At 40.0% G+C, this 144,179-nt stretch overlaps 1 protein-coding gene across 2 annotated transcripts; it reads left to right on the top strand.

Annotated features, from left to right (window-relative positions):
* Positions 1 to 54,725: 54,725 nt before the first annotated feature.
* LOC120312441 (acyl-CoA (8-3)-desaturase-like) lies at positions 54,726 to 113,619 on the top strand. Of its 2 annotated transcripts, XM_039353168.1 has the most exons (12): positions 54,728 to 55,039; positions 75,164 to 75,274; positions 77,576 to 77,773; positions 80,298 to 80,399; positions 83,855 to 83,983; positions 96,217 to 96,277; positions 98,413 to 98,486; positions 103,200 to 103,297; positions 109,704 to 109,800; positions 110,617 to 110,696; positions 110,863 to 110,988; positions 113,371 to 113,619. In XM_039353168.1, the coding sequence occupies exons 1-12, from the start codon at positions 54,797 to 54,799 to the stop codon at positions 113,477 to 113,479; spliced, it is 1,428 nt and encodes a 475-aa protein (XP_039209102.1). In that variant the 5' UTR covers positions 54,728 to 54,796; the 3' UTR covers positions 113,480 to 113,619. The 2 variants fall into 2 exon arrangements, with proteins under 2 accessions (XP_039209103.1, XP_039209102.1); XM_039353169.1 differs by lacking the exon at positions 75,164 to 75,274 and having other exon boundaries at positions 54,726 to 55,039.
* Positions 113,620 to 144,179: the final 30,560 nt, after the last annotated feature.

The raw sequence follows: 144,179 nt of genomic DNA, 5'->3' as shown, positions 1-144,179 counted from the left end.
CAGCTGGATTCCTAATTTGGGTCTATGGGGGCAGAGGTTACTTAGCTTGAGCATCCTGATTATAGTATTACTTTTGAGCTTATATTGCATCCAATGTATCCCGCTACTTATTTCATCCTTTAGGGAAGGGATTATGAATAACAGTCAAACTAAATTAATGAAGATGATACTAGCCCGGATAAGCCAATCTCCCAGGACTGAGGATATTGAAAAGGCAAATAAAATGCTACAAGAATTTGAAAGCTATCAGTCTGTGGAAATTCCAATGGGTTTGTAAAAGAAAAAGGGTGGATTGTGAGATATAATATAATAAATTGTAATTTTCCATAATGTAGACTAGCATACAGCTTATGAATGATAAGATTTATTCTTTGTTCAAATTATCTAGAGTTAGTATTACACACTACTACATATCCCAAGCACAGCCATGCTTAACCGATGCATCAACTCTGCTAGGCAATGACGTACACAGCTTCTGGCTTGAGATATGTACCAGGTTCTGCATTGTACAGATAAACAAGAGAACTGATAAGGGAATACCCAAGAGATGAGAAATGAAGGAGATGAGTGCTTAGCAAGTTTGGCTGACAATAAGGGCTTAATTAACTTTAAGCATTTAAGTGTGATGATAGATTATAGGCAGACTGCTAGCATGTGACTGACCTAGGCCTATCAACTGGGCCTAAGAAGAATGGACTGTGCAGCCAGGATAGAAATGTATTTAAACTGCTGAGATCTGTAACTAGCTGTGGTCTCTCTCTCTTGCCTGTATGCTTAGAGATCTAACCAGCTTTTGCAAAAGCTCTAATAAAACACTTTGTTATTTCTGTGAGCAACACAGAAGTTTAAAAATAAAATGACTGGTGTCTCGGACAAGATTGTGCCCCCTGAAGTCCTTTCAAATGGGACCAAAAGGGAGGAGGGCATCGCAATAGAAGTGTATATAATGCTATGAATTTGAATGTTTGAGTGAAAAGAAGATACCAAAAGGAAATATTCTCACTCCGTTTGTCTGGCCAACAGAGTGAAGAAAGATGTTGTTTTCTTGTTTCTCTCTCTCTTTCTCTCTCTGTCTCTCTGTCTCTCTCGTTCTCTCTCTCTCTCTCTCTCTCTCTCTCCTCTTAAAAACAGCCCAAATTTAGCAGGAATAATAAAGTTGGAAGGGACTTTGGAGATCATCTAGTCCAACCCCCTGCTCAGGCAGGAAACCCTGTACCATTTTCTTGCCTATCATAACTTGTGTTTCTAATCTATTTTTTTAAATAGTTCTGCTCTCTCCCTGTTGCAATTGTTGTTCAGAAGTGTATTAATGCCTTTTCAAACTCTGTCTGCAGGCACAACCCCCCCTAACACCCCCCCCCCCGCTTTTTCTGGCTGTGTTACTTTAAGAGCGAGAGAGACAGAAAGGAAAAAGGGAGGGTTCTGATCTTTTTAACTATTTTTTTTCTGCTTAGAATTCTAGTTTGAGGAAGGCGGGGTGGATGGGAAATTTAATACCCATTCTTGCAGTTTCATCTTGTAGTTTTTATTCAGAAGAGGAGGCAATAATGGTTGAACAAAGGATATATCCATCAATCAAAAGAAATGACTCTGAATTGTTTTGCTTAGATTTGTAAATGTTTTAACCTACTTAATGGAAATTTGTTTCCATCTTTATGGAACCTGATTAAATTAGAATTTGACTAAATTTATATTAAAAGCAAAGAGTTGATACTAGAGTTTGATACAAAACTATTTCAGTAACTCAGAATGTCTTATTAAGCTTGTTTATTTATTTTTTGTGTGGAGTTGCTTTTTGTTGTTGTTTTATTTTTTTTATGTTTTTATGTCTGTGTGCAGGACACACTAATAGAAAATAATACCTAAGAGAAATAAAGGGATTGTAATTCAACCCTTGTTTAAAACAAAGGAGTTGAGAAAATTTCTGGGATTATAAATGAGCTATGTTGTTTTGAATAAAGATTAGTATGCAAACAAACTCAAGCAGAGTTTTTGGTAAGCTCTCCTTTGTTTGCTCTTTACTAACCAATTTGTTTGTAAATACAGACAAAGGAATAGCTAGGAGAGGGGGATTACCCAGAAGTGGGGGGAAAGAGGCAGCCAGTGGCATTTTTGTCTAAAATTGACATTTGGGGAAGTCGGAATCAGAGATTCAGGAGAAGGATACAGGGAAGTAGGAATGGCACAAGCCAGGAGGAATGCTTATCGTAAGTACTCCCCACCAAGTCAGGACAAAATGGCAACAAAAAGGTGGCTCACAGATTCTAGAATTTTAAAATATGAAACAATATTAATGCAGAGGAGTGACCTGATACTAACCACTGATCATAATTCAAACCCTGCCCAGTTTCTGTCCAACACTAGACAAATAGATCAAGAGGGTTTGGAACATTATTGTACAGAGGTGATTGATTTGCAAACTAAAATTAGACCAGATCTGGAAGAGTATCCACTACAAGGCAGGGAGGCATTATTTATAGATGGCTCCTCCCGAGTAGAGAGTGAGTTGAAGAAAAACAGGTATACAATCATAAATGGACACACCAAAGAGTTGGTAGAATCTGGCAGCCTGCCAAAGAACTAGTCAGCCCAAATTTGTGAACTGTATGCATTAAATCAGGCACTAAAATTGTTAGAAAACAATGCTGGAACTATTTATACAGATTCAAAATATGCCTTTGGGGTGGTCCATACAACCCAAGAGACAGCTCTACACATGGACATCACCAGACGGTCAACATAGAAATCAGATTGACTATGTGCTCTGCAGCCAAAGATGGAGAAGCTCTATACAGTCAGTAAAAATAAGACCAGGAGCTGACTTTGGCTCAGATCATGAGCTTCTCGTTGCAAAATTTAGGCTTAAATTGAAAAAAGTAGGGAAAAGCACTAGGCCACTCAGGTATGAACTAAATCATATTCCTGATGAATATACAGTAGAGGTGACAAATAGATTTAAGGAACTGGATCTGATAGACAGAGTGCCTAAAGAACTATGGATGGAAGTTCGCAACATTGTACAAGAGGTAGCAACTAAAACCATCCCAAAGAAAAAGAAATGCAAAAAAGCAAAATGGCTGTCTGAGGAAGCTTTGCAAATAGCTGAGGAGAGAAGGGAAGCGAAAGGCAAAGGAGAAAGAGAAAGATACACCCAATTGAATGCAGAATTCCAGAGAGTAGCTAGAAGAGATAAGAATGCCTTCTTAAATGAACAGTGCAAAGCAATAGAAGAAAACAACAGAATAGGGAGGACCAGAGATCTCTTCAAGAAAATTGGAGATATGAAGGGAACGTTTCATGCAAAGATGGGCATGATAAAGGACCAAAATGGCAGGGACCTAACAGAGGCAGAAGAGATTAAGAACAGATGGCAAAACTACACAGAAGAACTATACAAGAATGAGCTTAACGTCCCAGATAACCACATGAGGTGGTCACTGACCTCGAACCAGATATCCTAGAATGTGAAGTGAAATGGGCCTTAGAAAATCTGAGCAACAACAAAGCTAGTGGAGGTGACAGTATTCCAGCTGAGCTATTCAAAATCTTAAAAGACGATGCAGTAAAAATGCTACACTCAATTTGCCAGCAAATTTGGAAAACTCAGCAGTGGCCACAGGATTGGAAAAGGTCAGTTTACATTCCAATTCCAAAGAAAGGCAATGCCAAAGAATGTTCAAACTATCGCACCATTGCACTCATTTCACATGCTAGTAAAGTTTTGCTTAAAATCCTACAAGCTAGACTCCAGCAGTATGTGGATCGAGAACTACCAGAAGTACAGGCAGGATTTCGAAGAGGCAGAGGAACTAGAGATCAAATTGCCAACATACGCTGGATCATGGAGAAAGCTAGGGAGTTCCAGAAAAACATCTACTTCTGCTTCATTGGCTATGCTAAAGCCTTTGATTGTGTGGATCACAACAAATTGTGACAAGTTCTTAAAGAGATGGGAGTACCAGACCATCTTATTTGTCTCTTGAGAAACCTATATGCGGGTCAAAAAGCAACTGTGAGAACTGGACATGGAACCACTGATTGGTTCAAAATTGGAAAAGGAATCCTGCAAGGCTGTATACTGTTGCCCTGCCTATTTAACTTATATGCAGAGCACATCATGAGAAAGGCAGGGCTAGATGAATCAAAAGTTGGAATTAAGATTGCCGAGAGAAATATCAATAACCTAAGATATGCAGATGATACTACTCTAATGGCAGAAAGTGAAGAGGAACTAAAGAGCCTCTTGATGCCGGTGAAGAAGGAGAATGCAAAAGTTGGCTTGAAACTCAACATTAAGAAAACCAAAATCATGGCATCCAGCCCTCTCAATTCCTGGCAAATAGATGGGAAAGAAATGGAGGTAGTGACAGATTTTATTTTTCTGGCCTCCAAGATCACCTCAGTTGGGGACTGCAGCCAAGAAATTAAAAGACGCTTGCTCCTGGGGAGGAAAGCTATGGCAAATCTAGACAGCATACTAAAAAGCAGAGACATCACCCTGCCAACAAAAGTGCGTATAGTCCAGGCCATGGTTTTCCCAGTTGCAATGTATGGTTGTGAAAGTTGGACCATAAGAAAGGCTGAGCGCCAAAGAATTGAGGCCTTTGAACTATGGTGCTGAAGAAGACTCCTGCGAGTCCCTTGGACTGCAAGGCGTTCAAACCGGTCAGTCCTAGAAGAGATCAACCCCGATTGCTCTTTAGAAGGCCAGATCCTGAAGTTGAAACTCAAGTACTTTGGCCACCTAATGAGAAGGAAGGACTCCTGGAGAAGGGCCTAATGCTGGGAAAGATTGAGGGCAATAGAAGAAGGGGACGACAGAGAATGAGATGGCTGGATGGAGTCACTGAAGCAGTAGGTGTGAACTTAAATGGACTCCAGAATATGGTAGAGGACAGGAAGACCTGGAGGAATGTTGTCCATGGGGTCGCGATGGGTTGGACACGACTTCGCAATTAACAACAACAACACTTTTGGAAAAAAATTGGGTAGAAAAGGGAATGATTAACAGCAAAGGAAAGGAATTGATGTATGTAGGCTTGATCAAACACATAATGGAGTCCCTTCAGTTACCAAAAAAAATTGCCATAACCCATGTGAGTGTACATCAGAGGGGCAATTCTTTTGAAATAGGATTGTGGGTGAGGAAGCCAAGAGGGCAGCAAATGAAGAAAGCATAAATGTCTTAATACCCATTGTAGAAACACTAGAAGAGATCCCTGTGTTTTCAGAAACAGAGGAAAAAGAAATAATGCAGATAGGTGGGCAACAAGGAGAAAAGGGTAAATGGTTTCTCCCAGATGGGAGACAGGTAATCAATAAACCCATAGCACGAGGATTATTGGAGAAGTTACATGAAGGAAGCCACTGGGGGGGGGTGTCAGGCGTTGGTGAATGAGCTCCTGAAGCATTATGGATGTATTGGAATGTATACAGCAGCAAGACAAATGGTGGATAAATGCTTGATATGTAAAAAGGTAAATAGGCAAGCAATCAGGAAACAAAAAGGGGGAAGGAAGCCTACAGCCCTTAGGCCATTTCAGTGCATTCAGGTAGATTTTACTACCCATGTAGTACCCATGTAGTAATGCAACAACTAATGTGGTTTCTAGGATACTGTTGGAAGCAATATGTGCATAAACTGTCCAGATATTTTGATTTTCTCAGGAAACAAGGATTGCTGGCACAAACACCTCCCTTGGAGTTTCCAGTCCACAGATTCCAGATCAGAGATTGGGTGCTGATCCGGAGTTGGAAGGAGGAGAACTGGTTCTGAAATGGGAAGGCCCTTTCCAGGTGCTGCTTATATCTGAAACAGCAGTACAAATGGCAGAGAAAGGCTGGACCCACTACACCGGTGTAAAAGAACCAGTAGAAGCTCCAACTGAGTGTAGAAGTGTGCCTCAACCTGACCCCTTGAAGTTGATAATAAGAAAAAACAAAATATAGAGACATTAGAAAAGGGGGGGGAGTTTTAAATGTGTTGGTTTTGTGACTGTAAATGTTAGTGTAATTGCTGTTGTTGTATCCATTGCCCAGACTGTGCACCAATATACAGAGACTGCAGAGAGGCATGTGATATATTGATCATTGAAGACTGGTGTCCCGAGTACCAATCTCAGTCCCTGTTACAGACGGTGGTGTTAAAAGTGAAAGGGAAGAAGTACTTTTCCAGGGGTGGACAGAATTGTGATAATGTTAGACCTCAATATGACCTTGGTTACAGTAGTAATTAAAATATGGATTATAATGGGAGTAATAGGGTTCGGGAGCATATGCAAAAGTCAAAGTACAGATAACCCTGATAACTGTAATACTTGCATTAAAATCACTAAAATGGGTAATAAGATAACCAAAACTCTGACATATCATACTCAGATGAACTGCAAGTTGGTGGTGGGAACATGTGTTCATAATACTACCCAATTTTCCCTTTGTAATGAAACAGGAAGGAAGAAAAATAGCCCATATATCGGCCCAAACCTGGACTGGAATACTTGATGATGGATTCCTGGGAGGAATTTTTAGGAATTAATTAGATTAATGTGCTTACCCTGCTTGATCTCTATAATACAAAGTATTGTACAAAATACTGTAGAGAGAATGGTAAATGCCATTAACAAAAGTGACAAGCAAATGATGATGTTTAACAAGGTAACTGAGCATACTATTATTATTGATTTCGAGAATGCCGAGGAGTTCCGGGAAAGTTTAAAACCATTTGAAAAACAATATTTTTATTTTTAAATTAGTATAAAAACAGAAAAGGGTGGATTTGTGAGCAACACAGAAGTTTAAAAATAAAATGGTTGTCAGAACCCATTCCTATTCTATCTCTCCCGAGAGAGGGGGGATGTGCCTGGAGGGGTTAACTGCTTCCTCTATTTGCTTTGTTTATTGCTTTGTATAACCTTTTGTTTTGTTTATTGCCTCTTTATCCGTTCCCCACTACAATGTGAGTTAGAAATGGGCCGATGTTATTTTCACACGATGGACTTAATAAGACAAAAGAGTGGCCAGGGGAAGTTTTGAAACAGATGCAATCAGGGGGAGGGGTTATGTATTCTGGTTAGGCGTCTTGGATAAGATTGTGCCCCCTGAAGTCCTTTCAAATGGGACCAAAAGGGAGGAGGGCGTCGTGATAGAAGTGTATATAATGCTATGAATTTGAATGTTTGAGTGTGGTCTCCGGTTTAGAACTTCCTGTTAAAGCTTCTCTCAGAGATCCATTGCACTTTGCAAACTGCTTTTTCTATTTTCTACAGATTAATAGAGCAAATTACTGTGGACTTAGACAGATGGAAAAAAACTACAGCTCTCCTTTAAGGGGAGAATTGCGACAATTAAAATGAACGTGCTTCCTTAACTACTTTTTCTATTCTAATGCATACTGATTAAATTAGGCAAAGACTTCTTTGAAAATTTAAACAAAATTATATCCAAATTTATTTGGCAAAGGAGAAAACCAAGAATTAAATTCAAGTTATTACAAGATGCAAAGGAAAGAGGGGGATTCAGCCTCCCAAATTGGGAAAAATATTACCAGGCGGCAACATCTCCTTGGTTAAAGGAATGGATACACTTAAGGAATGGGAGATTGTTAGCACTAGAAGGCCATGACATGCAGACAGGGTGGCATGCAATACTATGGGATGGGAAACACAAGGCACATCAGTATTTTCAGAAACACTATATTAGACGAGCACTACTAGATGTGTGGATTAAAATTAAAAAATTTAACTACAAGAAAAACCCTAATTGGATTTCGACATTGGAGATACTTCTGCACCCAAAATTTATGAACCTGGGAAAGGTAATCACATATAAAGACATCCTCGATGAGAACGGAGAATTGAAAACAAGGGGGAAACTATTAGAAGATGGCATAGAGCTGGAATGGTGGGCATATTTGCAAATACAATCACAATACAGAAAAAATAAAAAAGAACCTGGGATAAAATTAGAATACACAGAATTAGATAAAATTCTACTAGGAACTGATGATAAAGCGATAAAAAAGATATACCAGTATCTACTAGAACACGACATGCTAGAAGAACAGGTAAAAGATACAATGCTAATTTGGAGCAAAAACTTTAGCTATAGTATCGAGTTAGATAATTGGCAACTACTATGGGACAGGAATAGGAGGTTAACGTTAGCGACCATCTATAAATAAAATTTATATAAGATGTTTTATAGGTGGCATCTTCCTCCTACAAGATTAGCAAAAATGGACAAAAAATCCTCACCGTTATGTTGGAAATGTAGAAAATCACCAGGGACTTACTATCACATGTGGTGGGAATGCCCAAAAGCTCAAGAATTTTGGCATCTGATAAAAAATTGGTTGGAAGAGATATTACCATTAAAAATTGAATTAAAACCAGAAACGTTTTTATTAGGGATCACTAAGGATAAATTCAGCAAAGGATCTTTATATTCAGTACTGCACATTCTAACTGCAGCAAGACTAACTTATGCTCAGAAATAGAAAGGAAAAGAAACCCCCTCTGAAGAAGAAGTACTAAACAAAATCCTATCCTGCGCTGAAATGGATAGGTTAACATTAGAGCTCAAAAATAAAACTGAATCAGACTATTTTGAAATTTGGAATGAAGTGTATAAATGGTTAGATTTAAAGAGGCACGCTGGGATGAATGTTAATGAATAAATTGATAATTTAGAAATTTTTATACTAGTACTTTTTATATCAGATACAATTAAAAGTTATTTAACTATAATACACATTATTGAAAGAATGCTCAATTTGTTAAATGTAATAATATAATGTAAGGCAATATTAATAGTATCCTTCAAACCAGGGAAGTTGTATCATGTCCAATGTGTCTTTTTTGTCTTCAATTGTATTATGTCCAATGTGTCTTTTTTGTTGTTAACTGTATATTCAATAAAACTTGGTAAAAAAAAATTATTCTCAGCAGCAGAATCCATTCTTATGTCAGCTCATCATATCCAGTATAACAGCACTCCACCTTGTTGGACTCATAAATTTTGTATATGCCCAAATGCCCTATTCCTCTGTTGGGTAGGGATAAAATATGCAAATTAGAAGCTGAAATTTCTTTTGACAACAATACAATTACACTTAAAGTATCTAAGCAACAGGGGCATAAGTTACAAGTATATTTGCTAGGTCTTAAAGCCACACAGACACAAATATCATCAGCAGTCACTGATGCAGTAGCCATGGATTTGTTAAGGAAAATAGTCTGGCCTCCCTGGAGTATGCAATACATGTTAAGGAAGGCAGAAGCCTTAACCCTGAAGTTTAAAGAAAAAAAACCACACACACACAGATCAATAACTACATTTTGATTCTCACTATAAACTAGAAATTTCTATAACAGAATTACAGAATGTGCTCTATTCATTCGCTGTTGACTCGAGGACTCAACAGTTATAAACTAGCCATTTCTATGACAACAAATGAATCTAATCAGTAAAACCCAAAATCCCCCTCCCCTTTTTTTAAGCCATCAAGTTTTTGACACTTGCTAAGCACTGGTGGTACTCAAATATTGTCATGTCCTAAAAATGGTACTATCTGTGAAAAGGTTGAAAAGCCCTGGACTATTGAACTAATTCAGGATTTGCATTACTTTTTTAAAACCACTACCTAGAACTGTTGGTTGTTAGAGGTTAATGGGTGTTGTTGTACTTCCTGATCCTCTTTTCTTTGGTCTATTTGTTATTGTGTTTCTTTTGCCTTTGCCACTTACCAGTTCAGCAGTTCAGCAGTTTAAGGAAGAAAAGCAGTGGTTACTAGAGAAATAATGGCAAAGTTTCCTTTGTTCTTACAATCAGCTATCCCAGATTGTTAATTTCCTTCTCACAAGTGTTAAATTCTACTAATAGTTGGATAGGTTAGTATCTGCCTACCAAATGGGAGACAGGGTACTGTTGGGAGGAACTCCCCGTTTTGGGCTCTTCCAGCTGGGATTTCTGCAATCAGAGTTCAAAGAACAAATAGAACAAGAAGCCAGCTACCAGAAATAAAGGTTTAATCACAGAGATTAAGGTTGAGTGACAATTCAGCATGAATCCCTGGCTAGCTAGAAAGAGTGATCCCCAAGCGTGAGTTTTTATACCTTTTTCTTGTTTTCAAAACTGTAATTTCTGATTTGTGGTTTTAAAAATGTTATTTCTGATTTATTTTATCAGATATGGCTCATGAAGAGGTTAATCCTTGCCTCAGGAGAGGATCTGATGTGTTTCTATTTCTTATCTAATTGCTATTATTATATCTCTGTCCTAATCCTTAGTCAGTCTTAATAGTTGATAGCCCATCTCACATTCCAGCATTTCGGTTTATCTTAAATGTTTAAAACCTGCTACTTTGTATTTGTTTTGTTAAGTGTTTGTTTTCCTGGGGCTGTTTAGCTTGAGCCAGACTGTTTCTTTGCATTGGGGTTCTTCTATATTGGTTAATGCATATTTGATTAAATCATTTTCTTCTATTGAGGTGAAGAGGGTCTCTCATCAGTACTCATATAAGCAGTGCCTTTCAATCTCTCCATGTGGGCTACATATATTTGAGACATGCCTATTGTATCTAGCCTACATTTCAACAAATAAGAGTTAAAAAATCTGGCGTCAAGCTATGAACACAGCTACCTTTAGGACCACTGCGTGCCTTTAGCTTGCCTACAGAGCAGGGAGGGGGAATGGAGTGACAGAGCGGGAATCCACAGATGGTTATCATGTGAGAAGCAGGGAAGTGAAAGGCAAACAGAAAAAGCCTTCTCACAACAAAGGCCTGTGGTTTAATTGGACATTGTGACCTAAACGGTCAGTGGAGAGAGGAGGAGAATGATTCATTTAATTAGCTGCTTCCCACTTTTTTCTTTAGAGCCAACTTTCGCTTTCTAACTTGCTGCTATGATTCAGCCCATTAAAAACAACATTTGAGGACTTTTCGACTCAGGTGTGTTTTTTGGTGGGGATTTCAGGCAGAGGCTGACATCTTGGACTAATAGAAACAATTCAAAGCCTATCGTTAGAAGAAAACCTCACCCTAAAATAATGATTAAGCTTACTAAAGCAATTAATTTTGAATCTGAATATTTGTATGGAATGTACTTGGTGAAAACAGAAGTCCAAATTCCACTTTCTATTAATTTATTTGGCCATGTAGTATTTTGTACTTCTGAGGAAGCTTTAACATACTCTTCAGGCACTTCTTAAGAACCTACTTGCTTTTTACTAGGGCTATAAATCAGGTCCAGCACTCTGTACCATCGGGCATTTATCCTAACTGTGATATAATTATTGAATCTCCCCTCCCCACTAACTGTCCAAGTAACCAAGGCAACAGTCAACATAAAGAAAAAAACATAGAGCCTCCTGTTGAACTCGAAATGCCTGTTTTACCATGTGTCCACAGCATTTTCAATTGCATTAATATTGTAATAGTTTCAGATTTATCTTTGAAATATTAGTCTCCTCTTCTTTTTCATTGTACTGCTATGACTCTTCTTTTGTCTGCTGATTTAGAAACTTTTTGTGCTTCCAGAGATAAAACCCATACTGAACAAGTAGGGCAATAATACCACCAGAATGAATTTAGCAGAATGGATTTGGTTTCTATGTAGTACTCATGCTGATAAAACCTTGCCCACAGACTGGACAGGAACCTGTACCTTTGGAGTGACTGTCCCTCTATACACATTATCCAACCTTATGCTTCTGCAAAACTTACTCGTTCTATTATTCCTCGTATTGAATACAATTTAGGAAACACAACTGGCAGAAGTTTGTTTCCTTCAGTAGGAGTAGGCTTCAATCATATAGATCTAAATCGACTGGCTAACTGTATTGAGGCCATTTTAGTGTCACTGTAGACACTGTGTCTAACTTGATCAAAGCACAGGAAGAAATAAGGGAAGTGGTCCTTCAAAATAGACAAGCTTTAAATATTCTTTTGGGTTGTCAGGGAGGTGTTTGTGCCAAGCTTAAGGCCCATTTTGTTCTTCTATTTCTAACTATTAGGTTGATGTAAATATATTGATTGTGGGGAAAACAAACCTATCGTTTTTATAGAAATTGCAGAAGACATGCTAGCCTGTGAAGAAAATACATTGTATATATGTATATTGTATATGTTTTCTGAGGTTTTTGTGGGTGTTTGTATGTAGGTCTTCGGGTTTTCTCCCACATCAAATTGGAAGTGTCTTGGCGACGTTTCGACGAAGTCTCATTCGTCATCTTCAGGCTGGTGTTTTTGGCTTCATGCTTCTAGGAGCAATGTGTGATCGTACCTATTTCTTCCTTTTAACTGCCAGTGGGGTATGAACTGATTGGATGAGAGCTTGGCTGTGTTCTGATTGGATGGAAGTGTGTTCTGATTGGTTAGGAGCTTGGCTGTGCTCTGATTGGATGGGGGGTTGGCTGTGCTCTGATTGGTTGGGGGAGTGTTCTGTTTGGGTGGGGCTTTGTTGTGCTCAGGTTAGTCTGAGTTGCACGGGGATGTGAGATGGTGAGCTGCATTGCTATTGTTTGGTTTCGCGTTCGTGGTCGTGCCTCATCTTCATGGTGGGTGTCAGTTTGCTTCATGTATGCATTGGAGGGGTTTAAAGCGGCTAATGATGCAGCTGTGGTCTGGCTTCTGGTTTGTGGTCATGCCTCATCATCGGTGTGGGTTTGGGTTTGCTTTTTGCGTGGACGTGTGGGGGTGACATCCTGTGTGGCTTTTGTGAGTGTGGGTCTGGTGTCATTCTTTGTGTTAGGGACTCGTTTGTCAATAAGGACGGGTTTCCAAATGGCTGGTAGGCGGGAGGTATCATCTTGTTCATGCTGTCTGGGCGTTTTTCTATCTCGGTGGCTTCTCTGATTATTCTGTTATTAAAGTATTCAGTTTGGGCGATAGTTCTGGTCTTTTTAAAGTCAATTTCATGTCATGTGATTTTAAGGTGTTGGACCAGGGAAGAAATTGGTTCCTCTTTTTTGACTGAGTTCTTATGTTGTTCAATGCATGCACTTATTCTTCTGTTGGTTTGTCCGATTGTCCCACCACATACATTGCTCCTAGAAGCACGAAGCCGAAAACACCAGCCTGAAGATGACGAATGAGACTTCGTCAAAACGTCGCCAAGACACTTCCAATTTGACGTGGGAGAAAACCAGAATAACCAAAGACGGATATTGTACATATGTATGTATGTATGTATGTATGTATGTATGTATGTATGTATATGTAGCTCTTTGGTTATTCGGGTTTTCTCCCGCGTAAAATTGGAAGTGTCTTGGTGACGTTTTGACAAAGTCCCATTCATCATCTTCAGGCTGGTGTTTTCAGCTTCGTGCTTCGAGGAGCAATGATGCAGCTGTGGGACTTCGTCGAAAAATCGCCAAGACACTTCCAATTTTACGCGGGAGAAAACCCAAATAATCAAAGACCTACATACAATTTCAATAAAATTGATATCAGTGGCCCACCCCGGATGCCTTGAATACCTCCCTACATCGTACTCAATACTTAGAAACACGAATAACAAGTATCCCAATTAACATGGAACAAGCTTGTCACCCTAATGATCATATTGACCCCCTCGTTCCTGATGGTGCTCTTATTACAATGCATCCAGTCACTGGTGTATTGAAACATGTATGAACTTAGAAAAGGAAATGACTGCCATGAGTGACGGCAGAACAATACCTCTGCTACGCTGCCATGTTGATCAGAGTTACCGAGACAGAGACGCGCTCCCAAAAAAACACACAGAAGATCAATACTTACAGCCGCCCTGCTATGGGAGTAGTCACGCACTCTCAGAGAGCGGCACTACAAAAGGCTGAAAGAGAGGCAACCGGGTTGAGAATCGTGCCGGATTGCACAAAGGAGGAGCACGGAGGACATCAAATAGATATCAAATTAACACAAACATCTCGGGGAACACCTGTTACAGCAAAACAAGGCAGACCTTGGATTCAATTAGACGATGCGTTAGGAGCAGTGGGAGAAAACAAAAGTATGGATGAGATCAATGGTAAAGATCGTGAGGGTGCTGGAGGGGTGGTAGGAATAAATGTGCTGGAAAATGAGGGTCGAGGTAGAATTCCCGGTATGAAATATTGTGAACAAAAAAACCAATGAGTATGATGTGTGCCGGAGGAGTGGAAGAGAGAAACGCTCTGAGGAACATAGGAAAAAGAACCAACTCAACAGCACAGAGGACACTTTAGCTTTGGGAAATACACGTTGTCTTCATGATTTGAGAACTAAAGGGGAAGGGGAGGTGGGCGGCTATGTGGATGTAAGTAAGGGCCATAAGAAGGAATCATCAATTGCTGTAAATGAAGTAAGAATCAGTCGGCTGGGACCCGTTACGAGGTCCATGAGCAGAGTGCAGGTACCGCTATATTTATAAGCAGGTTTCCTCACTGGCTGGTCTATACCCTGATGATGATAGCAGATTCCTAGCCTTCGAAAGCTTGGTCTTATTTATTAAAACCGTGTTGTTTTATCTCCTGGTGATCGCCTTTTATTGAAATGTATATACCCAGGAATCATTATTCTTTGATTTTTAATGTCATTTTTAATATTTATGGAAGAGCAGTCCTGCTCGCAGCCAGAAAGTGGGAGAAACTTGCTTGCCGCATCTCTGATAACTACCGTAAAATAGCCTTCCTTCACAACTGCATTAGAGAAAACCTCCCCCCTCCCAAGTCTTTAAGAAGGAAGCCCGTTGTCAATTCCTTGGAAGGTCGATGTATTGTTCGCCAGTTCCAACATAGAACTATGCGGGCAATTATTGGTGACCTACACGGACGTAACAACAGTCTTATCACAAGTGCTCGGAATTATAGAGAGCAATGCCGCATCGAACTCACAAACCAACATTACTCATTGTTAAACCAACATATCCGTTTGGTCTCCGATGTTACCAGCCGACGTGCCACAGATAGATTTCGAAATAGGATTGAGAGACTACGTGAGTTGAAAAAGGACACCACCCCTCCAGACCGTGGTGTTTGGGTAAACAAGCATTCCAAAATACAAGCATAGATAAACAGCTCAACTTAGTACATTCACTGTCATCTCTCTATCTCCTTCAAATAACATAGTACATTTAATATATTCCATTTCTAAATTAAATTTCTATTACTACTAAACCTGTTTTACAACTTTGTCAGTTTACAATTATCATAATCAGCTATAGTTTTACATCAACAAATTGTCACTTGGAATATCTCTTCCAGATACATTCAAACTCTTAATCAACTTAGTTAAAAAACAATGTTAAACCTTAATTATCAATTCATTACACACACTTCAACCTTTATCCAATTAGTTATCATACCTTATCAAATCTATACTAATATAGAAGAAAAACAACTAATTAATTTAAAGACTTCAAAGTCCCACTCTAAAAAAAAAAGAAAATAATGTATAATGAAATGTGGAATATGTCAATAAATGATAAATTAACAACAGAAATTAAATTTAAAAAAGGGATGATTAAGGTAAATAATTATAATGAACTATGGGATATTTTATAAAAACAGTCTGGTGGAAGGCAAAGGGAATAAAACTGCTCAAGAATATATGCTGTTTTGGAGGGGATAAGGGCACAATTGAAATATATTGTATATTATTAGTTGTTATATGAGAAGAAATATAGGTAATAAAAATGGTCTCCAGGGGGGTGGGTGCACTGTAGAATTTGTATCTTTATACTGTTTTTTACTTAGACTTATATGTATTATGTTTGTATTATTTGTATTTGAATAAAATAAAAATAAAATTGAAAAAAAATGATCATGCCAAACCAATGTTATTTCATTGTGTGATAAAGTGACTAAATTAGTAGACAAGAGAAATGCTTTGGACATAGTATACTTAGACTTCAGCAAGACATTCAACAAAGTAGATCACAATCTATTTCTGGGTAAGCTAGAAAAAAGTGGGATAGATAGCATCACCATCCGATGGATTTGGCTGATAAACTGTACTCAATGAGTAGTCCTTAATGGTACTATATCTACACGGAGGGAAGTAAGCAGTGGGGTACTACAAGGTTCTGTCTTAGGCCCAGTACTCTTCATATGTTCATAAACAACTTAGATGAGGGAATAGAAGAGGAACTTATCACATTTGCAGATGATACTAAGCTGGCAGGAATAGCCAACACCCTGGATGATAGGCTCAAGATCCAGATGGATCCTGACAGACTTGAACACTGGGTCCTGTCTAACAAAATGAAATTCAATGTAGAGAAAAGTAAAGTCTTACACTTAGGCAAGAAAAACCAAAAGGACACATATAGATTGGGTGGAACCAGGCTTAATAGCAGTAACTGTAAGAGGGATCTTGGAGTCTTAGTGGACAATCAATTAAATATGAGCCAACAGTGTGTGGCAGCAGCCAAAAAAGCCAATGCAATCCTAAGTTGCATTAACAGAGGAATTCAATCAAGATCGCATGAGGTACTAATACCATTCTACAAAATCTTAGAACACTGCAACCAGTTTTGGTCACCACACTATAAAAAAGACATTGAGACTCTAGAAAAAGTGCAGAGAAGAGCAACAAAGACAACTAGGGGACTGCAGGCAAAAACATATGAAGAACGGTTACAGGAATTGGGCATAGCTAGTCTAGTTAACAGAAGGAGCAGGGGAGACATGATAGCAGTGTTACAATATTTGAGGGGCTGCCACAGAGAGGAGGGGATCAACCTATTTTCCAAAGCACTTGAAGGCCAGACAAGGAATAATAGATGGAAACCGATCAAGGAGAGATTCAGACTAGAAATAAGGAGAAGTTTTTTGACAGTGGGAAAAATCAACCAATGGAACAGATTGCGAGCTTCATCACTGGAAGCTTTCAAGAAGAGACTGGACTGCCATTTGTCAGAAATGGTGTAGGGTCTCCTCCTTGGAACTAGATGACCTACAAGGTCTCTTCCAACTCTGTTATTCTATTCTGTTCTAGAATCTGATTCAGATTAATGCATATATTTGGTTTCTATTTGTACTAATTAGAGAACTGTAAGTTTTAAAACTTCAGGGTTAACAACTCCCCTGTGGCTTGATAATTAAATGTTCTTCCAACCACATGAAAATTGCTCAGAGTTCAAAGGCTCTGACACAACTAGGAGAACTAAGCAAATAGGGCTGGGCTGGGTAAACATTCAGATTGCCAAATTTATTTTATTTTTATTGCAACACAGAAGATTTGAAACCATTAATCAGAGCCTGATGCTAATGAATACCTGTAAGAGATGAAGAATTCTGAGCCCAAGAAATTTGTTCTGCCCTGCTGCATAATTTAGGGTTGAAGAGGGATCATTTTGTAACTATAACTGTTGAGTCCTTGGCGAAAAGCAGACACGAGAAGCAGTTGTAGTTCTCCAGTTTTCTTTTATTCTGTGTTCAACTTACAGGTGAAGGCTTCTGCTACGCCCAAACGCTCGCAGCCTCTTATATAGGCAACTCCCGGGTAAATGTGTTACTTTTCCCACGCCAGCACCCGCGCATGCGCACGGCGCTGGCGACAGCCTGTCTGGTCCCGGGCAGCTTGCACCTGCCCGGGACTGCCTGCAAACGCCCCGAGGGAATAGAAGAGGAACTTATCACATTTGCAGATGATACTAAGCTGGCAGGAATAGCCAACACCCTGGATGATAGGCTCAAGATCCAGATGGATCTTGACAGACTTGAACACTGGGTCCTGTCTAACAAAATTGTTATGTCCCGAGCCTTGCAAATGGCTCGGGGCGTTTGCAGGCAGTCCTGGGCAGGTGCAAAGCTGCCCGGGACCAGACAGGCTGTCGCCAGCGCCGTGCGCATGTGCGAGTGCTGGCGCGGGAAAAGTATCGCATTTACCCGGGAAATGTCTACATAAGAAGCTGGGAGGTTTTTGGAGCTGCTGAAAGGCTAAGGGCTGTTCTGTTAAGATTCAGGAAAACAGGCCTCAAGCTCAAAAGAGACAAATGCAAAATTGGGGTGCCTTCTACTGAATTTCTGGGGTTCAAAATTGCATGCCACCTGTGCCAACGATCTCGCCACACGCTCCCGTGCATAGATGGGAGGAAACACAGTCCCCATGGTCTAGGGTGCACATTGACTACGCTGGGCCCTTTCAGGGCCAGTTCTTCTTGGTCCTTGTTGACAGCCATTCAAAATGGCTTGAGGTTGTACCTGTCTCATCCACCACCACTGCAAAGACTATTCAGGTACTGAGGGGGATTTTTGCTGCACACGGGCTTCCAGATGTCATTGTATCTGACAACGGCCCTCAATTCACTTCCTCCGAATTCCAAGCTTTCTTACAGGCTAACATGATTCATCATGCCACGTCTGCACCCTTCCACCCGTCCACCAACGGTATGGCTGAACGTATGGTGCGCATCACAAAGGACGCCTTGAAAAGACTCACCTACGGGGACTGGCATCACAGGTTGGCTGACTTTCTCCTTTCTTATCACACCACACCGTCCACTTCTACAGGGAGAAGCCCAGCTGAACTTCGTTGGGGGCATCAACTTACTACTAAACTTGACCGGTTGCATCCGGACAGACTGCCTTCATCTACCTCACATCCTAGGGCACCTAGACAACTACTTGTGGGTGCCCCGGTTTGGGCTCGCAATTACGGGCCTGGTCATACATGGGTCCCCGCTTCTATTTCCAGGGTCACAGGTCCTCTCTCCTACGAGGTAGCCCTGGACAACGGTCGTGTCCTGCGTCGGCACATCGACCAACTCCGCCCTAGGCGGGACTTTTCAGATGAGACTCCTGGGTCTTTTCCAGGGGGGGAGGGGGACCCTTTGGAGCAAAGGGAAGGGCACGAGTTGCTGCCCATCTCCACTGATGGAGCCACTGACGGCCCATTTCAAGCTTCCGCAACTGCTCCGAAAAGGAATTCATGGAGCTTACCCACACAACAGGCACTCACGCCTACTCCAGCCAGGGAGTCGCCCCGGGGGCATACTCACTTTCCACACACATCACACAACACTCCAGTCACGGAGGATACCCAGGAGCATCCCAACAAATCATTCCCCGCAAGAGAGCTGGCACACAATCCCCAGAGTTGGCCTGACCTTACCCCTAATCCTACAGGGGGTCAAACTTACAGGGAGGTGGTCGAGGAACCAAGTCCCGACCGCAACACCTCTAGCCCAAATCAGGGAGTAACTGAGTTTTGGGAAGGTATAGAAACCCACACGAGCCCCGACACAGAACGGGGCTTAGGGATTGGACAGCCTCCTGACAGGTCTCGGACGGACCTAGGAGGTTCTATAGAGACGCCCAGCAGTGGCTATCACTTCAAGGGGCCCGAGGGCCTACAGCTAGGCAGGTCAACCAGGTCACAAGGTGACAGAAGCCCTGGCCTGACGAGCCCGGTGGGCGAGCAAGCAGGCCAGGCATTGGGGCAAAGTCCTTGGAAGGCACCAAGGCATGATAAGGGGAACAGGCTCTTGTCACCCCTCAGTCAGGGAACACCTGTCAGAAACCCAGAGCTGAGAAGGTCACAGAGAGCAAGGAAATCTCCTAAATACTTAGAAGATTACATAACATTGCTGGCTAAACAAAAGCCAGGTAACGATAGGAGCACTGAGAAGCAGAACACTGCATAAAATAAATGATTATATGTTGGTAGTAGTTTTAGCCCGGGGGAAAGGGGTGTTATGTCCCGAGCCTTGCAAACGGCTCGGGGCGTTTGCAGGCAGTCCCGGGCAGGTGCAAAGCTGCCCGGGACCAGACAGGCTGTCGCCAGCGCCGTGCGCATGCGCGGGTGCTGGCGCGGGAAAAGTATCGCATTTACCCGGGAAATGTCTATATAAGAAGCTGGGAGGTTTTGGGAGCTGCTGAAGCCATCTACTTGTGAGCTGAACACAGAATAAAGAACACTGAGAACTACAACTGCTTCTCATGTCTGCTTTTCATCAAGGACTCAACAAAAATGAAATTCAATGTAGAGAAAAGTAAAGTCTTACACTTAGGCAAGAAAAACCAAAAGGACACATATAGATTGGGTGGAACCAGGCTTAATAGCAGTAACTGTAAGAGGGATCTTGGAGTCTTAGTGGACAATCAATTAAATATGAGCCAACAGTGTGTGGCAGCAGCCAAAAAAGCCAATGCAATCCTAAGTTGCATTAACAGAGGAATTCAATCAAGATCGCATGAGGTACTAATACCATTCTACAAAATCTTAGAACACTGCAACCAGTTTTGGTCACCACATTATAAAAAAGACATTGAGACTCTAGAAAAAGTGCAGAGAAGAGCAACAAAGACAACTAGGGGACTGCAGGCAAAAACATATGAAGAACGGTTACAGGAATTGGGCATAGCTAGTCTAGTGAACAGAAGGTGCAGAGGAGACATGATAGCAGTGTTACAATATTTGAGGGGCTGCCACAGAAGGGAGGGGATCAACCTATTTTCCAAAGCACCTGAAGGCCAGACAAGGAATAATAGATGGAAACCGATCAAGGAGAGATTCAGACTAGAAATAAGGAGAAGTTTTTTGACAGTGAGAATAATCAACCAATGGAACAGATTGCGAGCTTCATCACTGGAAGCTTTCAAGAAAAGACTGGACTGCCATTTGTCAGAAATGGTGTAGGGTCTCCTCCTTGGAACTAGATGACCTACAAGGTCCCTTCCAACTCTGTTATTCTATTCTGTTCTAGAATCTGATTCAGATTAATGCATATATTTGGTTTCTATTTGTACTAATTAGAGAACTGTAAGTTTTAAAACTTCAGGGTTAACAACTCCCCTGTGGCTTGATAATTAAATGTTCTTCCAACCACATGAAAATTGCTCAGAGTTCAAAGGCTCTGACACAACTAGGAGAACTAAGCAAATAGGGCTGGGCTGGATAAACATTCAGATTGCCAAATTTATTTTATTTTTACTGCAACACAGAAGATTTGAAACCATTAATCAGAGCCTGATGCTAATGAATACCTGTAAGAGATGAAGAATTCTGAGCCCAAGAAATTTGTTCTGCCCTGCTGCATAATTTAGGGTTGAAGAGGGATCATTTTGTAACTATAACTATTAATCAATCTTTATCCAAGGATAATTCCATGAAACAGACAAAAGACATAACAAGGCTCAGAGGCAAAATTAAATACAAATACAAAGAAAGCTGTCTGGTCTTAGAGCTGCTCTCATTTTTCATAGTTTTGCACAGAAACCGTCTTGTTACACACTGGGCTGGTCTTGCCCAGTGTGTAACACCCAATGAAAACACACACCGAGGTGGAGATTACATAATATTTTATTCTGTACAGAAGGAGAACACAGGGGGACCACTCCCATTATGCCTGTGTACTGTGTGTTACACCTTAAACAATACATTTTTATAAATTTACTTGCTCACAAGGATGGCTCACTTCTTGGCTTCCAAATTTTGTATGGTTGAAACTACTCTTTTCAGCCATTCTTTTTATTGTTATAGCTATCCTAATAACTTGCCGTTTGGTACATGATATGAGCCCTTCCTGTGATATTTTATCACAGAAAGACTCAAATTATATTGTGTGAACAGACTGCTACTACTACTTGCTTTTTAAAAGTTCAAAATCATAATTGCGACACCTACAAGCAGATAATTCCACAAAATCAAAATGATGCTACTTATGCTCAGATGCTTCCAGCATATTCAACTAAGTAGCAGAGGGGGGAATGAAGGAAATGTCAAAAAGAACCCTTCCCCTATAAAAAAATTAGTATTGTAAATGTTTCTTATTTTAGTTTCCACATAATCACTAAAATATAAGGGGTAATGAAAACAGCTTGGGCAGTAAAACCCTCAGAAATGCTTGCTCTGGTGAAATGTAGTCATGGGATAAGATGACCACATAGAAAAAGAAGATCTGGGAGTAGCAAATGCTGGGGATTGTGTAAATGAGGATTATGAATATATATATAGTGGGTCGGTCTTCTAGGTGGTCTTAGGGGCTGTCTAATGGGGCTTGTGAGCAAGTAAACTTATAAAAATGTATTGTTTAAGGTGTAACACACAGTACACAGGCATAATGGGAGTGGTCCCCCTGTGTTCTCCTTCTGTGCAGAATAAAATATTATGTAATCTCCACCTCGGTGTGTGTTTTCATTGGGTGTTTCACACTGGGCAAGACCAGCCCAGTGTGTAACAAGACGGTTTCTGTGCAAAACTATGTAAAATGAGAGCAGCTCTAAGACCAGACAGCTTTCTTTGTATTTGTATTTAATTTTGCCTCTGAGCCTTGTTATGTCTTTTGTCTGTTTCATGGAATTATCCTTGGATAAAGATTGATTAATAGTTATTGTTATGTCCCAAGCCTTGCAAACGGGCTCGGGGCGTTTGCAGGCAGTCCCGGGCAGGTGCAAGCTGCCCGGGACCAGACAGGCTGTCGCCAGCGCCGTGCGCATGCGCGGGTGCTGGCGCGGGAAAAGTAACACATTGACCCGGGAGTTGCCTATATAAGAGGCTGCGAGCGTTTGGGCGTAGCAGAAGCCTTCACCTGTAAGTTGAACACAGAATAAAAGAAAACTGGAGAACTACAACTGCTTCTCGTGTCTGCTTTTCGCCAAGGACTCAACACTGGCGACGAAGGTGGGATTGCCTTACATCGTCTGAAAAGGAAGAGGTGTAAGCTTACCCAAGTGAGTCCTGAGAAGAGGAACGGAGTTGACTCGGCAGCTGCCCGCCAATCCAGTGCGCATTCGGGGGTAGGCTGGCTGATAGACCCGTCTCCTGAAGATGGCGAAAATTGGAAGGCTTTCGGAGTTCGACGTCTCACATCCAAAGCGGTGGGAGTCCTACGTAGCCAGGCTGGAAAACTACCTCAAGGTGAACCAAGTGAGGGAAGAGAGCTTGAAGGCTGCCACTCTGCTGTGTGTCTGTGGTCAAGACGCCTTCGAGATCGCGGAGAACCTCACAGCACCTGTCCCATTAGAGTCTGTCAACTACGCAGATCTAAAGAAGCTACTGAAGGAGCACTTCCAGCCTAAGATGTCCGTCATCGCATGGCGCCACACCTTCGAGCAGAGGGATCAACGATCCGGAGAATCGGCCAAAGAATACATCGCCGCATTAAGAAAGGCCGCCAAGCACTGCCAGTTCAAGGACCTCGAGGAACGACTGAGGGATCGATTCGTGTGCGGGCTAAGGCATCGAGAACTACAACAGAGGCTTTTCGCCAAAGAGGACTTGTCTTTCCAAGATGCCTTGAGAGAAGTCACCGCAGAAGAAGCAGCAGGCGGCGCTATCAAGAACATGCGGCTGATCAGGAACAGTCCAGATGTTGCATCCGTGCACCAAGAAGAAGTCCGAGCAAACTCCGAGGAGAATCCGGACGAGGAAGTCGACCGTCTTCACCCCATGAAGGAAGAGAACCGGAAAGAGAGGTCTTCAGCTTCCCTCAAGTGCATCGGCTGTGGAGGTCGCCACAGGAGAGCCGACTGCAAGTTCCGCGCCGCGACGTGCCGGGCGTGTGGGAAACAAGGACATATTGCAGCTGTGTGCCTGGGCCGACGAAAGGTACAACCTCAGGAAGAACTGCGCCTGAAAGGTACCAGGGTCCCTAGCCAGAATAGGGTAGGTTTTTGTGCTTCGCGAAGAAGCATTCTTAGGACAGGCACACACAAGCCCATTAAGAAAAAGCTGTCACTCAAGGTGAAGCTACAAGGGGTTCCATTAACCATGGAACTAGACACGGGGTCTGCACTTTCAATCATCTCCTTGCCTACTTTTAGGAAGATTTGTTCCGGCAGTGGAACTCAGGCCAAGTTAAGGCCTTCTGACATTGTGCTAACAGATTTTCAGAATTCGAGAGTGTGTGTTAAGGGGGAGGCCACCCTTAACGTACAGTATAAGAATTTTGAAGGTCCACTAGACCTATTAGTAGTAGGGGGTGAACGAACAAGTCTCATAGGACTCGATTGGTTTGAAGCCTTGGGAATACACGTCACGGGGCTCAATAGTTTACAAACACTCGACCTACAGGAAGTCTGCAAAGAATTTGCAGATGTCTTCAGCCCCCAGCTGGGCACATTCAAGGGACCCCCCGTGCCTTAAAACTGGACCCCACGGTCACTCCCATTAGAATTAAAGCAAGAAGGGTCCCTTTTGCTTTAAAGAGTAAAATTGACACTGAGTTAGACAAACTGATCCAACAGGGAATTCTAGAACCTGTTGATTCCAGCCCTTGGGAGACCCCCATTGTCACGCCTCTAAAGGCAAATGGGGACATTCGCATTTGTGCTGACTACAAATGCACTCTTAATAAGGCATTGCAGCAACATGCCTATCCTGTTCCTGTGGTCAGTCATATTCTGGCCTCCCTCAAGGGGGGGGGCGCGTTTTTGCAAAGCTTGACCTAGCTCAAGCGTATCAACAGCTGCCTGTTGATGATGATGCTGCTATAGCTCAGACTATTGTGACCCACAGGGGAGCCTTTAAGGTAAAAAGGCTACAGTTTGGAGTGAATGTCGCTCCTGGGATTTTCCAAAGTGTAATGGAAAACACACTACGGGGCATACCGGGGGTTTGCCCCTACTTTGATGATGTCTTAATTGCAGGAGACTCCACACACATTCTAGCTGAAAGGCTAAGGGCTGTTCTGTTAAGGTTCAGGAAAACAGGCCTCAAGCTCAAAAAAGACAAATGCAAAATTGGGGTGCCTTCTACTGAATTTCTGGGGTTCAAAATTGATGCTGCTGGGATTCACCCTGCTGAATCCAAACTAACTGCCATTTTAGAAGCACCTAGGCCAAAGTCTAAGGCCGAACTTGAGGCCTTCCTTGGCCTCCTGAATTTCTACAATTCCTTCCTTCCACATAAAGCTAGTGTAGCTGAGCCTCTTCACAGGCTGTTAGACAAACAAGCGGTGTGGCAGTGGTCACAAACACACGAGGCTAGTTTTAATAAGGTCAAGGCCTTACTCACTTCTAACAGTGTCCTTGCACACTTCAACGAGTCCCTTCCTGTGTGCATCGCTTGTGATGCTTCCCCTTACGGGGTAGGAGCCGTCCTGAGCCACCTCAGGTCTGATGGAACTCAGGTTCCTGTTGCATATTACTCCAGAACACTGTCTTCTGCCGAGCACAATTACGCTCAGATAGACAGGGAGGCTCTGGCTGCTGTTGCTGGAATTAAAAAATTCCATGATTTTTTGTATGGCAGGCATTTCACGGTCTTCACTGACCATAAGCCTCTACTGGGACTGTTTACCACACGTAAACAAACTCCCCAAATCATTTCCCCTAGAATGCTCAGGTGGTCTATTTTTCTGTCTCATATGATTTTTCATTACTCCACAAGCCTGGGAAAGAGATGGGCCATGCTGATGGCCTCAGTAGATTGCCCCTGCCGGTAGTAGAAGCTGACCCTGCGCCAGCTGTCAACATTCTTTCCATCCAAGCCTTGCCCGAGTCCCCTCTGAATGCCAGGGATGTTGCCGCTGAAACAGGCACAGATCACACACTTTCACATGTCCTTTCTTGGGTTTTGTCTGGATGGCCCGAGCACTGCCCTAGTCCTGAGTTTCAGAGTTTCTGGTCCAAAAGGAACGAGCTTTCCACTTCTCAGGGTTGTCTGCTTTGGGGAAACAGAGTTTCATTCCCACCTCAATGAGGACTAGGACCTTAGATTCCCTCCACGAGGGTCATCCTGGCATTGTTCGCATGAAGGCCCTGGCGTGCAGCCACTTGTGGTGGCCTGGTTTAGATAAGGACATTGAGGCTAAGGTGCATGCATGCCACCTATACCAACGCTCTCGCCCAGAGATGCCCCAAGCTCCTGTGCATAGATGGGAAGATACATAGTCCCCATGGTCTAGGGTGCACATTGACTACGCTGGGCCCTTTCAGGGCCAGTTCTTCTTGGTCCTCGTTGACAGTCATTCAAAATGGCTTGAGGTTGTACCTGTCTCATCCACCACTGCTGCAAAGACTATTCAGGTACTGAGGGGGATTTTTGCTGCACACGGGCTTCCAGATGTCATCGTGTCTGACAACGGCCCTCAATTTACTTCCTCCGAATTCCAAGCTTTCTTACAGGCTAACATAATTCGTCATACCACGTCTGCACCCTTCCACCTGTCCACCAACGGTATGGCTGAACGCATGGTCCGCATCACAAAGGACGCCTTGAAGAGACTCACCTATGGGGACTGGCATCACAGGTTGGCTGACTTCCTCCTTTCTTACTGCACCACACCGTCCACTTCTACAGGAAGAAGCCCTGCTGAACTTCGCTGGGGGCGCAAACTTACTACGAAGCTTGACCGGTTGCACCCAGACAGACTGCCTTCATCTTCCTCACATTCTAGGGCACCTAGACAACTACTTGTGGGAGCCCCGGTTTGGACTCGCAATTACGGGCCTGGTCATACATGAGTCCTCGCTTCTATTTCCAGGGTCACAGGTCCTCTATCCTACGAGGTAGCCCTGGACAATGGTCATGTCCTGCGTTGGCACATCGACCAACTCCGCCCTAGGCGGGATCTTCCAGATGAGACTCCTGGGCCTTTTCCAGGGAGGGAGGGGGACCCTTTAGAGTAAAGGGAGGGGCACGAGCTGCTGCCCACCTCCAATGAGGGAGCCACAAACGGCCCATCCCAGGATTCCGCGAGAGCCCCAAACAGGAATTCCATGAGCCTACCCAACTACCAGGCATTCACACCTACTCCAGCCAGGGAGTCACCCCGGGGGTACAATCACTATTCACCTGCACAGCACAGTACTCCAGTCAGGGAGGATACCCGGGAGCATCCCAACAAATCATACCCCGCAAGAGAGCTGACACATAAGTCCCAGAGTTGGCCTGACCTTACTCCAAGTCTTACAGGGGGTCAAACATACAGGGAGGTGGTCGAGGAACCAAGTCCCGACCGTAACGCCTCTAACCCAAATCAGGGAGCAACTGAGTTTTGGGAAGGTACAGAAACTCACACGAGCCCAGACACAGAACAGGGTTTAGGGAACGGACAGCCTCCAGACAGGTCTTGGACAGACCTAGGAGGTTCTACAGAGACGCCCAGCAGTGGCTATCACTTCAAGGGGCCCGAGGGCCTACAGCTAGGCAGGTCAACCAGGTCACAAAGTGACAGAAGCCCTGGCCTGACGAGCCCGGTGGGCGAGCAAGCAGGCCAGACATCGGGGCACAGTCCTTGGAAGGCACCAAGGCATAATAAGGAGAACAGGTTCACATCTCCCTTCAGTCAGGGAACTCCTGTCAGAGACCCAGAGCTGAGAAGGTCACAGAGAGCAAAGAAATCTCCTAAGTACCTAGAGGATTACATAACATTGCTGGCTAAACAAAAGCGAGTAAACAGTAGGAGCACTGGGGAGTAGAACATTGCATTAAGAATGATTGTATGTTGATAGTAGTTTTAGCCCGGGGGTAAGGGGTGTTATGTCCCGAGCCTTGCAAACGGGCTCGGGGCGTTTGCAGGCAGTCCCGGGCAGGTGCAAGCTGCCCGGGACCAGACAGGCTGTCGCCAGCGCCGTGCGCATGCGCGGGTGCTGGCGTGGGAAAAGTAACACATTTACCCGGGAGTTGCCTATATAAGAGGCTGCGAGCGTTTGGGCGTAGCAGAAGCCTTCACCTGTAAGTTGAACACAGAATAAAAGAAAACTGGAGAACTACAACTGCTTCTCGTGTCTGCTTTTCGCCAAGGACTCAACAGTTATAGTTACAAAATGATCCCTCTTCAACCCTAAATTATGCAGCAGGGCAGAACAAATTTCTTGGGCTCAGAATTCTTCATCTCTTACAGGTATTCATTAGCATCAGGCTCTGATTAATGGTTTCAAATCTTCTGTGTTGCAATAAAAATAAAATAAATTTGGCAATCTGAATGTTTACCCAGCCCAGCCCTATTTGCTTAGTTCTCCTAGTTGTGTCAGAGCCTTTGAACTCTGAGCAATTTTCATGTGGTTGGAAGAACATTTAATTATCAAGCCACAGGGGAGTTGTTAACCCTGAAGTTTTAAAACTTACAGTTCTCTAATTAGTACAAATAGAAACCAAATATATGCATTAATCTGAATCAGATTCTAGAACAGAATAGAATAACAGAGTTGGAAGAGACCTTGTAGGTCATCTAGTTCCAAGGAGGAGACCCTACACCATTTCTGACAAATGGCAGTCCAGTCTTTTCTTGAAAGCTTCCAGTGATGAAGCTCGCAATCTGTTCCATTGGTTGATTTTTCCCACTGTCAAAAAACTTCTCCTTATTTCTAGTCTGAATCTCTCCTTGATCGGTTTCCATCTATTATTCCTTGTCTGGCCTTCAAGTGCTTTGGAAAATAGGTTGATCCCCTCGTCTCTGTGGCAGCCCCTCAAATATTGTAACACTGCTATCATGTCTCCCCTGCTCCTTCTGTTAACTAGACTAGCTATGCCCAATTCCTGTAACCGTTCTTCATATGTTTTTGCCTGCAGTCCCCTAGTTGTCTTTGTTGCTCTTCTCTGCACTTTTTCTAGAGTCTCAATGTCTTTTTTATAGTGTGGTGACCAAAACTGGTTGCAGTGTTCTAAGATTTTGTAGAATGGTATTAGTACCTCATGCGATCTTGATTGAATTCCTCTGTTAATGCAACTTAGGATTGAATTGGCTTTTTTGGCTGCTGCCACACACTGTTGGCTCATATTTAATTGATTGTCCACTAAGACTCCAAGATCCCTCTTACAGTTACTGCTATTAAGCCTGGTTCCACCCAATCTATATGTGTCCTTTTGGTTTTTCTTGCCTAAGTGTAAGACTTTACTTTTCTCTACATTGAATTTCATTTTGTTAGACAGGACCCAGTGTTCAAGTCTGTCAGGATCCATCTGGATCTTGAGCCTATCATCCAGGGTGTTGGCTATTCCTGCCAGCTTAGTATCATCTGCAAATGTGATAAGTTCCTCTTCTATTCCCTCATCTAAGTTGTTTATGAACATATGAAGAGTACTGGGCCTAAGACAGAACCTTGTAGTACCCCACTGCTTACTTCCCTCCGTGTAGATATAGTACCATTAAGGACTACTCATTGAGTACAGTTTATCAGCCAAATCCATCGGATGGTGATGCTATCTATCCCACTTTTTTCTAGCTTACCAAGAAATAGATTGTGATCCACTTTGTTGAATGTCTTGCTAAAGTCTAAATATACTATGTCCAAAGCATTTCTCTTGTCTACTAATTTAGTCATTTTATCACACAATGAAATAACATTGGTTTGGCATAATCATTTTTTTTCAATTTTATTTTTATTTTATTCAAATACAAATAATACAAACAAAATACATATAAGTCTAAGTAAAAAACAGTATAAAGATACAAATACTACAGTGCACCCACCCCCCTGGAGACCATTTTTATTACCTATATTTCTTCTCATATAACAACTAATAATATACAATATATTTCAATTGTGCCCTTATCCCCTCCAAAACAGCATATATTCTTGAGCAGTTTTATTCCCTTTGCCTTCCACCAAGACTGTTTTTATAAAATATCCCATACTTCATTATAATTATTTACCTTAATCATCCCTTTTTTAAATTTAATTTCTGTTGTTAATTTATCATTTATTGACATATTCCATATTTCATTATACCACTCTTTTCTTTGAATAACCCAATTCCATCCCAAAATTTAACCATCACTAATCTAGCTGCCATTATCAAATTTACAATCAATTCCTTTTTTGCTTCATTTATATCTTGTTTTTCCACCAATAATAGTAATACAATCTTTGGTGACATATCTAAATTTACCTTCAAAAGTTCTCTTGTCTCCTCGTTGGCTAGCTTTCCCTCCATTGGTGGACCCTTATATGGGTCCAAAGTCGCCCTGGAGGGGGTGACTTCTGTCGAGGAGGCTGCTGTTCGGCTGCAGAGGAGCGGAGGCTCCTCCAGCTGTATGGATGATCTCCGAAGGCCGACGGAGAAGAAGATCGGCCAGTAAAATGGCCGATCGCCCTGCCGCTTCAGACCACAAGTCAGAGAACACCTAAGCTGTGAGTGCCCCCATGGTGACCCCGGGTGAGAACTTTCTTTTGTAATACTCTCTATTCTTTTTTTTTTTTGGTACCTGTAAGTGCTTTTGGGAACTATTTCCCTGGCTTGGAAAGGCAGCTTCTACTTTTTGGGGGGAAGAAAGGCATTTTATAAATATATAAAAAGACTTTATTTCACTTCTATAGATATTTTTCTTTTGGATACAAAAAAGGAAAAAAGAACTGTACTATTATTCTATGTGGGAAGACTATTTCTTTTTTTTAATATATTATACATCAAAGATAGAAAAAAGGAATTGATCTTTGGAAAAGACTTTTTTTTGACTCAGGGCATCTAGTTGCAAAAATTTAATACTGCAGCTTCTGCTTATTTTCTTTAAAAGATGGAACACTGAACTTCAAAAAACTTTGGAGGGGGAAAGATAAGCTGTGCAGTTGTGGGAACTGTGGGGGTGGATATTGTTTACATCAAATATAGCCTCCACAAAAAAAAGAGACCTTGCTTTAATTATTAGTATCAAAATGGAGAAACCTCAGCTACACTTAAACTATGCGCTCATACTGGAAAAGATTTATGAGGCCACTGCAGAAATATGTGCCACAATTAAAAACTTTACTTTAGAATTAAGATTCAGAGATTCTACTACATATGTTCAAATGGAAGTCCAGGTTACATCTGACTATGGTATAAATCAAAACATACCAGAAGAGGAATCTACAGAGATAAAAGAGGAACTTATTTCACCTGACAACCCTCTCTTCTGCAATTTAGAGAAACAGAAGAAGCAAAAACTAAGATCTCAAACTACAAAAGAATGACACTGCAAGGAGAAGAGAAAAATATCTCTATTGCAGAGGAAAGGATTTATATTTTCTCAAAGACTACTGCAAGCAATAAAAATGGATCCACTGGCTGAAAGGGAAGCATCTTTATGGAAACCTGCTTGACATAGAAAAAAAGCTAGAATTAGATTTAAAAAGAAATTTAAAATTGTGTAATAGATTTAAAGGCCATGTTGGTTTTTTATGGATTGTTTTAGGGATTATGATTCAGAGTTAGAAATAAGAAAAATGCAATTATATACATGTATGTTGGCTTTATGGATTGTAGCAAGGATAAAAAATATAAATATTTACCTAATATATATTTTTGGAATAATAGATTAACTTTGATGGAAATCATGTACTGGAATCGAAAAAATGTTGAGTTTTCTTTTGTAATACTATCTATTTCGGGGACTGCGGTCAGTCAGCTCGTTGGAGCCAAAGGAGCCCCTGGAATCGCTAATCATAGGAGATGGAGAAGAAGCTCAGAATGACAGCAAGCAGCTGAGCTGGGTGAGAATACCGTCTTCTTTCTCAGTAGAGGTGGATTTTTGACAAATAGCTCTTTTACAGCTTGAGAGCGAAGCTTTTCACTTTTAGGCAGGGGGTGGAATTTGCCCCCCCCCTCCTGAACTCAATCAGCAGTTTAAGCTTTCTGGCAACTTAAAAACTTTTTATATAGTAAAGCTGTCTGATGCTTAAGATAAATTTGGGAAGCTCCTGTTCTTATAGAGACTTTTTGCCTTTGTTTTTTTGTTGGAAACCCACTGCAATTATTATTTTTTTACCTTTTAAACTCTATAAATTTCTTTTTTCTTTCTTGACTTTTTTCCCCCTTTTTAAATGTGATGGGAATGGATACTTGGTGGTGCCTTGTGGCTACATTGAGAACTATTTTCACTTTCTCTTGCCTGGAGCTTATTTAGATTAGAACTTTGGCTGTATGCCCAGACATTCTTTATCTAAGACCTTGAAACTTTGTTGAGAAAAGACTTTCTTCTGGTTTATTTGGCTTCACAAGACAGACTATATCAATAGACAAATACTACTTGAAGCCATCTGCCTTCTTGGACTATAAATATTGTGCTTTGGAACTATAATAAGCTGTTTTAGAAGAATTGGAAATTAAGAAATCTCTCTGAACAGAATCTTATGGACTATAATTTTGATATTTTTTCTTTTTTCTTTTTCTTTTCTTTTTTCTTTTATCCTCTTTACTCTGGGACTATTTTTTCCTCTCCTTTTTTATTGCTTCCTTCTTTTTGTCTTGTTGCTATTTTTTACTTCTTTTTTTCCTTTTTTTAACTATTTTTATGGATTTCCCCTCCTAGTAATAAGAGTCTATTGGATTATAAAAACTGGCCATTTGGCTACCTGGTGGATTACAATACAAGATATAAAGACAAAGATGAGTGCTTCAAACCTATCTAAACTTGGGAAAAAAGGATCCTCCGCCCCTGCCTTGACTTCTGCAAGTCCAGTATATCAGAAATCAATCACAACATTGCTGCAGCAAGAAAAGATGGATGTTCAACAAAAAGATACTCAAGCAATTTTACAAGCAATTGCAGCGCAGACGGCAACCTTGACAAAAAAATTATGAAAATTTGAAAAATGATCTGGATAAAATGAACCAAAAAAGTACTAATATAGACTCTCAAATTGAGACAATTACAGACAATCAACAAAGGATCCAAAAATGGAAGACAAATCAGTGGAATTCGATCAGAAATTAAAGTCCTTAAAAGATGAAAATGAAAAATTGGCCCAGATAAATGGAGAATTTGAAGACTCATTGGCAGTTATAGAGATGGAAAGAATTTCATATTTTTTAAGATTTCGAAATATAATAGAAGATAAGGAAAAGGACCTCTTAGACCTGATAACTGAGCTACTTGCAGATGTTCTAGGAATGGGGAAGACTCAAATGGAAGGAGAATTGGACCAGATCTATAGAGTCAACTCAAACTATACTAGAAGAAATAAAGTGTCCAGGGAAGTCCATGTTTCTTAAAAGATCCATAAGAGATGAGATTCTGAGAAAAGTAAGAGATCAACCATTAAAATACAAAGAAAAAGAAGATGTAGTTCTCAAACAAATTCCTAGAAGGATAAGAGAGGCTCGAAGAGACTATCAGTTTTTAACCAGGAAATTGGTTGAAAAAGGAGTAATTTTAGATGATTGATACCAGAAGGAATCTTAATCTACTTGGACACGAAAAGATATAGACTGGACACACCACTTAAAGCAATGGAATTTTTTGACAACCACAGAGCATTCCTGGAAAAAGGTGATCCTGAACCCAAGAAGCAAGAGGAAATGGTAGCTGAAGGAGCGGCTAAACAAACAGAGGAGGAAGAAGTCAAAAATACATATTCAGAAGAAGGAGCAAGACCAAGAGACCAGAAACAGATAAGATCGACTAGAAGATTGAGACCTAGATATAACTGAAAGAGATGGAGGAGATTGCAATCTTATCAAGAAATATAAATGGACTAAACTCTCCTTTAAAAAGGAGAAAAATTTTTTACAAGACTACAAAAATCAAAAATGGACATAATTTGCCTCCAAGAGACACACATTAAGAGACAACATTTTAAAATCCTAGAACAACTGAAAATGGGCAAACTTTACTTTACACTCACATCTCAAAAGAAAAGAGGAATAGCCTTTATATTAAAGAAAAGGTGAATCCCAAACAAATCTAAGCAGATGAAGAAGGGAGAATACTAATGGTGGAAATCATGGTGGATCAAAAACAGATATTGATGGTAGCAATATATGCACCTAATGATAAGCAAGAGCAATTTTATCAACAACTGCACAAGAAAATACTGGACTTAAATTACCAAAATCTTTGTATAATGGGAGACTTCAATGCAATAGCAGATGCAACTCTGAATTACAAAGCCATAGGCAAGGGAGAAAAGGAGGAAATGTACTACCTAAAGCATTTTCAAAAATGAAAGAAGAATTGTGTATACAAGACATATGGAGAGAGAGAAACCCCAAAAAACCACAATATACATTCTACTCAAATAGACATAAATCAGGGTCTAGAACTGATATGATATGGACATCTTTCGACTTGAAAATGATAATACAAGAGGTGGAGATAGAAACTAATGTTTGGGCAGACCACAACCCAATAAAAATGACCTGAGAAAGAAACCAAGAAAAAACTAAGATGGTCTCTGAATAAATCCATATTGAAAGAAAAAGAATTCTTACAACTAGCAACAAAGGAAATGGATTTTTTTCCAAAATAAACAAGAAAGAAGAAACATTCCTTCAAAATGTATGGGACATGGCCAAAGCATACTTCAGAGGGCTGGCCATAACTTATGCCTCTAAAAAGAATAAAGAAAAGAAACTATTACAGTTAAAGGTGAGAGAAGAACTTAAAAAATTGGAGCTAGAGTTACAAATAGACCCACAAAAGAAAGTCCTCAAGAAACAAATGGAGATAATAAAGCATAAATTAAACCTGGCTGAGATGGATATAATGGCACAACAGATTAAACAGACTAAACAGAATTTCTTTGAAAATGCCAATAAGCTGGGGAGATGGCTAGCATATAGATTGAAAAAAAAAAGAATGATAAATAAGCTACAAGATTCAAAAGGAGAACTACAGTTCCACAATGATGCAATGAAAAAAACCATTAAAGACTACTATGAGATACTTTACAAGGCAGAGGAAATTCCTAAAGAAAAAATACAGTTATACTTAAAAACAGACTTGCCAAAAATCCTGGAGAATATTCGAAATATACTAAATGGGAAAATATCAATGATGGAGATTACAGAAGCCATAAAAAAGACCCAAAAAAAAGATAAGTCTCCGGATCCAGATGGACTTCCCACAGAATTTTACAAAGCATTACAAGATGTATTAAGTCCGATGTTGAAAGAACTCAACACTTCGACTGAAAGAAGGGAGTAATGGGCCTTCACACTGTACACTTACAAATCAGCTATTATCTTTTCAGCTGTACTTCTTTAAATCAGTGGTTCTTAACCTGTGGGTCGGGACCCCATTTGGGGTCAAACGACCATTTCACAGTCAAACAACGCAGTCTGCCATTTTTTCCCCTTTTCCTTAGCTGTGCTACTCCCTTTTATTCTATTGGCTTTTGAAAGCCAATAGAATAGACTCTCTTGAATAGAGTCTAATTCTATTGACTTTCAAAAGCCAATAGGAATTGTCCAGGCTGTCTCTGCCCTGCTGAGCCCACCAAAAGTCCCATTCTGCAAACAGTGCTGCACCAGTTGAGTAGTCCCCGACTTACGGCCGGTTGAGTAGTCCTCAACTTACAACCGGTTGGGGGTCACGGCATTAAAAAGGTTGAGAACCACTGCTTCAAACTCTCTCCAAATTCTTTCTCCTATCAGTCTTCAATCATAGGGCCCCTCCTCTCCCATCAACCTTCAAAGGCCTCTCAAGTCTCTTAGACAAACATCCAAATTCAAAGCTTCTCTGGGAGAATGTCCAAAACTGAATCAAATACAATCCAAACTTCAGGAGAAAAGCAAGGGAAGTAACTCACGTTTCATAATCTCTTAAATTTCATAGTCTTTAATTGAGTGTTATATTTCTTAATCAATTCTCTGCGATGGTCTGGAAGAGGAAGAAATTCAGCGTCCATCGTCCATCCAAGCTAGCTCCACCCCCGGCATGATCTGTTTTTAACAAACCCATGCTGACTTTTGGTTATTATTATTATTCTAGATGTTCACAAATCTGTTTTTTTATTATCTTTTCCAGTATCTTCCTGGGTATTGATGTTAGGCTGATTGGTCTATAGTTTCTTGGGCCTGTTTTTCTCTCTTTTTTGAAGATGGGAACCACATCAGCTCTTTCCAGTCCTCTGGTAGTTCCCCAGTGCTCCAGGATTTTTGAAAGATATGGTACAGTGGTTTGGAGATGACATCTGCAAACTCCTTTAGAACTCTGGGATGTAATCTGTCAGGTCCCAGTGATTTATATTCATTAAGATCAGCCAGGAGTTCTGCTTGGTTGGGTGGCCTGTAGTATACACCTATGGAAAAGCCTTATTTTTTTTTCTTTTATGTTGACTCAAATGCATTTTAGGAGATTTTCATCTTTGGTCTTATGCATTTCTGTAGCAATATAGTGGTCTTTTATATATAGTGCAGTTCCGCTTCCTCTTTTATGTGGTCTGGGTTTTTTTCAACAGTTTGTATCCTTCTATCAGTATGTTCCAGTCAAGGTTTCATCCCACCAAATTTCAGTAATTCCAATTATATCATATCTACCTTCATGTATTAGTAATTCAAGTTCACCCTCTTTGTTCCCCAAACTCTGGGCATTTGTAGGCATTTGAGATCTTTATGTCTGACTCTGGGTATGCTACCTATGTCTCCTATTTGGTGTTTGAGTTTGTCTTCCTTCCCATTCTGCTTTACCTCATTATTTGACTTGTTTTCTAGGGATTTTTGCTTGGTATTAAGTTCTGGAGATCCTAAAGATTTGTCTCCCTCCCCCCTCAATTTTAGTTTGAAACCCTCCTGATAAGTTGAGCCAGTCATTTTCTGAAAACATTCTTCCCAGTTTTTGTGAGGTGCAGTCCATCCTTTCCCAAAAGTCCGTCATGAAGGTAGTGCAGATCATGGTCCAGGAATCCAAAGTTCTTTTGGTGACACCAACCTTTTATCCAATGGTTCACTTCTAGAATCCTTTGTTCTCTTACTGCAGGGGTATAAAACTGACAGCCCGTGGGCCAGATGCATCATGGCGAAACCGCACCCACCCCATTGCCGGCAATAGAAAAAAAGTTGTGATATGTCGTGACAAGTCACATGACATTGCGAGTTTGACACTCCTGTCTTACTGGATGTTGACCTTTCTTGGCAATATAGATGAAAAAAACTACTTGACTTTTTTGCCTAGTTGCTCATAATCACTCAATATTGTTTTCCATTTTTGTGTCATTCGTCCCTACGTGTAGTAGTAGAAAAGGGTAGTGATCTGTGGGTTTTATTATTTTGGTTAAGTTCTCAGCCACATCTTTGATTTTTGCTCCAGGGAGACAATATACCTCTCTGGATTGACTGTCTAATCTATAGATGGCTGGTTCTGTTCCCTTGAGAATTGAATTTGCTATCACCAACACTCACCTTTTGTTTCCTAGGGAGTTTGGGGGTATTTTTCTATCTATCACAGAAGCACTTGATGTTTCTACTATTTTAGGGACATTTGATGATGCTTCTTTTCTAGGTGTCTGCATGTCTTCTTCCAGGGACAGTCTATGAAATCAATTACTCAGCACCAGTAGGGCTGTATCAGAGTGGGTTGGGTTGGACAGGGGTTTTGTTCTAGGTTTGTGTTTTTTTCTATGAGTGACATGTTTCCATCTCTCTTCTTCTTCTAAAGCAGGGGTGTTAAACTCGCAACATCATGTGACGTGTCATGACTTTTTTTCTATTGCCGGCAATGACCGCGGTTTCACCATGACACATCCAGCCCATGGGCCAGCAGTTTGTCACTCCTGTTCTATGGGTTCAATTCTTTTAGAAGTTGTTTAATCATTATTATGTTCAATTTGGGCACATTCTTCTTGCAAGGTTTGGGGTTTCTCATTTTTTAAGTTGAGTTTCAAAGTAGTTACAGTTTCCCCTAGATCTTTTACTTTTTCTTCTAATAACACCATTAGTTTACATTTGGTACATATATAGTTTGGGTGTTCTATGGACATAAGCATATACATGGAACACATTTTGCAGATCACAATATTATCAGTTTCTTTTTCCATGAGTGGATTAAAAAAAATGAAAATGAGAATGTAGAAGGTTTTATCACAGATTTTTAAAAGGGAAAATGTCCAGTTTAGAAATTTGATATTGTAATAGATCATTTAAAAATTTAAAAAATTAGGGGAAAATGTCTAGTTTAAAAATTTAAAGTCCTAACAATTCATTCTGCCTGAATCAGCTTCTGTTTACCTAAGTGCAAGCTCAAGCACTTATCAAATCATAGTACTACTTTATTAATCAAATGTATATCAATAATTTATTAAAATGTCTTATTAATCCAGATGGGGTGTGGGCAATACTTTGTGTCTTGCCTGGAGCCTTCAGAAAGCATAGCAGCATCTGCTTAAGATTGCAGTAGGAGACAATTAGATATAGACAGTGGAAAGTTAAATGAACTCTTGCGACCAAAGTCAAAAATAACAAAAAAAGCTTCTTTCAACATGTAAAAAACAAGAAAAAAGTGAAGGAAATGATTGGTCCATTAGTGGATGAAAGTGGCAAGAAGGTGACAAGCAACAGGGATAAAGCCAAACAATTTAACTCGAGTTTTTTGCATATGTTTTTACACAAAGGGAAAAACGGACCAATCTATCAAAAATAGTGCCATAAAAAACAGAATAGAATCACAAGTTAAGATAGGCAAGAAAATGGTAAGTGAGCACCTGTCCAGCCTAGAAGAGTTCAAATCACCAGGACCAGATGGATTATATCCCAAGGTTCTCATGGAATTGGCAGATGTGATCTCAGAACCACTGAACTATATTTTTCAAAGATCCTGGAGCACTGGGGAACTACCAGAGGACTAGGAAAAAGCTGATGTAGTTCTCATCTTCAAAAAAAGGAACAAATAGATACAGGAAACTATAGATCTATCAGCCTGACCTCAATACCTGGGAAGATTCTGGAAAAGATAATCAAACAACGAATCAGCAAACACCTAGAGGCAAACAAAGTCATTATTAAAAGCCAGGGTGGGTGTGTCAAGAACAGATCATGCCAGCGAAATCTTATTGCATTCTTTGACCAAGTGACAAAATTAGTGGGCCAGAGGAATGCTGTGGATATAATTTACTTGGACTTCAGTAAGGCATTTGACAAAGTAGATCACAATCTACTACTTGATAAGATAGCAAAATGTGGGTTACACGCCATCACCACCTGATGGATTCGTAGCTCGCTGACAGGCTGTACTCAGTGTGTGGTCCTCAATAGAACCGCATCTACATGGAGTGAAGTGTGTAATGGGGTGCCCCAGGGCTCTGTTCTAGGCCCAGTGCTCTTCAACATCTTCATCAACAATTTGGATGAAGGGATAGATGGGGAACTCATCAAATTTGCAGACGACACCAAGCTGGCAGGAATAGCCAACACTCCAGAAGACAGGTTTAAGATACAGGAGTATCTTGACAGACTTGAACACTGGGCGCTATCTAACAAAATGAAATTCAATGATGAAAAAAGTAAGGTTCTACATTTAGGCAAGAAAAACCAAATGTACAGATATAGTATAGGGCAGTGGTTCTCAACCTTTCTAATGCCGCGACCCCATAATACAGTTCCCCATGTTGTGGTGTCCCCCAACCACTTATACATCACCGGGTGCCAGGGGCATGGCCAAAGAAAAGGGGGGGAAAAATGGCGGACAGCCTTGTTTGGCGACCCCCGTGAAATGGTTGTTCGACCCCAAATGGGGTCCCGACCCACAGGTTGAGAACCACTGGTATAGGGGGTACCTTGCTCAATAGTAGTAACTGTGAGAGGGACCTCAGAGTCCTAGTGGACAATCATTTAAATAGGAGCCAGCAGTGTGCTGCAGCTGCCAAAAAAGCCAACACAGTGCTAGGCTGTATTAACAGAGGGATAAAATCAAGATCACGTAAAGTATTAATACCACTTTACAATGCCTTAGTAAGGCCACACTTGGAATACTGCATCCAGTTTTGGTCACCACTATGTAAAATGATATTGAGACTCTAGAAAGAGTACAGAGAAGAGCAACTAAGATGATTAGGGGACTGGAAATTAAAACGTATAAGGAACGGTTGCTGGAATTAGTTATGTCTAGTTTAATGAAGAGAAGGACGAAGGGGGACATGATAGCAGTGTTCCAATATCTCAGGGGCTGCCACAAAGAAGAGGGAGTCAAGCTATTTTCCAATTGCCTGAAGGCAGGACAAGAAGAAACAGATGGAAACTAATCAAGGAGAGAAGCAACCTAGAACTAAGGAGAAACTTCCTGACAGTTAGAACAATTAACCAGTGAAACAACCTGCCTCCAGAAGTGGTGAATGCTCCAACACTGGAAGTTTTTAAGAAGAGACTGCACAGCCATTTGTCCAAAATGATATAGGGTTTCCTGCCTGAGCAGGGGGTTGGACTTGATGACCTCCAAGGTACCTTCCAACTTTATTATTACTATTATGGATCATCGCACAGTCAGCTAGATGTTCAGACTGGATTTGGCATTTTGTCTACCTATCAAGTCCTTACACAGGACCTGGGATAGGCAGATGTGGATGTTTGATGGTATTACAGGTATCGTCGCAGGATGGAAGCAGTTCCTAGCAAGGCCGCCTTTTGTAATTGACTAATAGCGAATTTGTCAATGCCAATGGTGTTCAAAATGGTGCCCCAGTTGTTTTGGGATTGCACCCAAGGAGCCTATCACTATTGGTACTACCCTTGCTTGCTTTTGCCACAGTCTTTCTATTTCTATTTGTAGGTCTTTGTATTTTGTTATCTTCTCCAGTTCTTTCTCTTCTATTCTGCTGTCTCCAGGCACTGCCACGTCCACTATCCAGACTTTTTTGTCTTTCTTATCGACAATTGTTAAGTCTGGGGTGTTATGTTGCAGGTGCTTGTCTGTTTGAATTCTGAAGTCCCAGAGCAGTTTAATTTTATCATTTTCTATGACTTTCTCTATTTTATGATCCCACCAGTTTTTGCTTACAGGCAAATGATATTTTTTGCAGATCTTCCAATGCACCATTGTTGCTACTTTGTCATGCCGCTGCTTGTAATCAGTTTGTGCAATCTTCTTGCAACAGCTTACCAAGTGGTCCACTGTTTCTTCAGCTTCTTTGCATAGGCGGCACTTACTGTCTGTTGCTGTCTTCTCAATTTTGACTTTGTATGCATTTGTCCTTAAGGCTTGGTCTTGTGCAGCCAGAATTAGTCCCTCGGTCTCTTTCTTCAATTTTCCTGCTCTTAGCCATTGCCAGGTTTTGTTATTATCTGCTTTCCCAGCTATTTTTTTAATGTATTGGCCATGTAGTGCTTTGTCTTCCCATGCCTCTATTCTGTTCTTCATTTGGTCTTTCTTGTAGGCCAGTTTGGTCTCTCCAGTAGTAGTAAGCCTTCCTGATATACTAATTTCAGTGCATCTTCATCATTGTTCTTCAGATATTCTTCCAAAGCCATTTTTTCTTCTTCAACCATCTGATGTACTTGTAGCATTCCATGCCCACCTATTTGCCTTGGTAGATAAAGTCTATCAATGTCACTGCGTGGATGAAGGGCATGATTCATTGTCATTATTTTTCTGGTCTGCCTATCCATTGCTTTTAGTTCTGCTTGAGTCCAGTCCACTATTCCAGCTGTGTACCTAATGACTGGGATTGCCCAGGTGTTGATTGCCTTTATGGTATTTCCTCTATTGAGTTTGGACTTTAAGATCTTCTTCACTCTCTTGATGTATTCACCTCTAATCTTTTTCTTGACTTCAGTGTGCTTGATATTGTCAGCTTGAAGGATACCCAAGTATTTGTAGTAATCTTCCTCATCCAGACTCTTAATGTTATTTTCGTGGGGCATCTTGATTCCTTCAGTTTTCACTATTTTTCCTTGTTTGATAGTAAGTGTGGCACATTTGTCCAAGCCAAACTCCATTACAATATCTTGGCTATATATACGGACAGTGTTGAGCAGCGATTCTATTTCAGATGATGTTTTTCCATACAGCTTCAGATCATCCATATAAAGGAGGTGGGATAGTCTGGCAGATGTTTTTGATGTTTGATAGCCATGTCCTGAGTTATTCAGTATTGTTGACAGAGGAAACAGTGCAATAACAAATAGTAATGGTGATAATGAATCTCCTTGAAATATTCCTCTCTTGATATTAACCTCTCCCAGCCTCTCACCATTGATCTGCAACTGTGTCTTCCATTGTGCCATCGATCTTTGCACAAATTTTCTGATGTTTCTACTGACTCCTGTTATTTCTAGGCACTTGATTATCCAATCATGTGGCAGAGAGTCAAATGCCTTTTTGTAGTCAATCCATGCCACATTCAGGTTGGTCTTCCTTCTCTTGCAGTTTTCCAAGATCATTTTGTCTATTAGGAGTTGATCTTTTGTTCCTCTGCTATTGGGGCGGTTTCCTTTCTGCTCAGGTGGAAAGAGATTGTTTTCAACTAGATGCTGTTGCATTGCATCAGCTACTACACCAGTTAGTAATTTGAAAGTTGTTGGTAAGCAGGTAATTGGCTTGTAGTTACCTGGTGTTGCCCCTTTTGCTGGATTTTTCATTATTAGGTAGGTTTTCCCAGTTGTTAGCCACTTTTCAATTTCTCCTCCTTGTAGTATATTGTTGAACTGCTTGGCAATGAGTGGGTGTATAACAGTTAGATGTTTCAACCAAAACCCATGCAGTTCATCTTCACCTGGTGCTGACCAATTTTTGATTTTCTTTGCTCTTTTTTCTACCATTTTTGTTGTTATTACTAGTTCTTTCATTTCAACTTCTGTTTTTATTATTATCGATCATCGCACAGTCAGCCAGATGTTCAGACTGGATTTGGCATTTTGTCTACCTATCGAGTCCTTACCCAGGACCTGGGATAGGCAGATGTGGATGTTTGATGGTATTACAGATATCGTCGCAGGATGGAAGCAGTTCCTAATAAGGCCGCCTTTTGCAATTGACTAATAGCGAATTTGTCAATGCCAATGGTGTTCAAGTGGTGCTCCAGTTGTTTTGGGATTGCACCCAAGGAGCCTATGACTATTGGTACTACCCTTGCTTGTTTTTGCCACAGTCTTTCTATTTCTATTTGTAGGTCTTTGTATTTTGTTATCTTCTCCAGTTCTTTCTCTTCTATTCTGCTATCTCCAGGCACTGCCACGTCCACTATCCAGACTTTTTTGTCTTTCTTATCGACAATTGTTAAGTCTGGGGTGTTATGTTGCAGGTGCTTGTCTGTTTGAATTCTGAAGTCCCAGAGCAGTTTAATTTTATCATTTTCTATGACTTTCTCTATTTTATGATCCCACCAGTTTTTGCTTACAGGCAAATGATATTTTTTGCAGATCTTCCAATGCACCATTGTTGCTACTTTGTCATGCCGCTGCTTGTAATCAGTTTGTGCAATCTTCTTGCAACAGCTTACCAAGTGGTCCACTGTTTCTTCAGCTTCTTTGCATAGGCGGCACTTACTGTCTGTTGCTGTCTTCTCAATTTTGACTTTGTATGCATTTGTCCTTAAGGCTTGGTCTTGTGCAGCCAGAATTAGTCCCTCGGTCTCTTTCTTCAATTTTCCTGCTCTTAGCCATTGCCAGGTTTTATTATTATCTGCTTTCCCAGCTATTTTTTTCATGTATTGGCCATGTAGTGCTTTGTCTTCCCATGCCTCTATTCTGTTCTTCATTTGGTCTTTCTTGTAGGCCAGTTTGGTCTCTCCAGTAGTCAGTAAGCCTTCCTGATATACTAATTTCAGTGCATCTTCATCATTGTTCTTCAGATATTCTTCCAAAGCCATTTTTTCTTCTTCAACCATCTGATGTACTTGTAGCATTCCACGCCCACCTATTTGCCTTGGTAGATAAAGTCTATCAATGTCACTGCGTGGATGAAGGGCATGATTCATTGTCATTATTTTTCTGGTCTGCCTATCCATTGCTTTTAGTTCTGCTTGAGTCCAGTCCACTATTCCAGCTGTGTACCTAATGACTGGGATTGCCCAGGTGTTGATTGCCTTTATGGTATTTCCTCCATTGAGTTTGGACTTTAAGATCTTCTTCACTCTCTTGATGTATTCACCTCTAATCTTTTTCTTGACTTCAGTGTGCTTGATGTTGTCAGCTTGAAGGATACCCAAGTATTTGTAGTACTCTTCCTCATCCAGACTCTTAATGTTATTTTCGTGGGGCATCTTGATTCCTTCAGTTTTCACTATTTTTCCTTGTTTGATAGTAAGTGTGGCACATTTGTCCAAGCCAAACTCCATTACAATATCTTGGCTATATATACGGACAGTGTTGAGCAGCGATTCTATTTCAGATGATGTTTTTCCATACAGCTTCAGATCATCCATATAAAGGAGGTGGGATAGTCTGGCAGATGTTTTTGATGTTTGATAGCCATGTCCTGAGTTATTCAGTATTGTTGACAGAGGAAACAGTGCAATAACAAATAGTAATGGTGATAATGAATCTCCTTGAAATATTCCTCTCTTGATATTAACCTCTCCCAACCTCTCACCATTGATCTGCTACTGTGTCTTCCATTGTGCCATCGATCTTTGCACAAATTTTCTGATCTTTCTACTGACTCCTGTTATTTCTAGGCACTTTGTTATCCAATCATGTGGCAGAGAGTCAAATGCCTTTTTGTAGTCAATCCATGCCACATTCAGGTTGGTCTTCCTTCTCTTGCAGTTTTCCAAGATCATTTTGTCTATTAGGAGTTGATCTTTTGTTCCTATGCTATTGGGGCGGTTTCCTTTTTGCTCAGGTGGAAAGAGATTGTTTTCAACTAGATGCCGTTGCACTGCATCAGCTACTACACCAGTTAGTAATTTGACAGTTGTTGGTAAACAGGTAATTGGCCTGTAGTTACCTGGTGTTGCCCCTTTTGCTGGATTTTTCATTATTAGGTAGGTTTTCCCAGTTGTTAGCCACTTTTCAATTTATTATTATTATTATTATTATTATTATTACTACTACTACTACTACTATTATGGATCATCGCACAGTCAGCTAGATGTTCAGACTGGATTTGGCATTTTGTCTACCTATCGAGTCCTTACACAGGACCTGGGATAGGCAGATTTGGATGTTTGATGGTATTACAAGTATCATCGCAGGATGGAAGCAGTTCCTAGTAAGGCCGCCTTTTGCAATTGACTAATACCGAATTTGTCAATGCCAATGGTGTTCAAGTGGTGCCCCAGTTGTTTTGGGATTGCACCCAAGGAGCCTATTACTATTGGTACTACCCTTGCTTGCTTTTGCCACAGTCTTTCTATTTCTATTTGTAGGTCTTTGTATTTTGTTATCTTCTCCAGTTCTTTCTCTTCTATTCTGCTATCTCCAGGCACTGCCACGTCCACTATCCAGTCTTTTTTGTCTTTCTTATCGACAATTGTTAAGTCTGGGGTGTTATGTTGCAGGTGCTTGTCTGTTTGAATTCTGAAGTCCCAGAGCAGTTTAATTTTATCATTTTCTATGACTTTCTCTATTTTATGATCCCACCAGTTTTTGCTTACAGGCAAATGATATTTTTTGCAGATCTTCCAATGCACCATTGTTGCTACTTTGTCATGCCGCTGCTTGTAGTCAGTCTGTGCAATCTTCTTGCAACAGCTTACCAGGTGGTCCACTGTTTCTTCAGCTTCTTTGCATAGGCGGCACTTACTATCTGTTGCTGTCTTCTCAATTTTGACTTTATATGCATTTGTCCTTAAGGCTTGGTCTTGTGCAGCCAGAATTAGTCCCTCGGTCTCTTTCTTCAATTTTCCTGCTCTTAGCCATTGCCAGGTCTTGTTATTATCTGCTTTCCCAGCTATTTTTTTCATGTATTGGCCATGTAGTGCTTTGTCTTCCCATGCCTCTATTCTGTTCTTCATTTGGTCTTTCTTGTAGGCCAGTTTGGTCTCTCCAGTAGTCAGTAAGCCTTCCTGATATACTAATTTCAGTGCATCTTCATCATTGTTCTTCAGATATTCTTCCAAAGCCATTTTTTCTTCTTCAACCATCTGATGTACTTGTAGCATTCCACGCCCACCTATTTGCCTTGGTAGATAAAGTCTGTCAATGTCACTGCGTGGATGAAGGGCATGATTCATTGTCATTATTTTTCTGGTCTTCCTATCCATTGCTTTTAGTTCTGCTTGAGTCCAGTCCACTATTCCAGCTGTGTACCTAATGACTGGAATTGCCCAGGTGTTGATTGCCTTTATGGTATTTCCTCCATTGAGTTTGGACTTTAAGATCTTCTTCACTCTCCTGATGTATTCACCTCTAATCTTTTTCTTGACTTCAGTGTGCTTGATGTTGTCAGCTTGAAGGATACCCAAGTATTTGTAGTACTCTTCCTCATCCAGACTCTTAATGTTATTTTCGTGGGGCATCTTGATTCCTTCAGTTTTCATTATTTTTCCTTGTTTGATAGTAAGTGTGGCACATATTATTATTATTATTATTATTATTATTATTATTATTTAAAAAATCCCAGAAGAAAGCATGGGCAAACCACTTACATGATGTTGCTAAGAAAACTTCACGGATGTGTTCATATAGTCACCAACACTCAAATGTGACTCTTGGGAAACTTCAACAAGTGTTTATACATTCTGCCAAATTTAAGCCACATTATAAATGTCATCAAAATCCCAATAAGATGAAAAAAATGTCTTCAAACTTTTCAGCCCTTAATAATAATAATAATAAAGTTGGAAGGTACCTTGGAGGTCATCAAGTCCAACCCCCTGCTCAGGCAGGAAACCCTATATCATTTTGGACAAATGGCTGTCCAGTCTCTTCTTAAAAACTTCCAGTGTTGGAGCATTCACCGGTTCTGGAGGCAGTTTGTTCCATTCATATTCCATAGAGGCTGCCTGAGCTGCAAATGGATGCTGAAGTTCCATTCCTGATCTTTATACCATAGTGAATATTAATTACCAGACAGCAATTGTGGGAGATGTTGAGCTATTTTTCATATCTGTTGCAATTTGCGAAACTTGCTTAGGACAGCTGCTCCTCTTTTTAAAAATGTGTTTCAAGTACCCATGTTTTCCCCAAAATAAGACCCGGTCTTATTTTATTTTTCCTCCAAAAGAGGCACCAGGTCTTATTTTGGGGGGGCAGGGGTCTTTTCCACTCACCTCATGGCAGCAACACCACACGGGGGTGATAGTCCTGCCCAGCTGGCTCACTTCTTCTGTGGCCTAAGGAGGAGCTTCATTCTGCAGCTGAGAATGGAGCCCCGGCCTGCATTTCTCCATCAGAGGCCTTATGGAAAGGCCTCTGCAGCCAAGAACTGAGCTGCAAAATGCAGGCCGGGGGAACACCGCAGAAGAAGTGGGCCAACGAGGCGAGGCAAGTGTCAATCCGTGGGAGGCCTGGCTTCAATGGTAAGTGGGTGTAGGAGGGGCAGTTCCAACCCCCCCATCCCTGTCCTAGGTTGATTTTTTAGAGTATATTAGGCCCACCCCCAAAATAAAGGTAGGGCTTATTTTTGGGATAGGTCTTACTTTCGGGAAAACATGGTAATAATGAGTTGGTCCTCCTATGCAATGTCTGCTGAATCCCAAAAGAAGCTAGAGCTTCTTCCAGATAAAAATAAATAATTCCAAATTTATTTTAGATTAACTCTTTGTTAAGAGTTACTATCTAATAAACAACCATGGTTTTACTGCTTCTTTTATTCATTCTAATCTTTCTACACTTCTCGTCCACTCTCAAATGATTCCCAGAACTCAATCTTTTGAACACAGCCTTGCTTGCTTTCCATTCACAAATTGGAAGGAGTATTGGTAAATAATTTGTCTGTCATAACTGGATACATCTCTGTTTTCTGTCCCTGTCTGCTCCTTTTGAAACTATTTTCCAGGTGAGTCCAGCTGGATATGAAATTTGGACTAGATGTAGGATAAACTTAATTCACTACAACCTTAATTCAGCTAAAAACTACCATTTATGAACCTAGAATATCTCTTAACTTTGCTCCAACTATTCCTCAGATGATACTGGATTGGATACTGGTAGCTGTTGCATTTGTCATTTCCTGGTTTCTGAGCAAAAACAAAACTTGGAAAAAGCTATAATGATGTACTTCATGCTATCTCTTTTTCAGATGTGTGAGTTTGTAAATTCAAGAAAAAAATTAAAGGAAACATTAATTTACATATACTAGAAAATGAAGTGCATTTATGGATAGTTCTTTAGGTAAATCCTTTTCAGATTTTTTTTTCTGGAATAATTTTAGTAGTGGTCAAAATAATGAATGCCATATGCAGGAAGAGGAATAGAGTTTCCATAAATGTGAGGGCATCTTATCCTTTTTTAGATGGTTGGTGGGTATTAACCATTGTCAGAAATCATACTATTGCATTTGTGTAGGACCAAACAGACGATATGTTCACAAGTATTCAAGCTCTTACTAGAGCTGAATCCTTTTCTCTGATTAGCAACCCTTTTTCATTCTCTTATATGCTGACAATGTTGTTATTCTATCTTTATCCACATATAAAGAAACCCATGCTGTTACACCCATGTATTAATAGTGTAGTGTATTTTTTTAAAAATTCTCTCAGTAAATGAATAAATAAAACCACTATTATTGGAAGAAAGAGATGGTCCTGATCAGTTTACTGTTTACCCCAATTAATGACTATACTGGGCCTGGACAAAGTCTGGAGAGAGCTCAACAGAGAATCTGGAGGGAGGGAGGGAGGGAGACGGAAACAGAAATAGAGACAGATTTATTTTTTTAATGTTTAGATATTTAAACTTTTAAAGCTAAAGAAAAAGAAGCTTATATTATTATAAACTATGATTTTTAAACTATCAGTGTTGATCAGCATAAACTTGTTTAAATTTTATATATAAATCTAAATGTGGCACTAATAAACTGTACTGTACATTAATTATTTGTTACATAATGAAAGTTTCTGTCTTAAGCTTAATATTTAATACTAAGGTCTCTACTCTACTGTTACATATTGATTGTATATATTTAAAAAAGGAAGAAAACAAAAGAAACAAAACAAAATAACAACAAAAAGAAAGACATAGTACTTGATTTCTAACTTCCCCTTTTGATTTTGATATATAATGAAACAGAATTAATATCAGATATCTCTGTTACAACAAACTTTCACCCTCTACCTTGCTATTTCAACATTTACTTATCCCATCACATAGGAGAGTTGTCATACAATATGTTTTTCAATAATTACCTTGTTTTTTTTCAGCAGTGGTACAGGTATACTTTCAACAATGGTACTGTTGGTATCTATGTACCAAATATATCCCAATTCCTTCTTTAGAGTATTTTGCAAATTTGCTGGGTTTTTTAACAGTTTGGAAGTTATTTTATTTTGTATATACACACACACACACACACACACACACACACATAAATACTCCAAGCAAATGTAATGCTCAGGCTAAAGTTGAAGGGGCTAAAGGTTAGTAAGAGATTGAAAAAAATATTGCAACTTAACCAACTGCATTTACAGTATATTAAAGGGTAGGAACCTAAGTGGCAGATAGGGTCCTAATGACCAACAGCTCTACTAACAATTTTAATATCACTGTTTGGACAAATCCACACTGGAATTCCTTCATCCAAGATCAGTGAAAGACCATGTGTAAAATGAGGCAGACTCTGTTTAAACCATTGACTACATACCTCAATCTCTGTATCTTGAAAGTGTGCCAGATGGAGACTATCCAATTGAATATACCTTTTGGGTGTTGGGAAGTCAAGTGTTGATTATTGGCTTGGCTCCAGAAATTCCTTTCCATATCTTCTAGTGGGGGGGGGGAATACATTTAGAAAGTGATCGCCATCCCATAGTATTAACCATACCTGTTCATAGCAAGCCAATGAAAATAACACCAATGTACACGCAGGAATTGGAAAATACTATTGGGAAGAATTAATAGCATTCTTTACTATCTACTATCTATGTATATGTATCTGCTTTTTTTTTCTTTTTTACTAAAAAAGGGGAACCAGAGAAGACACATGAAACTATCAACAACATCTTCAAAAGAATAAAATTCACAAGGGAGGAAGAAAACTACAACACACTACTCTTCCTGGATATCCTCATTGACAAAGGCAATGATGGCAAATTAGAAACACAAGTCTATCATAAAACCAGCCACACCAATCAAGTTCTTCACTACCAAAGTATCAACCTAACATCCCATAAGGAAACTTGTATAAAACACAATTTCAATGAGCATGAACATACTTCAGCAATCCTGAACGTCAAAAAAAGGAAACAGATTGTTCATACAACATCTTCCAACAAAATGGATATCCATGCAACTTTATTAAAAAGTGCCTGATTACTACAGCACAAACACCACAAACTATGAAAAGGATAACATTGTCATACATCAAAAACCTCTCAGAAGCAACCAACACTCTACTACAGCCATGTGGCATTACCATAGCACACAAACCAACTTTAGCCCTCCAAAAATCTTAAGTAAACCAAAAGACCCAGTAGCCCCAGAAGAAAAAACATGAGTCATATACAACATACAGTATAAGGAGTGTAACAGCCACTGTGTAGGACAAACAGGAAGAAAGCTAGCAAAGCACATTCATGAATACCAACTAGCATTAAGAAGAGATGATGAAACCTCCTTGATTCCACAATGTATTGTCATACTAGTGAATTCTTGAAAGCCTGGCATTCTGAGAAATCCATTATCAACAGGATAATTGAAATTAAAATAATCTGCATAGCATTCAAAAGAGACAGTCAAAAAAATAAATGGTCATGCCAGCAATCATGCAACTACCAACTCAGACAAACAATAAACAACAGCCTAGTCAAGGAACTATCAAGACCACTGCCACCAATACTGACAGGGCAAGACACTTATATATAAACACAGAGAAAATTCACTCCCTTCTATCACTGATGATGTTACCTAACTGGGTAATGAAATGTCTGCAAGAAAACAACCAAGCTCAGAGAGCATCAAGGACCCTAAAGTTCAAATACTCTCTTCTATTGGTACTTAAAACTATCTCAATCCTGGGTTACACCTGGGGAATAAAGAAAAAAATAGTTTACTCAAGTCATAATTGCATGGTGGTCAAGATCTCATTCTTCTGGGTGCCATGCAGAATCACAAGGATAAAGATGAGGTGTGGTTGGAGATTTGTACATGGATTCATAGCTGGCTGACTGACCGTACTCAGTGTGTGGTCCTCAATGGAACTGCATCTACATGAAGGGAAGTGTGTAGTGGGGTGCCCCAAGGCTCTGTTCTGGGCCCAGTGCTCTTCAACTTCTTCATCAATGATTTAGATGAGAGGATATATGGGGAACTCATCAAATTTGCAGATGACACCAAGCTGGCAGGAATAGCCAATACTCCAGAAGACAGGCTTAAGATACAGGAGGATCCTGACAGACTTGAACATTGGGCACTATGAAACAAAATGAAATTCAATGCTGAAAAAAGTAAGGTTCTACATTTAGGCAAGAAAAACCAAATGTACAGGTATAGTATAGGGGGTACCTTGCTCAATAGTAGCAACTGTGAGAGGGATCTTGAAGTCCTAGTGTACAATCCCTTAAATATGAGCCAGCAGTGTTCCGCAGCTGCCAAAATGCTGGGCTGCATTAACAGAGGGATAGAATCAAGATCACGTTAAGTGTTAATACCACTTTACAATGCCTTGGTAAGGCCACACTTGGAATACTCATCCAGTTTTGGTCACCATGATGCAAAAAAGATGTTGAGACTCTAGAAAGAGTACAGAGAAGAGCAACAAAGATGATTAGAGTACTGGAGGCTAAAACATATAAGGAATGGTTGCTGGAATTAGTTATGTCTAGTTTAATGAAGAGAAGGACTAGGGTGACATGATAGCAGTGTTTCAATATCAGGGGCTGCCACAAAGAAAAGGAAGTCGAGCTATTTTCTAAAGTGTCTGAAGGCAGGACAAGAAGCAACAGATGGAAACTAACCAAAGAGAGAAGCAACCTAGAACTAAGGAGAAACTTCCTCACATCTAGAACAATTAATCAATGGAACAACTTGCCTCCAGAAGCTGTGAATGCTCCAAAACTGGAAGTTTTTAAGAAGAGACTGGACAGCTATGTGTCTGAAATGGTACAGGGTTTCCTGCCTGAGCAGGGGGTTGGACTAGATGACCTTTATTGTTGTTGTTGTTATTTCTTCTCAATTCTTTGCTTTGAAACAGTCATGGTTATATTGTCAGGAAGAAGACGAAGAAAAAGTCTCCACGTGCTTATGAGAGACTTTTAATAGTGACAGAGAATAGAATGAAGAAACCAAGGTAAACATAAACGGGGGCAACTAATGTTGCTATAGGTGATCTACAGATACGAATACTGGTTGGTAGGTGGAGAGTGCACTTCAAACATTTTTTCAAAGGCCAAGAAATACTATGTGACAGCAGTGATGTGAAGATGTTCCTATTTTTTTCAGTTTTATTTGAGGCAGGGGACAGTTACTTTCTCTGGATTAAGCCTACCTAATGTTGCTGTTTTTCTCTCTCTGAAAAGCAACAATAAATAGTGCAGTCATTGTTAGGTGGTTTGTTTGTTTGTTACCATCAAATTTCTGCTGCATGATATCAGGGACATATAAGACAGATTAGGAGAATGCACACTGATTTTATCTGCATTGGGGCATTCTATAGTGCTACTTGGGAGAGAAGATTGGGCAAGATTCTAGGTATGTCTGTTTGCAAAAGACATGTCAGTATATAAGAACATTAGAGAGCAGCCTGGAAGTAAATGGGAAAAAATGAAAAATATAGTGATTTCATAGGATCAGAAATGCTTTGGTAATTTATTCCAAAATGCCTTATATTCAGTTTCTTGTCATTTTGTTTATCTTTACATAATATTTGATTTATGACACTATTAAGCTCATTATGGCTTACTTTGCAATAGGCTTATACAAGATTGTTATGTGAGAGATGGCGTTTGTGATGAGAAGCTAAATAATTTTCTAAGGATAGTAGCATGATAAAAGAAAAATTAAAAATGAATTAAAAATATAAAGGCACAGGCAGACAAATCATATTTTAAGTAGTATAATTCTGGTGTTGACATATTATTAAATATGTTTAAATATGTTCAATATCCTTCTTGCCCTTTTGTTAAAAAAATATAATTCAAATGTTGACAAGCAAATATGTCAACAATCAGTTTTGAAAATTAACCAGTCTTTATGCCCTGCAAATCCACAATTCTTGATAGATTCCATATAATTGAGATATTCTTAAAAACAATGCATGAATCTTTAACATGCAGCAATTGAACCAAATTCATGTAAACAGTCCTTCTGATGTCAGCCCAAAGTGATGACAATAGAACATACGGGATGATATTTTATTTTTTTTGTTGTATCTCCAATAGTCTTAGCTGCAAGACAGTTATAACCTTCTGTATAAAGTATTTTAAGGTGTCCAGTATACTTGAAGCATTGACAAATTTAATCAGTGGTGGGATTCAGCCATTTTGCACCACTTCAGCAGAACCAGTAGCTAATTTTCTTGTTGCCCAGGCCCAGAATGGACTTCCGGAAGTGGCATCCACACAGAGAACCAGTTGTTCACTTATTTGAATCCCACCACTGAATGTAATTGTATTCATTTTAAGAACATACAAAACAAATTTCAAATTATTTATTGACTTTCCTTTGATTTATCAAAACAAAATAGTCAAGTTTATTATTCCAGACATTCTGTACATAACTAGTTGTATCCTATTCACCAAATATTTAATTCTCAAGTAGAATAACCAAAAAACAAAAACAAAAACACTCCACTCTAAGGCATTTTTGCAATTCTGCAAATGCTTTTAAAAATGTTTTCTCCAAACTGAATTGATCCAAAGCAATAATACCATAAAAAGGCTACTTTGTCCTTCTCAAATAACTAAATATGTGCTATTTTTTTCAACTGAGATTATTTCATAGTGTAAGTTATTCACTATGAATAGTTTGGTATAGGTCTGGTGTAATAGTTAAGGCACCCATTTAGTGTAGATCCAGTTTGGTGTAACAGTTAAGACACCAGACTAGAAACCAGGAGACTTTGAGTTCTAGTTCTGCCTTAGGTACAAAGCTAGCTGAGTAACCTTGGGATAGTCACTCTACCCCAATGCTAGGAAACAAGCAATGGGAAATCATCTCTGAAATATTACCAATAAAATTTATCCAGTCAGGCACTGGGATTTGAATGGCACCAAAAAAAAAAAGCATCTTCCTTGTATAATGAGATTAAAAACTTGTTTGGAATGTGTAAAGCTATTAAGTTCAATCCATTTATTAGTGATCCAGTCCCGGCCAATTCCCCATGACAGACAAATGCTACCAGTAGGACGTGAGATTTGTCACTGTAATGCTTTGACAAATGAAAAGCTTTTTTCAGATTTTGCCACTCTCCTTTTTCTGCTGCAGGTAGAAATTCTCAACCTGTGACATTCCAGGGATGAGGAGGAGGCAGAAAGAGAAGAACCAACTCTGAATCTTTTGAATCACAAGTCAGCCTATTCTCCAAAATGAACCAATACTGGCACAGCTGATTTCAGCCCCATCACTACCAGTTGGGGAAGTCAAGCTTTACAGACACCCTTTCCCCCATGGATCTGGACTGCAGGAGGATTTCTGTCCCTCTTCTCCGTCCCAAACTTTTCTAAGGTGTGTGCGCATCCTCCATCCGTGGTGCGAACATGCAAAGTAAGCACAATGACATTCGGGAAGAGCTTCAAACTGAATCGCAGGCTGGCATGTGATTGAATTTCCTCCCGTGACTGCGGGGCTAAAGAAACGGGGAGATCTTGCTTCTTGGTGAAATCAGTCAAAATAGAGGCTCCACAGAGAGACTCCAAAACTTGTTTCCCAGTTTACTGAAATCAACCGAAGGGACCTTAATTCTTATCATTTTGCTTGCGAAGAAATGGGATTTCTATGAAACCAAAAAAGGAGTTTCCTCCCCTTACTGCAAAAAAAAGCTGCCAGCCGCCAACTCCTCTTTCGTACTCGAAATTCCGAACCTCCCAGGCTCGGCCGACTTGGCTTTTGCGGCACCTCCCTCTCCGCGTTTGCTCTCCACGAGAGCAGCGGCAATGAAACTCTGTCGGCCAATCGGAGACGGAGAAGGGGGGGCTCTCCCTCGCCAGGACCCGCCCAGTCCGCCCTCCCGGTGGTGCTGAAAAGGACAGTGCCAGGTTCCCCGAAGCCTCAGTCGGGGGGGAGATGGCTTCCCAGCAAGGAGAAACCGGGGTCAGGCAGAGGAGGGAGGCTGATCCCGCGGCCGATCTGTCCGGCCCTTCGCGGTGGTTTACCTGGGACGAGATCGGGCTGCGCACTGGCCAGGGAGACCCGCCACAGGAGCGCTGGCTGGTGATCGACAGGAAAGTCTATGACGTCAGCCGCTTCTACAGGAGGCACCCAGGGGGTTCTCGGACCATCGCAAGCTTCGCAGGGCAGGACGCCACGGTAAGGCGCGCGGCAGGGGGCGAGACGGAGAATCGGGTGTTTCCAATCCCTTGCAGCAGTGAATCTTTCACGTTTCGTGTCAACGCTGGATTCCCTTTTCTTGCTGTTGTTACTTCTTTTTTAGCTTATTTCATTTATATTGCACTAAGATATATGTAAGGATAAATCCATCTATGATGCTAGATATGGATTTCTTCCTTTCCTTTTGGAAACAGACTTTTTTTCAATTCCGTCTTTCTAACATACTCTAATCCAATTTAATCTGATCACTGATTTTCTCCATGACATTCTGCCCCTAATCTGATGTTCCAATGTAACTGGAAGATTGCTGCTGATCATGTTCTACTTCTTTCCACTTTTCCCAACATTAGAACCTTCTCCGTAGAGCAGAGTCTGCATAATGTGTTCAAAGTAGGATGTCCTCAAGTGAGAACTCTGGGTTTAATGGTCCAATGATCAATTGATTTGTTTTCTTGGCTGACCATGGCATTCTCAGGAGTCTTCTCCAACACTAAAGTTCAAAAACATCAATACTCTTCTTATCCTGCTTCTTCAAAACCCAACTTTCATTTCCATAAAGTGTCACAGGAAATATCATATCTTGCACAATTCTGATATTTATAGACATAGACATATCATAGCATTTGAATAACTTTTCCAAGCCCTTCATGGCTGCTCTACTAAGTGCTAATCTATGGCAGATTTCGTACTGTTGATGGTTGATCCTAAAAGACGTAAGCTATCTAACACTTCAATGCCTTCATTATCAGTTCTAAGGCTGGTTCTTCTATCTGTTGTAATTCATTTGGTCTTCTTTATATGTTATCTTAGTCTCAGGTTTTTTCCATTGTACTCCGTGTCTTTTATTATTAGAGCTTGCAGATCCTCTGCATTCTCAGCTATTAGGATAGTGTCATCAGCTTAGCCCAGATTCTTGATGTTTGCTCTCCAATTGTACAACCATGGAGACCTTCCAAATCAGTTTCCCTTAATATACAATACAGTATATACAGCATATAGGTTGAATAAATAAGGGAGAGTATACTCTATAGCCTTGTTGCACTCCTTTGCCATCCTGGAGCCAGCCTGTTCTGTTCATGTTGACCCTTCTTTACTAGTATATAAGCTTTTCATAAGAACAGTGAGATATTCTGGGATTCCCATTTTTGTAAGCTTATTCAACAGCTTAATGTGATTGACAAAATTAAAAGCCATTCTTTTTTTTTCAATTTTTATTATTTTATTTTCATTACAATCATAAGAAAAAAAATTCAGATACATAAGAAGTTAAAATAGAACACAAATTCCGACATTGCTCACCCATTTCCCCCCAGACCGCATCCCCCTCTCATCTCTTCACTTCCCCCTTCCTTCTACCTCCTCTTCTCCTCTCCTCCCTCCCTCCTCCATCTTTCTACTTACTTATCCCTCTCCTCTTCTTCTCAATCGGATGCAGTCTGAGGGAAAATGCCTGAGCAATCCTCTATCACCAAAATCTGAACTATTGAAAATACTACCCATACTCTCCCCTCCCCCCTTCCCCCACCCCCTTCCCCCACCCCCCCACCCCGACTTCCCAGAGCTCAATACAGGGTTACAAAAAAAAAGAAGAAAAGAAAAAAAAGAAAACTAAACATAGTCAACTTAAATTTACTACTTATACAATAAGCGGAGTCCCTAACCCTTAACTCTCTGCAAACTTGAATTCATAATTTAGTAAAAATCCATTATTCATAAAATAAATGAAACTTTGTTGTTCCATACTTCTTCTGAATATATTCTATCCATCTTCTCCATACAGAAACATATCTCTTTTGTGAATGGTCCTTTAAGTAAGCAGAAATTTTAGCCATTTCTGCTAAGTTAGAAACCTTGAACACCCATTCTTCCAAAGAAGGCAGAGAATTTTTTTTCCAATACTGACCCACCAATAGTCTTGCTGCTGTTATTAAATTCAGCATTAAAATAGTTTCTTTAACATCAAAATCCACAAAAATTCCCAAAAGAAATAATTGGAGAGTAAATTTAATTTTCCTTTTAAAAACCTTTTGAATGTTCCACCAAATCATAATCCAAAAAGCTTTAATATTTTTGAAAATCCACCAAATATGAAAATAAGTTGAGTCCAAGGAACCACATCTCCAACATTTGGGTTGCAAATTCAGATACATACAAGATAACTTTTTAGGATCCAAATGCCATCTATAAAACATTTTATAAAAGTTTTCCCTCAAGTTTTGTGCTTGAGTAAATTTAACATTTCTAACCCAGATTATCTTCCAAGAATCCATTAAGATTGGTTCCTGTATATTCTGGGCCCATTTAATCATACAATCTTTTACTAACTCTGTTTCTGAATCCAATTTTATCAACTCATTATAAATTCTTTTAATATGAGCAAATTTCTGATCTTTAATCTGAATTACCAAGTTCTCATCTGTTAAAGTAATTCCCACCTTCTTATCTACCCTCCATCTCTCCATTATTTGTAAATATTGAAACCATGATTGTAAAATATTTTCTTGCCTTAACAAATCAAAAGACTTTAATTGCCAATCTGTACCTGACCAAATGAGCAATTCTTTATAGGAAATATTGTCAAAATTCACCCCTTTAGAAACCCCTTGAATTGCCTGTCCAGGAATCCCCCAAATGGGTATTTTATAGTTCAATTTATAATAATACTTCCTCCAGACACGGAGTATGGCATTTCTTAAAATATGTGACTTAAACACTCAATCTACTTTCTTATCAAAAACTAAATATGCGTGCCAACCAAATAATAAATCCCAGCCTTCAAGAACCAAAATATTTTTGTTTGTTAAATTGAGCCAATCACTTACTAAAGTTAAAATGGCCACATCATAATATAATTTCAGATTAGGTGCTTTAAGTCCACCCCTTTCTCTAGCATCTTATAAAATCTTAAACTTAACCCTTGGTTTCTTGCCACCCCTTATAAATTTATTGATACCCTTCTGCCACCCTTCCAAGTTTGCATCCTTTTTCAAAATGGGTAACATCTGAAATAAAAAAAGAAACTTTGGTAGAACATTCATCTTTACTACTGAAATTCTCCCCAACAAAGATAATTGTAGTTTTTGCCAGTAATTTAAGTCTTTTTGTACCTTTATCCACAATTGTTCATAATTATTCTTATACAATTTCCCATTAGATGTTGTGATATATACTCCTAAATACTTAACCTTATTAACTACATCATAACCTGTTGCTTCAGCTATAGTATCTTTTCCCTTCATAGACACATTTTTAAGTAAAATTTTAGTTTTATTCTTATTCACCTTAAAACCAGAGACCTGTCCGTACTGCGCTAAAATTTCAACCAATTCATTAACCGAATCTTTTGGATAAGATAATGTCACCACCAAATTATCAGCAAAAGCTTTCAACCTATAATCAAACTTATTTATTTTTATTCCTTTTAATCTAGAGGATTCTCAAATTTTAATAAGTAAGATTTCCATAGTTAATACAAATAACAAAGGGGATAAAGGATAACCTTGCCTAGTACCTTTTTCTATTTTAAATTGCTCTGTTAATCCCCCATTAATTATAATTTGTGCTGATTGTTGCTGATATACAGCTTTAAGAGCACACAAAAATTTATCTCCAAAATTCATTTCCTCTACCACTTTCAATAAAAATTTCCAATCTAATTGATCAAAAGCTTTCTCCGCATCTATAAATATTAAGGCAGCAGGAATTTGATTATTCTTATCCAAATATTCTATTATATTAACCAATTGTCTTACATTATTTTTCATATATCTTCCCGTTATAAATCCCGATTGATCAGTATGGATCAGTTGCTTCAAAATCTGCATTAATCTATTTGCCAAAATCTTTGCAAAAATCTTATAGTCCGTATTTAACAAAGATATAGGCCTATAATTTCTAGGCTGGGACAAGTCCTGATCATCCTTTGGAATCAATGATATGAAGGCCCTTTTCCAGGATGGAGGTAACTCTGCTCCCAACAAAATGTCATTTAAAAGTTCCTTCAATGGTTCTATCATTTCTTCCAATAGCATCTTGTAATAAATTGCAGTTAATCCATCAGTATCTGGCGTCTTACCAACCTTTAATTGTTTAATTGCAGAGGTAATCTCTTCAGCAGTAATTGCAGCATTAATTCCATCACGCTGATCAGTCCTAAGTCTGGGAAAATTGGCTTGTTGTAAATAATTTTCTACATCTAAGATTTGTATAGCTTCACTAGTATATAACTTAGAGTAAAAATCTAAAAAAGCCTTTTTAATCAAATTTTGTTGATACACCTCTTTGCCTTTATAACATATTTTGTTTATAATCCTTGATTTCTGCTTCTTACGTAATTGATAAGCCAACCATCTACCAGGTTTATTTGCATTACAAAATGTATTATACTTCATGTACCTCAAATTAATTGCCATCTGATCCGCTATTAACATATTAAATTGTTCCTTAAGCAGAGTTATAGAAGCTTTCAAATTATTATCCATTGGATTTAATAATAAAATCTTTTCCTTACATTTAATCTCATCTTCTAACTCTTTACGCTTCTCAGTTTGTTTATATCTATGAGCATTATTCATAGAGATCAAAATCCCTCGCATGTATGCTTTACTGGAATCCCAAACCATTGGCATTGAGGTGCCCTTATTCATATTCCAAGAGAAAAATTCTTTTAAATAACCTCTACATTTCTGTATATTCTCTTCATATCTAAATAAATTCTCATTTAACCTCCAAGACCTTCTGGACCCTTTATCCATAGAAATTTGCAACCATACAGGACTATGATCTGAAAAATTTTTAGAGAATATCTTAGTATTCTTCACTCTGAAAGAAAAGTCATTAGTAACTAGAAAAAAATCAATTCTAGAATAAGATTGATGCCTGTCTGAAAAAAAGGTGAAATCTTTTTCCTGCGGGTTACATTCTCTCCAAATATCTCTGAGTTCCAAATCTTCCTTTAAATCAAAAAAAGTTTTCAGAAGTCTAGCCTGGTTACACACTTTAAAAGAACCCTTTTTATCTTTGCTTGAATCCAAAACACCTTTCCAATCTCCCATCATAATAACCGATTTATAATCCAAAGAAATTAGTTTTTGATGAATCATCTTGTAAAAATGTTTTTGTTGTTGATTGGGAGCATATAATCCAACAAGAAGAGTTCTATTATCATTTATTAAAAGATCAATAATAACATATCTGCCTTGTAAGTCCAAGTCAATTAATTTTGGTGAAAGCTCTTTTCTTACATATATAACTACACCTCCTTTTTTCTGCAGTGCAGGAGCTATAAAATGTACCCCAAGCCGAGGGTTAAACAAGTATTTTTGATCTTTGGAAATAATATGAGTTTCTTGCAAACAAATAATATCATTTTTATGTTGTTTCAAATAGTAAAAAACTTTCTTTCTTTTTTGTGGAATGTTTAGCCCATTAACATTCCAGGTTAGAAGCTTTGCCATTCTTGGCAAGTTGAAGCCTTTGGAACAAAACCTCTAGACTTGCAGTCAATGACTTCTTTGGCCTTGCTCCTCCCACTGGCTCCAAAGTAAAGTGTAATCCATCATCCACCTTTTGTTGTTGTTGCTGTTGCTGTTCTCTTTCTCTACATTTATAAGCAGCATGGGTAATTCTCTGTTGTTTTGGGTCATCAATTAATTGAATAGATTCAACCAATAACTCTTCTCCTGGGCGTGGCTTTAAACCTACATCAGATTGTGTTTCTGCCTTGCTCTCATCTTTTTTTGATCTTGGAGATGGTGATGACTCTGCTTTTAACACAGTCATATAAAAATCTTTTGCTTTAGAAATTGTATTAAGACGATAACATACACCCAAATAAGTCACCACCATCCCCACAGGAATATCCCATCTGAATTGAATTTGTTGTTTCTTAAGTTCATCCACCAAAAAAGCAAAGTCTCTCCTTCTCCTAAGGATTTTTGAAGGTATTTCTTTTAAGATTATCACATCTTGAGTTGCTATCTGAAATCTGTGCTTATAAAAAGCCTGAATAATTTCATTCCGCAAAGATCTTCTAGCAACGTAAACCACCACATCTCTTGGTAGCTTCCTCTGTTTTGCGAATTAACAGTTGAATGTTTAGAGTTGAATTAACTCTAAAAATCTTTTCTATATCTCTCAGCATTGCTTCAGGGTCACATTCCAAAATAGAAGCCAATTCAATTGCAATTTCTTCCTTCAGATTTTCCTGAATATTCTCCTTCAAGCCCCTTATTCTCAAAGCGAACTCCATTTCTCTATATTGTGACATTAAAATCTCATCCTGAATATTGTCTGCATTATCTTCTATCTTATCAACTCTGTCTTGTAGTATTTCAACCTTCCCCACCACTTCATCCACCCTGTCATCAATTTTTTCTACAAGTCCAGCAAGCCCCTTCAGTGCAGAAATAATATGTACTCTCATCTGATCATTTTTTTTCTCAATAAGTTCTGCTGTCTTTTGTATAGTTTTCTCATAAATGTTTTCCAAAGCATCTTGCAAATCTTTAAGTGTTATTGACTGCGGTGGTGGTGAGGGTGGAGAAAGTTTAGGTCTGGGTTGTTGTTGTATAGTCTGAGTTGCTGAAGAAGGAGTTGCAACTTTAGGAAGAGAAGCAGGTCCAGGATGTTTTGAGGCCATTTTAACAAAGAAAAAAAAGTTTTTAAAAAGAATTAAAAACTAGTAAAAGTAAAAAGAGCAAGAATAGCAAAAGAAGAAGAAGAAGAAGTTTACTCCTTAAAAAGAAAGAATTCTCTTAAACAAATCAGGTCCATTACGTTGATAAAGCTCAATCAATAAAAAATAGAAAATGAAAGTGTTCAAACAAGAAGAGTAACAAAGAAACAATGTTTCTCCGCCATATTTCTTGCTCCAGCAATTTGTTCAGATAATAACAGGCGAAGATGTTAGTTTCCCCGAGTTAAGTTAAAAGTAAAATCCAGTCATTATTCTCCTGAGAGCTCTGTCTGCTTTAAAAGTCACTTACAGTTTTCATTAGCATAGCAGCAGTGGAGGCGGCGTCTGGCTTCGTTCTCAGAGAACAAAGGCATCCCAGGAAACGGAGCACACCCGGACTATGGAGGATCTCTCACACTTCACCTCCTGAGAAAAAATCCCTTGGAGGTTGGTGAGGTTCAACTCCTATCCAGGAGAAAGCTCACCTTCTCCCCTTCAACCGGGAAGAAGGTTTCAAGCCATAAAACAGCTGGTCGTCGCTGTTTAACCGGCTTTTACAATCTCCCGGGAGAGGCAGCTGTAAAACAGCTGCTATGAACACCAATGCAGCCACCGGAAGTCTAAAAAAAAAAATTAAAAGCCATTCTATGATAAAAGAAGCATATATTGACGTCTTAGTATTTTTTTCTCTATTATCCATCATGCATCAGCTATAATGTCTCATGTTCCTCAGCCTATTCTAAAGCCTGCTTGAACATTTGGAATCTCTTTTTCTGTGTAGGGTTCTTATCTGCATTGGATGATCCCTGTACTAATCATGAACCTGAAAGGAATGACTAGTAGATATGACCAAAGCATAAGAATTAGTTCTAAAATAATACATTCAAGATGAATTGCAGAGGAAAAAAAACCCTGTATATTAATTGTTCAATAAAGGTAGTAAAGAAAGAACAGGCATGAAAGGAGATAAAGGAAAAACATTTTCTCAACTCCTGTTTTGGCTCAGAGTTTTCAGAGAAGGGAATATTTATTTCACTGGGTAATTCAGAAGAGCAGGTTAAAGAATTTAGTTTCCCTGAAAGGAAAAGACAGAAACTGAATCTCCAATCAAACTGATTGAGTGATTCCAATTATATCATGCCACTATCCAAGTAAAATTCTTGAGAGTTTACATATATAAACTGTAAACCATCCATGATAAATATTAAAATAAAACAATTACAACAGAAACCAACATAATCATACACACACACACACACACACACACACACACACACACAAAATCAGATAAATCAAACTTTTATTTTTTAAAAAACAAATAAAATATGATTAAATCAGAATAGAATGCTTTGTGGAACAATTCAATTTTCTACATCCTCCCAAATATGATCATTCTGATTTCTACTGAAAAACTCCATCACAGAACTGGCACTGCTGCTTACAGTAGGGAACTAGAAGTAGCTTCTTCAGGGTTTGTTCTGCCCAGATGGAACTCATGGCTCTGAATCCAATCTAAACAGACAGATAACTCGATAGAAATGATTTAAACAAACATTTATTGTCCAGGAATTATAACCAGAGATTTACTATACTGTAGATGCATCTGGTTTTCCATATTTGTTCATTCCTATAGGTAATTTAATATTGAATTTTCCCCTCTTCTTCTGCTGAGAGTCACATGTTGGCAAAACACATGTGGCTGGATGAACAAAGGCTTCCATCTGGTTTGCATCCAGGAAGTCTCCCAATGACCCATCAACATACAAAGCATTTAACCCAATAACTGCCAGATATTCGTTAGGGTTACGTAGGTCTATGCTAAGTCCAGAACACTTCCCGCTTGGAAATTTACATTTCCACTACTAACTAACTGGAACAGCAAAGAACATAGCATTAAGGCATGCAATACTCAAAGGTAACTAACTTGTGACTAAATAGGTAAAAACTTGGTATGAAACATGCATAACTATAAAGTAAATATAAAACATGCACGATTATGCTAAAAAGAATAAGCCAGTGTTACATCAAACAACGCATGGGACAACACATAATCTGAGGTTTGATCTTCTGGTTCGGTCTTCATAAGCAACCGGACCAAACGGTGATCAGCCTGGTACAAGTGTCTTTGAGTCACGCCCTGACTCACGTGGCTTCACGATCTGGACCTCAGCTGGGCAAACTAGTTCATCAAGTGGGTGGGCCCGGTGCATAAGTCCCATGGCCCAATAGTTCTGATATGCAGTCTTGTCTCCCAGCGAGACAAGGTCTTCTTCCTGTGGAGGAAACTGGAACCAAATCTGGAACAGAAAAACTGGAACTGAAAGTTTCTCAAGAACGAAGGGAACTGGATTCACAGGATACTCAGGAACTGAAGAACCTGGAAAAACATGAACAGCTGGATTTGGAAACATAGGAACAGCTGGGGCTGAAGAATCAGGATCAGGAACATCTGGAAACTCAGGAACAGTCGGAGCTGAAGAATCAGGAACGACAGCTGGAACTGAAGAGTCAGGAACAACAGCTTGAGCAGAAAACTCAGGATACTCAAGAACCGAAGGGTCTGAAACCACCAGTGGAGTATTGAAGAGGGCTGCTACTGTTGTCATCAGGGTAGTGAGGACTTCATGTGTGGGTGTGGGTGTCTTTAACGACATGGAGTCCATGAAAGTCAGTAAGTCCTTGCAGGCTCCTACAAGGCTAATTCTTGGGGTGCTGAGACAAGTGATCAACACAATCAAAAGTATGCCTAATTTCAGATGTCTCCGCTTAGACAGGGGTTTGAAGCGGATTGGTTGACGTTTACTGGGTGTCTGAGGTTGAAGATTGGCACTTTAATATGAAGCTGGAAGTGCATAACATTTTGGTCTCAGTGGCATCTGTCTGTTTGGACAGACCAAGAACTCAAGACTTTCTAGCCAGATCAATTCTGTTAACTGTGTGGCGAGGTTTGGCCACTTCACTTGGTTAACAAAGTTCTTATTTGTTGGCACACGTTGCCATTGTTCAGGGCTTAAAGCTGTTTCAATCCTTTTCTCTCTGTTGCTTACATGGATGTAGAAGTGTCTGCTTTGTTTGCAGATGTAGCTTGACATCATCTTGCTCTCTGGGTAGAAGGTGGTTGATTGTAATTCAAGGCACAACGTCTTCGCTGTCAAGTTGGTGAGCTTTACAGCCAAAGTGGTACCACATAGTTCTAACCTTGGTACTGTGTGGCCTTCTTGCATTGTTAGTCTCGTTTTCCCAAAGAAGACACCGAGATTGTAGCTCTCCCCGCTGTAAACTCTGACACATCTTATGGTCGCAAACAAGATGACATAAGTGTGGCTCTCCCGGCTGTAGAGTGAGACGTATCTTAAGGCTGCAGTCACCTTCATAGACACATCTAAGGAGGTGTACAATTCTTTCTTCTGCACTGTATCGGGTGAGCTGGAGATGTATGTACGCTGCACTTGCATGGTTTGGAGACATCTTGGGAGTACATTCCATGACTCCCAGTCTTGGAGGCGTTGTTTGTCTTGTTTGTCCTTTATGGACAAGGCTAAGTTGTTGTAATTGTTGCTTGTCTGGAACACTGTTGCTTCCAAAACGGGTTTGGTTGTCACAAGTGTGCAGTATTCTAGGTGTGGTTTTAGGTGAGATGCTGTTCCATTACTGGGAATGGAGATTTTTGAGATGCTCACCTGGGTTGGGGTTTGCGACTGATCAACACAAACCATGTCTCCTATGGCCCATCCGAGTTCCGTCTTAATGGCTACTGGGGTTCCTGGTGGACCTTTGATTCTTTCTTCGGAGCCAATGGACTCTGGGGCATCTCTTCCCACCATGAGTAGGATTTCAGCTTCAGAATCTAGAGGAGGGATTAAATCGGCTATGTGGGCTAAGTAAGGTATTTTTCTTGCTGCCTCTGGTGTTGAGATTTTGCTGCGAACATCTAGTAAGGTCTCCCATTCTAATACTGGTAACCGGAAATTTGAACTTCCATCTATCGCTTCTATGCGTAGACCAGTGATTTTCCTCCCCGCCGTGCGCATTGGTACTGTGCACGTATTTATTGCAAAATGTTTCAGTTCACTTGGGAGGTCAAAGAGGTCAAAAAAAGCAGGCTTAGCTATAGTAACTCTGCTGTGTGGGTCTAGTATGGCGTACATCTTTACGGCCCTTTCAGGTTGCCCATCAGGGTAGACTTTTGCAAGACAGATGGGTGAGCATGAAGGAGGGCATGGTGAGTCACAGCATACATCTGTGTAGTATGTACCATGCTGTTGTGGGTGCTCTTCGGAGTCAGCTTAAGTTTCCATCATTGAAGTCGCTTGTTGTGTCCATTCAGATGGTTTCTTAGTTTCTAGATGTAAGGCTGCTGGGTGCTTGTTCCTATCACACAGGTGGCATTTCACCCTGACTGCGCAATCTTTTGCTATGTGATCTGTAGACTCACAGCACTTGTAGCACATCCTGTGTTCCTGGAGTAGGGACTTTCGCTCATTCTTTGTCTTCCTTCCAAATACTCTGCATTTGTTTAGAGAGTGTGAAGACTTATGGAGTGGACAAGTCATGCCCTTTTTAGCTGGACTAGGATTCGACAGATCACTTCTCTATGTTTGTTTGTCTGGAGACTTCTTTGGGTGAGGTGTGATCTCTGTTTTGAACACTGAAACAGTGTTTCTGTCCTTTGTAGCTTGGGAAGAACCTCAGTTAGGGCTGAAGTTGTCTTTTGTTGGCTCGAAGTTGCTGGCATTATGACGTAGTTTTGCTTGGTTGATCACAAATTCAGCGAGGACAGCGAAGGCGGGTGGTGCGTCAGGGTCTTGGTTCCTGTGAGTTTCTGATATTTTGGCCCATTCGTCCCTTGACTGCTTTGGTAGTTTTCTAATTATAATCCTTTGCTTCTCGAACTGATTGAGGCAGGTGAGTTTCGGCATGTTGGGTTGGTCGCGAACTGAATGTAGCATCGAGAGCGTGTCTGCGAATTCCAACATCTGGGTGTGATCATTGATATTGATGTTAGGGAAGGTGTAAATGCAATCCAAGAGCGACTTTTCTGTCAGTTCATGCCCTCCGTACCGCTCATCGAGCCTTTCCCAAGCTTTGAGAAGGGCGGTAGCTGGGTCACCTAGGTGGGCTAGTTGAGTGTTCTCTACTAATTGTGCGGAAGCTGGTCCCAGCCATGTTTTCATGTGTCCGAGCGCTTCGCTCAATGTTATAGCTTCATCTTGGATAGCAGCCTGGAACGTGAGCTTCCACAATACGTAGTCTTTCCCCGGTTTATCGGAGAATTTGTGTACGCCCTTGGATGCCAGATCTAGTTTGCCTCTGTAAAGTCTCATAGGGGCGTAGCTGGGTGGGGATGGTACATTGCCTCCAGGAATAGGGGCGTGTGTCGTGTTTGGCTGGTAACTTCCTTCAGCGTATTGTTGGCTGAGGGAATTTTGCCGTGTCACATGCAAGGGACCTTGTTGGCTTGGTCTGAACTCCTCTGCTCTGGCGTTGAGCTGAGGAAACCCAGGCTCCTGCTTGCTTACTTGTTGGAGGGTCTGTCTTTCTGGTAGAGTGTAACTCGCTCCCTGATGGGTCGATACGGCTGGTGTTCGAGGCTCTCCTCTGTGGTCAGGTCTGGTGGTGGTTCTTTGGAACGCTGCCTCCTGTTGGCACAGCAGGGATTCTAGTGTGGCTCGAGCTCTTTCAATCTCATCCTCGAGTGGTGGATGGTTCTGCTGTAGGGTCGTTATCACCGCAGGTGGATCTATCTGATTGCCGTGAGGCAACGATGGTGAAAGGATCTTGTGGCACTCCTGGCTGTGTGGCCGTTGCTGTTGCTGGTGGACCCATCCTATTGTCATCAAGGGTGTGGTTCTGTGGGTTCGATGGGGCCGCAACGGCGGGAAGATCTCATGACCTAGGTGTTGCGACATCAACTCTGTGGCTGACCGGTGCATCTGGTCATTGAGATTCCTCCATTTGTCAACTCGGTCTTGCGGGGCTCATGGCTGGCTGTAGCGCTCTTGCCTGCGCATTCTGGAATGCGCTTTGGTTGTCCACATAGTCCTGTACACGGCTGCAATGCTCTTCATTTTCCAGTTGTTGCCAGTTTGGCAAGAAAGTGGTGTGCTGGAGTATTTTCTGAAGGCCTTTTGCTCTTGCCACTTTGTCTGCCACATCTCGCTGGCTACGTATGAACTCAAGCTCATCTTGAGCGGTCTTCCTTTTGGCTTTCCTTATATCTGCTTTGACCTCCGCTTCAGCCTCTGCTTCAGCTTCTCTTACGGCTGCTTCCGCTTCTCTTTTGGTTGCTTCCGCTTCTCTTTTGGTTGCATCAGCTTTCCTTTTTGCTGCTTCAGCCTTTCTTCTAGCCTTCAATCGAGCTTCTTCTATTTCCATTGCTTCCAGTTCCTTCTTCTTCAGCTGCTGCTCTTGTTCCACGTGGAAGACTGCTTCAGCGGCGTTAGCATCTATGATCATTTGCTCTTCATGTGAAATTCTGGATGCTCAGCTATGATGGGAGAATGCCTTTGAAAGGCGGGAGGCACCTGTGACACGCAATTGTTGGGACATGCTGGAGTATGCTTTGGACATATGGCGCAAGGATGAAGCCCTTTCTGACACATGAGATGGAGCTGCGTGTGACCGTTGATATGGTGTGTATGAACGACAGGAAACTTCAGATTCGGCTCTTTCGGCTGGTCTGCCTCTCTGGTGAGACTCAGACTGTGAGAACCATGTGTGCTTTCTAGAAGCTTCTTACGTTCCTTGTTTAGTAGATTGAGGCTATACATCTTGCTATCGACTCTTGAGTCTCTTAATAGTTCCTGAATATCCTTTAGTTGCCATTCAGAGTCCATCCATTGCACATAGGCGTCTTCCTTATCTCCTTCTACTGTGTGTGCACGTTCTGGGGAGAGTTCCTTCTTCTGTTCGTGGTAGAGTTTGTATAATCTCTCCCAGCCACTTTCATGGCACTTGTAGATGGTGTCCCATTTCTCCATCAGATGTGAGTGCATGGCTTCTGTGGGCTTTCTTTGTTGTCTCAGATCATAGTGACTCTGAGAGGTCTTTGGCTTCACTGAGGCTTGAGCTACAGCCTCTGTGTGCAGGTTGGCTGTGTGTAGCATCTCTCCTTGACCGGTTGGTTGGGGTGTCTCAACTAGGCTGGCTTGTTGAACCCCTTCATCTAAATCACTACGACACTCTGCCATGGCTAAGACAGCTTCAGAACACTTCCTAGCTATTTTGAAGCAAATTGGGTGAACTTTTCTTTTGATCACTAGGAGTCGCTGCTTGCAGATGAGCTACCAGGGTGTTCTCCCTTCGGGGTTCACTCCTTGTCCACTAGAGGGCCTTCTCTGAGCGGGTTAAAGGCTTGCATGTAGTTCCTCCTTTAACCACTAGGGGCCGTCTGAGGAAAGGCCGGCCAAATTCTTCCTATTACCATGTTGCTGCTAGTGGGCCACAGAGAGAATGTAGATGTACAAACTCCCACCTGGCGAGTTGCAGGCTGGGACTATGGGTCATCAGCTGTGATAATAGGCGAAGGCAATTGGCTCTTGCTTTCTTTCTCTCAAGCTGGAACAACTTGGTCTTCAGCTTGAGTGAGTGAGTGGGAACTTTGGCGAAGTTCACTCTCTGTGCCCTCTAGGGGTGTTGGTAGCTTGGAATAAATTTAAGTAGCTTGCACTTTAACTAACAGATTCACTCTGTGAAGTTAGTGCTGTGAGCAATGAAGTTCCTTTTCTCCCTCTAAGAAATGCTCTTGGCTAGGCTTGCTGTAGGCTTGATGTGATCATAACATTGGCTGAAATTTCAAGCATTCCTAAGGGAGGAGGGAGCTTAGCTTTTTCTCTAGTGCTGTGATGGCTGGCAAATTAGTTGTTCAGAGAATTCAAAGGACACGTTCTTGGCAGCGAGCTGATTGAGCAAAGACACCTTTCTGTTGGGTCTAGCTACATAGGCAGTAATCTCTGTGATCACATAGAAGCAAGCGAACACTCCTCTCATCAATGCTGGATCACTATAGCAACAAATGGTTTATTGTGTGCCATCTGGGGCCCGAGGGCGGAAATGGCTTTGCAAGGGCAATTAGCTCTCCTTGGCTGTTTAATTTAACGGCAAAGAAGGAAGGTGGAATAAGGCCCAAAGCTTCTTTTGGTGTTAGAAATCAGAGTTTACATGCAAGAACAAGAGCGTGGATTTTTCTCTTCACCTTGTAGACAGATCCAAAGGCAATTTAAAAACAACAGAAGGCACTTTATAACTTTACTTTACTTTGAAGCGTTGGCTAGCAAGCAGGATTTGACTGGTAATGAATCCTTTCCAGCAGGTAAACATTGTCATGCAGTGGCTACTTGTGAAGCTGACAGCAAATTAGTAAAACAATACATCTGACTCACATCTTCTTTGAAGCGCTGACTGCCTTCACAAATACACTGACTTCGCCTTGCAGGCTTTAATGGGTGACAGAACTCAGAGATTACTGTTGCAGGCAATTGAAGGAAATTAGCCCCGTTAAATTACTACTTGCGAGAAAATATCTGCTTTACTTCCTTCAAACCGTTCCAGGAGCTCAGAGGAGGAATAATCTTTATTAAATTACTGTTCTGCCCAGAACTTGTGGCTCTGAATCCAATCTAAACAGACAGATAACTCGATAGAAATGATTTAAACAAACATTTATTGTCCAGGAATTCTAAGCAGAGACTTACTATGCTGTAGATACATCTGGTTTTCCATATTTGTTCATTCCTATAGATAATTTAATATTGAATTTTCCCCTCTTCTTCTGCTGAGAGTCACATGTTGGCAAAACACATGTGGCTGGATGAGCAAAGGCTTCCATCTGGTTTGTGTCCAGGAAGTCTCCCAATGACCCTTTTTGACTCCTCCCACTGACCCATCAACATACCCAGCATTTAACCCAATAACTGCCAGATATTCGTTAGGGTTACGTAGGTCTATGCTAAGTCCAGAACAGGGATGATCTTATAGGCCAGGCCAATTTTGTACGTCCATTATCACTCTTAAATTGTTTTTAATTTGTCTCTTTGGTAGAAAGCCATTTTGGTCTGAATGTATAAATTCAATTAAGTATCTTTTCAGTCTCTCTGCCATTATTGAAGTAAAAATTTTATAAGCTACATTCAGTAACGATATCGGTCTGTAATTTTTATCTGTGTCAAATCTGAATCTTCTTTTGGTATTAAAGTAATATTTGCTTCTATCCATGTGTTTGGGAGTTTAGCCTCCAACAAAATTTCATTGCAAACGTCTTTCAACAGTTCACTCAGTGTATCTTGTAGGGTTTTATATAACTCTGCCGGTAGTCCATCTGGCCCCAGTGTTTTCTCAATTTTTTGCCTTCTTATGGCCTCTATTATTTCCATCATTGTAATTTTTTCCTCTAACATAGTCTTATAAATTTCTGGAATTTTCTTTTAGATATTGGATCATTCTCTGTCTTGGAATTTCTTCTATATCATACAGTTTCTTCTAGTATTCTTTAATTATCTTTTTTATTTCTTCATTTTTAAATTGTAGACAACCTTTTTCATCTGCTAAATTATGTATCATTTTTTTCTCCTTCTGTTTTTTAAGTTTATAAGCTAACCATCTTCCTGGTTTATTTGCATTTTCAAAAATTTTTTGTTTTGCTCTTTTTATTTGCTGTGCCAATTTTTCTGAATCCAACAGATTTAGTTTAGGTTTTATTGTTTCCATTACTCTTTTCAAAGTCTTCTTCTGCGGGTTCATTTGTAGTTCTGATTCTAGTTTTCCAATTTTTTTTTTAATCGTACATATTGCTGTCTTTTCTGTTTGTTTTTCTTTGCCATGTATGTTATAGCTATACCTCTAAAATATGCTTTGGTTGTACCCCATACATTTTGTAATGTTGTGTCTTCTTTTTTGTTTTCTTTAAAGAAAAACTCCATTTCTTTTTTTGTTAGTTCTATAAATTCTCTTTCTTTTAAAATAGATTGGTTCAAAGTCCATCTTAGTTTTATTTTGTATTCCTCTCCACACCACTTTTAAAGGGTTATGGTCTGCCCATGTACCTGGTTCTATCTCAATTTCCTGCATATTCGTCCTCAATTCAGATGTCATCCAAATCATGTCGATTCTGGACCAGGATTTTTGGCTGTTTGAATAAAATGTATATTGTAATTTTCCTGAATTTATTTCCCTCCAAACATCTTGTACTCCAATTTCTTTTATCATATTGAAAAAAATCTTAGGTAGTCTTCTTCCGGTTTTCCTCTTTTACTGCTTTTATAGTCTATTGTCCCATCTACTATTGCATTAAAGTCTCCTACTAAACAAATCTTTTGATACTCCATTTCTATTATTTTTCTATGGAGATTTTGGTAAAATTCTTCCTGGTTATTATTTGATGCATAGATTGACTAAAACATATGAACAACGGCTGCTGGACTTGGGTTTGGCTACTCTAAAGAAAATAAGAAATAGGGGAGACATGATAGCAGTATTCCAGTATTTGAGGGACTGCCACCAAGAAGAGGGGGGCACATTATTCACCAAAGCACCAGAGGGCAGGACAAGAAACAATGGCTGGAAACTGATCAAAGAGAGAAGCAACTTGGAATTAAGGAGAAATTTCCTGACAATGAGCACGATTAATCAGTGGAACAGCTTGCCTCAAGAAATCATGGGCACTCCATCACTGGACAGTCACTTGTCTGAGATGGTATAGGTCCTCCTGCTTGAGCAGGGGGCTGGACTAGAAGACCTCCCAGGTCCCTTCCAGCTCTATTCTATTCTAATTGATTTTAGATATAAAGATGAAATTTTTAAAGAAATGTTTAGAACTTTAAACAAATATAAAAGAGTTTTCCCTTTAAGGTGAACAATTTTGAAAGAATAGGGTGATTTTTGTTAATATAGACAATGACTTGTTGTTTTAACCATTCAGTCATGTCCGACTCTTAGCAAATGCTCTCCATGCTACCCTATCAAGCATAGCTTCTTTCAATTATTGAACGTTCATCATTGTATCAGCTTTGATGGTGTGATGACCCAAGGCCCCGAACTGAGGCAAAGCAGTCGGCTGGCAAGAGCAACAGTTTTTTAATCACTGCCAAGGTTTCCCAAAAGCTCCCACATATGCTGGCAAGAGTTCAACCAATACAGCCAGGGAAGTTTACAATATTCTCAGGACATGACAGATAACAAGAAAACGTAAAGAGTCCTTTTAACTCTCAGCTTGCTTGCAAACTGCAAGGAGAGACTCAGGAATGCAGTCTGTGGTTGTGAAGCAGGAAACAAACAAATTCAAAGTATCCAGGTTAAAATAAGACAAGAGCACAATTCACAACTATCTCAAGATACCACGATAAATGCCCCACCCCACAGCATCTCCTTAAATCCTAATCCCCAGGTGTGCCTTGTGGAATGGGGCGGGACGCTCTCCTCCCGATCAATTGAGCCTGCCTCTGTTGTTCTCTCCTCCTCTCTGCTCTCCTTGCTCTAGGACAGTGGTGCTCAACCTGTGGGTTGGGACCCCATTTGGGGTCGAACGACCATTTCACGGGGGTCGCCAAACAATGCAGTCCGCCATTTTTTCCCCCTTTTCCTTAGCTGTGCTACTCCCTTTTATTCTATTGGCTTTTGAAAGCCAATAGAATCTTGAATAGAGTCTAATTCTATTGGCTTTCAAAAGCCAATTGGAATTGTCCAGGCTGTCTCTGCCCTGCTGAGCCCGCCAAAAGTCCCATTCTGCAAACGGTGCTGCACCAGTTGAGTAGTCCTCGACTTACGACTGGTTGAGTAGTCCTCGACTTATGACCGGTTGGGGGTCGCAGCATTAAAAAGGTTGAGAACCACTGCTCTAGGATCAGGTGGGGGGGGCTTGCTCCTTGCCTGAACTCTGCCTTCCCTATTCCAAACCTGAAGGGCCCTGGCCTGCCTCAGTCTGCTCCCCTTTACAGTCCTCCGAAGCCACAGACACCCCCTCCTGGGCCTCAACAGGGAACTCCATGTCTTCCTCGGAGTCAGGCTCGGACAGAGGCATGACAGATGGTATCAAGCCAGGTTGTTCTGTACTTGCCCTTTCTTATTATTCCACTAACTATTCCTAGCATCATTGAGTTCTCAAATGAATTTACATGCATGATATAACCAAAATAAATCAAATGTAGTCTTGTGATTTTGGTTTCTAATGATGTGTCTGGTTTTATACCAGGGATGTGGAACCTTGGCTCTTTTATGACTGAGCTGGCTCAGGAATTCTGGGAGTTTAAGTCCACAAGTCATAAAAGAGCCAATGTTCCCCACCCCTGTTTTATACGATTCAGCATCTCTCTGTTGGTCACTCTGTACGCAATAATTTATGCCAGCACCACAGTTCAAAGACATCAATTCTTCTATCAGCTGTTTTTAGTGTCGAACTCTCATACTCATACATCATTATAGGGGAAACTATTGCTCTAACTAGCCTGCTTTTTGTATTTATATCAATATCTCTACTTTTTCCAATCTTATTCATGTTAACCATTGTAGTGTGGCCTAAGATTAGCCTATGTTTGATTTCAGGAGTAGAATGGTCAATGTAAACAATTTTATGATCTAGGGAGGGTAAATTCTCAAACTTAATTCAATTTCCTCCTTGTTGATTTTAAATATCTCATGTCCTTCTGCAGTTGTTGTCATTATCTTTGTTTTCCTGATGTTAAGACCCAATCCTATTCGTTTCACTTTCATCCTGATTTTCCAGATAATTTTTTTCCAGGTCTTCCTTATTTTTGGCTAATAGTCCTGTATCATCTGCGTATCTCAAATTATTTATGGTTCTTCCCCCAATTCCAGGTCTAATTTTCACATGATTATTTCAGCATACAGATTGAACAAAAATGGTGATAAAATATATCCCTGTCTAACTCCCTTACTGATGCTGAACCAATTTGTGGCACCATAGACTGTTCTCACTGTTGCCTCCTGATCAGTGTACAGTGATCTGATAAGTCTGGTCAGGTGGGTTGGGACACCAAGGTCACGCAAACCCCCCCATAGCTTATTGTGTTCTATACAGTCAAAAGCTTCTCTGTAATCAATAAACCACATATATAGATCCTTTTGATATTTATTTGCTTTTTTCATAATCCATCTAATATTGGCAATATGATCTTGAGTAATGCAACCCTTTCTAAAGCCAGCTTCTACATCAGGTAGTTCTTGATCAATGACATTCTGTAGCCTCTGTTTAATGATCTTTGCTGGCATGAGAAATCAATGCAATCTTGCGATAGTTGGAGCAGTCGCTGGCATCACCTCCTTCCTCCTGGAAATTATGCCTGTGATGAATTGGAAAGAAGAAATGTAAAAATCAAATATAATCACTTAGCCTAAACATATTTCTTCCAGATTGACTTTAAACTGGTTCTTTATTATTATTATTATTTTCTTTTTTCTTTATGCTTTGGCTTTAGGATCCTTTCACAGCCTTTCATGTTGACAAGACTCTAGTAAGGAAGCACATGGCGTCACTTTTGATTGGGGAATTGGCACCTGATCAGCCCAGCTTTGAACCTAGTAAAAATGTAAGTTTGGAGACAGAAAATTGAGGTAGTGGCCTATGGTGTTAAAATGCAAAGCCTTAAATATTATAAGGCTTGACTCAAAGATCACTTTTGTCATTAAAACTGATCTGCTATTAAGGTCAACAAAAGAGTTTTATAAGGTATTCCTCAATCTTTCTGCATCGCCCTTGTACTTCACCCTAATCTCTTGGCATTTATAAAAACAGTAAAAGTCCATTTCCTTCAGCAGACTTTTAATTATGAAGTGATCTTAGTATCTGCCATTTCATTCCCTTCCACTCTCCACCTCATTGCCCTGAAGCCCCACTTGATCCTCCCCAAATACATCTGAAGGATATCTTCACTACCACTCACACTCAGCTTCCTCTCATCCCCCTGTTTGCTTCCACTAAGCAAGCAGGACTCGAATCCACCGGTGAGAATAACACAGAGAGAAACCTGTTTGCTTCTTTAGGCTCCACAGATTCAATCTGAGCCCAAATAACCCCACAAGATGAAGCTTCTGTCATCTCAACAAGTCATATCCAGGTAGCATCCAATGTACACAGTTTTCTCCTCTTCATGCTCCGGATGCAGAGTAAACTCATTTCATGTCCCATCAGATGATCTTGCATCTGATTTTGCCAAACAAGGTCTAAGGTACTTTTAAAAATGCAGCTGGGCAATAAGATTGGGTTAGTAAACCCGGTTCTTTCAGGTTGCCTTCCTCAGCATCCACCTAATCAATCCCAGCCTTAAAATCATGAAGCAGGTGGTTGCAATGCAGCCTCAGAGAGTCTGGAGAAAATGGTTTATCTGGATCCTTTTCAGTCAGGTTTCAGGCCTGGGCACAGCAATGAAACAGCACTGATCATGCCTGTGGATGGCCTGTGGTGGCACTTCTGGCCAATGGGCATCAAATGATGTGACTGTGATGAAAGCAGTAATATATGAAAGAAATAATATAGGTGGATTCATAGATGGTACTATCCACCAGTAACAGTTCTATAACTATTTAATAATAAATATTTAATATTAATTAATAATCCATATTAACTACATATTTTATAACAGTAATAAAATACTACATATAAGTGAATTTGGAATAAATTACAAATGCAATCTATAAATGAATTTAATGAACAAATATAGACTACAATAAATATTTGAACACCACACTCTGAATAACACAACACTCTGTGTTTTTTTAAAACTAATAACAATAGCAATAGCACTTAGACTTATATAACAGTTCAGAGTGCTTTACAGGCCTCTCTAAGTGGTTTACAGAGTCAGCATTTTGTCCCCAACAATCTGGGTTCTCATTTTACCGACCCCGGAAAGATGGAAGACTGAGTCACCCTGTAAGCCAGTCAGGATCGAACTCCTGGCTGTGGGAAGAATTAGCCTGCAATACTGTATTCTAATCACTGCACCCCATGTCTTCTAATAACCCTCTGATCACAAAGGTATGTGCATTGGAGGAGTCTATAAATTGGTGCCATCTTGTGGACACTCAAGAAAGCTATATCAATTTGTGATAAAATCATTTTATTTAACACAGTGATTAGGATTCCAAGATCCCTTTCACAGTTGCTACTATTGAGCAAGGTACCCCCTATACTATACCTGTGCATTTGTTTTTTCTTGACTAAATGTAGAGCCTTGCTTTTTTCACCATTGAATTTCATTTAGGCAAGAAAAAACAGTTATCACCAGTTATTTCTTTCTCTCTGTGTGTCAGTTTCTCCATTACACGTAGACCTCGGTTTATGACCACAACTGAGACCAAATTTCCTGTTGCTAAGCTAGATAGTTGTTAAGTGAATTTTGCTCCATTTTACAATCTTTCTGGCCACAGTTGTTAAGTTAATCACTGCAGTTGTTAAATTAGTAACATGGTTGTTAAGTGAATCTGGCTTCCCCATTCACTTTGCTTGTCAGAAAGTTGCAAAAAGCGATCACATGACCCCCGGAACATTGCAACTGTCATAAATATGAGCCAGTTGCCAAGTTTCTGAATTTTGATCACATGACCAAGTGGGATGCTGCAACAATCCTAAGTGTGAAACATGGTCATAAGTAACTTTGAATGGTCATTAATTGAATAATGAATGATGATCCATATGTCCCAAAAGTGGCTTGTAAATTGTCTACCAGTTTCCTCTTAATTCCTCTATAAAACTTTTGGCAGGAAAAGGATAGTTCGGACAGCAATTCCACCAAGAGTTCTTGATGTTAACTGTTGGGGCCACTGGCTAGCTATACAGGATTCATGGAGTCAAAATACCTGCAAATTTGTTGCATTTTTTTTTTCCTTAGAAATTACTAGTAGAAGATTTTCGGGAGCTGCTGTCCACTGTTGAAAAGATGGGACTCTTCAAGCCAAACCAATTCTTCTTTTTCCTGACGCTTCTGCATATTTTACTGCTGGATGCTGCTGGCTGGTTTGTGATGTGGTATTTTGCGACAGTTATAACACCTTTTCTTCTTGCGACATTTTGTTTGACCCTTGCACAGGTAATTTGCTTGATTTTATTTTTAGACAAAATTAAATTTCCCATTAGATAGGATTCCTACAGCACAAGATCTTTTAACTAAATTAAAAGAAAATAATTTCTCTGCAAGGAAAATAACACCTATTCCATTGATATGAGCCTTCAGAAATTTGCTCTGAACTGTTTGGAAGAACGAAGGTTGAGGAAGACTAAGCAATTCAGTTAGAGAAAAAACTACTTTTATTTTGCCCAACAAATGATTCTGCCAACAATTTTATTTTATTGAAAAGGTTAAAATGCAAAAATAAACAGTGACAAAACTAAACAAAAACATTGAAAAAATAGGAATTTTTTAAAAAGGATAAAAACACATATTATGGTTAAACATTGACAAAACTATTGCAACAAAAATAGCTTCCCCCACTTTCAAAGCAGGTCCAAAATTTATAAGATTGTATATCTATTTGCAACCCAGTTGACCTGTCATACCTTACATATATGAAAGAAAAAATAGTAAACAGGTTAAGCAAAATTAATGTTCAAAGCACTCTATTAACAGTCTATTGTTGTAATTTACTCATAGAAAGTCTACACAGTTTCTTATTTACCATAAATTGCCCCAATCATTATCTCTGAGCCCAGGATCAAATACCTTTCTTTGGTGAAACCGTTGCTTGGGTTTTTAACTGGGAACTTTCCCAATAATTACATCTCACTTTCAAAGTTAATAATTGTAAATAATTCTGCAACATCCATTGTTGAATAATTCTCCTTGACAACACAACATTCTTCTTGCCAAGAAAGTCCAGTCCATCTTTCATCATATCCATTACCTCAGAATTTCTTATATTCCAATTCTTTTCAATCTTTTCTGGCAATTCTATAATTTTCAAACAAACACTTCCTTTTTCACACATAGCAACAGATTCCAATTCCTCAGATTGGAAATCGGGTTCAGCTATTATCTCCTGTCTTTGGATATCATCTTGACTTTGCCAAACTGTTACTAACTTATCAATTTTTTTGTTTATATTTTCAGATAAAGCCTGTAATTTGGAGAACATTCTTTTTCAGTTGCCTCCCAAACTATTAGAGGCATGAGAAACACTTTTATTTTCAAGGACAGGAGAAGCAAATAAATCATAACAGCTTCTACAGGGAAAGGGTCTCCTTCCCCCCCCCCTTAAAGAAAGGGAAATTTTCCCATCAAATTTTAAGAGATAAATATCACTATTTTTAAAAAGAAGAAAAAAAATGCTAGAAGGAACAAAATGTATAGTATCATCCTGTGTAAATGTAAGTCCCACCACAACCTCTTTATGGTTAAAAACAAATAGTTTAAAAATTGATAATAAGCAATGAAAGAACAGGTAAAAAAGCTTGTAAAAGTCCAACAAGGAGTGATAAAATAGGTCAGAAGTCAACTAGTCATAAATCAAGAGGTTGTGAAGCTTCAAAAATTGCAATTAAACCCAGGCATACTTAAGAAAAATGAGCAACTGAAGGGAAAATGTGGGAAGAGACCAGACTTTCCAATTACACCTTACCAAGAATTGAAGATATCCAGACTCCCTGTCCTCCATCGCTGCACAATTGTCCTAAGTTCTTCTTGGGTCCTTCCTAGTCTCACGTTGAAAGAACGGAGGGCAAAGCTACCAAAAAAAAAAAAAAAAACCAGCTGTGGTGTCAAAATCAGCTGTTCGTTGGTGGGAGAAAAAGATTTTTATCTATTAAACATGCCATCATGGGGGAGGGGCCTGCTCAACAAATGATTCATTAGAAAAGAAGGATATTGGGTCCATCTCACCTTATATCTCAAATCTCCCATTCTGAAGAACAGTAAGAGCAATAGCAATAGCATTTAGACTTATATACCGCTTCACGGTCCTTTACAGCCTTCTCTAAGCTGTTTACAGAGTCAACATATTGCCCCCAACAATCTGGGTCCTCATTTTACTGATCTAAGAAGGATGGAAGACTGAGTCAACCTTGAGCTGGAGAGACTCGAACTGCTGAACTGCTGGTAGCTGGCAATCAGCAGAAGTAGCATGCAGTACTGCATTCTAATCACTGCGCCACCACGGCTCTTGATGGAACATGAATAGGAATAGATCATTAAAAAAACAACCATGTCTTCCCACTGTATACGTTTGTGGAAGGTGGTTTATATCAATGATGGCGAACCTTTTAGAGACCAGGTGCCCAAAAACTGGCCCCGCCCTCTGCTCCACCCCCTGCCCCGCCCCCACCCCACCTGCCCGCAGGGCCATTCACCACCTCCAGGGCCCGCTGCAGATCACCCAGGCAACCCAGCAGCGCTATGATGGCCACGCCCTCTGCCCATGCCCAACAGCATTAACTGTGTGTGATGGGATGTAAGGGCAGAGTCTTCTCTACAAAAAATCCTAGAATGAACTTTTATTTTAGCTATCCTAGCAATTCTTTCATAGCTATTACCATTGGATATAGGGGAAAGCTCTAATCCAGGAGATGTAGGAGTGAGACAAAAGGTGTCCCTTCTGTTGTGTATCACCCTTTCCTTTTAGTGTCAAGGAGTTTGGCTGCAACATGATTTGGGACATCTTTCAGTCTTCAGCAATCCAAAATGGAACCGCCTTTTTCATGAATTTGTGATGTGCCATTTAAAGGTAAGTAAGGTATATCATTCTTAGAATGTTCCACAGAATTGAAGGGGAGGAATAGAGAATATTGCAAATATACCTGAAAAAGTTTCATCAATAAGTATCAAATGTATTGTTTTGTTTATAACAAGGGTGTCAAATGGGATTCCCATTTTCCCATTCCCACTCAAAGAACATATAAAGCTCTCTTACATTAAATCAAACTATTTGTTCATCTATCTCATTACTAACTGCAGACCAAGAATGGAATTTCACTTGTAATAAAAAATATGAATGTGCAAATTAACTGAGAGCCAATCCGAATTTAAGATCTGAAGGTGGCAAGACTTGATTCATATAGGACAGTGGTTCCCAACTTTCCTGGCTCCACAGACTGGCATTGGCGGCCAGGGTGGTGGGGAGGGAGGGGATGGTTTCATGTGTGCAAACTAATCCCCCACACGCATAAATGAAGCTTTGCATTCTCGCCCGCCACTTAGGTGGCCCAATTCCCAACAGATCGTAGTCCAGTACCAGTCCATGGCCTATGGGTTGGGGAACCCTAGTATAGGAGATCTGAGATCAAAATCCATGTCAAATAAATTCAAGAAAGTGGTTTGTTTTTTTATTTGAATGGAAAAGCATCAAAATGTCCATAGCTGTTTCATTTGAGGTGCAGAATAAAATGAAAATAACAGAGATAATAGATACCTTTGAGGACATCAACACTGCAAAGTTTGAGATGGGTAGATTGAAAGGGTTCTCAAGAATTCTGACATAAATTTTGAAACATTCCCCTTCTACTCTATTAAGGCAGAAATAATAGGAATGAAAAAGACCAGCACAGTCTTTTAGTTCTCCAAAACAAAGAGTCTATAGAGCAGCCATACTGAAGTAAAACAGAAAACATTCTAGTCAAATTTAATAAACTAGAAAAAGCAGGTTATGTGCTATCGTGACAATGTTTTTTTTTAAAGACTGAAGAATGTTTCTGTATGTATGAGAGGGAGAGACAGAGTTGGGGGAGCAGAGTCAAGAGAGGAATCATCCTGGAGTCATTATGTTCCCACAAATAGCCCAAGTCCAGCCCTTCTTGAAGTCCATTAACTCTTACCCAGTGACAATTTAGTGTGGACCATTAGTTGAATAGTTTGTTATAGGCATGAGCAGTAAAGCAGCTTCACTGGAATTTAATGTGTGGTCCTGATTCTTTGCGTGTGACAGTTTCCATCCAATTTTTCCATATCATCATCTTTCTCCTAATTTTTAACGATGGCTTTCCCCATAAGGTCGATTTGGCATGGGAAAAACAGTCAGTTTTTTAAAGTAAACATTCCATTCCATAACTTTCTTATATAAAAGTTTTATTGGTTTTTTTCCATTTTTTACAAAAGCTTAGGACACAACGTGGTGATCAGAGTGTCAGATCATTCAAGAACAAAATCATATACATATAGCTCAAATTAATTATAAACAATTTCCTCTCTATAAGGAATAATATTACTTATTAAAATTAATACAATTTTAGATAAAGTTCCATCAAACAAAAATCTTCAATCACCTTGCAGTTATGATAATCTATGTCCTTTTTAAGCTTTACTAATTACAATTGTCATATTCCAGTTACATTTCAATAAACATCTAATTGGGATTTCAGGTATCCTTAATATTAGATCACTCATTAAGACTAATTTTTCCCTATCACATGTAGCTCTTACAACATATTTTTCATATTTAAAATAACACTATAAATCCAACAAATAACCATTCTATTTTAAAAAATATATTCTATAATTTCATCAATCTACATCTATAAAAAATCTTTTAAAGCCCTTTTATGAAGTTTACACCTTCAAATACTTATCAAGTATAATGTCAAGAAATTCCCTGCCTTCATTCATTATTAAATTAGACAGAAATTCTCTCTCTATTTCAAAATAATTATCATATTTAAAATAATAATGTAATTCCAAAATATGCATATCTATTTTTAAAAACATGTTCTATCATTTCATCACTCTACATCTATAAAATCTTTTTAACCCTTAAACAAGTTTACTCCCTAATAATTATCAACTATAATAACAGTCAATTCTCATCCTTCTTTCGTTATTAAATCAGACAAAATCTCTAAAGCCTTTTTAACCCATCAAGTAGCATTTTATCTCACATTTAAACCTGACCCTAGCTTTTTTTCTATGCCAAGTTAATTCCCATAATAAAACTTTTCGATTATCAAACCTCAAACTTTGATTACAAAAATTTCTAATCAATTCAAACTGAGCAAAATTTTCTTCTCTTCCTGCCAATATCATCCGAATATTGTATTGACTTTTATTCCATGTTATAATTATGAATAAGTTATCTGCTTTGTTGTATTTTCCGGAAAGTTGTATCTGAGTGTCAATCTTTGTTATTTTTGATATTTGAACTGAGTCAGTTACAGTTAGTTCTTGATCATCCAAGTTATCCATCTGTTGTAGGTAACGCTGTGTAGAATTGGTTGGCTCAGTGGTTACCACCTTTTCTCTTAATTCATTTTATGAATTCCAGGGATTTTCAAATTTGTTTAATACAAATAAATATGTATTTCAGCATCTAATAATGAGATTACAAATTGTTATTTATTTTAAGTCCATTATATCTATAACTAATTCTATATTATCTCTTATATGCCTAATTTTTATTAACTCTGCTTGATCAATTTTCATAAACTATTTGTAATCTATTTGCCAACACTGCTATTAAAATCTTTGCATCAACATTAGCAATAAAATCAGAGGAAAATTAACATACCAGGTGTTATCTTCACCTGCTTTTGGTACAACTGTAAGATAAGCCTGATCAAATCCCGGTGATAAAATTCCCTGATCAATAAGCCTGATTAAATGCCAGTGATAAATAAGGAAGGAAAATGCTGGACACAAATCTAACAGGGACACAAATCTACAGGTGAGTCAAAGAAGAATAATGATAAAATGGTGTGGAGGCAAGGAAGAGCAAGATTCATTAAAAGCAAGACAGAGCGGAATAAACTTAGTCCTCAATTTTGTATTCTGTTCCCCCCCCCCCAGACAAATCTCTCTAAATACACAAATGGCAGAGCAGCATATCTTCCAGAGCTTTGATAGACAGGGTTCGAAAAGGTGACAAAACTCCTTTGCCACCTACTTAAAGTTAATATCAGAGAACTCTGTACAGTACTCAAATTCCCCCAGCTTTGTCCATATATGCAACGAATGCTTGAGATTCTTCAAAGCTGGAAAGTATATTTAATCTTCAAACTGTTTTTGAACCTCTCCAAGATAATTCAGAGTCAGCTGATTCAACCCCTCAAACTTATTTGAAAATCTGATTCAAAGGTTCAATGGAATGTCCTCTATAATATATTGCCTCTTCAAAGCAGAATACTGCTGTAGTAAATAGTCAAGTAATCTTTTAAAAGTGCCTAAATGCTTTCTTTCATTTTCTTTCCTCTACAGGGACTTTCAGCTCATTGGTGGTCTTTGTACCATTCCCAGCATCATGCTAAACCCAACTGTTTCAAGAAGGACCCAGATGTTTCTATTCATCCCGTTTTTTTTTCATTAGGGGAACCTCTTTCTTTGGAGGTAAGAAGCAACAGATTTTACTGAACCCTGGCCTTTCAGATCAGAACAGATTGTACTGTTTAGAGTTGAACACAGTATACTTCTTCTGGATAAGGTAGCCACAACAAAAGTGAATTTCCATACACCTTTTAAGACTGAGAGAAAGTGACTGGTCAAGGTCATCCAGTTGGCTTTGCCCAGGGAGAGACTAGAACCCAAATCTTGCAGTTTCTAGCCTGATAGCTTAACTGATACACCAGACTAATTCTCCTGTTATAGCTCATAGCGATAGATAAATATTATGAATTGGACTACTGGGTAATTATCTTAATGGACTGACTTTATAAGTGTATACAAAAGGATTCTGAGGAAAGCAGCAAGCTTTTATGGCCATGAGTGCAATCCTAAGAAGGCGTGTTAAGGAAGCAAAGTAGCAGATTGTCTGCTTGTCCAAAACCCTAGCAGCTCAGTTAGGATAGAACATGGAGGGTGCTATGGAGCTAAAGCATCTATTTGTTTATTCCCATTTGCTCCTTCTCTGGTTAATGTTATAAACTGGGCTGACTATTGTGTGAATTATCTCAGTGGATTGTTTCAGATTTGATAAGCATATTCTGCCTTGGCTATTTCTTAAAATAGCAGTAGTAATAGCACTTAGACTTATGTACCATGTCACAGTGCTTCAGAGCCCTCTCTAAGCAGTTTTCAGAGTCAGCCTATTGCCCCCAACAATCTGGGTCCTCATTTTACTGACCTCGGAAGGATGGAAGGCTGAGTCAATCCTGAGCCAGTGAGAATTGAACTGCCAGCAGCCAGCAGTCACCAGAAGTAGCCTGCAGTACTACATTCTAACCACTGCGCTACCATGGCTCTAAAACAAAGAAAATATAAAATTACTTATGCCTCACAGGCAGAAATAGAAATTTTACTATTATTATTTTATCTCTGAGGATAAAAATCTCAAAATGAAGAAGCTGCCTCTTTAGCTAAGATTCTGGATTCCCTTTTTGTTGTTAATTCACCCCTACTATCAGCACATTAATTGTGCCAGCGATAGGATAATGTGGCTGAAGAGCTGATATTGGGACAATAGAGCACTTTGAACTCAGAAGATCCTGGTCCATCAGTAATGCTTTCTTTTGGGGCCTTCTACTAATGGGAAAACACTCAGAGCCTTCTCTGTGGGCACACATGCCGTTGCCCCAGCAGAGTTTGCCAGAGTAGCGAGCACATGGCATTTGGAAGCGACAGGGCAGGAAGTGAGCGAGCAAGTGGCATTGTGCCACCGGGGATGGCATGCTCATCCAGTCTTCCATGACCACTGCAGCCATGCCTACCCAGTGGGCCATGCCCCCCACCCCCACTGAGGGCACCATAATGCTGATGCAGCCCTGGCATTTTGCAATAAATAAGTGGATTTTGGATTGCAGTTTGGGCAATTGGTCTCTAAAACTTCTCCATCACTGATCTAGTGTTTCTGCTACCAGGACCTCTTCCAGTCCTGGCTAAAAAATCTAAGGTTAAGAATGCTCTTTCCGGGCTTCTGGTTCCAGGTCACGGCACTTCTAGTTGCACGAAGAGACTCGTCTCCTCATCAGCTAGTCTCCCTTCGCCAGTAGACCCTTATGCGGGTCGAAAGTCACCCTGGAGGGTGCGACTTCTGTCGAAGAGGTTTCGCTCGGCTGTGGAGGAGCAGCAGCTCCTCCAGCTGTCTGGGCCAACTCTGAGGACTGACAGAGAAGAAGATTGGCCAGTAAAATGGCCAATCACCTAGCCGCTACAAACCACAAGTCAAAGAACATCTAAGCTTGAAAACCCACTGTGGTGAATCCAGGTGAGACTTTTTTTTTGCTCCTCTTTTTATTCTATTTTGCTTTTTTTTTTTTTTTTTTGCCTGTAAGAGCCCTGATGGAATTATTTCCCTGGCTTGGAAAAGCAGCTTCTACATGTTTGGGAAGAAAGGCATTGAAAAAAAGAACAGAACAAATTTTTAAAGACTACATTTTATATATATATATATATGTTTTGGGGTACTGAAATTTTTTTTTCCTAAGAACTATACTATCAGCTTATGCTGTTGTTCTTTTTTTCCTCAGCGGTATTATTATCTTATATTGGAAGAGTATTTCTTTCTCCACTTTTTCCTTAAAAAATAGAAAAAAGGAAAAAAATGACTTTTGAAAAAGATTTCTTAGCTTACTGAGGACATCTACTAGTCAAAAGTTAATATGGTAATTGTTGACTATTTGGAGATGAGATAGTTTTGGCCTTCAAACTGTTTTTTAAGAGAAAGATAACTTGATCCAGCTGAACAATTTTTAAAATGGAGCCACATTCATATTTAAATTGTAAACTTATTCTGGAAAAGATCTATGAGGCTAAAGAAGAAATATGTGCTACAATGAAAGAGTTTACTACAGACTTAAGAGCCAGAATCTCTTCTTTAAACTTCAAAATTGACTCTCAGACTACATCTGACTATTCTATAAAACAGATTATACAAGAAGAGGACTTAACTGAGAATAAAGAGAAATCAATTTTGCCTTATAAGCAGTTCACTTATGGTTTTGAGGACCAGAAAAAGCAAAGACTGAGATCTGAAATGTTAAAGCAACGAAACTTTATGGTTAAGAGAAACAGAGGACCAATGCAGAGGCCAAGATGGTTTTCATTGATCCAAATGATATTACAAGCAATAAAGAGAGATTTATCAGCTGGAAGGGAAGCTCTGCTATGGAAACCTTCCTGGCAGAAGAAGGCCAGAATAAGACTGAAAAGAAGTGAAATTTAAAATTTCATGTAATGGATTAAAGGCAATCTAGAACTATAGATTGATTTAAGGACTAAGATTATGAGCTAGATGTAAGAGAAACGGGCAACTAATAGAAGATATATATTAAATTGACTAAGAATGTACTTTCTGGATTGATAGGTTTATTTATATGAAAATTATTATTTCTAATAAGATGATTTGTTTGTTTGATGCCCAATGGATTGAAACGATTTAAGGTTTGATATTATCTTGTCAGCTTAAAGAGATTGATTGATGGATTAGATATGCATAGGATAGATCAATATTTTAGCTTAAAAAGGAGATATTTTTAGGTAATGGATTAAAGGTAATCTAGAATTATGGATGGATTTAAAGACTAAGATTGTGAGTTAGAAGTAAGAGAAAAAGGGGTGATTAATGGAATATATATATATATATATATATATATATATATATATATATATATATGTCTTTGATTAAGAATGTGGTTTTTTTTAGAATGACAGGTTTACTTGTAAGAAAATTATTATGTAATGTTGAGTTAATCTAATAAGATGATTTGTTTGATTGATAACATGGATGTTATTAGTTATGACAATTAATTGGATGAAATTTGAATTCTGTCTAATGGATTGAAATGATTTAAGGTCTGATTTTATTCTGTCAGCTTAAAGAGATTGATTGATGGATGGATTAGATATATATAGGATAGATTAATATTTTATTTTAAATAAGGGATATTAGCGGAAGAAGAAATAACTAAGATTTATGATAAAATTAAGGAACTAGAACATATTTGGAAGGGATACCTGAATTGATAATGTTTGTACTTAAAGTTAATGGTAGTGTAAATTTATAAAGCCTTAAAAACAGGTCTAGGCTGAATAAATTTAAGCTAGAATTGGACTATTTTAAATAAATTATGTTATTTAAGGGAAAAAGAGAGGGAATACTTGATTCAATCAATTATGTATATATGTATGTATATATGTTTTGTCTTTGGATGTTTGATTACCCCAACACCATGGTGTGTCTTGAGCACTTTGTCTTAAAAATCAAACAACCAATAAAATTTCTTTTAAAAAAAAAAAAAAAAAAGAATGCTCTTTCCGTATTTATACTGTAGGACTTAGTTCAAAAGCTACCTCACTCTGCCATGTGTTTCTGCTCCTGGAAACTTTGAAAATAAAGACTGCAATCTACTCTAACTACCACAATTACAGTCTATTATTGTGACAGTTGTGTGCATCTCACTTTTCTTCCCTTTTTCTTGCCTGAGTATTTATTTCACAGAGCAACTGAAAAAGACATTATAAAAATGGAGCCTTAAAATATAATTATCTAAAACTGGCAAAGTCTTTGGGAAAGATATTTTAAAATAACAAAAGTGGTAGTGTACAAAGAAAATTTATATAAAATGTTTTATAGGTGGCATTTAACACCACTAGGTTAACAAAGATGTTTAAAAATATATCAAGCAATTGTTGGAAATGTAAACAAAAAACAGGCACTTATTACCATCTTTGGTAGACATGATCTAAAGCTAAAAGATTCTGATTAAGAATACATACATGGTTAGAGAAAATGATTAAAAAATCATATAGATTTTAAGCCAGAATTATTTTTGTTAGACATAACTGTAGGAAATTATCAGAAAGAGTGTATATATTTAATTTTACATATATTAACTGCAGCAAGAATTGTATTCACTCAACATTGGAAAAATGAAAATTTACCAATGGAGGAAGAATTAATTTAAAAAAAAATAGAGTGTGTAAAAATGGATAGATTGACATTGAAAATGAAAGAGAAAGAAGATTCAGTTTATTTTATCAGTTACCTTTTATCATTGGCCAGAAATAAATAAATATATATATATATATATATATATATATATATATATATATATATATATATATTCTGAGGTTTTCGCGGGTGTTTGTATGTAGGTCTTTGGTTATTCGGGTTTTGTCTCGCGTAAAATTGGAAGTGTCTTGGCGACGTTTCGACGAAATCCCATTCGTCATCTTCAGGCTGGTGTTTTCAGCTTCGTGCTTCGAGGAGCAATGTGTGGTCTTAACTGTTTCTTCCTTTTAACTGCCAGTGGGGGTATGAACTAGTGATGCTAGTGATGCCTCCAAGAGAGGCAGACTCCTCAAAGAGGCCTGGTTCTCGGACTGTAAGTCTATTAATCGATGTGTGGAGTTACATCCTGCACACCAAGTCATGAAAGCTTGGGAGGCACGCATTTGTTCCAGACAGAGGAAGCACCCCACTGTTTGCAATCTCAATTGCCCCAACGAAGAGATAGACAATGAGATAAGGGTGATCCTACCATCCGGAATGCCCCCGGCTATTAGCAATTCCTACGCGCACCCATTGATGAACGAAGAATTCGTTGACAACAGCAACCCACCCCCTGGTACCCTGGATATTCCGAACACTCTTCCACTTCCCCTCCCCCTCCTCGATATTGCGTCTGACCTACTGAATGGTATAGAGAACTCCTCCCCCCCACTCTTGAGGTGAAGCAAGACAGCTCTCCTTGCGGCGACTCTGGTGCTTGCGTTCAGGATGATCCGCTTACTGTACCTGGCCTGGATGCCTGTTTGAAGATCGGAACCCCTGGAGTGGATGATGACTGCAACTGCCCCATTAAGGGTCCCATCACGCGTTCCCGAGTATCACAGTGGACGCATGAGGGCGCACGCGTGAAGACCGCAGTTGGAATTTCCTCTGAGGGAAGAGTTGAATCGGACGCCAAACTGACAGGAACGAAGATCGTAATGAACTGCTGTGCATCCCACGCACGGAAGAGCGGTGGGTTGGGGGCTATAGGGGAAGATGGGAGCACGGACGGGGTAGCATGCCCCTGGAGAGTGATACGTCAGACACAGGGGAGGGAGATAGCCGGATCTGGGATTTCATTGCAGGATCTGTCTGCAGTTACACAGTTACTCTGGTGTGAAGTAACATGGAAGCTCGCTTCCCAGCTTAGGAGCCGCGCGCAACAGAGAAGTAATCAGTTGCAGGAACTTAGAACTCAGAAATACATCTGACATGAGTGATGGGAGGATCAATCAACGGGCCCCATAACGAGGTCTATGAGCCGTGTGCAGGCGTGTTTGTGCTTATAAACGAGCTCCCCCACCCTCTGGCTTTTAACATCCTGACGATGATGACAGCAATACAGCCATCGAAAGCTAGGTTATCTATTTATTAAACATTTAATTGTTTTATCTCCTGGTGCTCGTTTTTATCTTTTCAATATATATACACCTAGGAGACTACGTTCCTCAATTTTTAGGTTAATTATATAGATATAGATATAGATATAGATATAGATATATTTCTGAGGTTTTTGTGGGTGTTTGTATGTAGGTCTTTGGTTGTTTGGGTTTTCTCCCACGTAAAATTGGAAGTGTCTTGGTGACGTTTCAACGAAGTCCCATTCGTCATCTTCAGGCTGGTGTTTTCAGCTTTGTACTTCGAGGAGCAATGTGTGGTCTTAGCTGTTTCTTCCTTTTAACTGCCAGTGGGGGTATGAACTAGTGATGCTAGTGATGCCTCCAAGAGCGGCAGACTCCTCAAAGAGGCCTGGTTCTCAGACTGTAAGTCTATTAATCGATGTGTGGAGTTACATCCTGCACACCAAGTCATGAAAGCTTGGGAGGCACGCATTTGTTCCAGACAGAGGAAGCACCCCACTGTTTGCAATCTCGATTGCCCAACGAAGAGATAGACAACGAGATAAGGGCGATCCTACCATCCGGAGTGACCCCGGCTATTAGCAATTCCTACGCGCACCCATTGATGAACGAAGAATTCATTGACAACAGCAACCCACCCCCTGGTACCCTGGATATTCCGAACACTCCTCCCCTTCCCCTCCCCCTCCTCGATATTGCGTCCGACCTACTGAATGATATAGAGAACTCCTCCCCCCCACTCTTGAGGTGAAGCAAGACAGCTCTCCTTGCGGCGACCCTGGTGCTTGCGTTCAGGATGATCCGCTTACTGTACCTGGCCTGGATGCCTGTTTGAAGATCGGAACCCTTGGAGTGGATGATGACTGCAAACACCCCATTAAGGGTCCCATCACGCGTTCCCGAGTATCACGGTGGACGCATGAGGGCGCACAAGCGAAGATCGCAGTTGGAATTTCCTCCGAGGGGAGAGTTGAATCGGACCCCAAACTGACAGGAACGAAGATCGTAACGAACCGCTGTGCATCCCACGCACGGAAGGGCGGTGGGTTGGGGGCTATAGGGGAAGATGGGAGCACGGACGGGGTAGCATGCCCCGGAGAGTGATACGTCGGACAAAGGGGAGGGAGATAGCCGGATCTGGGATTTCATCGCAGGATCGGTCTGCAGTTACACAGGTTACTCTGGTGTGAAGTAACATGGAATGCTCGCCTCCCAGTCTAGGAGCCACGCGCAACAGAGAAGTAATCAGCTGCAGGAACTTAGAACTCAGAAATACATCTGACATGAGTGATGGGAGGATCAATCAACCGGGCCCCATAACGAGGTCTATCAGCCATGTGCAGGCGCATTTGTGCTTATAAATGAGCTCCCCCACCCTCTGGCTTTTAACACCCTGACGATGATGACAGCAATACAGCCATCGAAAGCTAGGTTATCTATTTATTAAACATTTAATTGTTTTATCTCCTGGTGCTCGTTTTTATCTTTTCAATATGTATACACCCAGGAGACTACGTTCCTCAATTTTTAGGTTAATTACACATATATAGATATAGATATATTTTTAAGGTTTTCGCAGGTGTTTGTATGTAGGTCTTTGGTTTTCTCCCACGTAAAATTGGAAGTGTCTTGGCGAAGTTTCAACGAAGTCCCATTCGTCATCTTCAGGCTGGTGTTTTCAGCTTCATGCTTCGAGGAGCAATGTGTGGTCTTAGCTGTTTCTTCCTTTTAACTGCCAGTGGGGGTATGAACTGATTGGGTGGGGGCTTGGCTATGTTCTGATTGGGTGGAGGTGTGTTCTGATTGGATAGGGGCTTGGCTGTGCTCTGATTGGCTGGGGGGTTGGCTGTGTTCTGATTGGCTGGGGGGTTGGCTGTGCTCTGATTGGCTGGGGGAGTGTTCTGTTTGGTTGTGCTCAGGTTAGTCTGAGTTGCAGGGGGGTTTAAGATGTTGGGCTGCCTTGCTGTTTTTTGGCTTTGCGTTCGTGGTCGTGCCTCATCTCCATGGAGGGTGTCAGTTTGCTTCATGTATGGATTGGAGGGGTTTAAAGTGGCTAATGATGCAGCTGTGGTCTGGCTTCTGGTTTGTGGTCATGCCTCATCATCGGTGTGGCTTTGGGTTTGTTTTTTGCGTGGATGTGTGGTGGTGACATCCTTTGTGGTTTTTGTGAGTGTGGGTCTGGTATAATTTTTTGTGTTAGGGAGTTGTTTGTCAATAAGGGCGGGTTTCCAAATGGCTGGTAGGCGGGAGGTATCATCTCGCTTGTTCATGCTGTGTGGGCGTTTTTCTATCTCGATGGCTTCTCTGATTGTTCTGTTATTAAAATGTTCACTTTTGGCAATAGTTCTGGTATTTTTAAAGTCAATTTCATGTCCTGTGGCTTTAAGGTGTTGGACCAGGGAATATGTTTGTTCCTCTTTTTTGATTGAGTTCTTATGTTCTTCAATGCGTGCACTTATTCTTCTGTTGGTTTGTTCGATGTATGTGTTGGGACAAGCAGTGCATGGGATTTCATATACTCCTTGATTTTCTAACTCAATTTTATCTTTGGGGTTTCTTAGGATGGTGGATATTTTTCTGTTTGTGCAGAATGCTGTTTTGATGTTGTGTTTATGGAGACTCTTACTGATTCTGTCTGTGGTGCCTTTTATGTATGGGAGGAAGGCTTTGCCGTTTTCTTATTCTTTGTCTTGGATTTTAGTGGGGGGTTCTTTTTGGATTAGGTTTGTAATCTTATTTCTATGGAATCCATTGGATGTTGGTACATTGGTGAGAGTGTGTAGTTCGGTTTTTAGGTGCTGTTCGTCAGCTAAGCGTTTTGTTCTGGAGATGAGTGTCTTGGCTACGGAGTTGATCTGTGCTGGGTGGTGGTGTGAGAGAGCGTGCAGATAGCGGTTTGTGTGTTTTTTCTTCTGGTAGATGGTGTGTCCTAGGGAGCCATTGGATTTCTTGTAGACTAAGACATCCAGGAAGGGAAGTTGGTTGTTAGCTTCTGTTTCCATGGTGAACTGTATTTTGGGGTGTAGGCTGTTGAGGTGTGTGAGGAAGTTGTCTAGTTTTTCTTTCCCGTGTGGCCAGATTATGAAGGTGTCATCTACGTATCTGAGCCAGAGTTTGGGTTTGTGGTCCGATTTTTCTAGAGTTTGGGTTTCAAAGTGTTCCATGTAGAGGTTTGCAATGACAGGTGAGAGGGGTGATCCCATGGGTGGTCCTTCTGTTTGTTGGTATTTTTGTCCATTATAGATGAAGTATGTGTTGGATAGGCAGTGGTTGGTCAGATCTAAGATGTGTTTGGAGGATAGCTGTCAAGGCTTCTTTGATAGGCACTTGCGTGAAAAGGGATATGACATCGAAGCTCACGAGTAGGTCACTGTGCTGTAAGTTTTGTTTCTTTATGATCTCTATAAACTGGAATGAGTTTTTTACATGTGAGGTGATGGATTCTGCATAGGGCTGTAGTTGTTTGGCGAGAAATTTGGCTAGGTTTTGTAGAGGTGAGCCTATGGAGCTGACTATAAGTCTGAGTGGGGTTCCTTCTTTGTGTATCTTGGGGAGACCATAGAGTTTGGGGCATCTGGATGATTTCTCTCTGGGAATGATTCTTTGCTGGATCTCTTCGCTAATGGGGAGGCTTTTATTTTGGATCTGGTGGTTTTTTCCAGGTAGGTGGTGGGATCTGTGTTTAGGGGTTTGTATGTGGAGTCTTGGAGTAGGTTGGTTAATTTGGTTTGGTAGTCAGATGTGTTCATAACCACCGTGGCATTGCCCTTGTCTGCTGGTAGGATTATTATGCTGGTGTCTTCTTTCAGGTTACTTAGTGCTGTCTGTTCCTCTTTTGGTAAGTTGCTTTTTGGTGGCTTGCTGGTGCAGAGGATGTTGGTGATTTCGAGTCTGATTCTGTTAGCGTCGTCGGGGTTGATTTTGGTCAGGCTGGTTTCAACTCCACATATAATGGTTTCAGTGGCGATGTGTTTGGGAGCGACTGCAAAGTTGAATCCTTTGGAAAGTACATTGGTTTCGGCTTTTGTGAGAATCCTATCTGAGATGTTATGCACTGTTTGTTTCATGTGTGGCTCTGAGGAAGGAGGGGTTTGTTTCTGGCATTCTTGTAGTCTTCGGAGTTTGTTGGTGTGTGTATCTGATTTGAGGGTGGTCTGTGTTTCGGTTCTCCAGACGGCAAGTTGTTTGGATTTGTCCCAAAGTGCAGGGTGGATCTTGTTGCTGAGTTTGAGGGGGAGTGTGAGGAGATCTTTGTTAATTCGGTCTAGGAGGAATCTTTTTGTGTGAAGTTCATTTCTGATTAGGGCCAATTCTGTTCTTTTCAGAATGCGTTTGGTGGCTGCAGAGTTGGAGTGGAATTTCAGTAGGAAACATGTGGGGATTAGATTTTGATCTTGGCAGTTGCGTAGGAATGTGAGGTCGCATAAAATGGAAGCTCTTTGGACTTCAAGTTTTTCATAGGTCCTGGTCAGATGGTGGATTTCCTCCCCGTACAGGTTCGATATTTGTTTTCTGAGGTTTTCGCGGGTGTTTGTATGTAGGTTTTTGGTTGTTCGGGTTTTCTCCTGCGTAAAATTGGAAGTGTCTTGGCGACGTTTCAACGAAGTCCCATTCGTCATCTTCAGGTGGTGTTTTCAGCTTCGTACTTTGAGGAGCAATGTGTGGTCTTAGCTGTTTCTTCCTTTTAACTGCCAGTGGGGGGTATGAACTGATTGGCTGGGGGGTTGGCTGTGCTCTGATTGGCTGGGGGGTTGGCTGTGCTCTGATTGGCTGGGGGAGTGTTCTGTTTGGTTGTGCTCAGGTTAGTCTGAGTTGCAGGGGGGTTTAAGATTTTGGGCTGCCTTGCTATTTTTGGCTTCGCCTTCGTGGTCGTGCCTCATCTTCATGGAGGGTGTCAGTTTGCTTCATGTATGGATTGGAGGGGTTTAAAGTGGCTAATGATGCAGCTGTGGTCTGGCTTCTGGTTTGTGGACGTGCCTCATCATCGGTGTGGCTTTGGGTTTGCTTTTTGCGTGGATGTGTGGTGGTGACATCCTATGTGGTTTTTGTGAGTGTGGTTTTTTAGTATAAAACTAAAATCCAAGACAGAGAACAAGAAAATGGCGAAGCCCTCCTCCCATACATAAAAGGCACCACAGACAGAATCAGTAAGATCCTCCATAAACACAACATCAAAACAGCATTCTGCACAAACAGAAAAATATCCACCATCCTAAGAAACCCCAAAGATAAAATTGGGTTAGAAAATCAAGGAGTATATGAAATCCCATGCACTGCTTGTCCCAACACATACATCGGACAAACCAACAGAAGAATAAGTGCACACATTGAAGAACATAAGAACTCAGTCAAAAAAGAGGAACCAACATCTTCCCTGGTCCAACACCTTAAAGCCACAGGACATGAAATTGACTTTAAAAATACCAAAACTATTGCCAAAAGTGAACATTTTAATAACAGAATAATCAGAGAAGCCATTGAGATAGAAAAACGCCCACACAGCATGAACAAGCGAGATGATACATCCCGCCTACCAGCCATTTGGAAACCCGCCCTTATTGACAAACGACTCCCTAACACAAAAAATGACACCAGACCCACACTCAGAAAAACCACACAGGATGTCACCACCACACATCCACACAAAAAGCAAACCCAAAGCCACACCGATGATGAGGCACGACCACAGACCAGAAGCCAGACCACAGCTGCATCATTAGCCACTTTAAACCCCTCCAATCCATACATGAAGCAAACTGACATCCTCCATGAAGATGAGGCACGACCACGAACGCAAAGCCAAAAAATAGCAAGGCAGCCCACCATATTAAACCCCCCCTGCAATTCAGATTAACCTGAGAACAACAAAGCCCCCACCCAAACAGAGCACTCCCCCAGCCAATCAGAGCACAGCAAACCCCCTGGCAATCAGAGCACAGCCAACCCCCCAGCCAATCAGAGCACAGCCAAGTCCCTAACCAATCAGAACACACCTCCACCCAATCAGAATACAGCCAAGCTCCCACCCAATCAGTTCATACCCCCACTGGCAGTTAAAAGGAAGAAACAGCTAAGACCACACATTGCTCCTCGAAGCACCAAGCTGAAAACACCAGCCTGAAGATGACAAATGGCACTTCGTTGAAACGTCGCCAAGACACTTCCAATTTTACACGGGAGAAAACCCGAACAACCAAAGACTTACATATATATGTATGTATAATTATCTAGTGAAGGATATTTGTTTTTTCATGACTTTCTTTCTTTTACAGTTGGGTTTGCAGAAGAAGAAATACATGCCTTATAACTATCAGCACAAATATTATTTCTTCAGTGAGTATCTGATTTTTTCCCCTACCTCTAACTAAGTGTAAATGAAGTTTTTTGTGTAAAAAAACAACTTTCACAAAAATGCTGTGGATCATCTTTGGACTCTTATCTTTTCCACCATGAGCTCATGGACAGATTATATATGCATTCTACATAATGCCCAGCCCAGTGGAGATTAATAACAACTCTTAGTACATATTAGTGATAAGTATCTATGGAGATTCTCAGTCATGCAGCTCCTCGTTGTCACAAAGTTGCTTTTTCAAGAGGCAACTGGACTTTGTTTTCCCCTGAAGACATTTCCCTTCTCACCCAAGAAGCTTTTTCCTTTCTGACTGAATTGTGGAGAATGGAAGAATTTATATTATTTGCAGTCTTATTAATAATAAGATAAAGAGGAGGAGGAGGGGAGAACAAGAGCAGTGGCAGCAACTGCAGAACATTGCAGAGAATGAGGAGGAATTCTTTTCTTTCTCAGAGCAAACAGACACCCCTGTGCATTTAAGGTGGATGGAGGCATCCTGATTCTAAGTCCATGTTTTCAAAAGCAAACTAGGCCTAAGCAGTGCAAAGGGAGCCAGTGGGGCTACCGCACTTTCCCTTGCAACTGCTCAATTATTTGGTGCTCTATACTATAGGCAGGACTGAGGACCATCCATAATCAAATTAGAGTGGAAGAAAATTGCCATGGAAGAGAGATTGGAAAATAATGCAAAAGATGCTCCATCCTCTTGGCCAGCAGTTGCTTTTCTTTTTGAAACTGCTTTATTCATAAGAGCATCAATGGTGCCTGCTGGATCCCACCTCTGGACCAACAGGTTCAGGACGCCATTCTCACAATGACCTACCAAGGAAACCCACTGGCCTCCCTTCAGACAGGCAGACTGCCATCCAGGCTAATAGCCATTGGTTTTCATGGCTTCCATGAATTGGTCCAACCCTTTTTTGTAGCCAACCAAGCTAGTGGCCACCACCGATAATTGCTTACAGCAGTTCAGTGGGGAACTCTGACATATGATTTTTTTTTTAATTGTCTCCAATTAAATTGACTCTTGAGACTGAGTCTCAAGAACTACAAAAGCCCTGGACTCTGAACAAGTGGGTTTTTTTTTTAAATATTTTCCTATAAAGGTTAGGGAGATATTTTATTTTTGAAAGAAACCCAAGATATAAAAGTGAAATGTGAAACTTACAAGTTTATCTGTGTGTTTCTATTGCCTCTACTTTACATTTTATTCTATTGCTATTTCTATATTGTTACATTAATTACAGTTATTATAATGATTGCAATTATTATACTCTATTACCAGACTCGATAGTAATATTGTATAACAATGTTTTCTTCTTACAAACATTGTTCTCCCTTAATTCCTCTCTCTGGAATTTCTTCTCCTTTTTTTCTTCTCTGATTTTGGCCAGCAACTAGAGCACTTGCAACTTTTCTTTTTGTGCCTCTATGCTTCTTTTCTTCTGACGATTCCCCCCCTTGAAGGAAAATCACCTTTTATTTAGCTGATTCCAATAGAAGAGAATATTTGTAGCTCAGGTTGGAACTGTGGGGTCCTTGATACTCTCTGAGGTTGTTAGTTTTCTTGCAGACATTTCATTACCCAGCTAGGTAACATCATCAGTGCTCAAAGGTAATGGAGTTTGCTCTCTTTATATATACTAATAGTGGCTTGCCCTGTCTCTTGCTTTAGGTTTTATATTTTTGTAAGTTGCCCAGAGCTGTGTTTTACAAGATGGGCAGCTGTGCCCTTTATAAATGAATACATAAACTTAAAAGCAGGTCTCACTGGATTTACCAGGACTTTCTTCTACATAAACCTGAGTAGATTAAAGTAGTATTGTCCACTTATCACCAGGAATAAGAGAGATTATTTTAACTCATTCAAGTGTATTTTAGTCAATTGGTTCTAATGGAGTCAACACAATTTGAGTGGCACAATTCAGGCAGTGTCTGCCATGTACACGTTTTGGGGTTAAGTTTATGATGAGATTCCCAAGTACAATTATGTTTCCAAAATGTTAAATACAAAACGTTTGAGGAGTGTGGTTGATACTTCCTGTTTCTATATATCTCCTCTGTGTTTAAAAAGAACAATTAATGGCTATATGCATCTTGTTTCCTTCTACAGCATTGCCACTTCTTGTAATACCAATTTATCAAGTTTACTCGTTGTACTTTATACTCCAGCATAAATTATGGAGGGTGAGTATACAAATAATCCATACCAAATATTAAAATATTGAGATTCCCCCCCCCCATGGAAAGTTTCTAGGTTTAGAATTTTATTTCCTTAAGAGGGAATGAAAAAGCTAAAGCATTTTAGGACCATATAAAAATTGACATGGGGATATTTTTAATAGGAAAATCAATCCCACCCAATTCTAAAGTGCTTCCAGATGAACTATTGCTGGCTATCAAAAGGCCTTTTATGAAGAAGACATTAATTTTTTGTCTAAGGAAACAAACATGTAGAAGGCATAGGGAAAGATGGAGGCATAGAGTTGGACAATGACATCGGTTGAACTAAGAATGTACAAGAATTACAATCCAGTTTTGTCAAGTAGTGATTTTGATTCAGGAATTATTTATGGTGGCTTGAACACAAATATAAAGTTATGGTTCATCTTTCTTTTTAAAAAAAGATCTAGAGGGATTGGAAATCAGGTTGGACTTATTTTTTTTCTAATAGAGATGATGGCAAAAGAGACTTTTCCAGCCTTATTTAAAGTGGGGATCTGCCATGCACTATTGACAAGCACCCTAATTAAAAATAGCTGAAATTTTGTGGCATAACCAAAGCTAAAAAAAATCTCTACATTTTCACCTGATATCACATAAACATGTCAGTTACTGAAAATAACAAGGGTGGAGGTTCACTCTCTGAGCTTGTGGGCTGGTTTCTGAACGTTTCATTACCAGGGTAGGTAACATCTTCAGCAGAGTTTAGGGATGTCATTGTTGGTGTTCTTCTGCTTGTAAGGGTTTCAGGTGGTCAATAGATCTTGTGATGGTGAGGTTATGTTAAGTGAGGGTCACATCGGGGTCTTGTGATGGGTCAGGTGTGGATTGTGTCAAGTGAGTGTCTTGTGATAGGTCAGGTGTGGTCACAATTAAGAGTCTTGTGATGAGTCCTCTGATGGGGAGGTCACATCAGGTCAGAGTCATTGGGAGGTGAAGTGCTGGTTGAGGGGGTTCCATGGGTTGGTTGAAGGTCAGTGCTGTTGCTGGTTGGTTGTGCGGTTGATCTGAATTCTCAGGTGTTCATAGGCTGGTTGTAGATTGATGTGTCTGTTGATGGAATTGTTTGTGGAGTGCCAGGCTTTGATAAACCCGCGATCGAGGTGGGTGGTAGCATGGTCAATGATTCTTGTATTGCTCCAATCAAATTGGTGCTATTTGGTGTCAATGTGAGTAGAGATTAGGGATTTGGGATCGTGGCATTTGACTGCCAGCTGGTGTTCATGGAGCCTGGTTTTCAATTGACATGATGTTTGTCCCACATAGAATTGGTTGCAATTGGTTGTGACTTCCAGTTCTGGAATGTGGCGATGCCGGTCGTGCCAGGAAACTTCTCTCCAGGCCGTACAGAGTTTCCTTTGCCGGTAGACCCCCTAGGGGTCAAAAGTCACCCTGGAGGGGCGACCACCAAGGAGGAGGCTGGCTGGTAGATAGGGGAGGGCAGCAGCTTCTCCTTAGGGCCGACGGAGCAAAGATTGGCCTGCCAATCACCCTGCTACACCAGCCGAAAGTCACATCATTATCTAAGCTTTAAACACCCACTGCAGATGATCCGGGTGAGACCCCTTTTGTTCCTCCCCATACCCCTTCTGTTTTTGCCTGTAGAAGCTATTTGTGCTATTATTTCCCCGTCTGGAGAAAGCAGCTTTAGTAATCGTGGGAACAAATGCCTTTTACAAAAAGGACAGAAAAAATAAATAAATATTCATTTAAAGACTATATTCTATTCCTACTTATATTGTGCTGTAGAAAAAAACTGTTTTTGTACTTTTTGGAGTGGTATTATATCAGCAGAGTATTTCTTCTTCTATTCTCCCTTTAAAGATAGAAAAAAGGAAAAAATGGCATTTGAAGAAGTCTTTTTAGCTCACTGAGGACACCTACTGGTCAAAAGTTAATATTGGATTGTTGTTTATTTGGAGATGAGAGAGTTTTGGCCTTCAAACTGTTTTTCAAGAAAAAAGGTAATTTGAGCTAGCTGTGTGATCTGTGGGGGAGGATAATGTTCAACTGCTCAACTGTAACCTTCACTAAAAAGGAAAAAGATTCTTCTTCAACTATTGCTAAAATGGTGAAGCTTCAATCACATTTATACTGTAAACGTATACTGGAAAAGATCTATGAGGCTAAAGTAGAAATATGTACTACAATAAAAGAGGCTACTACAGAACTAAGAGCCAGAATCTCTACTTTAAAACTTAAAACTGACTCCCAGATTACACTTGACTACTATACAAAACAGATTATACAAGAAGAGGTTCTAACTGAGGATAAGGAGAATCTTATTTTGCCTTACAAGCAAGACCAGGAAAAGCAAAGACTGAACTTTGGACTTCTGAAGCAACGAGGCTTTATGGACAAGAGAAACAGAGGATTAAATCAGAGATCAAGATGGTCTGTATCGAATCAAGTGACACTACAAGCAACAAAAAGAGACCTATTATCTGGAAGGGAAGCCCTGTTATAGAAACCTACCTGGCAAAAGAGGAAAGCTAGAATAAGATTGAAAAATGAAATTTAAAATTTCTTAAATTGGATTAAAGGCAACCTAGAACTATGGACTGATCTAAGGTCTGAGATTTTGAGTTTGAAGTAAAAAGATGTCTTAGAGTTGGAGTGAATCAATAATTAATTGAATGTTAATTAAATATTGAAATGATTTAAGGTTTGATATTAATTTGTTAACTTAAAGAGATTGATTAAGTGAAGGATTAGATATCTAGAGAATAGTTTGATAAATACATACATTTAGATGTGTCTAGGATAGATTAATATTTTTGTTTAAAAATGAGATATCTTTCTATATAAGGGATTAAAGACAATTTACAATACTAGGAATGTTCCTTTTAGAATGTTAGGTTTATTTCTATGAAAATTATGATGTAATGGAATGACGAAAATTGAAGAGATGTTTCAGATTTGAAGTGAACTAATAGTTAATTGAAATTTAATAAGATGATATGATTTTCTGATGATATGGATGTTATTGGTCATGATAATTAACTGGAGACTTGAATTTTGTTTAATGGAATGACATGATTTAAGGTATATTATTTGTTTTAGCTTGAAGAGATAGATCAATTGATAGATTTGATAGGTATAGGATAGATTAATATTTTACTCTAAATAAGGGAGATTAATGGAAGAAGAAACAAATAAGATTTTGATAAAATTAAGAAAGTAGAACATATGTGGAAGGGATATTTGAATTGAAAATGTTTTTATTTAAAGTTAATTTGATTATGGTAGAAATTGATGAAGCTTAAAAACAGGTTCAGGTTGAATAAATTTAAGCTAGAATTGGATATTCTAAATATACTATGCTATTTGAGGGAAAAAGAGAGGGAATATTTGACGTATTGATTATATTATGTATATATGTCTTGTTTTAAGATATTTGATTACCCCAGCACCACGGTGTGTCCTGAATATGTTGCTTTAAGAACTTAAAAAACCAATAAAATTTGTTTTTTTTAAAAAAAGAATTGGTTGCAATTGTTATAGTTGGTTTTGTAAATTACATTATTTCTTTCATCCTTCTGTATCTTTTCTTTGGTTCTGGATAATTCCTGGAGGGGTGTGGCTGTGGGTTTGTGGGCTATTGCTATTCCTAAAGGCTGGAGAATTCTGGCTGTCATTTCTGACACCCCTTTTGTGTATAGTAGCGTTCATTTTTGCATGGTAGTTGGCTGTGTGGTGCATTGTGGTTTGGTCTGTGTGTCAGAATATGAAGATTTTTAGATAGCAGTTGCGGAGAAAGATGTCAGGCAGCCATTTGTCTTCTGTTTTTCTTAGTGTTGTGGTGTTGCAGTATGTCCTGGCCCTTCTAAAGTGGGTCTGGACACAGCTTCTTTTGTGTGTAGTGTGGTGGTTGCTCAGATCCTCAGCTTCGCATCAACAGACACATCAATCTACAACCAGCCTACAAACCCCTGAGAATTCAAACCAACCACACAACCAACCGTGACAGCACCGACTTTTAACAAACCTATGCAACCCCCCCAACCAGCACTTCACTTCCCAATGACCCTGACCTGATGTCATCTCCGCATCACAAGAACTACTGACCACACGAAACCCTTATAAGCAGAAGAACACCAATCCCTTCATCCCCTAAACTCTGATGATGATGTTGCTTAGCCTGGTTCTTTAACCCACAAGCTTAAAGAATGAATCTCCACCCTCATCCGAGCTACAGATAGTTGCCACTATTGCAAACTGAAAACAATGTTTTTAATGAGCTCAAACAGTCCTCATACACACCAACATTGGTGCTTACAACCATCAATTGTCTCTTGTATTGATAGTCACTATATAAAAAGATTGTTTTCCCTGATTAATTTTTAAAAATTCTTATAACAATACGCAAAGAAACTTCTCTCCCTTTCCATCACTTTCAGGAATGATGTGAGCTCAAACTATTGTACTTTTTTTTAAAAAACAAGCATACTCAATCTTGTCTAGTGAGTTTTTCTATAGGTTTTTACAATCTGTTAAATCTGTCAATCCATTTAAAAAGCAGCCAGGGTAGAAAATGGCTCTGTCAAAGTGGCAGTAAACAGAGCAAAGTTTCCAGAAGATACACATCTGGAACACATTACGATTCCATGTAGGGTGCCTACTTGGAACAAGGGAAGATGCTATTCTAATGTCTGTTCCTTTTCTTCTCTTCTGCAGGAAATGGCATGGACGTTTGCATATTTTATCCGATTCTTTATTGCCTTCAACCCCATATTGGGATTCAAGGGTGTTCTGGGATACCTCATTCTTTTGAAGTACTGTTCATCATATGTACCATTTTCTTTGTGTTTCACCATTCCTTCACAGACCCTTACTAATCTATAGATCAGGAGTCTTCAAATTTGGCCATTTTATGGCTTGTGGACTTCAACTCCCAGAATTCCTCAGCCAGTGTGCCTGGCTGAGGAATTCTGGGAGTTGAAGTCCACAAGTCATAAAAGGGCCAAGTCTGAAGACCCCTGCTCTAGATTATCCTTTCCCAAACTTGCCCACTTCCATTTGTGTGACTTCAGTTCTACCATTGGCAGTAATGGCTTTTGTTAGAGAATTTTAATTTCTCTATTGGTGAAAATAAATCAGAAGTTCTCGCAGTTGACTGCATTTAGCTGATTCAAAATAACTTCTTTATATTTATATCAAAAATATTTACAATACCATACATTCTTCTTTACAGCAACATAGCTCAATTGAAGACTTCTTACAAAGAGATACAGAGACAAGCCTGAGACTGAAAATTCAGCTTCTAACTCAATACCCTTTTTGCACAGACTCAGTAGCACTTTCTTCACATTGGCTGACTGAGTTACCACATGACTCTTCCTGCTCATGAATATTCCAACACTCCTCCCTTCATGACAGGAAGAAACATCAGACCTATTGACTTAACACATTCTCCATAGTGAACATTACCCATTGGTTTAGTCATCACGTCTGCCAAATTATCCTCAGAAGAACAATGATGTAAACTAATCAATTTTCCTTTTACAGCTTCCCTGACATTACAATACTTAATGTCTACATGTTTACTTCTGTTCTTCACCCTGTCACCAGTTGCCATTTTTATACAGGCAGCATTGTCTTCAAATACCTTTATAGATTCTTTTACATTAATATTTAAATCTTGCAACAACTGTACATACCATGTTACTTCAGAACACAATTCAGATAAAGCAATAAACTCTGCCTCCGCTGTTGAAATAGCAACAGTTATTTGTTTTCTGGACTTCCATCCAATCAGAGTCCCTCCAAACAATATTATAATCCCAGAATTTGATTTCCTTGTGTTTATGTCATTTGCATAGTCACTATCGACATAACACTTTAATTTCAATTCCTCAGTAATCTGTATTTGAAGACCCAAATTTATAGCTCCCTTTAAATATCTGAGAACCCTTTTTACACCCATCCAATGTAACTTTGTAGGTGCAGCAGTAAAACGACTCAAAATGCTTACTGTGCAGGCTATATCTGTCTGGACCACTGTAATAGATATAACAAACTCCCTATTGCCGAGTGATATATCTCTTGATCACAGGTTTCACCTTTGTCCGCACTTAAACTATTATAAAAATCCGCACTCATGAGTGTGGGAGCAGTATGGCAATCTTTCATATTATATTTCTCCAATAACTGCTCAATTTTTCTCCTTTGACTGAGAATATAACCACCTTTTTCATTTGTCTCTATCTCTACACCAAGATAATTTTTATTTCTCCCAAATTCTTTAATTCAAATTATTTCCTATTTATCAGCAAATTCTTTGACTTGTGATGCATCCTTTGCGATGAAGCAAAGATCATCCACAAATGATAACAGTAGACAATTCCCTCCTTGTAACTGTCCAGTATATGTACAATTATCAGCTTTGCAACTTTTAAATCCAAGATCCTTTAAAGCAGTATCTAAACAGATATTCCAGTTTCTGGCTGACTGCTTCAGCCCATAGATAGCCTTGTTTAATTTATACACCATGTTGGGTTTTGCAATTTCATATCCTGGTGCTTGGATCATATAAATTTCTTCCTCTAACTCAGCATTGAGGAATGCAGTTGTGATATCAAAGTGCTAGATTGTATGCTTATATGCCGCTGCCAACGCCAGTGCTAATCTTACACTCTCACTTTTCACGGTTGGCGCAAATACTTCATAATAGTGCACATTCTTTAATTGTGAAAAACCTTGTGCCACTAACCTGGCCTTATACTGTATATCATTATTTGGCAGTACCTTTTTCTTATATACCCACTTACAACCCACAGCTTTGGTTCCCTGTGGCAAAGTCACTGATTTAAATACTTCATGGTCTCCCATGGATTTCATCTCTTTATCCATGGCCTCCTTCCATCTTTCTTGTTCAGCTTTTGGTAATGCCAACACTTCTTTATAACTTCTTGGCTCATACCACACATTGCAAACCTTTACCTTGCTGGTAGAATACCTGTCAGGCGGAATTCCTTTGTTACATCACTCTGACCTATGTGGTATTAACCGCTCCTGTGTCTCAAGTCTTTCTGGTTTCATGTCTTGTTCAGCCTCTCCTCCCTGAACATTGACATCTTCAATAATCATTTTTTTATCATTAGATGAGTTATTGTCATTAAATATATCACCGTCATTAAGTGAGACATACCCAGAAGTTGCATTAATTCTGTCCCAATTTTGTTCTGCAAAATTAGCAGACCTTGAAATTACAATTCTTTTACTTCCATCGCTAAAGCGATATCCTTTTGACTCTGGCTCATAGCCCACAAACCTGAGCTTTCTTGCCTTTTGCTGTCCCTTTCTTCTGATTGCTTTCAGAATATGTACCCATGCAGTACTTCCAAAAATTCTCAAATGTGCTCAAATGGCTTTTTCACATATAGAATGGCATATGGAGTATTATTAATGGAGGAACTCCACAGCCTGTTAAGTACATAATTGGTAGTCAGTATGGCTTCTCCCCAATATTTACCTGCTCATACCAGAATCCTCTAATAATGAATCTTTCATTGTTTGCAAAACACCATTCCTTCTTTCAGCTACACCGTTCTCGGCTGCTGTGTAAGGATTTGTACGTCTGTGTTTTATCCCCAACTGCCCCAACCATTGTTGGAATTTAGTTGACATAAATTCAGTATCTCTGTCAGTTTGCAACTGACACACTTGTTGTCTGTACCTTCTCTCTACAAAACTTACCCACTGTTTGAATTGTTGTAGCACCTCTGTCTTACCTCTAAGCAAGTAGCAAAAACTATATTTGCTATAATCATCAACAATTACCAGTGCATATTTTGCTCCTCCCAAACTGGCTTGCATAGGTCCCACCAGATCTGCATGGACAAGCTCTAGAACTCTTTTTGTTTGTCTTGTGCTATATTTACTAACTGGGAATTCCTTTGACTTTGATGCTTTGCATACTCCACAGTCCAAATATGTTTTGCATCCCTTCAAATTTAGCCCTTCTGCAAACTGTTGCATTTGCTGCAAAACTTTAAAGCTTGCATGGCCAAGTCTTCTATGTAGAAGATGCACACACGAATCATGCTCTGCAACATTCTTAAATATATGGGAACATTGAACCTTTTGTCCCTGCAATAAATATAGATTATTTTCCTTCATGCCTTCTGCACAGATATTCCTATTCCTTTTGATGAGACACTTCCCATTTACAAAAATGATCTCAAAACCTTGTTTGTATAAATTAAACACACTTAACAAATTATGTTCCATCTCAGGTACACAAAGCACATTGGTAAACTTTGATTCCAAATATGGAATTTTTACATCGCCTTTTCCAATGACTTTTGCTTTCTGGCCATTTGCCAAAGCCACAGTTTCTTGCGCTACTGGAACAAACATGCAAAATAATTCAGAGTCATTAACAATTGTTTCACTTGCCCCACTATCTATTAGCCACTTGTCTCTGTTGTTGCTATAGCAAACTTTTGCAACACCAAAATGTTCCTTTTGCAAATCAGTCTTTTTTGGTTGCACAAATGTCCTTTGCTGCAAATTTGTTCCTTTGCAAACAGTTCCTTTTCAGATGTGTGTTTGCTCCACAAATGTAGCAATTCTTTTCTTGCTGAGCCCTCTGCTTGCAAAATCTCTTTTTTGATGCAACTTGGTCCCATCTGCTTGTTTCTTCTCCGGAGACTGCAGTCTGGACCCACTCCTCAGGAATTTTACCTCCTCGTGGCTGCTTCTAAAATGGTGCTTTTCTTGTTCATTAAGCAAATATGCATTTAAAGCCTCAAAATTTAAGTCTTGCTCTTCTTTACACTCAAATATGGCAGAAACTGTGTCCCAGGTTTTATCTAAACTGTTCAATACCAATAAAACTTTCTGGGATTCAGGGAATTTAATCCCACATTGTTCTAAGTCCAAAAATAAACTTTGCATTTTATTTAAATGCTTTTCCACAGATTCACTTGGTTGCAAAAAGGCCCTGTAAAGTTTTCTTGATAGTTGCATTATATTGCAGGCAGAAACATTCACATGCACAGCTCTCAACTTCAAACAAATCTCCTTTGCAGTCTTTAAATTTGCAACATTTAGAAATTGTTCATCATCTAAATTCAAGATGAGATAAGCCATTGCTTGATCATGACTCTTCTGATCAGCAGTGGATTTTCTACAATATACCACAGCTCTTTAGCCTTGAGCAAACATTCCATTTTAGCAGCCCACACAATGTAATTCTTCTGGCCCAAACGTGGCACAGAGCTTTCCTTAAATTCCATTGCAGCCATTCTGCTTATTCTGCCTTGTTCTTATACTTTCTAAACACAGGCAATTTCTTCCAGCTTTAAATTACAATGCAGTCCTTAGTAAGCTCTGGGCCCATAACCTGTTAGAGAATTTTAATTTCTCTATTGGTGAAAATAAATCAGAAGCTCTCACAGTTGACTGCATTTAGCTGATTCAAAATAACTTCTTTATATTTATATCAAAAATATTTACAATACCATACATTCTTCTTTACAGCAACATAGCTCAACTGAAGACTTCTTACAGAGAGATACAGAGACAAACCTGAGACTGAAAATTCAGCTATCCTTTTTGCACAGACTCAGTAGCACTTTCTTCACATTGGCTGACTGAGTTACCACATGACTTTTCCTACTCATGAATATTCCAACAGCTTTGTTGGCTGGGGAATTCTGGAAGTTGAGTTGAGTGCCCAGGCTGTGGAAGGCTGTTCTGAACTAACCCCAAAACATCCCCCCTATTTTTAGGACACACACACTCATTTTCTTCCTGTTGAAGACTGGTGCACATGCATTCATCACTTTCTGACTGCAGCATACATTTTTTTACAATCTGCATATGTGAATCAATCATCAACCGCATCAAAGTGGTTCTTCACCTCCATGAGGTGAAGCAGTCCTCAATTCTAAGTGCTATATTGAATTGTCTACCTCACAGGACAGTGATTTTTCCTCAGGCTTGAGTACCTGGAGACAACAGGACTAGCCATCTTTCTCCGAATAGCAGGAGAGATTTTCAAAGAATACTAAGTTTGCAAACAGCACTTCCTAATCACTTTCAGAAATTGCTGATTAACTACTTCTCAGCTATTAGAATGACAAGTTTGAAAATGCAGAATGACAAGTTTGAAAATGCCTTTCAACCTAGAACAAAAGAAAGTTTTAATTATAAGCTAAGAATCTGAAATAATCAGCAAAAGATTAAATATGATTTTGATCTTAGAAAGTAACACATAGGCTAAAGGTCCACATAAAATTGGAATAGTAAAATTTTTATAATAAGATTTTGGAATTATAAAGTACAAAGAGCTTCTTGTTGGAAATAGATCCTGTTTTGGTTTTTATAGAACATGATACAGATAAATAATTTCATGATTTTAAAAACTGGACACAAGAGGGGATTAAAGATTTTAAGTAGAGGAAAGATATGCAGGCCTGCAAGATAGTACAAAATGTTATGAAAATAAAAACACTGAAGGAGAAGAACTGAATTAGAAAATAGTAGCCATAATATCAATAATGTCATAATGATGATGCTTTAATGGATAAACTATGTCCAAAGGATGTTATCAAAGAAATATCATTTTTAGAACAAATTTTGATAAGATGGAGATAGTATTGAAACTGGATTTACAACTAATAGACCAAAAGAGCTAGTTAGAAAAGGATGCTTCACTGGATCTTCAAAAGAAACTGGCTGAGGTTTTAAAATTTAAAAATGAAATGCAAATGACAAACCAACTGGAATTTAACAAAAGTCTTCTTAAAGCCTTGTATTGTCATTCGGGTTGTTTCAGTTGGAGAGGTATTGGTTTCCACAGAAAGGAATCATGAGGTCTAGTGCAGCAGTCCCCAACCTCTTTGGCTGTACAGACCAGTGGTGGTGCCTGGTGGCTGTGCGTGGCAGTAGTAGCAGTGGGGGGAGAGGGGATGAGTTCATGTGCTTAACTTAATCCTGCACATGTGCAAATGAAGCTTCGCACTCTCACACGCCACTTGCTTAGTCTGGTTTCCAACAGGTCACGAACTAGTATTGGCCCACAGCCCAGGGGATAGGGACCCTGGGTCTAGTGAATGATTTGCATTGTAAGCCTAGCAAACAAGGCAATAAACTGTCCCACTGTTCTATTTAATGGTTGATTTGTGTAGTTATAGTTTCACTTTCTGACTTTGACTCATTTCTGTCTCTCAGGGTTCTCGAGAGTATCGTAGTTACATGGTTTTCGCAGATGAGTCATCTTCCTATGCACATTGATCATGACAAAAACATGGATTGGTTCTCTACACAGGTAAGAGAGATCTCGAAGACAAAATTGATGGCTGCACATGATTAAACTTTAGCTTGTCTGTGTAATTTTATTATATGCACAATAATTCAGAGAACCATAATAACCCAATTACCACAGCCTCAAACTATAATTTGCACATGTGAAAGCTATATTCATTTCCGAAAGTTATTTTCATTTGTTTTTTTATTCTGACAGTGCTTTTTGTATGTAATGGTAAAGTTCGTAGTGTGTTTAGAAAAATACCATGCCTTTTCTTATAGGTTATGATTGCCCTCATGTTTGTTTGGACTTTATAAAAATGGAAATTAGATGAACAAAAGAAATAACTTTTTGGGGCTCATTTTAAGATGATAGCACCAAAGAGAAACCGGCCAGTGCAGAAATCATTTCTTTCTTTTCCATTCCCAGCATCAGGTTTTCATCAAGATCAGGACATTCTTTTTAGAAAAGGAGGCTTATCAGTTTGAATCTTACCAGACAACCTGGTTCAGTCTGGAATAAGTAAGGAGAAGATTTGAAAGTAACTGTTGAAAAGAAATGTTTCACAAAATGAAAAATGAACATATTAGTAGAATTACATTTTAATTCTCCATGTTTTCAAAACTGTGCAATGGGGATTATCAGATTTGATACCAAATGAGTATTTAAACTAATATAATTTCCAAAATTTAATATATTTATCTAGAAATACAAATTGTATACTGATACATACATACACACATACATGAAAATAAATCATGGACATTTGCCTGAAAATTGTTCTTCCATCATTCACAGTATGTCTGGACTAAAATCTCTCTTTCTCTCTTCTCCCAGCTTCAGGCAACATGCAATGTGAATCAATCTTTTTTCAATGACTGGGTAACGGGGCACCTGAATTGTCAAATTGAGCACCAGTGAGTACACCTTTAGGGCAATGAGAAAGATTTTAAGGTATCAGTGAAAAATTGCTTCATAGTTCATATAGGATCGCCAACATGATCACCAACGTCCGATAACGGATATGGCACAAGAAGAAGAAATAAAGAGATCATAATTCTTTGCCTTCCTTTCTGCCTATAGTCTCTTCCCTACGATGCCTCGGCACAACTTTTGGAAGGCGACTCCTTTGGTGAAATCCATGTGTGCCAAACATGGAATTGAATATCAATCAAAACCCCTCTTTATTGCCTTGGCTGACGTTGTGCAGTAAGTATCAGACTGCAAAGACTATCAGTTCAGAAGAAGATTTGGGCATCTAGGAAACATTCAATATATAAAGGTTAGCCAAACAGCAAATCAAATGAAGAATCTGCATGGTTGTCCCAAAGGTGCTTTTTCAGGAGGCAACTGGACTTTCTTGTTTGTCTTTGAAGACGTTTTGCTTCTCATCCATTCCATTCCCCACCATCCAGTCAGAGCTGAAGAAGCTTCTTAGATGAGAAGTGAAACATTTTCAAAGAAAAACAAGAAAAACAAGAAAGTCCAGTTGCCTTTTGAAAAAGCATCTTTGGGATAACCATGACTTGGATGACTGAGAATCTCCATAGAGATCCATAGAGAATCTCCATCTGCATGGTTTTGCTCTTAAGGACATGAGAAAGGTGAACTTGCAATGATATAGACTAATAATAATAATAATAATAATAATAATAATAATAATAATAGTAATAATTAGAGGTCATCTAATCCAACCCTCTGCTCAGGCAAGAAACCCTATACCATTTCGGACAAATGGCTGTCCAGTCTCTTCTTAAAAACTTCCAGTGTTGGAGCATTCACCGCTTCTGGAGGCAGGTTGTTCCACTGGTTAATTGTTCTAACTGTCAGGAAGTTTCTCCTTAGTTCCAGGTTGCTTCTCTCCTTGATTAGTTTCTATCCATTGTTTCTTGTCCTGCCTTCAGGTGCTTTGGAAAATAGCTTGATATAAATGTGAAGATGTCAACTGAACACTAAGTCCATTGAGTAGAGGCTTCAAAAGTGATGTGCTGTGCAAAGTATTAAACTGTTAATGAGAATAAAGATTTTGAATGTAGATCCTTTAAGAAAAAAAAATCTAGTATCAGAAAGAGAGAAATGCTAATCATTAAGCATATGTTCTATTGCATGCTTCTTTCATAAAATTAGTTATAATTAAAAATTAGTTATCAGTTAACATCAAAGAGCCTTTCATATGTGGTAGCTCTCAACAATACTTGGGTGATCTTGAAAAAAGATAAGCAGCATCTAAGTTGGTAGTATTTTGATAGGAGCCATCAAGAAAAAGATGTAAGCTAGACCAGGGGTCCCCAACCCCCGGTCCATGGACCACACCTGGTTGGAGCATGTCAGCAACCAATTTGCACAAACAAGCAAAGCCCCATCCACGAGATGCAGGTAGCATGCGAAATCACACACACACACACACACACACACACACACAGGATCCATAGAAAAACCTTTCACCATGGAACCAGTCCCTGGTGCCAAAAAAGGTTAGGAGCAGCTGAGCTAGACTTTAAAGTTGCAAAAAAAAAAAACCCCACCCTTTAGAACAACTCTCAACTCTTTTAATGCCACGACCCCCAACCGGTCGTAAGTCAAGGACTACTCAACCGGTCGTAAGTTGAGGACTAAACCGATCATAAGTTGAGGACTACCCAACCGGTCATAAGTTGAGGACTTTCCCTACCCGGGAGCGCTGCGCATGTGTGGTGCCGCCCCCTGCGCCGGCCGAGGCATAGCTGGCAAGCGGCAGAGACGGAGCAGGCGGACCACTGGCTGGGCCACCAGCTGGTCCAGCCCAAGGGAGTAAAGCATCCGCCGGGCCCCACGCACACCAGCAACCCTCCCTGCGCCTGCCGGCCTCCCACCTCCCACCCCTGGCCCTCTTTTACTTACATTTTTAGTAGTTGCTCAGCAGAGAGGTGTGGAAACTTCCAGACAGCTCGCCTTCGCTGCAGACAACTTGCAGCACCGTTTCCAGACTGGAGCTTTTGGCAGGCTCAGCAGGGCAGAGACAGCCGGGACAATTCCTATTGGCTTTTGAAAGCCAATAGAATTAGACTCTATTCAAGAAAGTCTATTCTATTGGCTTTCAAAAGCCAATAGAATTAAAAGGGAGTAGCACAGCTAAGGAAAAGGGGGAAAAAATGGTGGACTGCGTTGTTTGGCGACCCCCGTGAAATGGTCATTCGACCCCAAATGGGGTCGCGACCCACAGGTTTCGAACTGCCACTCTAGAAGCAGGCAATGGCAAACTATTTCCATATGGCTAGCATGAAAATTACATGCCCAGGTGGCCTCTTGAAGATGGGCAGAGTCTGCCTTCTCCTATCACCATGACCTTGCAATTTGGGTGCTTGGATAAAGTGCTACTTTATGATAATGCTATATAAGTCCATAAAGCATCAATGCAAGCTAGAGATAACTGTCAAGACATGTCAAATACTTAAAAGAAGATGTAGCAGTCACTGAGAGATTTTTGTGCTGCTCACTCTGTCCTCAATGTACTGCACTTGTTCTGAATTCAAGCATGATTTTTCTGAATAGGTCTTAATTCTCATAGCAATGAAGCAAGACTTACTTTCTGTTTTTTGTTATTTTTTTCAGTTCCTTGAAGGTTGCAGGTGAAATCTGGTTCAAAGCATATCATTGTGAACAGAAAATACCAAATTCTAAAATCTGCCTTCAACAAGGGAAGGCGGGTGAAGAGACATGAATGGATCTGAGATGGACCTGACAGGCTTCAGGGATAGAAAACCTAAAGTAATTTGTGGATGAAACAGAATGCTTGGAGAGACTTTGGGTCTCAGCTGAACTTTTGGCATGTTTCCTAATAAATATAAACATTGCAAGCAACACATTTTTTTTTCTTTCCTGCTTTTGGGTCTTGAATGCTTCATAAAGATGCAGGCTTCTCAAAAATGTTCATTGAATTGCTTTGTTGCTGTTTTTACACTTCATGCCTCTTTTGCAATGGTCTGGAAAATAGACCTAATAGCTGTTATAATGGATCTTGCAATAGGGAATGAGACTAGGCCACATCAACAGATACAAAACATACCTAAGATGCTAAGAAACCACTCCATATTACTTCCATTTTTGTCTTCATTTTCTGGCTGTCTGCTGATAATCAGCCTTAGTTATGTGTTTCTCTTTCCATTTTTTGTACTTGTCCTTTTTGTCTTTCAGTTTGTCAGAGAAAGCTTTGTGCAGCCATGCTGGTTTCCTCTTGAATTTCTTGTTTCTCTTTTTCAGGGGTATTGCCCTATGATCATACTCATCAGTGTTTCCCACGCTTCTTGGGTTGTTTTCCCCTTTAGGATTTTCGTCCATGGAATCTTTCCTAGGTTCTCTCTGAGTTTGTTAAAATCAGCTCTTTTGAAGTTTAAGACTCTGGTTAGATTATTTTCTATTGTTTGTGTTTGCATTATATTGAATTTCAGCATGACGTGGTCACTTTCACCCAGGTTCCAGCAACTTCAACTCCCTCTATCACTTCTTCTCGATTAGTAAGGATTAAGTCCAGTATAGCTTTACTTCTAGTTCCCTCCTCTAACGTTTGGATGATAAAGTTGTCAGCTAGGTTGGTTAAGAATCTGTTTGATCTCCCGCTTGCTGCAGAGTTTGTCTCCCAGTTGATATCTGGATAATTGAAATCTTCCATTACTACTTTAGTATGCTTCCTACATACGTTTGTTAACTGGTTGGCAAAGAGTTCATCTATTTCTTCTGATTGTTGGGTGGGCTGTAATATATACCTATGGCTATGTCACTTTTTTCCCCTTTTATATGGACCCATATACATTCTGGAGGGATTTTATCTTTGATCGCGTGCATTTCTGTAGATATGTGATGTTCTCTTACATATAGTGCAACTCCCCCTCCTCTTTTTGTAGATCTATTTCTTTTGAAGAATTTATATCCATCCATAAGTACATTCCAGTCATGGATTTCATCCCACTAGGTTTCTGTAATGCCAACTATATCATACCTGCCCTCATGTACTATTGCTTCTAGTTCACCCTGTTTGTTCCCCAAGCTTTGAGCATTTGTACATAAGCATTTAAGACCTTTATGCCTGTCCGTGGGTGTGTTTCTTGCATCTCCTGATTGTTGTTGGAATTTTTCTTTTTTCTCATCACTCCCTATCTCTTTGTTTGATTTGTTTTCTTGGGATTTATGACTGGTTTTGTGTTCTAGAGGTTCTAACGATTGGTCAGCCTTCTCCCTCAATTTTGGTTTAATGATAGAGGAGAATATTTATGGATCAGGGTTGAAAGCAGCATGGCAGGACTTGCAGAGTCTGAGAAACGTTCAATAGAAGATGCAGGAAATGTTGCCTGTATGCAACACAGCAGTTGAGGGGCTCAGGACTCCGTGCCCTCCACCTGAGTTTCTTCCTGTTAGGGGACCCAAAATGGGCCAGAAGCTGCCCCAGAGAGGTGGCAATGAAGGGAGGAAGTCCTGGGGACCTTGGAGAGATGATGGTTGACCCAATCGGTCAAGAAGAAGTCTTCCAGAAACCAACAGGAAAAAGGCTAGCTTAACTTCAGAGTCTAGTCCAAGCTGCAAGCAACCAAAGTTAAAAGCACTACTTTAAGCAGATCGTAAACAGTGTGCTTGAATCTGGGTAAGAACATTGATTTTCTCTAACCTACCTATCAATTTTCCTGAAGGGGAGAATAGAATTCCCAAGAAGCAAAAAAAAAAAAAAAAACCCTCCAAAAGTGAAGGAGGGAGCATTTGCCCCACCCTTTTGCTAATGGAAGCAGCTAATTGAATCTTTTATGGAGGGCTAAAATTTGAAAAATAAACCAGTGCTGACACCTACTGGTGGATGAGGATTATGACAGCTATGGCTTGCATATACAGTAGAACTTGGTAAAATCTGGAAAAAAATTAATCTTGTGACCTTCAAAGCTTTAACAACAGAGAACAGCTGTGACAAAAAAGAAAATAATGTGGGCTGTAAATAAAGAGAAACTTACAAACTTTAGGGAACAAAAAATAACTTTTTTGAACTCTCTGGATTACAAGTATATAGTCAACTTTGATCTCAAAGCTATTTTCAGAAGGAAAAAAATCTGGATTCTTAGTTATCATGGAAAATCAGAGATTTATAGAAAGAACTTATCAAGAAAAAATAAATACTTTTCAAGAGGAGACATATGATATCTTGCAACTAATTCAGATAACAATGACTTCAAACCACAAAGAAATCTAAAATAACTTTGAAAATATAAACCAACTCATCTCCAATTCAATTTTATATCAAACAAAATCCCAGGAAAATATAACAGAGAAGGAACAGATAAAACAGACAACTGAACATAAATTCAAGGATAGAGACTTAAAGATGGGACTCTACAAAGAAGTATGATTTAATCCAAGTGGAAAAAAATTTACAAGAAATACTGGACTTGGAAAAGACAACCTATATTTCAACACTACAAAATAAACTTGAGGATAAGAAAAAAGACTGGATAAAACAGACTGCAGAGATGCCAGGGAAAACACTAGAACTGGAGAAACAAAAATTGACTAGAGAAGCAGAGAGAAAAAGAAGGGAAAAGATTCTCAATAAAAATGAGTGGGCAAATGCCTCTAACAAAGATACTGTACTTGTGTTACTTTTTACATCTACAGTAACATCTATAAGAATAAGGAAAGATTTTTTGACTCAGCAGAACATATTGATTAAGAAAGACATTGGGCAAAAGAAAAAGGCTAAAGTGAAAATTAAGAAAATAGATGATGGGGCCTATCAGAGAGAATATTTAAAAAAAGAAACACTTATTTGAAAATGGTTAAAGAAATAAAAATAATTTGGATATGAATTTGACTTTAAGAGGGAGAAGCCCCTCAAGTAATATAGTGCTTTCTTTTTCTTTCTCCTTTTTATTTTATTGTTGGATACGAGTAACATAAAAGAATTGGAATGGTCAATGTAAAGGAAATGTTTTAGATATCTAAAGGTGATTGACTTTAAGAAAATTATAAATGGATTAAAAATGTTTTGACTAAGAGTTAAAAGACTAGAGGATTAGGTTTATTAAAGGGAATATTTTAAGATCAAATTCATGGAACCTCTGGTGGCTGCACCAGTGATGATGGCGGCTATCTGACAGCCATCCGTCACAGGGAAGCGTAAAAGCCAGCAAAACAGTGCTGATCAGCTGTTTTGCAGCTTGAAACCTTCCTCCCGGGTGAAGGGAGGAAGGTGAGCCTTTGCCTGGATAGAGGTAGAGCCTCACAAGTCTCCCAGTCTTTTCCTGGGAGACGAATAGTGAAAGCTCCCTCGGAGTCTGGGTGCTGCTCAGTTTTCCTGGACACCTTTGTTCTCCGGTGGGAGAACGAAGCTAGATGCTGCCTCCATTGCTGCTGTTTAAATGAAAACAGTAAGTCAACTTAAAAGCAGACAGAGCGGTCAGGAAGACAAGAATTGGATGATTTTATTTTAAACTTAACTCAGTGTGAATTAACATCTTCTCCTGTTAATATTTCAATTGGAGTGAAGAAATATGGTGGAGGAATCCTGCTTCTTTGTTACTTTCTTTGTCTGAGAACTTTCACTTTTTACTTTCTACTCACTATCTGTAACTGGCAACAAAGTCTTAACAACGTAACAGACTTGGTTTACTTAAAGAAAAAATTTTCCTTTTAAAGGGCATATTGCTTTTTCTTCTCCTTTATTCTTATTTTATTATTTTTTGAAAAAAGAAAGGGGAAAAAAATCCTTTTTTTTTAAATGGCTTCAAAACGTCCTGGACCTTTTTCTCTTCCTAAAACTTCAACTGCCTCTCCAGTAACTCAGACTGTACAACAACCTAAACCTAAACCTTCTCCACCTTCTCCTCCACCTCAGGTAATTACACTTAAGGATTTACAAGATGCTTTAGGTAAGATTCTAGAAAAAACAGCAGAGCTCCTGGATCAAGAAAATAATGAGCTGAGGGAAGATATTGTGTTTGCACTCCAAGGGCTTGCTGGCCTTGTGGAAAAGATTGACGACCGGGTGGACGAGGTGGTTGGTAATGTTGAAATATTACAAGATAGAGTTGAAAAAATAGAAGATAATGTGGATGTTGCACAGAATGAAATTATAATGTCACAATATAGAGAAATGTAGTATGCTTTGAGAATAAGAGGCTTGAAGGAAAATGTTCAGGAGAATTTGAAAAAAGAAATTGCAGTAGAACTGGCTTCTATTTTGGAATTTGATCCTGAAGTAATGTTGAGAGATATAGAAAAGATCTTCAGAGTTAATTCGTGGGTTGCAAAACAGAGAAAATTACAAGAGAAGTGGTGGTTTATTTTGCAAGAAAATCACTTCACAATGAAATTATACAGGCCTTCTATAAGCAAAGATTTCAGATTGCAGCTCAGGATGTGATAGTTTTAAAGGAAATACCTTCCAAAATTCTCAGAAAAAGAAAAAAACTTTGCTTTTTTGGCTGAAGAACTTAAGAAATGACAAATTCAATTTAGATGGGATATACCTGTGGGGATAGTGGTGACCTACATTGGCACATGATATCGTCTTAATACAATTTCAAAAGCAAGAGATTTTTATGTTACTATTTTAAAAGGAAGTCCACCACCATCTCTAAGATCAAAAAAAGATGAGAGCAAGGCAGAAGCACAGTTGGCTGTAGGTTCAATGCCATCTTTGGGAGAAGAATTATTGGTTGAATCTATGCAACAGAATTTGCAAATAACGAAGACCCAAGGGAACAGAGAATTACACGTGCTGCTCATAAACGCAGAGAAAGACAACAACAACAGCAACAACAACAAAAGGTAGATGATGGAGTCTCATCACTGTCTACTTTGGAGCCAGTGGGAGGAGCAAGGCCAAAGAGGTCATCGACTGCAAATCTAGAGGTTTTGTTCCAAAGGCTTCAACCTGCCAAGAATGGCAAAGCTTCTAACTTGGAATGTAAATGGTCTTAATTCACCACAGAAAAGAAAGAAAATCTTTCATTATTTGAAATAACACAGAAATGATATTATTTGTTTACAAGAGACTCATATTATTTCTAAAGATCAAAAATATTTGTTTAACCCCTGGCTGGGGGTACATTTTATAGCTCCTGCTTTGCAGAAAAAAGGGGGTGTAGTTATCTATGTGAGAAAGGAGCTTTCACCGAAGTTAATTGATTCTGATCCACAAGGAAGATATGTTATTATTGATTTATTAATAAATGATAAGAGAACTCTTCTTGTCAGATTATATGCTCCCAATCAACAACAAAAATATTTTTATAAGATGATTCACCAGAAATTAACTTCTTTGGATTACAAGTCAGTTATTATGATGGGAGATTGGAATGGTGTTTTAGACTCAAGTAAAGATAAGAAGGGTTCTTCTAAAGTTTCTAATCATGCAAGACTTCCTAAAGTTTTTTTTTATTTAAAGGACAATTTGGAACTTAGAGACATTTGGAGAGAACAGAAAATTGAAGAAAAAGATTTTATCTTTTTTTCAGATAGGCACCAATCTTATTCTAGAATTGACTTCTTTTTGGTTACTAATGATTTCCTTTCTAGGGTGAACAATATCAAGATATTTCCTAGAATAATTTCAGATCATAGTCCTGTATGGTTGGAAATCTCATTGGAAGAAAGGACTAGAAAGTCTTGGAGGTTGAACGAGAGCTTATTTAGATATGAAGAGAATATACAGAGATGTAGAGGTTATTTAAAGGAATTTTTTGCTTGGAATATGAATTAGGGTACCTCGATGCCAATGGTATGGGACTCTAGTAAAATATATATGAGAGGGATTTTGATTTCTATGAATAATGCTCATAGATGTAAACAGACTCAGAAATGTAAAGATCTTGAAGATGAGATTAAATGTAAGGAAAAGATTTTAATATCAAACCCAATGGAAAATAATTTAAAGGTTTCTATTACTCTGCTGAAGGAGCAATTTAATATGTTATTAGCAGATCAGATGGCAACTAATTTGAGGTATGTGAAACATAATACATTTTGTAATACAAATAAACCTGGTAGATGGTTGGCTTATCAATTACGTAAGAAACAGAAATCGAGGATTATAGATAAAATAATTTATAAAGGTAAAGAAGTCTATCAACAAAATTTGATTAAAAAGAAGAAGATGCAGGAAATGTTAGATAAATATTTCTTCTTATTTCATGTTCAAAGGGACCCAAAAGGTGATGGTGCCAGAGTAGTTAAAACTGCAGTATATCTTAATGTGGACACTGCATTCAATATGGTTCCAGGGAAATCAAGTTGGTTTCCAAATGATATAATTTGGAGCTAACTTGAATCTTATAATCATTAATTAAAATGTTTACCAATTTTATTTAAATTTTGAAAGCTGAAGCTGAAGTAAAAACAAAAGTCATGCATTTCTCTTGACCCAGAAACTAAAAAAATGGTATGGATATTTAGTTTTTGTTCAATTATTTTAGGATATATCAATTATTCACAACTGTCCTGACATCAGTTTTGGCATTTTTGTTGTATATTTAATCAAGAAAAGCAAAAGATACAACTCTCTATTCGACAATATTTGTAGTTGCATTCTCAGAGGAATGATTTTCCTGAAAGAAGGGCAAAACTTCAAGGAAGTAAGAAAAGATACATATCAGTATAATTTCAAAGGCATGTTCATCATAAATACATATTTCAAATTCTTACTTATGTTGCTCCGTAGCAAAAATCTTTTTATCCATTTTAAATCTTTCAGATAATCACAAATGGGAAAACCATTGACAACAATATCTTTTAATTACCGTATATTCCGGCATATAAGGCGATCCGGCGTATAAGACGACCCCCCGACTTCCGCGCCAGGTCGCATGCCTAGAAAGTTGTCTTATACGCCGGAAATTACCATTATTTCCGGTGTATAAGACGACTCAGTGTATAAGACGACCCCCAACTTTGGGGCTGATTTCAATGCTTTCGAAAGTCGTCTTATACGCCGGAAAGTACGGTATTAACTGTTCTTGTAATTTAATTTTAAATTTCCTGTGATAGTTTTCCAATAAATCAGTAAAAATATTTTCAACCCCTTCAGTCAAAATCATGGAAGGGTTTGTAATAATTAATCAATAAAGCAGCATCTTTTTCTCTCAATTCTAATAACACCAAATTGTCCAAATCCCTCTCCACCTATTTCTTCTTTACAAAATTCCACTTTGTTAGTAATTTGTTTTAAGTCTGCATTCAGTTGCACTACAAATTATTCAATCTTCTCAAATTCTTATTTCAGATCTTCTTTCATCCCTGCAAAAACTTCTCTATCCTTTCTAACTATTGCAGTCCTGTTTTTATCACATTCCTCAAAGAATTTCTGTACTAAATGTCTTTATCCATAAGTTGTTGTAGTGAACCCCTGCATTCTTCTCCTAATTTGGCAGCTTTCCTTGTGGTTGCCATGGTGAAAAATTGAAAATATGTCAATTATTACAGGAAAGTAAAAGACAGACTTCTTTTTTTCTCTTGCTTCTCTTTATTTTTAACACTTTAGTCCCAATTGGCTCTCAGTATTTACAAACATACAATCTGGTTCATATTGCTCTTATCTTCTTGTTTTGTAAAAACTACCAATTACTACCGTTCTTAAAAATAAACAATCAACATTCCCAAGAAAGTCCAATCTGTTAATCTAATTAATGTACTATTTTCAAAGCACTTTCATGAGGGAAAAAAATCATTCCTTGTATTTTTTTAAAAAAATCACTGCCTCCTTTTTCTGTTTGAAACTTTCTTAAATCACATATTTTCATTTTTAATTTTAAATCCTTTAAAATAGTGGGGGGGGTCCTCTTAATTTCAAAAAGAAGGCACTCACCAATAAGCTTTGATCTTCATGCCTATTCAGAATATATCTTTGGTTGTAAAGCAACTAAATTGTAAAGTGATTAGAAGGTGAGGCTTTTGCCAGTCAAATATCCATGGAGGCTGCATAGCCATTTAGGGCACGTGGTAAATCCCTTGGGCCCCAAGCCACTTGACACACAATCAACCCCAAGAAACTAAATTCCTGCAGTCTTCTCATGAGGAGCAACTCTTCCAGACCACAAGTGGCTGATCACTTGATTTCTCTTTCCTCTGGAGAAATTTATGTCAGCCAGAACCATTTCCTGGCTGGCAATTTCAGCACTGTGCTGTCTCCACTAGTAGAGTTGCTCTCAGAGATGTTTAACTGGTTACAACATTTCATCCAGAAAACCAGAAATAGCTACATGGAGACAGAGTACACTGCAGAAATCTTTCTACAGATAGGACCCATTTAGCAACCACAATTGGAAGTAGCAACTCAGTTATTAAGTAAAGCAGTAGCTAAGTGATATCACAACTGTGCTTACAATATTACTTCAGCTTTCCTTTGCTTTACAGATCTGAAAAGGTCGTAAATGCAAGTATTGATCACAAAGTTACTTTTTCACCAGAGTTGTAAATGTCAATGGTCAGTAAATGAGGACACCAGTAGATGCTACAACCATCTCAAGTCTGGTTGGAAATGAACAGAATCATTCTAGCCCCTACCAATATTTGGCAGATCTGGGAGGTCAACCATTGAAAATGGATAATTTGGGGGCACTAACAGCAGGGGAAAATACTCAGCTATGCCAGAGCTGTTCCATTTGTTGCCAGTAATTTTCAGTATAAGGGTAATATAACTGAAATAATATTAAGTTCCTAAATTGAATTAATGATAAATGGTTTCTGATATATTCTTCATAGTCACACATGCTGGAATACCCTTCAAACAACACTTCCCAGAAAAAAAGATTTATATTGCATTTTGCCAATTGAGGACCTGTGTATAGGTAACAGACATAGAGAGATATAAACATAGATCATAATCTTAACACAGCAATCCCATTCTATTTATTGCAACATTATATTTACATAATTTTAATGGGAACTAAGTGGGAAGTGACAAACATTCAAATTAACAGATTAGAAAGATGAATAATACTTGCATAACAAGAAACTGAAATATTGTAGCTACACTTTACCTAAACAATTCTTCTGTAATATTAAATTGGTTTGTCTCTCTCCTTTTCATTGTTGGACTTTGTGTAGGGAGATTCTAAGTCATCAGGTCATGGTTGTCCCAAAGATGCTTTTTCAAAAGGCAACTGGACTTTGTTTTTCCTTGAAGATGTCTTCAAGGAAAATAAAAGTTAAGTTCCATTTTGAAAAAGCACCTTTGGGATTGTTGGACATTGTGGGGGAAAATCCTCGTATTGTAGAGGTTTGCCTTTGACAGTATATAAGGACAGGAAATGAAGTATGCACATTTCCCAATTGTGGAGGACCACAATTCATTTATTAAGTTTATTTATTTAGGGGCTTAGAGGCCACAGTAATGAATTGAGTAGCCCATAAGCTATTGCTGGAAGATAGAAGATGAATAAGAACTTACTCAGAGACACACGTGCACACATGCACACACACACAAACACACACAGTTACATCTATAAATTAAATTGTTAAAATGCTTTTAAGTACTGTACAGTAAATAATGTGTGCTTATTCCTACTATACCTACCATAGTCTTATCTTAATAAACTACTACATACACAGGAAGCTTTCAAGAATTTCTTATCTGATTCATTTGCTCCCTACCTTTTTTACATGAGTGTTAAATGTCACTGCTTTATTGTGCTGAGTTGATGAAAGAGCTGTTTCACTTTGGCACTTGGCACTTTTAGCCTAAACAGGGAAGGAGGGAAAAATAATTCTTTCCTGCATTTCCTCGAATTTCTGAACCTAGTCAAGATTTCCAGACCTAGTCAAGAGTTTCAGAAAGCAGACCATAGTCTAGCTGAAGGGTATGGGGCAAGGGATGGGCTGCACCTCCACAAAAACCTGGAAGAATGTACTCAGAAACTGACTGGCTCAACTTATCCAAAGGGTTTTAATCTAAAGCTGAGGGGGGAGGGTGATTAATCTTTAGGTTCTTTAGGATCTAATCCCAAACATAAACCCCAAGATAACCAATCAGACAAGGAGGCAGGGAATGATGGAAGGAAGAAAAACTCAGATATAAAGTAGGAGATGTAGGAAGCAGTCCCCAGGTCAGCCATAGAGGACTCATGCGTGTACACGAACACTCAAAATTTGGGGAACAAACAGGATAAGAGAGAGAGCAGGTATGATGAGAGCAGGTATAATATAGTTGCCATTGCCAAACTTGGTGGGATGAAACGCAAGATTGCCACAGTCCCCAAGCCCATTATTAAAATAAATCCTTTAATCAAGAGATAACAAATTTGCCATCTGGTGGGAAAGCACTGTGATTCAGATGATCACATTTTTCTATTCCAGCCTGAATGTTATGATTCAGACTATACAGTAAAATTGTTGTCAAGAAAGATAAATAAGTTTATAAAATCCTTTGTTTATGCAATCCAGCTAAACAAGGCAGCTCTAACTTTCCAACATGGATTTTACACATATCCACACTTCCACTAGGATTCCAAGATCCCTCTCACAGTTGCTGTTTTTGAGCCAGGTCTCACCTAATCTGTACTTAAACCTTTGATTTTTTTTTTCTTGTCTAAATGTAAAACTTTGCTTTTTTCCACATTAAAACTCATTTTGTTGGATAGGGCCCATTGTTCAAGTTTGTCAAGATCTTTTGGGATCCTGAGCTTGTCTTCTGGGGTGTTGGCTATCCTGAGCATGGCTGGCTCAGGAATTCTGGGAGTTGAAGTCCACAGATCATGAAGAGGCCATAGTTCCCCACAAAGAATGCCTATTGGATAAAATAGATTTGCTTCACAACTATTGCATTCTTTTAACGACTGCTGCAATGAAGGTTGCAAAATCAGGTGCTCTCATGTGGTGATTCGCTTAACGACTATAACAACTTACTACCATAGTTCTGGACACAATCACGGTCATAAGTGAAGGAATACCTGTAAGCACTTGATCGCACATACAAGCAAATATGTTTTTGCTACTAAACCTCAGTAACGAATTGTTGTTGTTGTTAATTGCGAAGTCGTGTCCTACCCATCGCGACCCCATGGACAACATTCCTCCAGGTCTTCCTGTCCTCTACCATCTTCTGGAGTCCATTTAAGTTCACACCTACTGCTTCAGTGACTCCATCCAACCACCTCATTCTCTGTCGTCCCCTTCTTCTATTGCCCTCAATCTTTCCCAGCATTAGGCACTTCTCCAGTGAGTCCTTCCTTCTCATTAGGTGGCCAAAGTATTTTGAGTTTCAACTTCAGGATCTGGCCTTCTAAAGAGCAGCCGGGGTTGACCTCTTCTAGGACTGACCGGTTTGAACGCCTTGCAGTCCAAGGGACTCGCAGGAGTCTTCTCCAGCACCATAGTTCAAAGGCCTCAATTCTTTTGCGCTCAGCCTTTCTTGTGGTCCAACTTTCACAGCCATACATTGAAACTGGGAAAACCATGGCCTGGACTATACGCACTTTTGTTGGCAGGGTGATGTCTCTGCTTTTTAGTATGCTGTCTAGATTTGCCATAGCTTTCCTCCCCAGGAGCAAGCGTCTTTTAATTTCTTGGCTGCAGTCCCCATCTGAGGTGATCTTGGAACTCAGAAAAATAAAATCTGTCACTACCTCCATTTCTTCCCCATCTATTTGCCAGGAATTGAGAGGGCCAGATGCCATGATTTTGGTTTTCTTAATGTTGAGTTTCAAGCCAACTTTTGCACTCTCCTTCTTCACCCACATCAAGAGGCTCTTTAGTTCCTCTTCACTTTCTGCCATTAGAGTGGTATCATCTGCATATTTTAGGTTGTTGATATTTCTCCCGGCAATCTTAATTCCAACTTTTGATTCATCTAGCCCTGCCTTTCTCATGATGTGCTCTGCATATAAGTTAAAGAGGCAGGGTGACAGTATACAGCCTTGCCGGACTCCTTTTCCAATTTTGAACCAATCAGTGGTTCCGTGTCCAGTTCTCACAGTTGCTTCTTGACCCGCATATAGGTTTCTGAAGAGACAAATAAGATGGTCTGGTATTCCCATCTTTTTAAGAACTTGCCACAATTTGTTGTGATCCACACAATCAAAGGCTTTAGCATAGTCAATGAAGCAGAAGTAGATGTTTTTCTGAAACTCCCTAGTTTTCTCCATGATCCAGCGTATGTTGGCAATTTGATCTCTAGTTCCTCTGCCTCTTCGAAATCCTGCCTGTACTTCTGGTAGTTCTCGATCCACATACTACTGGAGTCTAGCTTGTAGGATTTTAAGCATAATTTTACTAGCATGTGAAATGAGTGCAATGGTGTGATAGTTTGAACATTCTTTGGCATTTCCTTTCTTTGGAATTGGAATGTAAACTGACCTTTTCCAATCCTGTGACCACTGTTGAGTTTTCCAAATTTGCTGGCAAATTGAGTGTAGCACTTTTACTGCATCGTCTTTTAAGATTTTGAATAGCTCAGCTGGAATACTGTCACCTCCACTAGCTTTGTTGTTGCTCAGATTTTCTAAGGCCCATTTCACTTCACATTCTAGGATGTCTGGTTAGAGGTCAGTGACCATCTCATTGTGGTTATCTGGGATGTTAAGCTCATTCTTGTATAGTTCTTCTGTGTAGTTTTGCCATCTCTTCTTAATCTCTAATCTTAATCTTAATCTCTAATCAGTAACCAATAGTAGCTTCTTAATAAATAGTTTGAACAGTCATTTGCTGATCACAGATTGACATCTCCCATTAAAAGCAGTTAGACTGCTGTCCCCAAGGAACAGAAGCGGCACAATTCCGCATCTGTCTGCTCAGAATTAGGGTCCTATGAGTGAAAAAAGTTTTGTAGCTTAGCAAGGCATAAAGCCCAGACCAACTGTGATTTATTCAATAAAACATTGTTTAGCACACCCTGGCAGTCAACAAATAAATCTCTCAAAAGTGGTTGTTTAGTTTTTAGAGAGCATCTGAAGAACTTTTTAGAAGATTTACTAACAGTTTATCCTTCAGGAAATTCTTCTGAGCTCTTGTGTATGTTATCTAAAATATGGTGAACTATATAACTTTTTAATTGTAAGGTGTTTTTTTACTACAAGGTCCAAAACCTAGCACCAAAATATCTGAAGGGCTGACTGTCAGTTCCATGTGAGCCTACCCAGAGTCTCAAAAACTATGTCTAAAATTATAAGAGGGCAAGACAGACAAAATTAGGGTGCCAGCAACTGTGACAGATTTACAAAGTCACTGGGAGTCGGGTGACCTATATAGTTAAATAATCATAATAATATAGGTAATCCTCAACTTGCAAACACAACTGAGTCCAAAATTTATGTTGCTAAGTGAGTCATTTCTTAAGTGAGTTTTGCCTCATTGTACTTCTTTTCCTGCCACAGTTCTTAAGTGAATCACTGCAGTTATTAAAATAGTAACCCCGTTGTAAAGTGAATCTGGTTTCCCCATTGACTTTGCTTGTCAGAAGCTTGCAAAATGTGATCACGTGACCCTGGGACAGAGCAACCATCCTAAATGTGAGCCAGGTATCAAGCATCCGAATGTAAATCCTCACCATGGGATGCTGCAACGGTCGTGTGAAAAATGGTCGCAAGTCACTTTTTTCAGTGCCGTTGTAACTTTGAGTGGTCACTAAGAGAACTGTAAGTCGAGGACTACCTGTATTAATAGGGACTGCAATCTCCTTTGGGCAGTGGCATATTTTCTCCCCCTTCTGTTACTTCATAAAGTATGATGTGTACATCAGATAACAATACCACTATTATTATGACCAATAATAACAGGGAAAAACACACTGAAGCATAAGGCAACTGGTGTTCAAGGACAGACGCTTCCTTTACACATCAGCAAAGGAATAAGGCCCTCGGGTCCTTTGCATCCAATGCCCATTTCTGCAAACAGATAAAATAGGCTTGATGAGCAATCAACTACAGCTCTTTTTATCATCTGTTGTACATTTATTTCCTTAGGAATAGGAACACCGTTTTAAACAAAAGTGAAATATTTCCACCTAGTGGCAAACCTCAGGAACTATAGTCACGTAGTGACTGAAATTTCATCTCAGACACTAGGTCAGGGGTAGGCAACATTGGCTCTTTTAAGACTAGTGGACGGCTCAGGAATTCTGGGAGTTGAAGTCCACGAGTCATAAAAGAGCCAATGTTGCCTACCCCTGCACTAGGTGATTGCCTAGTGAGTCTCTTCTTAAAAGCCTACAGTAATGAAGCATCCACAACTTCTGGAGGCAAGCTGTTCCACTGGTGGATTGTCCTCACTGTCAGGAAGTTTCTCCTTAATACCAGGTTGCTTCTCTCTTTGATCAGTTTCCAACCATTGTTTCTCGTCCTTCCCTCTGGTTCTTTGGTGAATAACGTTACCCCCTCTTCTTTGTGGCAGCCCTTCAAAAACTGGAATACTGCTATCATGTCTCCCCTATTTCTTCTTTTCTTTAGACTAGCCAAACCCAAGTCCAGCAGCCGTTCTTCATATGTTTTAGTCTCGAGGCCTTCGATCATCTTAGTTGCTCTTCTCTGAATTTTTTCCAAACTCTCAACATCTTTTTTGTGATATGGTGACCAAAATTGGCTGCAGTATTCCAAGTGTGGTCTTACCAGGGTTTTATAAAGTGGTATTAATACGTCGCGTGATCTTGATTCTATGCCTCTGTTTATACAACTCAGGATTGCTTTTTTGGTTGCTGCTGCACACTGCTGGCTCATAGTCAAGTGATCGTCCACTAGGACTCCAAGGTCCCTCTCACAGTTACTGTTTTTAAGCCAGGTCTCACCCAAACTGTACTTGTACCTTTGGTTTTCCCTGCCTAAATGTAAAACTTTGCTTTTCTCCACATTGAAACTCATTTTGTTGGATAGAGCCCATTGTTCAAGTTTGTCTAGATCTTTTTGGATCCTGAGTTTGTTTTCTGGGGTGTTAGCTACTCCTGTCAGTTTGGTGTCATCTGCAAATTAGATGAGTTCCCCTTCAATTCTCTCATCTAAGTCATTGATGAAGATATTGAAGAGTACTGGGCCTAAGACGGAACCTTGTGGTACCCCACTGCTTATTTCTCTCCATGTGATGGAGTGTCATTGAGGACTACTCATTGAGTGTGATTTGTCAGCCAGCTACAGATCCATCTGGTGGTGATGTTGTCAATTCCACCTTTTTCTAGTTTACCAAGGAGTAGGTTGTGGTCTACTTTATCAAATGCCTTACTGAAATCTAAGTATGCCACATTCATAGCATTTCGCAGGAGGTTCCAGAAAACATTGAGCCACAGGTTTCAAGGAACAGCGTTTTAAAAGACAAATATCCGCTTCAAAAGGATATTATAGAAAATAATGGCCTTCCCTTTATCGAAGGATTTCAGTAAGACCAAGCTGGTTATTGCAGGAAAATGCTACAAGTCATCATCGGAGGCTGAATCATGAACTGGCAAAAATGCTTTAGGGGATGTTGCACTGAGCAGAGGGTTTGAGCTAGATGACCTTTAAGGTCTCTTCCAAATTTATTAGCCTTCCTTAATCCCCTAGAATTAAATACATGCAGCTTCAACACCAACCATCACCAGTGGAGAGATAGTTGGGAAAAAGAATGGCCACCCATCCAGGCTTACGTTTTAGCATATTTCTCAGGATCATAAATAGAACAACTACCATCAAGCCATTATAGGTAGACCTCAATGTATGACCACAACTGAGCCCCAAATTTCCACTACCAAGCAAGACAGTTGTTAAATGAGTTTTGCCCCACTTTACAACCTTTCTTGCCACACTTGTTAAGTGATGCAGTTGTTAGTAACACGGTTGCTAATTGAATCTGGCTTCCCCATGGACTTTGTTGTCAGAAGGTTGCAAGAGGTGATCACATGTCTCCGAGACACTGCAACTGTCATAAGTACATACCAGTTGCCGAGCATCCGAATTCTGATCACGTGACCATGAAGATGCTGCAACTGATGTAACTGTGAAAAATGGTCATAAGTCACTTTTTTCAGTGCAGTTGCAACTTTCAAAAGTCACTAAACAAATAGTTGTAAGACCAGGATTACCTATTCTAGATTTCTGGTGTATGATTTTTGGTGGCTATATTTTTATATTCCCTGATGGTTAACCTAACCATGAAATACAAATGGCATTGCTCTGTCTTTGCATATTGCTTTGGTTACATGTTTAGTGAAGTGTGATATAAATAAGCTTCATCATTATAATAAACATAACTGCCAGACCCTCCGGAACACAGATGTATGCATAATAGCTGTGCTGGCGATGTAAGACGCACTATTAGAATATTCCTAGAATCTGAAAGCAGAACAGAGCTGGAAGGGACCATGGTGGTCTTCTGGTCCTATTCCACAAAGAGCCATCCAATTGAGAAGACAGCAACAGACAGTAAGTGTCGCCTAAGCAAAGAAGCTGAAGAAACAGTGGACCACCTGATAAGCTCCTGCAAGACAATCGCACAGACTGACTACAAGCAGCGGCATGACAAAGTAGCAACAATGGTGCATTGGAAGATTTGCAAGAAATATCATTTGCCTGTAAGCAAAAACTGGTGGGATCATAAAATAGAGAAAGTCATAGAAAATGATAAAATTAAACTGCTCTGGGACTTCAGAATTCAAACAGACAAGCACCTGCAACATAACACCCCAGACTTAACAATTGTCGATAAGAAAGACAAAAACGTCTGGATAGTGGATGATAGTGGATGAGACAGCAAAATAGATGAGGAAGAACTGTAGAAGATAACAAAATACAAAGACCTACAAGTAGAAATAGAAAGACTGTGGCAAAAGCAAGCAAGGGTAGTACCAATAGTAATAGGCGCCCTGGGTGCAATCCCAAAACAACTGGAGCACCACTTGAACACCATTGGCATTGACAAATTCACCATTAGTCAATTGCAAAAGGCAGCCTTACTAGGAACTGCTTCCATCCTGCGACGATATCTGTAATACCATCAAACATCCACATCTGCCTATCCAGGGTCCTTGGTAAGGACTCGATAGGTAGACAAAAATGCAAAATCCAGTCTGAACATCTGACTGACTGTGCGATTAATAATAATAATAATAATAATAATAATAATAATAATAATAATAATAATAACTGGAAGGGACCTTGGAGGTCTTCTAGGCCAACCCCCTGCTCAGGCAGGAAGCCCTATCCATTTCAGACAAATGGTTGTCCAATCTCTTTTTAAAACTTCCAGTGTTGGAGCCTTAGCTTTCCTCACTTCATCTTTGCAGGCTCGGGCTATTTGCTGATATTCTGTCTTAGTTATGTGCCCCTCTTTCCACTTTTCATACTTGTTCTTTTTGTCTTTCGGTTTATCCGAGACTTATTTATGTTTCTTTTAAGAGCTGTTATTTTACTTCTTCATTGGTATTGTGCTAGATTGGGCTTTAATCAAACAACGAATCAACAAACACCTAGAGGCAAACAAAGTCATTACTAAAAGCCAACATGGGTTTGTCAAAAATAGATCATGCCAGACAAATCTTATTGCATTCTTTGATCAATTGACAAAATTAGTGGATCAGAGGAATGCTGTGGACATAATTTACTTGGACTTCAGTAAGGCATTTGATAAAGTAGATCACAACCTACTACTTGATAAGATAGAAAAATGTGGGGTAGACAGAATCACCACCAGATGGATCCGCAGCTGGCTGACTGGCCGTATCAGCGAGTGGTCCTCAATGGAACTGCATCTATATGGAGGGAAGTGTGTAGTGGGGTGCCCCAGGGCTCTGTTCTGGGCCCAGTGCTCTTCAACATCTTCATCAATGATTTGGACGAGGGGACAGATGGGGAATTCATCAAATTTGTAGACAACACCAAGCTGGCAGGAATAGCCAACACTCCAGAAGACAGGCTTAAGATACAGAAGGACCTGGACAGACTTGAACACTGGGCAATATCTAACAAAATGAAATTCAATGGTAAAAAAAGCAAGGTTCTACATTTAGGCAAGAAAAAATAAATGCACAAGTACAGCATAGGTGGCACCTTGCTCAATAGTAGTAACTGTGAGAGGGACCTCGGAGTCCTAGTAGACAATCACCTAAATATGAGCCAGCAGTGTGCTGCAGCTGCCAAAAAGGCCAACACAGTGCTAGGCTGCATTAACAGAGGGATAGAATCAAGATCACGTGAAGTATTAATACCACTTTACAATGCCTTGGTAATGCCACACTTGGAATACTGCATCCAGTTTTGGTCACCACGATGTACAAAATATGTTGAAACTCTAGAAAGAGTACAGAGAAGAGCAACAAAGATGATTAGGGGACTGGAAATTAAAACATATAAGGAACGGTTGCTGGAATCTAGTTTAACGAAGAGAAGGATGAGGGGGGACATGATAGCAATGTTCCAATATCTCAGGGGCTGCCACAAAGAAGAGGGACTCAAGCTATTTTCCAAAGTGCCTGAAGGCAGGACAAGAAGCAATGGGTGGAAACTAACCAAAGAGAGAAGCAACCTAGAACTAAGGAGAAACTTCCTGACAGTGAGAACAATTAATCAGTGGAACAACCTGCCTCCAGAAGCGGTAAATGCTCCAACACTGGAAGTTTTTAAGAAGAGACTGGACAGCCATTTGTCCAAAATGGTATAGGGTTTCCTGCCTGAGCAGGGGGGTTGGACTAGATGACCTCCAAGGTACCTTTCAACTTTATTATTATTACTTTTCAAAGTTTCCCAAGCTTCTTGGATTCTTTTCCCCTTGAGGATTCTCAACCATGGAGTCCTTCCCAAGTTGATTGAAATTAGCTCTCTTAAAGTCCAAGACTACCATTTGACTTTGTCTACTCAACCTGTGGGTCGGGACCCCACTTGGGATCGAACGACCTTTTCACGGGGGTCGCCAAACAATACAGTCCACCATTTTTTCCCCCTTTTCCTTAGCTGTGCTACTCCCTTTTATTCTATTGGCTTTTGAAAGCCAATAGAATAGACTCTCTTGAATAGAGTCTAATTCTATTGGCTTTCAAAAGCCAATAGGAATTGTCCAGGCTGTCTCTGCCCTGCTGAGCCCACCAAAAGTCCCATTCTGTTAACGGTGCTGCACTAGTTGAGTAGTCCTCAACTTACAACCAGTTGAGTAGTCCTCGACTTACGACCGGGTGGCAGTCGCGGCATTAAAAAGGTTGAGAACCACTGGTCTATTGCTTGTGTTTACATAATGTTGAATTCCAATTTTGCATCACTGTGGCTTCAACACCTTCTATCATTTCATTTCTGTTAGTGAATTGTATCCAATTTGGATAATTTAGAGCACTTTTTCAATTTTATCAAATTTAGCTTCTAGGGATTGTAACAGTATTTTAATAGAAGTTCAATCTGCAGGAATATGGCTTTTTTCTCAGCATATTAAATATCACTCTCTGGTGGCCGAAGGGAATAATTGCACTATGATTTCTCAGGAAGAACAGCGAGGAAGCCAAACAGAGAAAGGGCTTCTCCAAGTTATATTAGCTGATAGATCTGAATCAAATAGCACAGAGCTAAGTAAAAAAAAAAATAACCTTATCATGAAAATTTGAAATGAAAAAAGGGAAAGGATACAACCTTGAATATCACAGAAGCAGATTCTTCAGAGTAATTCTTAATTAAAATAAAGCAGCTTAGTCACAAAAAACCTTTAAAAATCCAAAACTTTGTCTTTCTGTTCTATATGCTAAATTCAAGTACCAAATCAATTTTTTTTAGTCCAAAAGAACTACTGAACTATTGAAAGTACAGTTTCCTAACTGAAGGAAGCCTCCCTTCAACTTAAAGATTCATAAGTTAAATAATAGGTTTAAGAAATGGAGAAGTCAGATCTAGTTTCCATTTGTCTCAGCTGCACCAGTACTGAACCTGATGGAAAGTAATTCTTTCTAGGTTGCCAGTCGAGGGAAGCTTTTCTATCGGTCATTTCCCTGCCGGAAGCCCAGGCAAAATATTCTTCATGCATTCTGATCAACGTGGAATAGAAACAATGGATATTCTTGACCTTGACTCTATACCATCGTATTTTATTTATTCGCTCTTGAATCACATGATAAGTTCCTGATCAACGTATGAGCCACTAAGACACACAGATACTTTTTTCATCCTATATACAATAACTTCTAATGATTTGCCCCCAAATTATTTCTGAACAATGTTCTTTAAAAAATAAGCAAGATTTAAAATAAGGACATGATCTCAAGTATAAATCTCATCTTCATGATTAAAACAGGGTCCCAATCCTGCCCATCCCAGAGCCTAAAGAGATATTTTATTATTATTTATTATTTATTAAAATAATCCAGTCATACCGCGAGTCCGATCATATCCCGCCCCCCCGGGGACATCAGCCCCAGGCCCGGAAACAGGCGAGTTTTAACAGCTTTCTTAAAGGCTGGCAGGGTGGGAGTAGTTCGAACCTCGAGGGGAAGTTGATTCCACCAGGTCGGAGCCACCACAGAAAAGGCCCTTCCCCAAGGGCCCGCCAGCCGACATTGTCTGGCCGACGGGACCTGAAGGAGGCCCAATCTATGGGACCTCACCGGTCTCTGGGAGCTGTGTGGCAGAATGCGGTCCTGTAAGTAACCTGGCCCTATGCCATGAAGGGCTTTGAAGGTGATAACCAACACCTTGAATTGCGTCCGGAGACCCACAGGAAGCCAGTGCAGCTCGCGGAGGATAGGTGACACGTGGGCGTACCTTGGCGCGCCCACAATCGCTCTCGCGGCTGCGTTCTGAACCAACTGCAGCCTCCGAACGCCCTTCAAGGGTAGCCCCATGTAGAGCGCATTACAGTAATCCAGTCTTGAGGTGACAAGGGCATGAGTGACTGTGAGTAAAGCCTCCCGGTCCAAATAAGGCCGCAACTGGTGCACTAGGCGAACCTGTGCAAAGGTCCCCCTGGCCACAGCCGATAGATGTTGTTCCAAATTTAGCTGTGAGTCCAGGAGGACACCCAAGTTGCGTGCCTGCACTGAGGGAGGTAAATTTCCCCCCCCCAGGACTAAAGATGGACCATCCAGTTGGCCTTTGGGAGGCAAGACCCAGAGCCACTCGGTCTTGTCAGGGTTGAGTCTAAGCCTGTTCACCCCCATCCAGACCCTCACATCTTCCAGGCACCGGCACATCACGTCGACTGCTTCACTGAAAGGACACGGGGTGGAGATATACAATTGGGTATCATCCAACCACCCAGCGGTTTCATGTAGATGTTAAAAAGGAGGGGGGACAGGACCGAGCCCTGAGGCACCCCATAATCGAGGCGCCTAGGGGTCGATCTCTGTCCGCCCGCCAACACCAACTGCGACCTGTCAGAGAGGTAGGAGGAGAACCACCGCAATACGGTGCCGCCCACCCCCACCTCTCCGAGACGATGCAGAAGGATACCATGGTCGATGGTATCGAAAGCCGCTGAGAGGTCAAGAACCACCAGGATAGAGGAATAACCCCTATCCCGGGCTCACCAGAGGTCATCGGTCAGTGCGACCAAAGCAGTCTCAGTGCTGTAGCCGGGCCTGAAACCAGATTGAAAAGGGTCCAGATAATTGGTTTCCTCCAAGGATCGCAAGAGTTGAGACGCCACCACCTTCTCTACAACCTTCCCCACAAAGGGGAGGTTGGAGACGGGACGAAAGTTCTTCAAAACAGCTGGGTCCAGGGAAGGCTTCTTGAGGAGGGGCCTCACCACCGCTTCCTTTAAAGGTTGCGGGAAAGACCCCTCCATCAAGGAGGCGTGGATTATCGCCTGGAGCCAGCCTCGTGTCACCTCCCTACTGGCAGAAACCAGCCAGAAGGGGCACGGGTCCAATAAATAGGTGGCGGCATTCATTGCCCTCACGGCCTTGTCCACTTCATCAAGGGTCACAGGCTCGCTCCAGATAACATGACTAAGACCAGCCCCTGGCAACTCGGCTGGCACTGCCCAGTCGGAGTCCAGGTCTCTCTGAATCTGAGCGATTTTGTCCGACAGAAACTGAACAAACTCCTCAGCTCTCCCCTGCAAGGGTTCCTCCGCCTCTTCCACTTTAAGAAAGGAGCGGGTCACCTTAAACAAGGCGGCCGGGCGAGATTCTGTGGACGCAATAAGTGCGGAAAAGTGAACACGCTTTGCCGCCCTTATCGCCACTAAATAAGTCCTAAGATAGGCTCTTAATAGTGATCGGTCAGATTCAGAGTTACTGGCCCTCCAACATCGCTCTAGACGTCTCTTGTGGCGCTTCATCTCCCGGAGCTCCTCAGTAAACCAAGGGGCCCTCCGGGGACCACCACCACAGAGAGGTCACAAAGGCGCAATTCGATCCAGGGCCCCGGACGCCGCCTCATTCCAGGCCGCAACCAGGGACCCAGACGAGTTGTGGACAAGGGAGTCAGGTATTTCCCCAAGCTCCTCCTGGAACCGATCTGGGTCCATTAGGCGCCTGGGGCGGAACCACCTAGTCGGCTCCCTCTCCCTGCGATGGGGGAGTGATGCTCTGAAGTCCAGCCTCAATAGGAAATGATCTGTCCATGACAAGGGCGAGATCTCTATTCCCCTTAATTCCAGATCATGTCTCCATTGCCCCGAGAGAAACACAAGGTCGAGTGTGTGACCACCCCTATGAGTTGGGTCCTGAATTACCTGGGTCAGGTCTATGGTTGCCATGGAAGCCATGAACTCCTGCGCCGCCTCTGAGCGATCGCCGAGTGATGGCAGATTAAAGTCCCCCAGTACTATAAGTCTGGGGAACTCCACCGACAACTCGGCTACTGACTCCAGCAACGCAGGCAGGGCTGTTGCAACGCAGCTGGGAGGTAGGTACGTCAGCAGCAAGCCCAACTGAACCCGTGAACCCAACTTCAATAGGAGGGACTCACACCCAACAACCTCCGGGGCAGGAATCCCACGAGGGCTCAAGGACTTCCGAGCGATGACTGCCACTCCCCCATAAATTGAAGGAAACCTTCAATTTATGAACATTCATTTAACAATGGTTCAAAGTGACAATTTCAGAAAAAGTACTTTACAACCTGTACTCACATTTATAACCATCAGAGCAACCCTGGGGGTAGGGTCACATCATTTCAGTTCATATGTTTGGCAACGGGCTCACATTTATGACTGGTGTCATGTAATCACAAATTGTGAGCCTTTTTGGCAGTTTTTGGCAGGAATCTGGATTCTCTTAACAACCATGATGGTGATGATAATTTAAATAATCTGACTTCCATGGATCTTCTCACACTTTTCCTATGAAAATTCTCTGCCATCTCAACAGTAGGAACAAACAGATCCATAATGGTACTCATGGTCTCATAATATGTGCATATGTCCAGTGGTGGGATTCAAATATGTGAACAACCGGTTCTCTGTGTGGATGCCACTTCCGGAAGTCCATTCTGGGCCCGGGCAACAAAAAATTAGCTACCAGTTCTGCCGAACAGGTGTGAACTGGCTGAATCCCACCACTGAATATGTCACAAGGTTAAACAGATATCACTCTGTGATTTTGGTGGAGTTGTTTCTATCTATTCAACCAGCTTTTTAGACTGAAATGTGATTGCTACTTGCTTAAGCTTCAGATATCTTGATATTTGGGAAATGGATTTATTTGTAGTCTTTCTTCTTTAAAATTAATTTAAAATACTCCCACAAAAATGAATATCTACAATACCAAAAAAACATTAGAAGTTTTGAATGATATTTTGTCAGGGTTTGCTTCATTTTCCATATCTCTTGAAGCATTTCCTCTTGTATATAAAAAACAGAAACAAGATCAGAGCTGTGATAGCATTAAGACCATTCTAGATATGACTCTCAAGAAAATAATCAAGGTAGTACTGATTTCCTAGTTACCTTCTGTAGAAAATCAGCACCCACCCACCCTCCTAGAGAAGGAAATATTTTGGGGATATTTAAAATGGCAGAATATTATATTTTCCCAAAGGAATAATGGAGGAAAATCTTAGGCAGAAAAGCCTCCAGTCTCCCTTTCCTCTAAGCCAGGGGTAGGCAACCTTGGCTCTTTTATGACTCGTGGACTTCAACTCCCAGAATTGAAGTCCACAAGTCATAAAAGAGCCAAGGTTGCCTACCCCTGCTCTAAGCAGAAACTGAGCAAGCCAGCTTTTAGAAATGCAGATTTGATAATCCTATTTGGAAAGACGGGCCACCTATTCATAAGCAAAATGCCTTCAGCTGTAGTAGAAATCAAAGACTTGAATCAGCTCTTTCAGGAAAGGGAAGTTTATTGCACGCAGGTTCAGAGAGCCATCCTGGCTTAAACAGTCTGAACTCAGATTGTACCTTGATGACCATTTTTATAACCCTTTCTGGCGGGGGTTATTTTCAGGTCATTACATTCTATAGGTCCTTATTCTAACATAGAAAAACTACTAGACAGATCTATAATCGATAGCTCCTCGTTTACATTGGAATGTTTTTAGCAATCAGCAATATATCAAGTGTTAAGCAATTTAGATATACCATGTGACAGGCAGTTAGTAATATATCATGTGCAGAGCTGGGAACAGGATGTCTGGCCATCCTAAATTTAAGAGTTGTCTTGTAAGCAAAACAAACCTCTCTTTTACCCACATTTTTGTTGAGCCATCTGCTTTTTATACACATCCTTTGTCGGACCATCAGTATTTTTCCAGGTACCACTTTATTCCCCCCTGATGAGACTTATCTCATCTATGCAGATAAGTTTCATTCCATAACACTTGGGTCTGATGTATGTATGTTGTTATACTCTTGTCTCTGGAATTCCAACATGTGAAGAACCACCCTTTAGGTAACCATATGTTTGCATACCCAAAAGACACTGTTTGGAAAGATGTGCAATTTAGCCTTTCTTGGCTCACTTTCAGGCAATGAGGTGAAGGTGTATTCTGCTCACACCCCGTGATATGTGCACATTGTAAGTCTTCTGGAATGGCTACATTAGGAGTATTTAAAGCTAAAGCATCAGTGGGTAGAAACTTGGAAATGTGACCCCAGCTGTACATTGTTTCATAGCCTATATGTTCTTTAAACTCGTGATGACTGAACTCCTTGGCTGCTGTGACAGGAACACATACGGGTATTAAACATGTGGACAGCAGATTCTCCATGTCATATGCTTCAGAAAGGCAAAAATCAGTTGTGTTGGCTAGTTGAGCCAGTTGGACCCACAAATTGTATTGCATCCTTGACTCCAATGGATGGGGCATATCCTTATTCTGATGGGACCTTCTGCTTCGTTTTCTCTCTGGGCGCTTCCTCGGGGGTCTTTGGATAGTTACTCCAAATTCCACCGGGATAACATGTACGATGCAAGTCCCCTTCCATCCCGTCTTCAACTGCGAGACTAGGTGACCCGCTCCCATCCCCAGAATAAGGGAGGCCCACACTCCAGAGTAACAGGAGGAGGAGGCTTCTTATATGGGGCCTTTACACATATGCCTTTCCTAAGAATATACCCAACATACTGACAGGCTTCGGGATTGACAGGTGGTCTTGTAATACAGGCTTCTTTAACTATTCTGTCAAATGCTTGGGGAAATTGACAAGGATGAGGCCAGCTACCATTCCAGCATTCTGGGGAAAATCCAATAGGGGGGTGACCTTTACAAGTGCCCGTGCCTATAGCATAAGATTGGATAAGGCGTGGAGCTTCTTCTGGCTTGCTCCATTGGCCTAAATTAGAAAGACAAACATTATTACATGCAACAACAGTACTATATAAAAGCAGAAGGAAGCCTTTCATCCTTTCTTCTCCCGTGCGTAGAAAGCCAGCTTCCGGGTGTGGCTTAGCAGGGGGTTGAATTTCAGCCAGACAGCCGTAGATATATGTGCAGGATACACTTGTGCTAATACAATATCTGGTTTACAAACAATAAAATATTCATTAAACATACTAAACACATTTAAGAGTGAGTTTGGTGGGAACCTTGGGGTCCCTGTTCACTGTCCACAGAGGTTCTGCAGCTGCTTTAACTCTGGTCCAGTGAATCCAAGATTTAGATTCTGCAATCTTTATTGCTAAAGGAGAGGCCATTATTACTCCATAAGGTCCTTCCCATCTCCCCTCCAGTTGTTCATGTTTCCAATGTTTTACCCACACCTTATCCCCTGGTTTAAAGGGATGACATCTTGTTATTAGTTTAGGAGGTGTTTGTTCAACAACATAATTCCTAAGTTTTTCCACTTGCTTATTCAGTTCCCCCATACTCCCCCCCTGATGGCCCTTTACAATGCATAACTGAAACCTTTGCTGGCTTTTGTACTGCATCGAGAAGATGCTTTATCAAGTGTCCATGTAACCCATGTTTGCCAGCCGAATCCCTGAATCCCCTCTCCTTATACACAGCACCATGAGCATGCAGAGTTAGAAAAGCATATTTACTATCAGTCCAAACATTCAAAGTTTCCCCTTCAGCTCTTTCCAATGCTCTAATTAATGCCCACAATTCTGCCACTTGAGCACTGCAGTTTGCTCCTAGCGGACTACTTTCCACCACTTCCTCATCATTCACAATCGCATATCCAGAAACCCTCCTCCCATCCTGCATGTAACTCGAGCCGTCTGTATACCAATTTAGGGCAGCATCCTGAAGAGGAATATCAGATAAATCCGGATGGCTTGAATATACAGTTTCCAAAACTTGCAAGCAGTTGTGTTCTGAATCCACTTCTGTGGGCAATAGGGTGGCAGGGTTTAGCCGGTTAGACACCACTAATTTCACTTGAGGATTTTCAATCATCATCGCCTGATACTTAAAAAACCTTTGACTGCTGATCCACAAATGCCCTTTATTATCCAAGATAGAATGAACTGCATGAGGGGGTGGACACTTATGGGACATGAGAAGGTCAATTTATTACAGTCCTGTAAAAGGACTGCTATAGCAGCAAGAACCTTCAGGCAATGTGGCCAGCCTTGGGCAACCCCATCTAATTGCTTAGATAAGTAAGCCACCAGGCATTGCCACTGTCCTAATTGTTGAGTTAACACCCCCAAGGCAACATTCTTCCTGGTATCAATATACAAATTGAAAGGCTTTTCTAAGTTAGGCAAGGCTAAAGCTGGAGCTGCCCTAAAGGCATTCTTTTGTTCTCCCTCCCATTCAAAAGGTTCTCTATCACCTCCTTTTGTAGCTGAATAAAGAGGTGTTGATAATAGAGCAAAATTTGGTATCCATATCCTGCAAAACCCTGCCAAACTCAAAAAGCCCCTCAGTTGCTGCCTATTAAGGGGTTCAGCAATAGCTAGCATAGCTTGTTTCCTCTCCCAGCCTAAAGCCCTATGCCCCTCCTCAATCTCATACCCCAAATACTTCACTTTCCGTCTGACTAATGCACAAAATGCTGTAAATCTTCTGCTAAGGCTGTTCCAAACAGGGTAGGTGAATTTTTAAAGCCCTGTGGCAGCCTGGTCCAGGTATACTGTGCTTTTTGCCCTGTATTTGGATTTTCCCACTCAAAAGCAAACAACGGCTGGCTAGCCTTGTGAATAGGAATCGTGAAAAAAGCATCTTTCAAATCCACAACTGAAAACCACTTTGCTATGAACAAGTGTATACCTCCTTTAGGCTTCCTGATTAAAATTGTCCACACTTGATAAGAAATGCTAATCACCAAGATGTCCCCAAATGTCAATTTTAGATAAAAATGCCACTGGCTGCCTTCCCCCCCCCCCCCCATGCACACACTTCTGGGCCAAAACCTCCTCCAACCTTTGTCCTTGTTTATAAATAAATTACCTAGCAAAGAACCAACAAAGGAGAGCTCACCAAACCCTGTTTGCATTTATTAACACAAGCTCTTTTTCTAACAGTTTTGCATACAAATCTTTACTCAAAACAGCATAGCTATTTATAATCCCAAAATTTTTCTCAACTTCGTTCTAACTTCACACAAAAAAATAAACAAGTTTAATAAGATATTCTGAGTTACTGAAAGTTTTTTTTTCTAAACTCTAGTATTGCTTTTAATATAAAGTTAGTCAAATCCCAATTTAATCAAATTCCATTCAGATGGAAACAGATTTCCATTAAATTTCCATTAAATAGGGAGAACATTTACAAATCTAAGCAAACTCTTTTGGTTGATATTAAACAATTTAAACTCAAAAATTTCCCAAAAAAGTTGTCCAACAATTACTGACTCCTCTTTTGAATAAAAAAAAAATTGCAAAAGTGGGCATTAAATTTTCACAGCCACCCAACCTTTCTCAAACCTGAATTCTAAGCAGAGAAAAAGTTAAAAAGATCAACCCCCCCCCTTTCTCCTTTCTCTCTCTATCTCTCTCCCTCTCAAAGCAACACAGCCAGAAAAAAAAACAGGGGGGTTAGGGGTTGTGTCTGCAGATAGAGTTTGAAAAGGGCATTAACACACTAACATTTGCAAAAGGGAGAGAGCAGAATGGGCAAGAAAATGGTATAGGATTTCCTGCCTGAGCAGGTAACTTTGGGCTGTTCTTAAGAGGGAGAGAAAAAAATAAATAAATAAACAAACACATCTTTCTTCACCTTGTTTGTTGGCCAGACAAACAGAGTGAGGTTATATATATATTTTTTTTTCTTTTCTCTTGAGGTTAGTAACAGTCATATTTACTTCACACACAAAGACTCTGCTTTCAAATCCACAACTGATCTTCCTGCTCCAGTATCCACCAAAAACGTTGTCTGTTTGCCCCCTATATTTAAAGTAACCAATGGCTCAGGGGGGGCTTTCTCCAAGCCAGGTCCCCGTCAATCCGACCAGTTAGTTCCTGCCAATCCAATTCCTTCAATCTCCCTATTTCTATTTTCATCTGTCACATTCCTCAAACCATCTCCTACATTCCTCAGACCATCTCTTACCATCCCTGGAGCCCCTCTCTGCCCTCTATCCATGAAGGGGGAGTGCAGGGGGGGCCCACTGCCAACACCTCCACATCCTCTGCCTTCTCTTCCTCTCCAACCTCTACCTCGCATCTGCCTTCTTGGACATTCTTTTTGTTAATGACCTCCCTCCTTGCAATTAGCACACTGGTTGGGTCCCAGCATGATCCCTCCTTGTAATGCCACCACCAACAACTCAATTTTCTTATGCATTCTAGCATCTCTTTCCTGTTTTTCCACCTTATCCCTATTAACAAACACTTTCCTAGCCACCTCCAACAATTCTGTAGTGTTCTTTCCTAATGCTCTTTCTAACCTCTACAACTTCTTTCTTATATCTTCATAACTCTGTGCTATGAACCTCTCATTCAACATTCGCACCTTGTCTGCACTCCTTGGATCAACCTGTGTATAAAGCTCATAAGCCTCAATCAGCCTTTGCAAAAAAAAAAACTTTCCGGACTTTCATCTGCCTCCTGCATCACAAAAGACGGCTTTAACACATTCACTGAAGGCTTTCCAGCCTTGCAAAGAGCCTCTACTACTAAATTCTGATATTCCTTTAACAAAGTCATGTGTGCTGGGTTTTGTGTATTCCATTCAGGGTCCTTTTCTGGTGCCCTGGCTTCCATCTCTGGCTTTGTATCTCATACAGCCGGCAACCTATCCTTCAAACACTGCCTAACAGCAGCCTTCCCCTTCTCCCTTTCCTCGGGAGTCAACAAAATATTCAACAATTGCTCCTCTTTACTTGCTTCTCCCCTCACATTTACAGAGAGACCTTCCAAATCCCCTTCCTCCTTGGGGGCTGACAGCCTCCCCCTTTCTGTTTTCGTCTCACAGCTGGCTGCCTTTCTTCGGACACAGCAGGGGCAATCAGCCCTTCCTCCGGCAGAGCCGGCACTGGGGGGGGGAGGGGGAGAAAGGTGGAACGTAGGGAGGAGGTCTGAGAATCAACTCCTCTACCTCCATCCTTATCTCCTTCTTAGCATCTGACACCTTAGTTTCTGAAATCTTCATATCTTTCACTCTTTTAGTTTGTAGTTGAAGCTTTTTTCCCTTAGATCTAGCCACACACAAACGAACCATTTCAGCCTGACATTGCAACAAATCCTCTGCCTGTCCTGCAACAGCATCCCCCCACTGATCTATATACTGAAATTGGTTAGGATAGTTTTCTTAAAAGTTCCCTCTGGGGGCCACCCCACATCCATACTACGCCCCCCCATCCTAACACACTGCCAATGACCTACAGCGCCGGCGGTCACTAGTAGGGAATGCACTGGCTTAACCACCCACACAACCTAACACGGACTTCATTAGGATCGCTGTCCCGAGTCCAGGGGAGTGATCAGGCCCCCTCTTCTATCTTCAAAATGAGATAGGTACCATACTTTAAACACATACTCGCCTGCCTTGTAGTTACACCCATCATGGCCAGGAATTGGTTCAGACTTCCTTTCCTTTCCCAAAGGGTTCTTGGACTGGCCTTCAGTACTGTCGGCTCTGCTGCGAAGCCACAGCTGTCTCCTGGAGGAAACACACCCCCATGGCGCCTGGAGAATTGTTCAGAGATGGCTTACCAGCAGGTCCGAAGGGTCCAGCCGTCCTCAGCGA

This window comes from Crotalus tigris, unplaced genomic scaffold (assembly GCF_016545835.1).
Source record: "Crotalus tigris isolate CLP2741 ecotype Arizona unplaced genomic scaffold, ASM1654583v1 scf7180000018504.2861643, whole genome shotgun sequence".
Classification (NCBI taxonomy): Eukaryota; Metazoa; Chordata; class Lepidosauria; order Squamata; family Viperidae; genus Crotalus; species Crotalus tigris.
This window is presented reverse-complemented; position numbering and strand designations above follow the sequence as displayed.

What these genes read in the sequence shown, in the direction of transcription:
- LOC120312441 (XM_039353168.1), top strand. Translation starts at nt 54,797, where the DNA reads ATGGCTTCCCAGCAAGGAGAAACCGGGGTCAGGCAGAGGAGGGAGGCT. An exon ending in TCCAGCATAAATTATGGAGG is followed by an intron (nt 98,487 to 103,199) that starts GTGAGTATACAA and finishes TCTCTTCTGCAG; the next exon opens with GAAATGGCATGGACGTTTGC. An exon ending in GCCTTGGCTGACGTTGTGCA is followed by an intron (nt 110,989 to 113,370) that starts GTAAGTATCAGA and finishes TATTTTTTTCAG; the next exon opens with TTCCTTGAAGGTTGCAGGTG.